Source organism: Lithobates pipiens, unplaced genomic scaffold (assembly GCF_037356315.1).
Source record: "Lithobates pipiens isolate NorthernLeopardFrog02 unplaced genomic scaffold, aLitPip1_a1.2 Scaffold_19, whole genome shotgun sequence".
Taxonomy (NCBI): domain Eukaryota; kingdom Metazoa; phylum Chordata; class Amphibia; order Anura; family Ranidae; genus Lithobates; species Lithobates pipiens.
The window spans coordinates 391481189-391625367 of record NW_027507764.1 but is presented as its reverse complement, the minus strand read 5'-3'; positions in this window follow the sequence as shown (position 1 = coordinate 391625367).

Below are 144179 nucleotides of genomic sequence, written 5' to 3'. Positions count from 1 at the left end.
AAAGTAGCTTTGAGACAAATCACATCTTTTTTTGTTTTGCCATGCCAATCAGCCTAGTTAAGCTGCAGCTGGGAGATCTGTTGCATGAAAATTGATTGGAGGGGGGTGTAAAATGCATTACTTGGATTGAGCATGCACCTGCAAAACAAATTATTAAACAAAACACATAACATATAAAAAAGCTACGAATTTTATTGTTCAACAAAAACAGAACCTGGAATAGAGCAAGGAAAGCAAAAAATTTATTTTTTAATAATTTGAGACACTAACAGAACATGGTTTTGAGGTTTGACCATTTTGCAGAGGAAATGAACAGGAGTTAAAAGGACTGCACCCACAAACGGGCAGTCTCTAAGGCTTGATTCACACCTATGCATTTTTAGTCCTTTGCTCTACAGAACGTGTTCCATAGGAAACCATGTTAAATGGGCTGTAGTGCAAATCTGCAAAATGCAAAAAGAACTAAAAATGCATAGGTGTGAATCAAGCCTTAAGGATTTAAACATTTATTAGTTACAACATCTTGAGGAAGATTTAGCAAAATAATGCAGCACAGACAATTAAATCAAAGTGAAATTAACAACCTACAAACAACACACATTGACAACATCAAAAAATATTTCAGGGAAAAATATCTCCTCTTCAAAAACAAAACAAAAAACAAACAAACACAAGTAAACAATATTTGCTCTAAAACACAACATTTTGTAAAGACATAACAAACAAAATACAAAGAGAAAATACATGTGTTACAAACTCTATAAGGACACCCAAATGTACTCACTTGCCACGCACACACACCATCAAGCAATCTGCCCTCATTTCTGGGCAAGGTAAAGAGTGCTATCAGAAAGTTTTATTTAACCACTTAAGCCCTGGACCATTTGGCTGGCCAAAGACCAGACCACTTTTTGCGATTCAGCACTGTGTCGCTTTAACTGACAATTGCGCAGTGGCTCCCAAACAAAATTGACATCCTTTTTTTTTCCACAAATAGAGCTTTCTTTTGGTGGTATTTGATCACGTCTGCGGGTTTCATTTTTTGCACTATAAACAAAAAAAGAGCGCCAATTTTGAAAAAAAAATGCATTATTTTTAACTTTTTGCTATAATAAATATCCCCCAAAAATATATAAAAAAGCATTTTTTTTCCTCAGTTTAGGCTGATACTTATTCTTCTACATATTTTTGGTAAAAAAAATTGCAATAAGCGTATATTGATTGGTTTGCGCAAAAGTTATAGCATCTACAAAATAGGGGATAAATGGAATTTTCCTTAATATTTTTTTTTTTACTAGTAATGGCGGTGATCAGCGATTTTTATCATGACTGCGACATTATGGCGGACATGTCAGACGATTTTGACACATTTTTAGGACCATTGGCATTAATACAGTGCGATTAAAATTGCATTGATTACTGTAAAAATGTCACTGGCAGTGAAGGGATTAAAACTAGAGGGCAGGGGAAGGGTTAATATGTATCCTATTTTGTTTTCTAACTGAAGGGAGGATGGTTCTGTGCAGGGAAACAGATCACTTTCCATACTCTGCATGAACAGATGATCTGTCAGTTCACTGCTCAGAGAACTGGAAACAGTGCAAACTGCGCCACACTTTTCACATATTTATTTGTAAAAATAATGTTGAAAATCATTTATTATTTTCCTTCCACTCCACAAATATGTGTCACTTTGTGTTGGTCTATCACATAAAATCCCAATTGAATACATTAGGTTTTTGGTTGTAAAATGACAAAATGTGGAAAATGTCAAGGGGTGTGAATACTTTTTGAAGGCACTGTAAGTGAATAGTCCAATCTGGATAGGATTGTATGATACACCATTTGTCTGATCGATATATGTCATTTTCTGAATAGGTCACTGTATATTAATCAGATTGCATAGTGTATGGTCAGCTATATACAAGCACATGGAGGGAGACATTCAGCTTCAATATTTTTGTAATTTCACTTTAAGCCCCCAATCACACCGCACAGTAAGAGTGCATATGTTTTTGTGCGTTTTTCCCCCAACACGCCTAGGGCTGCCCATTGATTTCAATGGGTTGCCTTATGTGTGACAAAGGCAACAAAGCAGCACATGGGGCATTTTGCATTTGGGGTGCTGTTAACAATAGTTCATTTTAGGTGGCCATGCACGATAGACCATACAACTATATCTGTTGTACAATTTTTGTACAATTTTCTTTACATTTACCAAAACGATTTAATAGGAAGACACACCTTTCTATCCAATCACTCTGTATACAATTAGGCAGGCCTTTGCACTACATAGATGATGGTAGATCTAAAGGAAATTGCACAATCATATTGTATAGTGTACGATGAGCTTTACAGACCTCCAAGGACTCACATCTCTTGTTTTTAATACGATAGCTGTGTTCCATATAGGCTGTTATGTGATCATTCAGCTCCTGCAAACTCTGAAAAATAAATGAACTAAGCAAGACAATGGTAAGGTAGAAAATGATTGATTAGCAGAGGAAGACACTGGCTGTGTATTCAGTGAGAATGCTGCTAACTGATAAAGACTGCGTATGAGTACAGAGGTGGGTGGGAGCAATCTCCTTGAGGGGGAGGGGAACATGCAGGGTGTGTGTTAATGAGTTCAGCTGCTGCAGTGTTTGTGTATCACAGGAGTTTTCTAAAGCATACACTGGAGGATGAGGTGAAGCCTGCCTTAGAATATAGAAAAAGATTTTTCCTTTCTGAAACAGATTAATGTTACAGTATATTGATACACGGTGAAGCTGAAACGTATGGAAAAAAAGATGAACTTAGCCTCTAATGAACCCATCCCTTTCTATCACTGGGCACTCTTCTTATATCAGCATACTTCTTGCACTGCAACACACCTGATTTGCTCCCTGTGCTGTTTTACCCTTCCCTTTCTGAACTCTGCTGTATAGGAACTGCAAGAGACTGATGTCAAGTCAAATTACTGCACTTAAAGAGGAAGTAAACTCTCCCACTCTGATGCTTTTTTTCATTTAGTCCATTATAATAAGTCATTATCAGACTATAGCCACTGTAATCCAGTCCAAATTGCATATTACTTACTGTTTAAAGAAACTTTAAAAAACTTGTTTCCAGGGGTTAGGCAGCTTCATTTTAAGTATTGTTTTCTGAGTCCACAGTGGAGTGTATTTCTGCCCTTACATTGAGCACTTCCTGTACTGTTAACCAAGCCTCCTTCTCAATCCAACATTTCTATGGCAACCCTGCTTCCCTGTCCATAGCTTACTTGTTTATTTAATAGTATTTACTTGTGCCGATGTCTAATGTTTCCCTTTGTCAGACTTATCAGCTTCAGCTGATAAGACTGCAGTAATGGCCAAGTTTAGACTGTCTGCCATGTCACATGGTCACATGGTGTGTAGGAGGAAGCTCTGAGTGATTAGCAGAGTTCAGAGCTGTGCCATAGGAAGTCCTGATAACAGATAGATAAGACATAGAGAGTGTGCCTTAAATCAGGGGAGATCTGGGCATGCTCAGTGACTTCATTCTACAGAACAACAAGGATTACAATACTAAGCAAGTAAGGAGATATCTACAAGCAGTGTTCATTAGGAATTTTTATGCTGATTTACATGGGACAAAGCTGTGGGGGGGGGGGGGGGGGGGGGGTTACAACCACTTTAACCTGCTTTTATTAATAAATACATTTATTGATATATTATTACAGAACTGCATTCATTTTCACTTTTTGACTGGTTTTAATTAAACCTGTATTTGATTGGCTTTAAAAATGTGACACTTGTGCTGTTTATTATTGTTTATTTTGAGCGAAAAATTTGTTATTCTATATGTTCCTGTTGTGGGCGTACATGTTTTAAAAACAGTACCGGTTCACAAGTAAGCAACCAAAATTGAAGAGTTGGGAATGCTGTCAAGGAATGTCTGAAATTCAACAGAATTACATACAGAAGTTTTAGAATAATGCTGAGCACTGAAAATGACTGGCTCGAGATGATGAAATAAAACAGTTCAACAAGAATATGCCATATTTGTCTCCACTCTGCTCTTCATGGAAATGGTTGTGTGGGTTGACTTAAAAAAGAAATGACTAATACTGTTATGTTGTTACACGTCAAGTGACATCAGGAGGAAGCAAAGTCACCCATAACACAACAGAAATAATGAGGAAAATCATGAAGATCCATCTATAGGAACAATACTTGAATATCTCTTCTTGCTGATTTTTTTTTTGCTGAATAAGTCAATTAAAGATAAAAATAAGGGAAGCATAAAAAATATTATTGACAGTGAAGTATGAACTTTAGATGTTTAATGGCAATTGCAGTATGGCAGCTTAATGACATGCAAAAATAACTTGATGTTTCATGTTTTAATAGACATTGTCTTCTATATATAAAGAAAAGTGTATATGACAGGAGACTCTTTAAATGAGTTACTACAGTTCACTTCACTTGATTACCCAAGCAGTTACACAATTTTTAATATGCAGTTTTCTGGCAGAAAAAGTAACACCTAAAATAATAGACTAAAAAGACCAAGACTTACCATTTATTTTTTTAATGCTGTCTCTATTGGAAATGTATTCATACAGCAGCAGTTATAAAAATAAACTAGCTACTGTTCATTCTTTTAGGTCTGTTGATGGATTTTGACATTACAACAAGTGACAAAAACCAGGGTAGCCAAGGAGAATTCAGTTATCATTTCTCTGATTTACTTTTTATATAGTGAATTGGAATTTCTATTAGTAGGAAAGAATTAAAGGACTCTTAGAAGGTATTATAATATGCACATTTCTGAAAAGTATATATATATATATATATATATACACACACACACACACACACACACACACACACATTTGGCTTCACTGCACAAAAAATAAGTATCTAAAATAAAGTTTGGGTTATGTAAGCATGTTATTAAATTCCGAGGATTTTCTTTTTTCAGGAAATTCATTATTCCAGGTAAATATATTTTCATATGTATAACAGAATATCTGCGCTAAACCCAAGAAAAAATGTATAAAAAATGGTGCTGCAACTAAAAAAGCCTGAATATTCAGCTAGTAAATACATGTAACGGATAAAGTGTGCAACCAAAAACAAAAATGAAAAAACTCCATGCAAATTATCAATGACATTTCTCAATGTGGTGTAGGGGAAGACGTCTTTATGGTAACAGCAGACGTCTCCTCCTTATATACCATTATACCACATGAGTTGGGATACCAAGCGGCAAAATATTTTTTAACTAAGGAATACTCCTTAAAAGCTTCCACTTTGGAATTAATTTTGAAACTTTTAGAATTTGCTATGGAGCACAATTATTTTTATTACAGTGGGGATTATTATCTACAAAGTACAGGGGTGGCAATGGGGGCTAAATTTCCCCCGAGCCTTGCTAACTTTTTTGTGGCCCTTTGGGAGAATGATATTCTATCTTCCCTAAATTAAACCTGCCTTCTTTTTTTTGGTGTCGCTATATAGATGATGCCTTCTTTTTATGGAAGGGAGATGAGGAATCTCTGTGTTCATTTATGACACGTCTCAACAACAATCAATGGGGGATCCGATTCACTTATGAATATAGCAGAGTATCAGTGAGTTTTTTGGATATGGTTATTTTTAAGGATCAAGGTCTACTGTTAATTAAAACCTTTTTTAAAACCACTGACAGAAACAGATATATTCCAACAGATAGTTGGCATCACCCTAACTGGCTTAAGGCCATACCTAAGTGACAATTTCAACATATCAGAATACATTGTTCCCGCCTAGAGGATTTTGAATCCCAGGCCATTGTGTTGAAAGGCCGTTTCATAGAGAAAGGGTATGACTCAAGGGTTCTGGATAAATAATTACAAGAAGTTTCTCTTTCGATAAGAACAAAAGTACCCAGTATTGGTGGGTTAACAAAATAATTAGAAAACACTGGCAGGTTTTAAAGTGTGACAAAATACTGGGGCCCAAACTCCCATATAAACCAAAGGTTCTCTACTGAAAAAAATCTAACTTTGAAGGATCTATTGGTACCTAGTGCCATAGATCCACCTCTGAAAATTTTACTGTAGGACAACTGTTAACTGAGTCCAGTCTCAGTTTGTTAAATATGTGAATTCATGGAGCAGAATGTTTCCATATAAGAACCAGCACCTGCGTCGGTTTTTCCAACCAAAGGGATTTACACACAGCAGGCTTGGAGCAGTGCTGTCAGTATTATACAACTAACATGATGGTGTTCTCTTACATTTTGAATATTAAGTGGCATGAGAGTTTTCTTGGGTTACTTTGGTTGTTGGAGTTCTATATTTATCAATACTGCACAAGCTAGCCGTTGGCACTTAAACATCATTTTGACAGGTAAAGTTTATACTCAGTAGAACAGCAGCGTATTCCAGCATCTAATACTCCCATATGTGTTGAATGCAGAAGCAAAAGTACCTCTTCAACTGTAGAGCTTGGTGGGGCAGGCAGTGAGACAGGACCTATCCCTAGGATTTCACTGAACACTTGCTGGAGACCGTGATTGGAAATTCCTAAATGGGAGATCGTTTCTGAATATCTTGGAGTGGAGGATCAGTTGGAGGAGCCATTAAGGGATATCATGCTAGGCTATCGCTGTATCTGCAGGAGGACTCACCAAGGGACATTGAGTTTTCTGGTTATCCATATATATGAGGTTCAACCCTTTAGGGGTAATAGGAGCTGGTGAGTGGAGACCCTTGAGGGGGAGCACAAGAGTCACCTGATCTGCTGAGCATTTTATTCACTTTGGAGTTCCTGGCAACTTTTACACCAACCTTGCACATCACCTATGTGAGACATAGATTATTTTATTATTTGCTGAGCACTTTGGTCACTTTGGAGCCTCTGACAACTTTTACAGCAACTTTGCACATCACTTGTGTGGGACTATTATATTCATATTTTTGTCAGCACACCTATCAAATAATTTTTTTTTGATGAACTATTGGTGTCTTTATATATATATGCACACATATATATATATTATTTAGAGCATTTTTTTGGTTGATACCTCATGCTCACATTTTTTTTATTCTTTTGAGTTTTATGGTGTTGCCTCTCACAGATGGGATTTAGTTATTCTTTGGACATTTAGGATTAGAGGCTCATTTGGGGTGTGTACTATTGCACTTAAAATCACATATACCACAGTAAATATGATGTAAACTAGTACTACCGTCACCATTAAAGCACATTAGCTTTTGGGTGGGGCACCACTATTAAATATACAGAGAGTGGGATATCCCTCTCCAATTTTGGGTAGCGCCATTTACCCCATTATTCTTTTTATCATTTATTATAGCCCCTTAGTTAAGTCTATTAGGGAAGGCTGCAACCCTTAATTTATCCTAAGCGCAGCGTTTCTCCCATTTCTTAAAGTTTATGCTTAATAGAACTCTGTAGGTTTTTACTGTCAATTGCAAAAATTATTTTGAAATATATTTTTTGGTATATATGGGACATTCTTTTTGCAGAGTTGCAGGACCTCTTTTTGGGTGAAAGTTTTCCCTCTCCCTTGCCACTGTTTAGATTAGTGGGATGATTTATTAATTTTTCCTGACAACAGCCCCTTTAAAGAACACATTTTTTGGTATAACAGATTCATTGATGATCTGCTCTTATGGAATGGTAACAGTGAGCTACTCATAGACTTTGTACTGTACCTTAATAACAACAATCTAAATTAGAATTTTACATATGAACATCAGTCCAAGGTGATTAACCTTCTAGATGTTTCACCAGATAGAACGACTGATACAGGGAAGCTTATAATTAAAACTGCAAATCAAGTGAAGGTAATTCTACAATGTAAGCAGCCTGTGGGGAAATTGCAAAAAGAAATTACTCTACGGATGAGACTTTTGCTCAGGAGCATGACATCATAGAAGAAAGGCTTAGAAATAGGGGTTACTCTAAAAGCAAAGAATGGGAAAAATATTGCCAAACATTAATATTAGGGATACTCCTTTGAGATTAGATAAACAAACATACAGAAAGGGCATAGGAAAAAGGATAAACTTTTGTTATGTCTTACTCTGTAGAATATCGGGCTATAACATATATCATTAAGCAAAATGTACCTATTCTATTTTCTTATAGCAGCTTGCACAATATTCTAAAGGATTCCCCAGTTACACATACAGTATACTCTACAGTATTTAGAATTCATCACGTTTTTGTAGTGTTATGGCCATGACTAATGATGTGAATTGGTTTACTTGAACCTTGAGTCACAGTGAATTAGGCTGATGTGTGGTAAACCTTTCTGGCAACCCTGAACTATGTAATGGGGATCCAGTGGAGATAGCCCTTTAATTTAGTTACAGAAAATATTACATATAGAATATACAAAAATATTCCAGTATAATTAAAATTTTGTGACTCACAGACAAGGAAAGCAATTTTCTTTATCTTGGTCATTCGTAAAATTCTTGAATTATCTACTTGCTTAGCAGTATGCATGGTAGTAGCTTTATCCACTAGACCTAATTCTCTCATGTTGTTGCCCTCTGTTTTGCTAAACCACCAACGGAGCAGCTTTTGTGATATTAACAAATTATCACTGTGACCCATGATAAATGCTTAAGGATTCCCTCTCAGCCCCTGCAAAGCCTGATGAGTTTGATGCAGCTGACTATGACTGAGGACACAGGCTGAGGAGAGATATGCAAAACATTTAGGCTGGGCAAGGTGTGCTGTATTTTTCTATTTTTGCAATATTATTTAATTATTAGCCATGACATGCCAGATATGTAATGCTGTAATAAGGTTTATCTTGTTGTCACCCTATTTAAAAGTGATATATCAGTTTTGGGCAGAATGATGCCCAATATGACCATTCCATATGATGCTTTAATTGTTTTCTGAATTGTAATATTGCTCAGAATCTTACATTATAAATAATGAATTTAGCTATTGACTGTAATGGGTGTTTTATAACAAATTATCTGTGCAGGTTAACAATTATAGTTGATATTAAATTATTACAGTATTTCCATAAGAGAAAAAAGTGTCTTAATATCCTTTTCCAAAAATTTGTGATGTGAATGTGATGGTGTTGAAGAGAAGTCTTGTTTCCAGCGTTCCTGCCTGCAACCTCCCCCCTGTTCTCTCAAAAATCTGTTCAATGGAGACAGGTTTGTTATTTATCATAATGCCCAGCAGGTCTCCCATCTTCAAACACCACCATCTTTTGGTGTTTAGAAACTGTTGTTTTGCAGCAAAGATAAATACGAACACATGGTCTAGCCATACTGCTGGAAAAAGATGTACAATTGCATAATGCTTAATGAAATGCATTTATAGTTAAAGCCTATTTTTAGTTTTTTTTTTTTTGTTTGTTTAATTTAGCATAAGAGATGGTATCTACATTAAGTGAAAAGTGTCCCTTGTACCGGCGGCTGTTGTCTTCTGAAATCTGAAGTGATTTGCTCCCCATGCTTCCACAGCAGCAATGTTCTGGTGCTGATGAAAGGTCTAGCAGCTGTATTAACCTCTGCAGCACCGGAAGATGACTGGTGTGGATGTATAGGGGGCAGAGGAATTTAGATGTCAACTGAGACAGCAGCCACCAGCACAGGGGACACTTCTCAATAAATATAAGTACTGTCTCTTGTGCTGATTAAAAAAAACTAAACTAAACTCAGGCTTTAAAATAGAAGCCTATTGTAGAATACATTAAAAAAAGGCCCAGCAGCTATACATTGCAGCTTCACTATTACAGTGTTTAGTTGCAAATAGAGTAAGTAGTGATGCACTGTCATCCAAAGCAATAATGACGACTTCATCAATCATTGTAAGTGAATGTCCAGTAATATAAGGTGACTTATAAGGTCACGCTCTTTCCATGTCACCTCTGTGTTCTCTAGCTTCTCACCTTAAAAATGCTTGATTAAGCATATAGTGATAACTCTCAAGGGTGTTGTAGTTTTGTCAGGTCACCGCAGAGGGTCATCTGTGTGTTTTCCCAGCATTTGCTCTCTATTATGGTGATGATGGTTCTATAATGCTCTTAGGGGGTCCTCTCCTGTGTTCTCCCAGTAGGAATGTAAAAAATACTCTCATGGTGTAATAACGTTTCAACAGATTTATTTAAAAAAAGGGGTACAAAAACTCACATTTAAAAGCTGTGAGAACTGCAAAACTCTATGAGTGCCAAACTCATTTCCTTAACGGCGTCACTTCCTGTATGCCTCCACTCACAACCTACATGTTACGTCACACCCACGTGACTTCTTCAGGGGATCATGAAAAGATATTGATTATTATAAGGACATTCATCACTGAAGGAAGGCAAGTTTGTTTATTTCACAGACATTATATCATCAGTGAGTGGATTTATTGGTGTCCATCTTTGAAACACGTGGTTGTATTTCACTGCTCAGGAATCATCGTCCCTGAATATATATGATTATTTTATAGGCATTTTGTCACTCAATTATTGGTGCCCATCCTTGAGACACATGAGTTTATTATTATTCCACAGGAATTATTTACATTGTATATGCTAAGTCCTCATTATTGCTTTGGTTGGCAGCGCATCACTATTTACTCTATTTTCACTTTATTAATTAGCCACGGATAAGCTATATAGTGAAAGCAGATGTCTAAAAAATATTGTACCCTCCTTATAGTGGTAGCACGAGAGTAAAACATTACACACAGTGTTCAGTTGCAGACATGCCTGACATAAGGATCAGATGAATCAAGCTGATTGGTTTCTTATCCTCAGAGGAAACCCGAGCTATTGATAGCAGCTAGAATTGAGAGCCACTAGCTGCATCAAGCGGTCTATTTATAAAGCATTCATTGCACGAATGCCAGAAACAGGCATGCAAACTAAATTTAATTTCAACTTATGTTTTTAAATTAACCTCTGTGCAACAAATGTCCTGTTAATAGACCCCTAAGACTGGGTTCACACTGGTACGACAAACGCTTCGACATTGGGAGCTCATGTCTCTTGACGTGGGAAAATCAATGTTTCCCTATGGGAGCCGTCTTAACTGGTCCAACACAAGTCGGTCCGACTTTGAAAATGCTCCTTGTACTACTTTGGTCCGACTTTGATCCTACTTCAGCCCATGACTATCACTGAAGTAGGATCAAAGTTGGATCCTTGTCCTAACCATCCGACTTTGGCATCCGACATTGTGTTTTTTCCTGCCCCTTGTGTGTTAGTTTTGATTGATCAAAGGACAAGTCTACTATCAGAAAAGTCAGATCAAAGTAGTATCCTGTTCATGAAAGTCGGATGGATGTAGGACCAATGTAGGACCAATGTAGGACCAATGTAGGGCTGATGTTGCAGAGCAAAGTAGGATCAAAGTCGTACTACTGTTGTGTAGTATAGTGTGAACCCAGCCTAAGTGTCAAATGGTTGCTCTCAAAGGGGGTGACATTTATAAACAAACCCTACCACAGAACAAAAATACAAATAATTTTGCAAGTAAAACAGATCTTCTACCATACATATATGTATTTTTAATCGTATAGTTCAGCTTTACATGTGCCCAGTATAAACAGAAGATCTTTTAAGCACTCTAGTTATAAAAATAGCCATAAGTAGGTGAGGTATAAGATAGATCTAAAGAATATTCCAAGGAAAAATTATCAAGAACGTTTTTGGAGATCTTTGTGACCTTGAACAATTCACTGTATCTTTGTGTTTCCAGAAATAAGAACACAGACTGTAAACTAAGCTGAAATTCCCAGTGACAATACTCCAGCTAAATGTGTAAAACACTGTTTGAAAATGTATACTCTTTGCAAGTGTATCTGTAACCTAGCAGAAATAAATGTGCAGCTAATAATCATAAAGGCTACTAAAATGGGAGCTTCTAAGGGTAAAAAAAGCAGTGCATCAGTGGTTATAGAGCCCAAGCTAGTGTCCGTATCTTTCAATTATTTTAAAATGTGCCTTCAATTATACCATTATCCTAAGTTATTATGGGGAAACAGATATTTATATATATTTTTTAAAATCAATATATATTATGCTTTTAACTTCCAGAGCTAATATTCATGTTATGTAGTATATAGGAAATACCTGGTACACAAAGTATAATTTTCAGTTTAGTGGTTTAACACATCATCATTTTTTTGTCTCACCACACTCCTCATTATAACAGCTAACATGCTCCACTTTTTGCTCTAGATTGGCTTTTTATTCAACAGACATTCCTGTATAGTCATTTCTTGAAAGACAGACAGTTCATGGTAAAGACCTGCAGGAACATGCTTTTTTGTAACTAAGGATTTGTCTTAAGTGGTTAACTGTCAATATGTCCAGACAATCTGAATCTCTGTCACCTTCACATATTTCTTAGGCAATCCATAGAAACATAATTAGAATTTTGTCAACTGACACATGCAGTTCCTCATACACTCTGAATTGAAAACCCAGACTTTACTTTCTATATTTCTTGTTATTTGAAAAAGGGAAAATACACTGCATGTGGGGTCACTGCTGCTTGTACTGGTGCTCCTGCCACCACTGCACAAGGTGGTGACTCAAAAATGCAGCGAAGATATTGTGCATCCTCAGCAGCAGCACTCATAGCCTGCTTCTAAGAATAGCTGCCACAATCTGCATTGTATGTTTAAATATGGCCAAAGCACTAAAAAACATTAATGTAGGTGGTTGCACAAAATGTTTCAACATTAGTGTAGATAAGTTTGTATTGGAAAGTATGGGGTTGATTTACTAAGGCAAAAAAGGCTGTTCAAATTGCATGGACATTTTCTCCAGAGCTTAGTGAATGTAATGATTTTTAATAATAAGAATAATACCCAATCACGTGCAAGTAAAATTTAAACAATTAAATTTTTTGCTTGCGCATCACCCCATTCACAACTCTCTTGCCAAGTGTAACCTCCTTTGCAAAGTAAACAGCCTACTTGCATTTGCATCTTTAATCTCTTCCTCTCTACTGGCACCTTCTCTTCCCATGTGAAACCCGCACTGATCGCTCCCAAACTTCCGCCCCAGAAGGATTTTCCCCCTTAATGACCAGGCCATTTTTGTGATATGGCACTGTGTTGCTTTAACTGACAATTGCGCGTTTGTGCAACACGCCACTGTACTCAAACAAAATTGATGTCCTTTTTTTCCCACAAATAGAGCTTTCTTTTGGTGGTATTTGATCACCATATATATTCTTCTACATATTTTTGGTAAAAAAAATTGCAATAGGTGTATGTTGATTGGCTTGCGCAAAAGCTATCACGTCTACAAAATAGGGAAAAGATTTAGGGGATTTTTTAAAATAATTTTTACTACTAATTGTGGCGATCTGTGATTTTTAGTGGGACTGCGACATTGCGGCAGACAAATCTGACTCCAAATGACACTTTGTGGGGACCAGTGACATTATTACATTGATCAGTGCTAAAAAAAATGCGGCAACCAATGTAAAAATTTACACTGGCAGGGAAGGGGTTATCACTAGGGGTGATAAAGGGGTTAACTGTGTTCCCTCAGCGTGTTCTAACTGTAGGAGGGATGGACTTACTGGGACATGACAGAGATCACTGTTCCCAATCACTGGGAACAGTAGATCTCTGACATGTTACTAGGCAGAACAGGGAAATGCCTTGTTTACATAGGCAGTTCTCCATTCTGCTTGTGGCGACCGAGTCTGCCCCGACTTGCAGGCACACCGGTGGCATGCCCATGTCCACAACAGCTCCTGCATGAGCCGCCGTACAGCTACGGCAATTCACACTGGAGTGCCATACTGTCACCGTATAACAACGGCGGGTGGTTAAAGGCTAAGTTCACCTTTGTTCACTTTTTTTTTCTAAATTTCAGCTCCCCTATGTACCAATAGCTTTCCATTTATTCCAGAAATGCTTACCTCACTGTCTTCATGGCTGTTTAAAAAAACCTGTTCCATTACTTCTGCCTTACTTCCTGGACAGACTTTAGGTCATGACACAACTGATCAACTGAGGGTAGATGATGAAGGGTGGGTGCTAATGAGATCAGCTGGTCAACTGCTTCCTGTGTCATGACTTATAGTCTATCCAGGAAGTAAGGCCAAAGTAATGGAGCAGTGCTTTTAAACAGCCATGAAGACCGTGAAGTAAGTGAGTGTAGAATAAATGGAAAGCTGTTTTATTTTTGCAAAAGAAGTGCATCAATGCTATATTGGTAAATAGGGGAGCTGGAGTTTTGAAAAACAGAAAAAGCGAACAAAGGTGAACTTAGCCTTTAAGACCGATCTCCTTGCTCCTATTTACATCTAAACCTTTAGAATATATAGTCTACAACAGAGCTTTTTTTCAACAGGAATGCGGGGGAACTCAGTTCCCGCACCTCCAGCATTAGGGGTCTATTGTTGCTGAGGAGATCTACTGTTTCTGGTGGGGGATCTATTTTTACTTGGGGGGGTCTTATATTGCTGGGGGTAAGTTGTTGCTGGGAGAGATCTATGTTGAGGGAGAGGTCTATTGTTGCTGGCTGCAATAAAGTCTATTGATGCTGTCTGTGAGAGATCTGTTGTTGATGCCAAGAGCCTATTGTTACTTTGGGGGGATTTTGTTGTGGGTGGTCCATTGTTGATGGGGGGATTTATTGTTGCTGGGAGTGGGGGAGGGCTCTATTGTTACTATCTGCAGGGGATCTATTTTAGTGCTTTTCTTGTTATTGTTACCAAATTCCATAAAAATTCCATACAAATTACAAAATGATACAAATTACAAAAATTCCATACAAATTACAAAATCATACTTGGTTCTGTATTCTCTAAAAAAGGCAGTACTGGGAGATGGGTAGGGGTGAAACCAAGGAATGGTGCTCATAGGTGGGTAGGGGTAGAGAAAAGAGGTGACTCAGAAAGGGGGAGTTTTTGCACCTATTCTCTAAGAAAAAAAGCCCTGATCTACAATTATCTGAGCTCCTACATCACTGACAACAACCTTCTTGATCTCTTACAGTCTGGCTTTCATTCTCAGCACTCCACGGAAGCTGCCCTACTAAAACTCACTAATAAATTACTAACTGCTAGAATTAATGGCCACTACTCCATACACCTACTACTAGACCTTTCTTCTGCCTTTAATACTGTTGAACACCTTCCTGGCCTCCAAGACTCTGCACTTTCCTGGTTATCCTCCTACTTATCACATTGTTGTTCAGTGTTGACTACAGCTCTGTATCCTCTTCTCTACTCACTCCTTCTGTAGGGGTCCTCATGGATCTGTCCCTGGACCCCTTCTTCTCTCTATCTACACTGACTCTGTCACTTGATAATCTCCCGCGGCTTTTAATACCATCTCTAAGCTGATCTCTGCATGTACTCCTCATCTCACTCCTTCTGTCTCTTGCAATATTAACTTACTAACTGACATATCAGCATGGATGTCACACCACTTCCTAAAACTAAATCTTTCTAAAACCAAGCTTATAATACTCCCCACCCCCAAATTCCCCAACCCTTGCCCATGCCAACCCATGCCCTTCTCCCTGACTTTTCCATCAAGATCAGTAATACAATGATCAATCCCTCCCCTCATGCCAGGGTTCTAGGTATAATTCTTGACTCTAAAGAAAAAGATAAAAATCACCGTGTCATCACCTCAGCTGGAGATATAGAGGAGAGTATCCTATAATAAATGAGATACCTCAAACTCTATCTCATGCACCATAGCCCCATACACAGTCAGACCATCCCCATTAGTGATGGCCGAACGGTTCGCCCGGCGGTCGTTTCGCGGCGAATTTCCGACATTCGCGGTCCGCACGTTCGAACGCCTTTTTCCGTCGTTCGCCGCGGCGGACTTACGTGTTTAATGTATACAAGAACTTTAACCTTTGGTGACACGTTTATCATGTGATACAGGACAGCCAATTGAGACATGACAGCACATGGACACTTGTACATTCCCCCTAACCTATAAATACACCCGATCCGGTGGCCATTTTACATTCTTTCTTCTGTTACGATAGGGACAGGTTCCTGTGTGGAGTAGGGAGAGATAAACCACTAGCTATTTGGTACACAAAAGTTCTTTTCAGGACTGGTATAGGTGTTAGGTGTTGATAGGTTTGCTGTGCTGCTGATTCTTGCAGCAGCCTGAGTGTCTTTTGTTAGTTTAGAGAAAGGGAAAGGACGGTGTATGCTACAGGGACAGCCAGATTAGTCTTTCATCATCATCATCATCATCATCATCATTAGCTGTTACTATCAAGGTCCACAAAAGAGCTGTTCCAGTAACCACTAATCGTTCTCTTTTTTTGCCAATTTGTATAGGGACAGGAAGGAAGCAGTGTTGTCAGGCAGTGAGGGTAATTTTAAAGACTTGCTGTTATTATTAGTTCCACAAAGGTTCTTTTCAGGACTGGTATCAGTGGTACAGTAATAGGCTTGTACATGTATAATATTCTTTCTTCCAAATATAGAAAGGATATTATACTTGACTGCTGCCCTTCTGCTGCAGTCTGCTAAACATTCACAACTCACTTGTTCCACAAAAGTTCTTATAAGGACTGGTAACTTGGTATAGGGTGCTACGGTACATAGGCTTGAGTGCGGTACAGTCTGCTGTTCTGTAAGGACCGCTATCGGTCCACAATAGATAGGGTTGACGTGCACCACTGCTGACCGCTCACCTATACTGCAGCAGTCCTTCAGCGGTATAGGGACTGACGTACAGTCTGCTAATCACTAACACACAACCTGCTTGTTCCACAAAAGTTCTTATAAGGACTGGTAACTTGGTATAGGGTGCTACGGTACATAGGCTTGAGTGCGGTACAGTCTGCTGTTCTGTAAGGACCGCTATCGGTCCACAATAGATAGGGTTGACGTGCACCACTGCTGACCGCTGCCCTATACTGCAGCAGTCCTTCAGCGGTATAGGGACTGACGTACAGTCTGCTAATCACTAACACACAACCTGCTTGTTCCACAAAAGTTCTTATAAGGACTGGTAACTTGGTATAGGGTGCTACGGTACATAGGCTTGAGTGCGGTACAGTCTGCTGTTCTGTAAGGACCGCTATCGGTCCACAATAGATAGGGTTGACGTGCACCACTGCTGACCGCTGCCCTATACTGCAGCAGTCCTTCAGCGGTATAGGGACTGACGTACAGTCTGCTAAACACTAATACACAACCTGCTTGGTCCACAAAAGTTCTTATAAGGACTGGTAACTTGGTATAGGGTGCTACGGTACATAGGCTTGAGTGCGGTACAGTCTGCTGTTCTGTAAGGACCGCTATCGGTCCACAATAGATAGGGTTGACGTGCACCACTGCTGACCGCTCACCTATACTGCAGCAGTCCTTCAGCGGTATAGGGACTGACGTACAGTCTGCTAATCACTAACACACAACCTGCTTGTTCCACAAAAGTTCTTATAAGGACTGGTAACTTGGTATAGGGTGCTACGGTACATAGGCTTGAGTGCGGTACAGTCTGCTGTTCTGTAAGGACCGCTATCGGTCCACAATAGATAGGGTTGACGTGCACCACTGCTGACCGCTGCCCTATACTGCAGCAGTCCTTCAGCGGTATAGGGACTGACGTACAGTCTGCTAAACACTAATACACAACCTGCTTGGTCCACAAAAGTTCTTATAAGGACTGGTAACTTGGTATAGGGTGCTACGGTACATAGGCTTGAGTGCGGTACAGTCTGCTGTTCTGTAAGGACCGCTATCGGTCCACAATAGATAGGGTTGACGTGCACCACTGCTGACCGCTCACCTATACTGCAGCAGTCCTTCAGCGGTATAGGGACTGACGTACAGTCTGCTAATCACTAACACACAACCTGCTTGTTCCACAAAAGTTCTTATAAGGACTGGTAACTTGGTATAGGGTGCTACGGTACATAGGCTTGAGTGCGGTACAGTCTGCTGTTCTGTAAGGACCGCTATCGGTCCACAATAGATAGGGTTGACGTGCACCACTGCTGACCGCTGCCCTATACTGCAGCAGTCCTTCAGCGGTATAGGGACTGACGTACAGTCTGCTAAACACTAATACACAACCTGCTTGGTCCACAAAAGTTCTTATAAGGACTGGTAACTTGGTATAGGGTGCTACGGTACATAGGCTTGAGTGCGGTACAGTCTGCTGTTCTGTAAGGACCGCTATAGGTCCACAATAGATAGGGTTGACGTGCACCACTGCTGACCGCTCACCTATACTGCAGCAGTCCTTCAGCGGTATAGGGACTGACGTACAGTCTGCTAATCACTAACACACAACCTGCTTGTTCCACAAAAGTTCTTATAAGGACTGGTAACTTGGTATAGGGTGCTACGGTACATAGGCTTGAGTGCGGTACAGTCTGCTGTTCTGTAAGGACCGCTATCGGTCCACAATAGATAGGGTTGACGTGCACCACTGCTGACCGCTGCCCTATACTGCAGCAGTCCTTCAGCGGTATAGGGACTGACGTACAGTCTGCTAATCACTAACACACAACCTGCTTGTTCCACAAAAGTTCTTATAAGGACTGGTAACTTGGTATAGGGTGCTACGGTACATAGGCTTGAGTGCGGTACAGTCTGCTGTTCTGTAAGGACCGCTATCGGTCCACAATAGATAGGGTTGACGTGCACCACTGCTGACCGCTGCCCTATACTGCAGCAGTCCTTCAGCGGTATAGGGACTGACGTACAGTCTGCTAAACACTAATACACAACCTGCTTGGTCCACAAAAGTTCTTATAAGGACTGGTAACTTGGTATAGGGTGCTACGGTACATAGGCTTGAGTGCGGTACAGTCTGCTGTTCTGTAAGGACCGCTATAGGTCCACAATAGATAGGGTTGACGTGCACCACTGCTGACCGCTCACCTATACTGCAGCAGTCCTTCAGCGGTATAGGGACTGACGTACAGTCTGCTAATCACTAACACACAACCTGCTTGTTCCACAAAAGTTCTTATAAGGACTGGTAACTTGGTATAGGGTGCTACGGTACATAGGCTTGAGTGCGGTACAGTCTGCTGTTCTGTAAGGACCGCTATCGGTCCACAATAGATAGGGTTGACGTGCACCACTGCTGACCGCTGCCCTATACTGCAGCAGTCCTTCATCGGTATAGGGACTAAGAGTTTTGTCACAGGGTCATTTAAAAAATGACAGGCAGAGGAAGAGGCAGGCCCTTCCGCAGGGGTGGTAGGGGTAGGGCAGGAGCAACAGGCTTGAGCCAAAGTGGGAAGTTGCAGAAGGTGCGTTCAATTACTTTAAAGGATGCACCAGACTTGGTTGAGTGGCTCGCTCAGCCTTACTCTTCTGCACCCTCCTCATCCTCTCGATCTGCACCCTCTTCTTCACTCTCTGCTATGTGCACCCCCAAAGACACTACCACCAACAACACGACCACCACCACCACCACCACATACCTTCCGCTTGAGTCACTGGAATTATTTTCCGATCCATATCAAGAGGACATTTCTGATGCGCAGCCACTCTTGGTATTGGATCAGGAAGAGGAGGTAGCAACAAGCGCTACTCAGCAGTCTGACGCCAGTACCCAGATCAGCCCAAGGAGGAGGTTGGTCCCCGGTGTTGCTGCCTACTCCGAGATCTCTACTTATAGCGGTGGGGAAGGTGACGTTGATGATGACGTGTCTAGTGATGTCACGTGGGTGCCCACAAGAGAGGAAGAGGAGGGGAGTTCAGAGGGAGATATGGACCAGCAGATAGGGAGGAGAAGCAGCAATGACTTACATTGCACAGCAGGGACAAAGCAGACTGCAAATGTATCAGGAGCGAGTCATCGACCATGTACGGTCACATCTGGCGCTCCCAGGACACCGGCACATGGCTCCGCAGTGTGGGCTTTTTTTAACGTGTCCGCTGCTGACAATAGCGTTGCCATCTGCAATCTTTGCAGTCAACGCGTTAGTCGCGGTAAGCCCAATACTCACCTAGGGACGACCGCCTTAAGAAGGCACATGAGCAGCCATCACCGAGCCCAGTGGGAGCAACGGAACACACAAAGCCACACTGCAGGCTCTCACCGTCCAGCCTCGTCTTCTACTTCTCCTTCTCCTCTCTCCTCACAATTGTCCTCCACTCCACCTTCCATCACGCCAAGCTCACATTTTTCTGCAAAAAGGCAGGCTTCCGTGGGCCTAATGTTTGAGCGTAAAAAAATGATGACGCCGGATAACCCTCTTGCCCAACGGTTGGCGGCTGGCTTGTCAGAACTCATAGCCCGCCAACTACTGCCATATAAACTGGTGGACTCGGAGGCCTTTCGCAAATTTGTGGCCATTGGAACACCACAATGGAAGGTCCCAGGAAGGAAGTATTTCTCAGAGAAGGGCATCCCAGAGCTATATGGCCATGTTCAGCGGCAAGTGAATGTATCTCTGGCACACAGTGTCGGTGCCAAGATACATCTGACCACAGACACGTGGTCTAGCAAACACGGGCAGGGAAGGTATATCAGTTTTACTGCCCACTGGGTGAACCTTCTGACGGCCGTCAAGCATGTAACCCGTGGCACCCGTGTAGATTTGGTTTTACCGCCACGGATTGCATGCAGGCCTGACTCTTCTTCTCCTCCTCCTACTCCATCCTCCTCCCTCTCCTCCTCAGCTGCCTCCTCCTTTTCCGCTGCTAGCGTCTCTTCCACTGCACCGCCCAAGCTCCCCAGAACCTATTCCACATGCCAGGTGAGACGTTGCCATGCCGTGCTGCGTCTGTTGTGCCTGGAAGCAAAGAGCCACACTGGCCCGGCACTCCTTTCAGCTTTGCGTTCACAGGCAGATGAGTGGCTAACACCGCTCAATTTGACAGTTGGTAAAGTGGTGTGTGACAACGGTGCCAATCTGCTTAGCGCATTGAAACAGGGCAAAATCACGCACGTGCCGTGCATGGCACACGTCTTAAACTTGGTCGTGCAGCGATTCCTTGTCAAATACCCTGGGGTCCAGGACATCTTGCGGCAGGCAAGGAAAATCTCGGCCCATTTCAGAAGATCTTACACGGCCATGGCTCGCCTTGCTGACATTCAGCGGCGACACCATCTGCCGGTCAGACGTCTTATTTGCGATTGCCCGACGCGATGGAACTCAACCTTCTATATGCTTGATAGGCTGCTCCAGCAGAAACGTGCAGTTAACGTCTACCTGTATGAACTCTGCGAAAGAAACGGTTCTGGGGAGCTGGGTTTTTTTTCACCGCGCCAGTGGCTGCTCATGCGCGACACATGCAGACTTCTGCGGCCATTTGAGGAGATCACCAAACTGGTCAGTCGCAGCCATGGCGCCATCAGTGACATGGTACCTTATGCCTTCTTTCTGGAGCGTGCATTGCGTCGTGTCATTGATCAGGCTGTGGAGGAGCAGGAGCGGGAAGATGAGGAAGTCGCAATGCTGGATGAATTCCCAGGGGGGGCTACTCTATCTGAGACAAGTCAACAACAGGAGTCTGATGAGGAGTCAGAGGAGGATGGTGCCGGGGCGGATGAGCAGGAGCAAGAAGAGCATGCTTTAAACCTTTCTGGGATCCCTGTTGTGCGAGGATGGGGAGAGGAGAATGAAGAGGACGACATTATCCTGGATGATGAGCAGGAGCCAGGCCACCACACCGCTTCCACTTTAGTGCAAATGGGGGCCTTCATGCTCCAGTGTTTTAATAGGGACCCCCGTATAAAAAGCATGAGGGTCAAGGACCAGTACTGGGTGGCAACGTACTTAGACCCCCGGTACAAACACAAAATGGCGGAAATGTTACCGCCGTCGCAGAGGGCTGTCAGAATGCAGCACTTCCAGGCCTTGCTTCGAGAAATGCTGCATTCTGCTTTTGCGTGCGCTGGCAGAGGAGCAATTCCCACTCCCAGAGAAGGATTTGCGGGTACCAATCCAACAGCGCCTGCAAGAAGAGGCCGGTTTGAAGATGTGTTGGTGACTTCGGATATGAGGTCATTCTTTCAGCCGACCCATCGACAGGTGTCATCCGGATCCAGCATCAGGGAACGCCTAGACCGTCAGGTGTCCGACTACATTGGGTTAACGGCCGATGTGGACGCTCTGAGGAGTGATGAACCCCTAGACTACTGGGTGGGCAGGCTTGACCTCTGGCCAGAGCTTGCCCAATTTGCAATCGAACTGTTGGCTTGCCCCTCATCCAGTGTCCTGTCCGAAAGGACGTTCAGCGCAGCAGGGGGGATTGTGACCGATAAGCGTACTCGCCTAGCTCACCACAGTGTTAACTACCTCACATTTCTAAAAATGAATGAGGCATGGATCTCGGAGGAATTCAACACATGTGACCAGTAGACCATGTATATGTCTATAAACTATTTTTTTAATCAAGCACACAGACCTTCTTAATTCATTTGGCTCACTTCCTTGACCCAAAAAAGCACACCGTACTATATGCCCCTACCCTCCTCTTTGAAGAGGTTGAGCGGTGTCATATTTCTACTGGGGCTGCTTATGATATCCCTGTGCTGTGCTGACTTCCTCCTGGGGGTTCTTATTATGAAGGGATCACACTATCCCTGTGCTGTGCTGACTTCCTCCTGGGGGTTCTTATTATGAGGGGATCACACCATCCCTGTGCTGTGCTGACTTCCTCCTGGGGCTGCTTACGGTGCTGCTGTCAGTGCTGTATGTCACGGTGCTGCTGTCAGCGCTGTATGTCACGGTGCTGCTGTCAGCGCTGTATGTCACGGTGCTGCTGTCAGCGCTGTATGTCACGGTGCTGCTGTCAGCGCTGTATGTCACGGTGCTGCTGTCAGCGCTGTATGTCACGGTGCTGCTGTCAGCGCTGTATGTCACGGTGCTGCTGTCAGCGCTGTATGTCACGGTGCTGCTGTCAGCGCTGTATGTCACGGTGCTGCTGTCAGCGCTGTATGTCACGGTGCTGCTGTCAGCGCTGTATGTCACGGTGCTGCTGTCAGCGCTGTATGTCACGGTGCTGCTGTCAGTGCTCTGTATTACGGTGCTGCTGTCAGATGCCTCTATCACGGTGCATGTGTCATTCCGGTATGTCACGCTGCTGGTGATCATCTCCTGCACCCTCTTCTTTGCCTACCCTGGTCCCTGACCTTCCCTCTCCTCCATTGCCTTCATTAGCTCCATAGTCCTGAATTGTTAGAACAATTTCCCAAATAAAATAAAAATGCTTGTAGTTATCGATCCCAAATTCACCTCATACATGTATTATGTCATTGTCCAGATGGTGGGACTACGTTTTACCCCCTAATAATTACCACGTGGCCGCAAATTCGACATGAAGGTTTGCAAAGTTCGCCTCCCATTGAAGTCAATGGGGCCCGCGGCGAACGTTCGGTTTCGCGAACGTTTGGGTCCGTTCGCATTTCGCGTTCGCGAAACGTCCCGTCGGAAGTTCGTCCATCACTAATCCCCATACAATTATAACAGGGAGTGGAAGGTAGCATGATAGTCTAGATATATAAGCATATATTTAGGTAAATATAAAGGTCTAAAGGACTAAAGGTCCAAAAAGAAATCTTCAAAGAAGATCAATCGGTTCATTCTAAACAGCTTTTTTAAAGTATATCTACTAACAATAGAACCTGAAAAGTTGCAAAAAATAATATGTCTGAGTTTTTTGCAATATTTCATGTTCTATTTTTATTAAATATACTTTAATAAAGATGTTTATAATTGACCGATTGATTTCTTTTTGAACCTTTAGTCCTTCTTAAATTTATAATTCTTGACTCTGACCTGTCCTTTCAGCCCCAAATCCAATCACTGTCCAAATCTTGTAGACTTCACCTCCATAACATCTCTAAAATATTACACTTTTTATCCAATTAAAACACCAAGTTACTCATTCACTACCTTGTTATCTCTTGTCTGGACTATTGCAACTCTCTTCTCATAAGCCTACCTCTTCACAGGTTATTCCCCCTTCTTTCTATCTTGAATGCTGCTTACAGACTAAGGCCTCTTTCACACGGGGCGGATCAGTAATGATCCGCCCCGTGAAGATCCACTCGCTCAGCGGGGATCGCTCCGTTGTCCCCGCTGAGCTGGCTGCGGACAGGGCGGTCTCCGCACACTGTGCAGGGACCGCCCTGTCAGATCTCCATTCTCCTCTATGGGGATCGGATGAGCACGGACCGTCTGTCCGTGTTCGTCCGATCCGCTCTGCAGACGGATAGAAAAATAAGATTTTCCTCCGTCTGCAGAATCGGACTGTTGCGGAGGCAGACGAAATCGGGTGTCTGCGGATGCTCATCCGCAGACACCCGCTATCCCATAGGGATGAATGTATGTCCGTATTTCATCCGCAAACGGATGAATGAAATACGGACATACCATCCGCATGTGTGAAAGGGGCCTTATCCACTTTACCAAACCCACAGTGTCTGTCACCCCACTCTGCCAATTCCCACACTGGCTTCTGATTGCCAAGTTAATAACATTCAAAATACTAGCAACAACTTACAAAGACATTCACAGCTCTGCCCAGAGCTACATTTCCAATCTTATCTCAATATATCACCCATAATGTCTTCACTCATCCCAAGTCTCCCTACTCTGTAGCTACTTTGTCTCCTCCTATAATTCTCATCTTTAGGACTTCTGCAGAGTCTCTCCCACCCTCTGAAACTCTCTACCTCAATCTGTCCAGCTATCTCCTATTCTGTCCACCTTTAGGGCCGGTTCACACTGCAGGCGATGCGAGGCGACACCGACTTGCCTCGCCACGACCTGCCGCGACCTCAGCGGCAACTTGCAGATGACTTCTGTATAGAAGTCAATGCAAGTCGCCCCGAGGTTGCCCGAAAGTAGTACAGGAACCTTTTTTCTGAGTCGGAGCGACTCGAGTCGCTCCTCTCAGAACGGTTCCATTGTACAGAACGGGGGCGACTTGTCAGATCGAGGCGAGGCGAGTCGTGTCGCCTCGCATCGCCCGCAGTGTGAACCGGCCCTTAGGCGATCCCTGAAAACTCATCCCACCTCCACCTAAAAATGTAAGTCTTCCATCAACTCATCTGCCTAACTTCCTAACTCTCTTGTATTGTTTTGTAACTGCACTGCTTTGGCGTGTATAGTAAAGTGCTGTGCAAACTGCCAGCACAAGATAAATCTTGAATAATAATAATTTAGTAAATCACGCCAATGTGTTTGCATTTGACAAAGAGACAATCAAGTAAGAATATATATATTTTTTTTACTGTGGTCTAAAACATTTATATTATATTAAGAAAAAACTGACAATATTTTTTGTCCAGTATCTGCAAGCTATAAACAAAAATATGTTCATTTAGATTTACAATGAAAAAAATATTGTAAAGTTTATTGGTACAGTTAAAAGTGACAAATCAAATAAGTAAAAAAAGATCAGCTAATTAACTCATAAAAGTTGATACAATGGTTGTATTTAAAGATCTATACAGTTATCCTATAAGATAGTTTCTTGTTTTGGCAGAGTTTTTTTAAACTATTACTGTATTTATTGGCATATAACATGCACAGGTGTATAACACGCAAGAGAGGGAACTTTAAGGAAAAAATGTTTTCACAGCCCCCTTTACAGTACACAGTCTTCCTCCCCCTGTACAGTACACAGCCCTTCCCCAGTTCACAGCCCCCCCATCTAGTATACAGCCCCCCTCCCCAGTACACAGCCCCCATCCAGTATACAGCCCCTCCCCAGTACACAGCCCCCCATCCAGTACACAGCCCCTCATCCATTATACAGCACCTCTCCCCAGTACACAGCCCCCCTTCCCAGGACACAGCCCCCCATCCAGTACACATCCCCCCTCCTCAGTACACAGGCTACCATCCAGTACATAGACCCCTCCCCAGTACACAGCCCCATCCAGTATACAGCCCCCTCCCCAGTACACAGCCCCCATCCAGTACACAGTCCCCCATCCAGTATACAGCCAGCATCCCCAGTACACAGCCCCCCATGCACTATACAGCCCCTTCTCCAGTACAAAGCCCCCATCCAGTATACAGCCCCCTCCCCAGTACACAGCCTCCCATCCAGTACACAGCCCCCCCATCCAGTATACAGTCCCTCATCCAGTACACAGCCCCCCTCCCCATGACAAAGCCCCCCCTCCCCTGTACAGAGCCCCCCATCCAGTACACAGACCCCATCCAATATACAGCCCCCCTCCCCAGTACACAGCCCCCATCCAGTACACAGTCCCCCATCCAGTATACAGCCAGCATCTCCAGTACACAGCCGCCATACAGTACATAGCCCCCTATTCAGTATACAGCCCCCTGCCCAGTACACAGCCCCCCATTCAGTGCACAGCCCCCCCATCCAGTATACCACTCCTCTCCCAGTATACAGCCCCCTCCCCAGTATACAACCCCCATCCAGTATACAGCCCCCATCCTTGTATAAAGCCTCCCATCCAGTACACAGCCCCCTTTACAGTACACAGTCTTCCTCCCCCTATACAGTACACAGCCCTTCCCCAGTTCACAGCCCCCCATCCAGTATACAGCCCCCCTCCCCAGTACACAGCCCCCATCCAGTATACAGCCCCTCCCCAGAACACAGCCCCCCATCCAGTACACAGCCCCTCATCCATTATACAGCACCTCACCCCAGTACACAGCCCCCCTTCCCAGGACACAGCCCCCCATCCAGTACACATCCCCCCTCCTCAGTACACAGGCTACCATCCAGTACATAGACCCCTCCCCAGTACACAGCCCCATCCAGTATACAGCCCCCCTCCCCAGTACACAGCCCCCATCCAGTACACAGTCCCCCATCCAGTATACAGCCAGCATCCCCAGTACACAGCCCCCCATGCACTATACAGCCCCTTCTCCGGTACACAGCCCCCATCCAGTATACAGCCCCCTCCCCAGTACACAGCCTCCCATCCAGTACACAGCCCCCCATCCAGTATACAGTCCCTCATCCAGTATACAGCACCTCTCCCCAGTACACAGCCCCTCTCCCCATGACACAGCCCCCCCTCCCCTGTACAGAGCCCCCCATCCAGTACACAGACCCCTCCTCAGTACACAGCCCCCATCCAGTATACAGCCCCCCTCCCCAGTACACAGCCCCCATCCAGTACACAGTCCCCCATCCAGTATACAGCCAGCATCTCCAGTACACAGCCCCCATACAGTACATAGCCCCCTATTCAGTATACAGCCCCCTGCCCAGTACACAGCCCCCCATTCAGTGCACAGCCCCCCTTCCCAGGACACAGCCCCCCATCCAGTACACATCCCCCCTCCTCAGTACACAGGCTACCATCCAGTACATAGACCCCTCCCCAGTACACAGCCCCATCCAGTATACAGCCCCCTCCCCAGTACACAGCCCCCATCCAGTACACAGTCCCCCATCCAGTATACAGCCAGCATCCCCAGTACACAGCCCCCCATGCACTATACAGCCCCTTCTCCGGTACACAGCCCCCATCCAGTATACAGCCCCCTCCCCAGTACACAGCCTCCCATCCAGTACACAGCCCCCCATCCAGTATACAGTCCCTCATCCAGTACACAGCCCCCCTCCCCATGACACAGCCCCCCCTCCCCTGTACAGAGCCCCCCATCCAGTACACAGACCCCTCCTCAGTACACAGCCCCCATCCAGTATACAGCCCCCCTCCCCAGTACACAGCCCCCATCCAGTACACAGTCCCCCATCCAGTATACAGCCAGCATCTCCAGTACACAGCCGCCATACAGTACATAGCCCCCTATTCAGTATACAGCCCCCTGCCCAGTACACAGCCCCCCATTCAGTGCACAGCCCCCCCATCCAGTATACCACTCCTCTCCCAGTATACAGCCCCCTCCCCAGTATACAACCCCCATCCAGTATACAGCCCCCATCCTTGTATAAAGCCTCCCATACAGTACACAGCCCCCTTTACAGTACACAGTCTTCCTCCCCCTATACAGTACACAGCCCTTCCCCAGTTCACAGCCCCCCATCCAGTATACAGCCCCCCTCCCCAGTACACGGCCCCCATCCAGTATACAGCCCCTCCCCAGTACACAGCCCCCCCATCCAGTACACAGCCCCTCATCCATTATACAGCACCTCACCCCAGTACACAGCCCCCCTTCCCAGGACACAGCCCCCCATCCAGTACACATCCCCCCTCCTCAGTACACAGGCTACCATCCAGTACATAGATCCCTCCCCAGTACACAGCCCCATCCAGTATACAGCCCCCCTCCCCAGTACACAGCCCCCATCCAGTACACAGTCCCCCATCCAGTATACAGCCAGCATCCCCAGTACACAGCCCCCCATGCACTATACAGCCCCTTCTCCGGTACACAGCCCCCATCCAGTATACAGCCCCCTCCCCAGTACACAGCCTCCCATCCAGTACACAGCCCCCCATCCAGTATACAGTCCCTCATCCAGTATACAGCACCTCTCCCCAGTACACAGCCCCCCTCCCCATGACACAGCCCCCCTCCCCTGTACAGAGCCCCCCATCCAGTACACAGACCCCTCCTCAGTACACAGCCCCCATCCAGTATACAGCCCCCCTCCCCAGTACACAGCCCCCATCCAGTACACAGTCCCCCATCCAGTATACAGCCAGCATCTCCAGTACACAGCCGCCATACAGTACATAGCCCCCTATTCAGTATACAGCCCCCTGCCCAGTACACAGCCCCCCATTCAGTGCACAGCCCCCCCATCCAGTATACCACTCCTCTCCCAGTATACAGCCCCCTCCCCAGTATACAACCCCCATCCAGTATACAGCCCCCATCCTTGTATAAAGCCTCCCATCCAGTACACAGCCCCCTTTACAGTACACAGTCTTCCTCCCCCTATACAGTACACAGCCCTTCCCCAGTTCACAGCCCCCCATCCAGTATACAGCCCCCCTCCCCAGTACACAGCCCCCATCCAGTATACAGCCCCTCCCCAGTACACAGCCCCCCCATCCAGTACACAGCCCCTCATCCATTATACAGCACCTCACCCCAGTACACAGCCCCCCTTCCCAGGACACAGCCCCCCATCCAGTACACATCCCCCCTCCTCAGTACACAGGCTACCATCCAGTACATAGACCCCTCCCCAGTACACAGCCCCATCCAGTATACAGCCCCCCTCCCCAGTACACAGCCCCCATCCAGTACACAGTCCCCCATCCAGTATACAGCCAGCATCCCCAGTACACAGCCCCCCATGCACTATACAGCCCCTTCTCCGGTACACAGCCCCCATCCAGTATACAGCCCCCTCCCCAGTACACAGCCTCCCATCCAGTACACAGCCCCCCATCCAGTATACAGTCCCTCATCCAGTATACAGCACCTCTCCCCAGTACACAGCCCCTCTCCCCATGACACAGCCCCCCCCTCCCCTGTACAGAGCCCCCCATCCAGTACACAGACCCCTCCTCAGTACACAGCCCCCATCCAGTATACAGCCCCCCTCCCCAGTACACAGCCCCCATCCAGTACACAGTCCCCCATCCAGTATACAGCCAGCATCTCCAGTACACAGCCGCCATACAGTACATAGCCCCCTATTCAGTATACAGCCCCCTGCCCAGTACACAGCCCCCCATTCAGTGCACAGCCCCCCTTCCCAGGACACAGCCCCCCACCCAGTACACATCCCCCCTCCTCAGTACACAGGCTACCATCCAGTACATAGACCCCTCCCCAGTACACAGCCCCATCCAGTATACAGCCCCCTCCCCAGTACACAGCCCCCATCCAGTACACAGTCCCCCATCCAGTATACAGCCAGCATCCCCAGTACACAGCCCCCCATGCACTATACAGCCCCTTCTCCGGTACACAGCCCCCATCCAGTATACAGCCCCCTCCCCAGTACACAGCCTCCCATCCAGTACACAGCCCCCCATCCAGTATACAGTCCCTCATCCAGTACACAGCCCCCCTCCCCATGACACAGCCCCCCCTCCCCTGTACAGAGCCCCCCATCCAGTACACAGACCCCTCCTCAGTAAACAGCCCCCATCCAGTATACAGCCCCCCTCCCCAGTACACAGCCCCCATCCAGTACACAGTCCCCCATCCAGTATACAGCCAGCATCTCCAGTACACAGCCGCCATACAGTACATAGCCCCCTATTCAGTATACAGCCCCCTGCCCAGTACACAGCCCCCCATTCAGTGCACAGCCCCCCCCCATCCAGTATACCACTCCTCTCCCAGTATACAGCCCCCTCCCCAGTATACAACCCCCATCCAGTATACAGCCCCCATCCTTGTATAAAGCCTCCCATCCAGTACACAGCCCCCTTTACAGTACACAGTCTTCCTCCCCCTATACAGTACACAGCCCTTCCCCAGTTCACAGCCCCCCATCCAGTATACAGCCCCCCTCCCCAGTACACGGCCCCCATCCAGTATACAGCCCCTCCCCAGTACACAGCCCCCCCATCCAGTACACAGCCCCTCATCCATTATACAGCACCTCACCCCAGTACACAGCCCCCCTTCCCAGGACACAGCCCCCCATCCAGTACACATCCCCCCTCCTCAGTACACAGGCTACCATCCAGTACATAGATCCCTCCCCAGTACACAGCCCCATCCAGTATACAGCCCCCCTCCCCAGTACACAGCCCCCATCCAGTACACAGTCCCCCATCCAGTATACAGCCAGCATCCCCAGTACACAGCCCCCCATGCACTATACAGCCCCTTCTCCGGTACACAGCCCCCATCCAGTATACAGCCCCCTCCCCAGTACACAGCCTCCCATCCAGTACACAGCTCCCCATCCAGTATACAGTCCCTCATCCAGTATACAGCACCTCTCCCCAGTACACAGCCCCCCTCCCCATGACACAGCCCCCCTCCCCTGTACAGAGCCCCCCATCCAGTACACAGACCCCTCCTCAGTACACAGCCCCCATCCAGTATACAGCCCCCCTCCCCAGTACACAGCCCCCATCCAGTACACAGTCCCCCATCCAGTATACAGCCAGCATCTCCAGTACACAGCCGCCATACAGTACATAGCCCCCTATTCAGTATACAGCCCCCTGCCCAGTACACAGCCCCCCATTCAGTGCACAGCCCCCCCCATCCAGTATACCACTCCTCTCCCAGTATACAGCCCCCTCCCCAGTATACAACCCCCATCCAGTATACAGCCCCCATCCTTGTATAAAGCCTCCCATCCAGTACACAGCCCCCTTTACAGTACACAGTCTTCCTCCCCCTATACAGTACACAGCCCTTCCCCAGTTCACAGCCCCCCATCCAGTATACAGCCCCCCTCCCCAGTACACAGCCCCCATCCAGTATACAGCCCCTCCCCAGTACACAGCCCCCCCATCCAGTACACAGCCCCTCATCCATTATACAGCACCTCACCCCAGTACACAGCCCCCCTTCCCAGGACACAGCCCCCCATCCAGTACACATCCCCCCTCCTCAGTACACAGGCTACCATCCAGTACATAGACCCCTCCCCAGTACACAGCCCCATCCAGTATACAGCCCCCCTCCCCAGTACACAGCCCCCATCCAGTACACAGTCCCCCATCCAGTATACAGCCAGCATCCCCAGTACACAGCCCCCCATGCACTATACAGCCCCTTCTCCGGTACACAGCCCCCATCCAGTATACAGCCCCCTCCCCAGTACACAGCCTCCCATCCAGTACACAGCCCCCATCCAGTATACAGTCCCTCATCCAGTATACAGCACCTCTCCCCAGTACACAGCCCCCCTCCCCATGACACAGCCCCCCCTCCCCTGTACAGAGCCCCCCATCCAGTACACAGACCCCTCCTCAGTACACAGCCCCCATCCAGTATACAGCCCCCCTCCCCAGTACACAGCCCCCATCCAGTACACAGTCCCCCATCCAGTATACAGCCAGCATCTCCAGTACACAGCCCCCATACAGTACATAGCCCCCTAATCAGTATACAGCCCCCTGCCCAGTACACAGCCCCCCATTCAGTGCACAGCCCCCCCATCCAGTATACAGCCCCCCATCCAGTATACCACTCCTCTTCCAGTATACAGCCCCCTCCCCAGTATACAACCCCCATCCAGTATACAGCCCCCATCCTTGTATAAAGCCTCCCATCCAGTACACAGCCCCCCCACAGTACACAGCCCCCCCACAGTACAAAGCCCCCATCCAGTATACAGCCACCTCCCCAGTACACCCCCAGCCAGTATACAGTCCCTCATCCAGTATACAGCACCTCTCCCCAGTACACAGCCCCCCTCCCCAGTACACAGCCCCCCATCCAGTACACAGACCCCTCCCCAGTACACAGCCCCCATCCAGTATACAGCCCCCCTCCCCAGTACACAGCCCCCATCCAGTACACAGTCCCCCATCCAGTACACAGTCCCCCATCCAGTACACAGTCCCCCATCCAGTATACAGCCAGCATCCCAAGTACACAGCCCCCATACAGTAAACAGCCCCCCATGCAATATACAGCCCCCTCTCCGGTACACAGCCCCCATCCAGTACACAGCCCCCTCCCAAGTACACAGCCCCCATCCAGTATACAACCCCCCCAGTACACAGCCCCCATACAGTATACAACCCCCTACCCAGTACACAGCCCCCCATCCAGTACACATCCCCCCATCCAGTATACAGCCCCCCTCCCCAGTACACAGCCCTCATCCAGTATACAGCCCCCATCCTTGTATAAAGCCTCCCATCCAGTACACAGCCCCCCCACAGTACAAAGCCCCCATCCAGTATACAGCCACCTCCCCAGTACACCCCCCAGCCAGTATACAGTCCCTCATCCAATATACAGCACCTCTCCCCAGTACACAACCCCCCCTCCCCAGTACACAGCCCCCCATCCAGTACACAGACCCCTCCCCAGTACACAACCCCCGTCCAGTATACAGCCCCCCTCCCCAGTACACAGCCCCCATCCAGTACACAGTCCCCCATCCAGTATACAGCCAGCATCCCCAGTACACAGCCCCCATACAGTAAACAGCCCCCCATGCAATATACAGCCCCCTCTCCAGTACACAGCCCCCATCCAGTACACAGCCCCCTGCCAAGTACACAGCCCCCATCCAGTATACAACCCCCCCAGTACACAGCCCCCAAACAGTATACAACCCCCTACCCAGTACACAGCCCCCCATCCAGTACACAGCCCCCCATTCAGTGCACAGCCCCCCTCCCGAGTACACAGCCCCCCATCCAGTATACCGCCCCCATCCAGTATACCGCCCCTCTCCCAGTATACAGCCCCCTCCCCAGTATACAACCCCATTCAGTATACAGCCCCCATCCTTGTATAAAGCCTCCCATCCAGTACACAGCCCCCCCACAGTACAAAGCCCCCATCCAGTATACAGCCACCTCCCCAGTACACCCCCCAGCCAGTATACAGCCCCCTCCCCAGTATACAGCCCCCATCCAATATACAGCCCCCTCCCCAGTATACAAACCCCATCCAGTATACAGCTCCCCTCCCCAGTATACAGCCCCCATCCAGTACACAGCCTCCCTCCCCAGTATATAGCCCCCCATCCAGTATACAGCCCCCCAATCCAGTATACAGCCCCCTATCCAGTACATACCCCCTATCCAGTATACAGCCCCCTCCCCAGTTTACAGGCCCCCATCCAGTACACAGCCCCCTCCCCCTGCACTCCCAGGAGACCCCCAGTCTCCGGGGACAGTGCTGCCAGCATTCTCCACAGTTAAGAAAAAAATCACTGCCAGCTTCCATATACAGTTGTGCTCATAAGTTTACATACCCTGGCAGAATTCATGATTATTTGGCCATTTTTCAGAGAATATGAATGATAACACAAAAACATTTCTTTCACTCATGGTTAGTGTTTGGCTGAAGCCATTTATTATCAATCAACTGTGCTTGCTCTTTTTAAATCATAATGGCAACAGAAACTACCCAAATGACCCTGATCAAAGGTTTACATACCGTGGTGATTTTGGACTGATAACACGCACACAAGTTGACACAAAGGGGTTTGAATGGCTATTAAAGGTAACCATCTTCACCTGTGATCTGTTTGCCTGTAATTAGTGTGTGTGTGTATAAAAGGTGAATGTGTTTCTGGACTCCTGACAGACCCTTGCATCTTTCATCCAGTGCTGCACTGACTGGAGTCATGGGGAAAGCAAAAGAATTGTCAACAGATCTGCGGGAAAAGGTAGTTGAACTGTATAAAACAGGAAAGGGATATAAAAAGATATCCAAGGAATTGAGAATGCCAATCAGCAGTGTTCAAACTCTAATCAAGAAGTGGAAATGAGGGGTTCTGTTAAAACCAAACCATGGTCAGGTGGACCAACTAAATTTTCAGCCACAACTGCCAGGAAAATTATTTGGGATGCAAAGAAAAACCCACAAATAACGTCAAGTCAAATACAGGACTCTCTTAAAACATGTGGTGTGGCTACTTCAAGGTGCACAATAAGGAGGCACTTGAAGAAAGATGGTGCTGCATGGTTGAGTCACCAGAAGAAAGCTATTACTATGCAAAGGCGACAAAGTATCCCACTTACAATACGCCAAACAGCACAGAGACAAGCCTCAAACCTTCTAGCACAAAGTCATTTGGAATGATGAGACCAAAATTGAGCTTTTTGGCCACAACCATAAATGCTACATATGGAGAGGAGTCAACAAGGCCTATGATGAATGATACAGAGGTGGATTGCTGGTATTTTGGGATGTGTAATCTACAAAGGCACAGAAAATTTGGTCAAAATTGTTGGCAAGAGGAATGCAGTATGTTATCAAAAAATACTGGAGGAACATTTACATTCATCAGACAGGAAGCTGCGCATGGGACGTACTTGGGACATTCCAACATGACAATGATCCAAAACACAAGGCCAAGCCAATCTGTCATTGGCTACAGCAGAATAAACCTAAGGTTCTGGAGTGGCCATTGCAGTCTTCTGGCCTCAATATCATTGAGCCACTCTAGGGAGATCTCAAACATGCAGTTCGTGCAAGATAGCCCAAGAATATACAGGAACTGTAGGCTTTTTGCCAAGATGAATGGGCAGCTTTACCATCTGAGAAGATAAAGAGCCTCATATACAAATACCACATCAGCTGTCATTGATGTTAATACATTACACAGTATTAATAACTGGGGTATTTAAACTTTTGATGAGGGTCATTTGGGTAGTTTCTGTTACCATTATGATTTAAAAAGAGTAAACACAGTTGATTGATAATAAATGGCTTCAGCCAAGCAATAACCATGAGTGAAAGAAAAGTTTTTGTGTTATCATTCATATTCTCTGAAAAATGGCCAGGAATCATAAATTATGCCAGGGTATGTAAACTTATGAGCACATCTGTACCTCAGTAGCTCTGTTTTTTTCCACTGATCTGGTCACGTGACTGCTCTCTCTGATGTTACATAAATGGTCATATGACTGCTCTCCTCCTTCAATCTAAATCTAAAGCTAGGAGGAAGAGGAGCGGGAGAAGGAGAGAAGCCAGAAAAAAATTGAGATATTTTCAAGCTTTGTTTTATAATGACACTGACACAGCAGTGTATGAGAAGGGGCTGGTAAGTTATTTTTTAATCAAATTTAGACTATGCAGTCTAAATGTCCCAGGGACAGGAGAGGTGGGGCAGCCAGGGCCAACTGCTCCATCACTGTCCCCTATTGGTAAAATATAATATATAATATAATATATATATATATAATAAAAGTATTAGCATATATAACACGCAGGCACTGTTTGTCCTCTGTTTTCAGGGGAAAGAAAATGCTTATTATATGCAGATAAATATGCTATTTAACTTCATACACTGTTTTAAAAAACAGAACATGTACCAACCTGTACCACTAGTGAGACACTTCAACTCTTCTGTGCAGAACTGCCTTGGGGTATAATATACTTTGTTTCATGTCTACTACATGTAGCAAATACCATAGAGAGCATGGCTAGATTATCTGTATGGACTTGCATATGTGTTAATGGACCTTTTTGGAGTAGGGCATATCCTAATTAGATGGTGACAATTTAGGTGAGTAGGGTCATTTATAAAGGCGTTTGACACTCCTGTTATAGATGGATATCCCACTGACAAATCAGCACATTCTTGTACTAGAATATAGGTGCACAATACTAAGTAAAGAGGGAAGAGAGTCCAAATATTATATTATATGTATTTAAAAAAAGAAAAGTAAAAAAAAAGGTTAATACAGTAGGACGCACTTGGCATTAGATAATCGCAAGAGTATACAGAGCTTCGGTAAGTTAGTAACAGATGAGTATTGAGTGATACAGATCAGTGAAGTTATTTACTTTTGAAGATTGCACATGGGGATATGGACTGCTTTATTTTGCTCAGTTTACATATTCTACTTTTTACACGTTATATGCACTGTCTTATTATTTGTTTGCTGGTATTTAAATTTCAAGGCTTGTGTTTTAACTTTAGCTGGAGTGTAATGGCATTTCCCTGACTCCATACTCTATCAAAAACCAAATATTTTCACTGGAAATATTTTGCTTAAGCTTTGCTTAACTGAACAAAAGAAAAGCATTTTTTGTTTGTTTGCTGCTTTATACCAGCAGCGAGGGGGAGCCGACTATAACCTGATCTTCACTGAAGTATAATAAAATATATGCGTTTGCCTCTGAATCAGCCAGGGTCACGGGCAAAACCTTTCAGGCTTGTTTGCTCAGTTGCCCACTTCTACCACCTATCCACCATTAATGCACTGGACATGGACTATTGCTGATGTGATAAGTATTTTTAACTCTGCTTTGACATGGAGAAAGCTGAACTTGGATGCAGTTAATGATACACATGTGGGATATTCATAGTTGTCATACTGGAATATATGGGGATCATGAGTTGCAGCGAGGACCCCTTGAGACTCTTTATAATATCACGTTGAACCATTGTGAATGCCCCTGGGACAGTGATTATTACAGCTCTGACTCATCAATTATCCCAAATACACTACATCCATAGGATGTACAAATAAGGCATAATCACTGACTGAAATATATCAAAAGGAGTAACAGAAGTATACTCAACTCAACTGTTCATTGAAAGGGGAACTGAGATAATAAATCCTCTCAAAGGTCAATGTACCTGACAGGATGGTATACTCAGCCTTGGGCTGATGACAACACTAGGCTTTAAGCATGGAACCACTGCATTTACATGCTGCTAAGAGTCTAACATTAATTAATTAATTAAGTCTAACCTCTGCTAAGAGTCTAATTAATTGGCTGACAGGTTTTGCCAAATACTTATCTTGGACAGTGGTGTGGTGCATATACAGTGTATATATATATATATATATATATATATATATTTATGGTTCAGAGTCCTCTGACCGATACGGATAAGGATGACAAACAAGGTTAACATGTCTAGGTGTCTTTATGTGCATGAAATTATGTGTTTTTAAAAAATTTATGAATAAAGATATTGTTCTTTAAATTATGAGCTGTCATTATGTTTTAGTACAATACCTTATACCCTAGAAACAGTTTCTGAGATATGTACATCAGTTAAGTAAGGGAGGGGTAGAGCTCATATCCATATTTTGTCTTGGGTTTTATTTTTAATTTTTTTTTAAATATATGCAACCAAATGCTGATTCCAGTTTTTACTCTGTTTGATTAGTTGAGCTGTGGTCCTCACAAATTAGTAAAAGCAGGTCCTTAACAAAAGAAAAACATTTTTTTTTTTTTTTGCTAGTTTACACTAGCAGCAAGGGGGAACGGAATATAACCTATACCTGATATTGACCAAGGTATATTAAAATATACACAACCAAAGGCTTATCCCTGTTTGTTACTCCATTTAGTTGAGTTATGGTCCTCATAAGTTAGTAAAAGCCCTCTGACCGATACGGATAAGGATGACAAACAAGGTTAACATAAACTCGCTTACTTGAAATGGACCTGAAAGTGTGCCCTGGTCTAACGTACGGTATACCAAAATAAGGGGGCAAAAGATTCAGGTAGGGGTTGTGCTTTATTGTTTTTAGTTTTGTTACTGGGTGAGCTTGACAAAGGCCTGGGCCATCTCCACTTGTGGATTGGGTATGTAACGGGCAAAACAGGTGGACTTCCATCTGCCCAACTTCTTGATGACATGGTCCGGGACCCCTTGGCAGGAGGCTGTTGAGGCTGCTCCGATACAGAATGAATGTCCGGAGTAGTGAGTAGGATTGAGCTGAAGGATACGCAGGAGTATCCTGACATGTTCCATAAACCGGGCAGCGTTTAGAGGTTTAGTATGGAATGGCAGAAGCGGGCTCGTTTCTGGTTGATCGGCCAGAAGGGTCAACAAGCGGATGAGAGTGGCGACCGGGCACCAGCGGTTGTTGGTCTTATAGAAATGTATGTCCGTACCAGAGCCAAGCTGCTGCGTTTTGGAGACTGCTAAGTGTAACATGAAATGGTCTTCGTAATGGACCAGGTGGCGTTTGCACAGCATGCGTGCTGTGGGGCTGTTACAAGTAAACTCGCTTGGCTGTAAGAAGCCGTAGAAGGCCAGATGTATGGCTGCTTGTAAGATGACACTAGGGCGGAGACCAAAAGGTGATGTGGCCAGTATATCCGACATGTTTCTAAAAATATCTCCTGTGATAGGCAGCCGTCTGGTGCTGGCCACTGGCTGGCGCTTCTGGACGCCACGCATGATAGCCCGAACGGCGTGGTAAGAAAATAAGGAAGGTTCGTTAGGGTCCTGGAGGGACGTGAAATGTTGTACACAGGATAATGCCATCTCCGAGTGGCAGTAGGAAATGAAGGCCAGGACTTGCTTGACACGGGACGTCTCTGTGCTGTGACGTGTCATGAAGCGGTTAAAGGCCCTCCAGGCCGTTTGGTAGGCCTTGAGGGTATTACGTGAGAGGGAGAGATCGATGAGCTGGGTTGCCGCTAGGAGGTGTGGGGCTAGTCCAGGGTCAGCTGAGACCAGTCCGGGATAGCTGCTGATGTTGGTCCGGCTCCGGGCACCTGATCGAAAAATGAGACAAAGTTAAAGCGGGAGAGGACGTCCGCTGCCCGATTGAATTTACCGGGGGATAAAGGAACAGTGGATGTTGAACTGAAATAATAACGAGAGCTGAACCAGCCGATGTAGGAAGGACATCATCGCTAGAGACCTGGACCTGCCTTTATTAATGACCTCTGCAGTGGCTAAATTGTCTGTTGAAAAGGTCACAGTTTGACCCGACCAACTGCGGCCCCAAGTGTGTGCTGCAGCTACGATGGGGTATAATTCAAACAGGGAGGATGTTTCGGAGAAGCCAGGTATCACCAGTATCTGGAGAGGCCAGGGAGCTGCGAGCCAGAGGTGGCCAAAAATTGCCGCAAAGCCTGTGGAGGCCGCCGCGTCGGTCACCACCTGGGGTGAAAGGGAAGATACAGAGGGAATGAACAGGGACATGCCATTCCAAGACGATAGGAATCCCTCCCACATAGCGAGGTCCGCTATCGTCGAGGGATCAAGGCTGAGGACTTGCTCCGGGTCCTGTGTGAGGGACAGTAAGACCAATAGGCGTGACACAAAGGCGCGACCCTGAGGGATGATGCGCATGGCGAAATTCAACATGCCGAGTAGGGACTGCAGATGTCTCTTGGTGCAAGTTCTGGCACGGGTGAAGTCCCTCAGGACCACCCTGATGCGGGCCAGTTTATTAGGGGGGAGGCTGGCCTGCATTGTGTTGGTGTCTAGGTTAACCCCGAGAAAGGTGATGGACTGCGTTGGACCATCCACCTTGTGCTCGGCAATGGGAACGTTGAGGTTTCTGAAAACCACCCTTAACTTATCCAGATCTCCTGGCGGTGAGCCGGGTGGCTCGATCAGCAGGAAGTCATCCAGATAGTGTATGACTCCCCGACACCGGGCTACATGCAGCAAGATCCACGTGAGTGACTGCGCGAAAGTGTCAAAGAGCCAGGGGCTGCTTTTGGACCCGAATGTCAGTTTGGTGGCAAAATATCTGAGTTTATTTGAGAACTTGCCCTTGACAAGCCCAATAGGGCTGACTCTCCAGGTGTTGAATGGGGGCTGGGTGAAAGGGCCTATGATAAATTTCTGGTCTAACTCTGTCTGTAGGAGTTGATCAATGGCTCGTTCATCAATGGCTGCTGACCGCAGGTTCCTGCATTCGTGCGTGAGGTGAGGGAGAGAGATAAGTCCAGTGTGAAAGCCTTGAGTGAAGCCCTGAACAAGGTAGACGGATAGTGAGGGAGTGGGATGAGCTGTAAGGTAGATGCTGAGCCATGAGACGTCGACCCGGCTCAGTCAAGATTTCTTAAGCTGTTTGACTTCGCACATAAGCCTGGGATGAGCCCTATGACACTGCGTGCATATGTGGAGCAGCCTGCATTGACTAAAATTACATGACCCGCTATTGTAGTTGTTGCAGATTGCTGCACCTCCCATGGTCTTGACCGGGCGCCCAAATTTATCTATCTGCGGCAGGCGTGCCGGCGCCTGTGGGCCCTGAGCAGTACCTGAAGCAGAAGGATTGTCTGAGGGCCGGGCTGTCACTGAGTTAGCGCACCAGGTAGCGGTATGGGTAGCCGACTGGCAAATTGCACAGAGGGGAGACCGTAGACCCGCGAAGTGGCGGCAAAACAGCTCGGTACCCATGACGCTCCAGTCAGTAGGCGTCTGGAATTGGAAGAGCCTGGCGGCCGCTTTAGCGGTCAAGGAGCGGTGGTAGTCATAAAACGAAAAACCGCCGTATTTGTAACCTAGATCGACTATTGCATGGAGGTAGCGATCCAGCTCCTCCCTCCTGTTGGGGGAGGCTGAGCAGACGATATCCCTCAACATGCCAAAGGCCAACGTAAATTCGGTGACCGAAAGCTTTCTGTTAAGCCTGGGGTCTTTGGCCTTGAGGACCACTGACACGTCCCCCCATGTATAAGTCTTGTTCTCCGCAAGCTCGTGGATGGAGATGAGTAGAGAAGCCAGATTGACGTCCTTGCCCTCTAGGATGTCCTTCCTGATGCTGGCCGATACCAGATGAGAAGGGTACACAACTGACGTACACCCGGTGATACCTGTGAGTGGGCTAGACACTGCCTGGGCTGCTGGTACTGGAGGAGAAACGGGCGGGCGGGTCTCGAGGAGGGCCACCCGATTCTGGACCTCTGACATAGAGGTCGCCAGGGAAGATACCAGGGTATGCAGTTGCGAAATTGAGGAGGCGATAGAACCCAGGGAGGCCTGCTGGGTACTAGCTTCTGCCACAGCTGGGGGAGGAAAGAGGAGCCTGAAAAGCTCGGCTTTTCTGGCTGTTGCCGGAAAGGGTACACCTCTGCGCCTCAGCTCAGCTGTCAGTCTGGGAATGGTCCATGCTCTGGGGGACCGCTGGCTGCCACTCTCTGAGACTGGAGATGGAGATAATGGGGCTGTGAGATCCTCACTGCCGGCCCGGGACATGGTGGCGTAATCCAGGCCTAGGCGAGCCTACTTGTCCTCGGGTTTGGGTTTTCTTCTAAGCGGAACCTACATAAGGGTGACATGGATTACAAGACTCGTTGGTGACTCCTGAAGAAATACATACTTAATGAGAAGGACGCTTCCGCTCATGTGCGTTTCCTTCATAGATGTTTTTTTTTTTTCTTACCTAAGGAGGCACCGTCCGACCAGGTGCAGGGTGGACCTACTGAAACTCGACTGACCTGAGAACATGAAGGTGAAGTTTGTTTGAGAGTTCAATACCTAAACAGAGATGGCTAGCTAAATAGTGACTTCATGGAGGTGAGATTTTGAAATGGAAATGAAATGAAATGAAATGAAATGAGACAAACAAACAAATGAAATGTTGCCTTTTGAATGAAACGCCTACCATGACAGAGATGCAATTTGGTCGCGTCGCAGATGCAACTGACAGCGAACCGAACTCTGGAGCATGTATTGAAATTGAGGCAATCTTAGTGAAATGAGGCCGATGAGCAAGGCCCCCCGGCTGGAATCAAAACATTGAAGAAACAACTGGATTCAAACCGGGAAGCGGTACGTGACAGTGAAATGAGTGAATCTGCCATGACAGAGGTCCGGATCGCCATGCCGCAATCTTGCGACCGAGCACGAAACGGGTTCTGGAGCATGTACTGAAATGAGGCCTGTCCTAGGGCACGCCGAGACGAATTTGGTACACAGGTGTGACTATTCATACCAGAGCGTGATAGGTGAGATGAAATGATACCCATGACAAAGACAAAAATCAGAGGGCGAGCCCATGAAATGAAAAAATGAATCCTGTCTTTGGAGCATGTACTGAAATGAGGCGTAAACAGCTGGGCACACCGGAACAAATCGGTGCATCAATAAATGCAACAGGATTCGAATCGGAGCGTGATAAGTGACAGAAATGACATGCCATGACAGAGACAAGAATCAACGACTGGACTGATGGTTGTAACAAAGAATCCGTCTCTGGAGCATGTACTGAAATGAGGCGTAAACAGCTGGGCACACCGGAACGAATCGGTGCATCAATGAATGCGACAGGATTCGAATCGGAGCGTAATAAGTGACAGAAATTATATGCCATGACAAAGACTGGAATCAGGGACTGTGCCTGAACCTGCGAGTGACTCCGTCTCTGGAGCATGTACAGAAATGAGGCTGAAAACTGGGGCACTTCGAAGCGAATCGGTGCATTGGGGATGCGACAAGATTCGAACCGGAGCGCGGTAAGTGACAGAAATGAGCGAATGCTTTGAAATGATATGAAATGATTTGAAATGATTCGGAAATGACATGAAATCATTTGAAATGATTCAAAATGACATCAAAATGATTGAAATGATTCGAAATGACATGAAATAATTGAAATGATTCAAACGAAAAATGATTGAAATGATTCAAATTATATGAAATGATACGAAATGATTTTGGAATGACCCGACAAGGTTTGAAACGACTCGTAACGATTTGAAATGATTCGAAATGAATTTGATCCGGACTGCTTGACTTTGACATGACGAGCAGTCGGCTGTGATTTCGAAATGATTCGAAATGATTCGAACGATTCGAATACTTTAAGAAATGATTGGAGAGTCGTTCGACTAGAAATGTAAAGCCTACGAAATGAAGTGCCATGTCATGAATAGTAGTGACATGAGGTAACAAGTACGGGTGACATGATTTTAAAACGTTCGTGAAATGTAAAGTGAGAGGTTCGTGAGTTAAGGATATCATGTTTAAGTGACATAGAAAAACATGAAATGAAAAATGGGTGCCGAAGCCCTACCTGCGACAGCCGGCCCAGATGCGTTGTATGACAATGGCAATTTCTTTGAGTATGCGACACTCAGACGGGGAAAACACACGAACGCTTATGAAGACAAGACAACTGACAACACGGACACGATCGGGACTAACAAACACGGGAACTCACGAACACAACTCACTGCGTATGGTCTCGAACAGTCGGCCCTTGATCTCTGACGTATCAGGTATCGCGCACAGGAACCGACAAGGAAGACAGGCGAACGGGCTGGTTATATACCCCTCCGGGCTCCTCCCATAATTCCAGGCCACCATACTGGCCTTCATATATATATATATATATATATATATATATATATATATATATATGTGCTATAATGATATATATATTTTGGTACAAACTACAAACGATGTTTGGATATTTAGGTGATATGTGGGCAGCTGGCTGGCGGTTTTTAATCACACTGTGTATGTCTAGGTGTCTTTATGTGCATGAAATTATGTGTTTTTTAAAAATTAAAGAATAAAGATATTGTTCTTTAAATTAGGAGCTGTCATTATGTTTTAGTACAATACCTTATACCCTAGAAACAGTTTCTGAGATATGTACATCAGTTAAGTAAGGGAGGGGTAGAGCTCATATCCATATTTTGTCTTGGGTTTTATTTTTAATTTTTTTTTAAATATATGCAACCAAATGCTGATTCCATTTTTTACTCTGTTTGATTAGTTGAGCTGTGGTCCTCACAAATTAGTAAAAGCAAGTCCTTAACAAAAGAAAAACATTTTTTTTTTTTTTTGCTAGTTTACACTAGCAGCAAGGGGGAACGGAATATAACCTATACCTGATATTGACCAAGGTATATTAAAATATACACAACCAAAGGCTTATCCCTGTTTGTTACTCCATTTAGTTGAGTTATGGTCCTCATAAGTTAGTAAAAGCAGTTTTTCTCTTTAATATTTTATCCTAACATTATTACTCAAGCTTGTTATCAAACACAGCGATGATTAAACTCTGTGCTCTATTCATTAGTAATTTTGGAGGATTGTTACTAATTAATTTTATGTTCATATGCTAGATATATGAGGTATAATAAAATGAATACAGTCTTTACAAATGCAAACAAACATTAACCTCCTAATAAAACAATTTTTCTCTGTATGTCCGTCAGCTGTCTATCTATCTATCTATCTATCTATCTATCTATCTATCTATCTATCTATCTATCTATCTATCTATCTATCTATCTATATATCTATCTATCTTTTGCACAGAATTTAGATTACTACTTTTATTTGTATTTCTGTTTCTCTTTCTAGAGCAATCTCTTTTTTCAACTATTAGTCTTCACGTGCTACATTCCCCTTTCCAGCTTTACATTTATATTTTTCGTTCTGCTCAATAAAACTTGTCAAATATATTATTACTCTTATCCTTGGAGAGTTTTCTTATCTCATAATATGGCTCTCATACATCATTGCCCTTTCAGTATTTCTATGAAAGCTGGCAAATTTCTTCTCAATTTTTCTGAGATGGGACTTAGACCATAAGATATATGTCATGAAGTAGAGAAAATGCTTTTTTTTCTTCACCTGCATGGAGATATTGCTTCTTATAATGCCTTTCATCTCCCCAAGTATTCTCTGGCCAAGCTTGGATTTCGCCTTAATGTTTTCCATCTAACTTCTTACTAATAAGTATATGTGTACTAGGTATCTTGTTCTCTTGCTCTTTCCTTTCAGAGTTTGTCATTTGTTCATTCTCTTTCGCAATTCCATGACTTGCTATTCACTTTCCATCTCAGCTGTGACATTTGTAGTTTTCGTTTTTTTTTCATGTACATCACAAGGTTAAGTCTATTTTTAGAGGCTGTGCTGGTTATTCAATGTTTATAGATACCACTTTATAAATATAATATTTTTCATTTTCCAAACAGTAGAATTCCTTTTTTTTTGTCTTAGCTTAGCATAATTAAAACAATTTATTTAATGTTCCTAAAAAAATATTAAAGCAACAGAGTAAAAAAATAATAATTCTGGTGCAAATTGGAGCACCTCTTCCCAACAGTTAATCCCATTGCCTTGCTACTTAATCTCTCCACTTTGTTGCCATCCTGCACTTACCTGTCCCACAGCAGTAAAGTAGTGAAACTTATTTTGGACATAGAATTACATGTTGTGCAATTTGGACATGTATAACATCTTGGTCTAGGGTCTGGTACAGCAATGTTTCTCAACTCCAGCCCTCAAGTAACTGCAACAGGTCATATTTTTAGGCTTTCCATTATTTTGCACAGGTGATTTGATCAGTTTCACTGCCTTAGTAATTACCACAGCCGTTTCATCAGAGGGAAATTCTGAAAACATGACCTGTTGGGGGTACTTGAGGACTAGAGTTGGGAAACATTGTGGTACAGTATCCATGATTTGTGTGTTTGTGTACTATTGGAGGCTGTAACAAAATCAGGCAGATGAATATATTTTGAAGACTTCTATAATAATTAATTCATAATTTACATTACCAAAGGCCCTGTGACCTGTGTTACATAGGCAAGTTGATCACTCATTTGCAAGAATGTCCAAGAAACTATAAGCCCTTGTACACACGGTCGGACATTCCAACGAAGGAGGGGAGGGTTACAATGAGCGGAAGTTCCACTTTAGGGTGGAGCTCCGCTTTAATGCAGTTGCCCAGCTTGAACACGTACATGATATTACTGACTAGTAGGGATGGGCCGAACATCCCCCACCCACCCAGTTCAGTTCGCACCAGAACATCCTGAACAGGGAAAAAGTTCTAGTGAATATGCAAACTCTATTAACCCCCCTGGCGGTGTTCCCGAGTCTGGCTCGGGGTGGAAGTTTTGTATCAAAAGCGGTAACCTCGAGCCAGACTCGGGACTGCATCGCTGAATGCAGGAGAAGGTTTACTTACCTTCTCCCCTGGATCCAGTGATGTCCCCGCACTGTACGAGCGGCTCATCCTCCACTCGATTCATCACGGAGCCGATCTCCATTCCCTGTGAGCGTTGCGACGTGCGGGGACGGAGATCGGCGCCAAATTCAAAAAGTGCAACATCACTTCCGGACCTCTTCCGGAATCTGACGGATTTGGTTGCCGGAATGTCCGAACGTGTGTATGGGGGCTTAGTCTGTCTGCAAAGTGGCCCATCTGTGTGATGTATAGAACATGCTGTAGCAATAATGACATTTCTAAAGGAAAAAAAAATCATTTAAACTTGCTCGCAGCCGTAATATATTGCATTACAGAATTTTTTTTTTTTTTTTTAAATGTCGTGGAGTCCCCCCCCTCGACCATATCAGGCCCTTTGGGTCTGGTATGGATTTTATAAAAAATAAATAAAAAAAATTAAATTGGTGTGGAGTCCCCCCAAAATCCATACCAGACCCTTATCCAAACATGCAGTTGGTAGGTTATAGAAAGGGGGGAGCTGAAGGGCCACCAACAGCCTCCTCAGATCCTCCTATCTCACTTTCACCCCCTTGCTCTCTCACCCCTCGCCCTCTCTATTTATCATTTCCCCTCTCTCTCACCTCTCTCTCTCCCTTTCTCACTGTCTCTTACACCCCTCTCTCCCCCCACCCCCCTCTCTCTCTCACTCCTTCTTAGCCCCCTCTCTTTAACCCCCTTACCCCCCTCATCTTCCGCACCCATCCTCTCTCTCACTCCCTCTCTCCCCCTTCTCTCTCTCTCTCTTTCACCACCTTTTTCTATCACCCCCTCTCTCTCACACACCTCTTTCTCACCCTCTCTCCCACCCTCTCTCCCTTTCTCAGCCCCCTCTCTCACCCCTGCTCTCTCTCATCTCTCTTTTTCTCACTTCCCCCTTTCTCTCACCCCACCTATCTCTCTCTCCCCTACCCTCTTTCTCTCTCAGCTCCCTCCTTATCTCCCCCACCCCCCTCTCTCTCACCCCCTATCTCTCACCCTCCCCTCTCTCTCACCCCCTCTCTCACCTGCAGGCAGGGGGAACCAAGTGGACACTGACTGACAGGTGATTGCAAATTAGTGTTACTGATTTTAACCCACAAGCACTGCCACTGATCCTATCCACCAGAACTGCCACTCACCACACTCCCACCTCCACCACTGCCACTGATCACTTTAACCCCTCAGCACTGCTACTGATCACATCCTCCCCCCACTTCCCAAGCACTGTCATTGATCACCCTCCCCCAACACTGCCACTGATTCCCCCCACCCAGATGCCATTTATTGTATGTCTCAGAGCAGAAAGTGAAATTGCATGTGAGCAGGGGGCTGAGGGGAGGGCAAGAAAATGTTTGCCCAGGGTCCAAACAATATTAAAGATGGTCCTGGTCCTGGCCCCCTGTCAGTCCTTTACTGGGGATTGGATGAGGCCCACATAAATATTCCAACCAGCTCCTCCTAACCTCCACCCACTATGTCTAGAACATTCTCCAATGTCCCAGAAAATAGGGGGAGGCACAAGAGAGAGGCTGCTTGGATGACTTATCAAGCCCTGACTCACTGACTTAGCCATCAGCCACTGGATGTACCTACTCTAACATCTAGCACACAGACTAGAGGGTGCCACATAAGTAATGTTGTAAAAATAAATGCTTTTTAGTTAAACTTCAGCTTTAAAAAGCTGTTATTTGTATTATGATGTAGTTTTATAATTTAACAAGTGTGTCTGTATTTATGCCTCTATCTACTATAAAAAAAAGTTTTTATTGCTTTTCAAAAAAAAAGTTAATACAGAAAGGAGAAAAATAATGACATTGGCCATTTTAGAAGCAATACTTATATATTTACATACTTATTAGACAAGAGTAATGAAATCTACAGAGTAAGAAATCCATCCCTATCCAGGGAAACTAGAGACAAGTGTTAGTGGGTTGGCGAGACTACCCTCCACCCCCGACACCCCTAATGGGAACAAACGGTGTCTTGGGGCAGCTTGAGATACTGCTAACATTCAACACTCCTAGATAGATACGTGCTGGCCTCCAAGATGCCTCCTCCCCAACTTACCCGTTATTTATGATAGGTAATAAGGAGATACCCATATGTTGAGCCCATGGCTCCCATATCGCATACAAATTTTTAGTTGCATCTAGGATAGTGATGACTATTTTTTCCTGAGCCATTATCCATGAGATCTTTCTTTTAGTTGTTAGGATGGATACATTGGGTTGCTTCCAGGCCTTAGCTATGGTAATTTTGCTCCTAGCAGAATATAGAGGATTTGTTTCTGGGTATATTTGGGGATTTTCGGGATGGGACAATTGAGCAGAGCTACAGATGGGGTCTTCAAGACTGAGTGGCCAGTGACTTTGCAGATGAGGTGAATTTTTTTTACAAGACCCCCTAATTTTCAGATACTCCCACCAAATATGAATCATCGTGCCAAATATATGACATCCCCTGAAGCATAATGGGGAAGAGGAAGGAAAGATGGCAGCTAGTCTTGTAGGGACCAGGTACCATCTTGTGAGGACCTTGAGCTTGGCTTCTACTAGAGAGGAGAGAAGACTAGAAATTCCTTTGAAGGATCTGGAGAAGGATTCGTGTCAGTCTTCCAAATCCCGGTCCTCTTGAATACCTGTCTCCCATGCATCCATGTATGGTAGTTTAGTGGTTTGCCTTGCAAGTGACAAAGAGATTATGAATATGCCACCTGGATATGCCACCTCTTTGCCCAGTGACTTGGCCACACCAACACTCGTAGTCTGTGAAAAATGGAGGATTGGATTTGTTTTTCCAAAGTGAGTATAAAAAGTGTGGAATTTGGTGAAACCTACATTTTCCAGAATTAGGGAGTTCCAAATTGTTCATTCAGTGTTTGAGAGTAAGCGGTCCTGTGCAGGAAAAAAAAAATGTCCAATGTGATAAATACTCTTGTCAAGCCACCATTTAAAGGATCTGATGTCCATGCCTGGGTTGAATTGGGGGATTGTGGAAAATATGAGCTTGTGGTTGGATTTCTGAGATCAAGGAAGGCCGATTTCTAAAACTATCCCACAGGGATAGAGAGTGGGACAAAGCGAGGGATAAAATAGGGTGTCAAGTCTTTGGGGGACACCAAAGGAGAAAGTCCAATATGAATGTCAGTGTAGCTTGTCTCTCTATGAGCACCCAATCAGGCTTCTGCAGTCTAGAATAAGCAGTGGACAGTTGTGCCAGCCTTGCTGCTTGATAATACCACATGAGATTTGGAAGACCCAGCCCATCTTGGGATATGAGGCTAATAGGATGCATTGCGAGAATCGATATCCCATCTTGCCCCAAATAAATGTAATTTATTTTCCCTGAAAGGACCTGATATGATCTCTTCTAATTGGGACTGGGAGTGAAAGAAATAGGTATAGCAGTCTGGGGAGCAGAGTCACCTTGAGGGGATTAATTCTACCCAACCAAGATAATTTGAACAACGTCCAAGTCTTAAGGTCAGATTCAAGTTTGTGGAACATGGGAGAGGGTAGTTTGCCTGGTATAGTTGTTCTAACTTGGAGGTCTGGATGATGTCATCTCCCTCTGTAATCAGATTGATATTCGCTTTCAGGAGAGCACCCTAGAGAAAATGCGTCAGTACTCCATGGTCTTTAGCCAGCCCGAGCTCCCCTCTGCTCGATGCATGGAGCATCCCTCGCCATCTGTGGAACCTATGCAGCTCCCTCCCAGGCTCCCCTCTTCTCTCCTCAATGCATGGAGCATCCCTCACCAGCTTTGGAACCTGTGCAGCTGGACTGGACTAGGTTACCCCCTGAAGTGCGTATTAGGCGCAGAACATTGGGATTGTGTTTCTACTCTGAATTGAGAGGTCATTTTCAGGACACCTGCTTTCTCTATCCAGGAAATACGGGTCTAATACATCTGGAAGGTGGCTTATTGGACCCAGGAAAATCACCTTCATTATCCCGTCTCCTTTCTGTGCTCCTCCATGTCAGTGCTTCCCCTCATGCAGTTGCGGTCTACCTGGATTTCTGAGCCGCTGGAAATTTCATGAACTGGGGAACTGGGGCTTCCATGAAAATTCCTCTTTCACTTTTTACTATTCCTCTCGTGTTCTCGGTAATTGATGGCACTGTTCTTCCTGGGGGGGGGGGGGTACCATCCACCTCCTGACCCTCCCTGTCAAGATGTCTATAGGGGTACTCCATCAGGAGTGGATTTCATTTCTCGTGCTACCTGACGACTCAACCCCCATTGTACTGGGCCTTCCTTGGTTACAGATCTATTCACCGCACATTGATTGGACTATTGGGCAGACCTTGACCTGGGGTCCCTCATGTTTCTCATCCTGCCCACTCAAGGTTACCCCAAAGGAGAGAATTCCTGTAGCCACCACAACAGTATCTCCTGCTCTTCCTGCTGCATATACCGAGTTCCGGGATGTATTCTGCAAAAAATTGGCTGAGACACTTCTTCCTCACAGGCCTTTTGACTGTGCCATTAACCTTGTTCCTGGAGCAACCCTACCCAGGGACCAGATCTATCCCTTGTCCATTCCGGGGACCCAGGCCATGTCTGAGTATGTTGTGGAGAATCTAAAGAGAGGGTTCATTCGGAAATCCTCATCCCCAACCGGAGCAGGGTTCTTTTTTGTAGCCAAGAAGCATGGGACCTTGAGACCCTGCATTGACTATCAAGATTTAAATGCTCTGACGATTAAAAACTGATACCCCTTACCCTTAATACAGGAACTATTCGACAGATTGAAAGGTGCCTCCATTTTCACTAAGTTGGATTTCAGGGGTGCATACAATTTGATCTGGATACAGAGGGATGATGGATGGAAAATGACATTTAACACTAGAGATGGGCATTATGAATACTTGGTTATGCCCTTTGGTCTGTGTAATGTCCCAGCTGTGTTACAAAAATTTGTCAATGTGATCTTCAGGGATCTGCTTTATTATTATTATTATTATTATTATTATTATACACTATTTATATAACGCCAACAGTTTACGCAGCGCTTTACAATGTAGAGGAGGTACAGATTTGCTTTATAAATTTGTTGTCATCTATCTGGATGACATTGTCATATTTTCTGAAAATCTGCTTGCTCCGGATTGTACTTCAGCGCCTTAGAGAAAATAATCTGTATGCCAAGCTGTTGAAATGTTCTTTCGAATGATCTGAGGTTCTGTTTTTGGGATACTCTGTCTCTAGTTTGGGTCTTCGTATGGATCCTGGAAAGGTCTCAGCCATTATCAACTGGCATCTTCCTACAAGCCTCAAGGCCACACAGCGCTTTCTTGGGTTCACTAATTGTTACAGGCAGTTCATTAGGGATTACTCTTCCATTGCTGCCCCTTTTATCACCTTGACCAAGAAGGGTGTGAATTGCAAAGGAGTGGCCTCCTAAAGCTGTCTCCGTGAAACAGGCCTTTGTTTCTGGATCTTTGTTGAGGTGACCTAACCCTGGGGATCCATTCTTTATTGCAGTGGATGCTTCTTCTACTGGGGTGAGAGCTGTGCTTCATCAATCCTTTGAGCAAAAACGTCAACCATGTGTGTTTTTCTCCAGAAAAATTACGCTATTGGTGAATCGGGAACTTCTTGTGATTAAATTGGCATTGGGGGAGTGGCGTCATCTCTTGGAGGGGTCCCCGCACTCAATAACAGTTTTCACTGACCATAAAAATCTGTAGTACCTAAAGAATGCCAAATGACTGAATCGCAGACAGGCCAGGTGGACTCTTTTCTTTTCCCATTTCAATTTTTCTATTACGTACAAACCTGGTTCTTGCAACGGTCAGGCTGATGCACTCTTTAGGTCTTTTGACATTCAGGATGAATCATTCCTATCTCATATGTTTTTGCCCATTCTACCCTGGACTCAAAAATTCCTCCTTGCAAGACGTTCCAACCAAGTTAAGAACTAAGATGCTTCATTGTGGTCATAATTCCAAGGTTGAAGGTCATGCTGGGGCCCTCTGATCTTTTTTCCTCATCAGCCACCACTACTGGTGGCTACTCTTCATTCTGATGTTAAAGACTACATTAAGGCTTGTCATGTCTGTGCCCAGTCTAAATCCTCCACATAAGCTCCTGCTGGTCTTCTCATGCCTTTGCCCATTCCTAAGGAGCCCTGGTCTCACATTGCCATGGACTTCATCACCGATCTTCCACCTTCTGAGAAGAATATGGCCATTTGGGTGGTAATTGATCAATTCTCCAAGATGGTCCATGTTGTTCCTCTTCCTTGTCTCTCTTCGGCTCCTGCCTTGGTTCCCATTTTTGTTTGAGAGGTTTTCTACCTCCATGGAGTTCCTCCCATGTTGTTTTGGACAAGGGTGTACAGTTTACTTCTCACTTTTGGAGAGCCTTTTGCAAATCCCTCAACATTACTTTGGATTTTACTTCTTGTTACCATCCTCAATCAAATGGGCAGACTGAGAGGGTTAATCGGGAGTTAGAGGTCTTTCTCCATACCTTGGTCTTGGCTCATCGCGATGATTGCGCACCACTACTCCCGTGGGCAGAGTTCTCTCACAATAATCATGGTAACATCAGTTCTCAGAAGACATGCTTTGTCACAGTTTATGGAAGACATCCTCAGCTCTCTCTGCCTATGACCTGTTCTACCGATATCCCACAATTGGCAACCATTCAGTAATCATTCAATTACATGTGGGTTGACATTCATGATTCCCTCCAGACATATGTCAACAAATTCAAGAGTTTTACTGATCGTCGCAGGCATAAGCTGCCTCCTCTACAGCCAGGAGACAAAGTTTGGCTTTCCACCAGAAATGTCAGACCCTGGGCTCCTTCTGTGAAATTTGCCCCCGAGATGCATTGGTCCTTACAATATAATTTCAAAGCTGAATCCTGTTTGTTTTTAACTCCAGATCCCTTAAAGCCTCAGAATCTCAAACTCCTTTCATGTATCCCTTCTGAAACCTTTAGTTCTCAATAAGTTGTCCCTTCCTCTCCTTACCTTGGCTCTAGTCTCTGAGGATGATCAAGAGTACCTGATTGGTCAAATTTTGGATTCTCACTTCTGTAAAGGTGTTCTTTTTGTTTTGTGGATTGGAAAGGTTTTGGTCCTGAGGAGAGGTCTTGGATTCCTGCATGTGAAGTCTTTGTGCCTCATGTTTTGAGGAAGTTCCATTTGTGAAGGCAGGGGGAGGAGGATGGGTAGGCAGCAGGGGGGGAAGGTTTTAATGTAAGGAACTGCAAAACTTAATCCAAGTTACACTGAAAAGGAAATAGTCCCCAACATGTGACTTAACAGCATATCCTGGGTCAAGGTGTTCCTGCCAGACCCCCAACTCAAAGGGGTCCTACCTTGAACACCCCGTGCATATTAGACAACTGTCACCGAAACACTAATGCCACATACACACGATCGGACTATCTGGGGTACCATCCAATGGACTTTGCAGCTGAGGTCCGCTGGACTTTCAAGCGAACGGACACACGAGATCACTCCAAAAGTCCAGCGGATTCGAACGTGATGGCGTAGAATAAGGAAGTTTATAGCCAGTAGCCAATCGCTGCTTTAGCGTCAGTTTTAGTCCGCCGGATTAGCACACAGACGAACGGATTGTCCGCTAAAAGCCGAGTCCGCCGGACAATTTTGAAGCAAGTCTTATTTCTAAGTCCTCCAGACTTTTGGGAAGAAAAAGTCCGCTGGAGCCCACACATGATTGAATTGTATAGTCCGATTGTGTGTACGTGCCATTAGGAAAACAATATTTAGTAGAAACAATAGGATACCACCAGTTCAGATCAGTGGAGGTCCTAAAGACCTTGGCGGGGGGATTGAGATCAACCAGTTAGTAGACCAGAGGGTCAAGTTCAGATCAGAGACCTGGAAAAACCAGAAGTGAGAGAAGAAAAGCCAAATCATTTGGACTAGAGGGGTTTGTTATATTTTGCTCGCTTGTTCTTGGCCGATTTCCACATTGGGGAGATGGGGCTTGTGAATATAGAGTGCTTGGAAGCCCATGCTTGCAAACTTGAGCTGTCCATTGCCGAGTCCTGCGAGATGAATTTTATATTGAGTAGAACTCGTTTCCCTTCCTGGAAGCTTGAAAACGAGTAGGTTTTACCCTTAAAGGAGAACTTTTATGCAAAAAGGAAAGCCCATCCTTCCTGGGGTAGCCCAAAGATCTATGGGCCCAGTCTAACTCCAGTTTGCATGGGGGGATAGGGAGATCTATATCAGATTCTGGAAGTCCTCTGAGCCTAAAGTTATCCCTCTTTGATCAATTTTCAAGGTGATCAATCCTGGATGGGGCTATGTCAAGCTGTTCTTGGATAACCTGGATGTGGTCAGTGTTTTGGTTAGCCCTGGAGACCGTGATGTCTAATTTATGTTTAATTGCTTCCATTTTGGATCCCAGATTTTGGAGGTCTGCTCGGATGTCACCTGTGATTCTATCAGCCGTTTGTGCTAGGCCTCTATCTAGAAGGTCTGATAGCTTAAAGAGCAGATCACCCATGTTGAAGGGGATGTCTGGGCCTAGACCTCCTGGGATATATTTAGGATCCAGGCATGCAGGGGTTACTTCCAGTGGAAAGAGCGTATAGCTCTCCACTGTGTGCTCAATGAGTGATACTTTTGAGGCAGGAGATGGGGTTTGGTTATGGGGGTTGCTGAAAGTCATCAGCGGGGTGTATGACAAAGTTGCTGGGGTCAGACATTGCCTGTGCTCAGCATGTCTTTCCGTGGTCGGGTCATGTGGATGGGCTGCGGCCGCCATCTTGGATTCTGTTTGATTGTCAGCGGAGGAAATCTAGGGTCCCAGGTCATGGCGGACCATGCCTCCAGGCATATATCTGTTCTTGGGGAACTCCCCCACTTGATGCTGTCGACAATGAGCATCCTGTCAGTCTCAATACAGTGCGTGGAAGAGCTAGATGGCCAGGGCAGGGCAGATCTCCTAGCTTACGCCGCCATCTTGGGAGCTAACTTGCATGCGCCTCCACTATAACATTTTTCTAATCACTTAACACTGGTAGGGGTGAGTTAGATGTAACTGCTTAAAAAGTGTGAGCTGGAATTTAGCTTTAATGTGTTTGTGGTTCTAAATCTACTTATACATTTAATACTCCCCTTCCCTTAGACTAGCAATGCTGCTGTTTGCTGTGCCTCCTTTTCATTCCTTCAGAGCTGTGTCCCACTAATACTAAGATCACCAGGTGAAAACAGAGGGGAAAAAGACAAAGAAAAGAAAACAGATGCAGGCATCACATCTAACGATTGGTAAGCTGCATTGCTTTTAATGCCACCCAGTCTTATATACTGTAGGTTTCAAAGCCCTTGTGATGTAGGACTCTTGCAACTCCTAAAAGTTGCTGGTTGTAACATCTTAACTAACAAATTTGAACATTTGTGCTCTACCACAATTGGTGTGACACTAACTTTGTTTCTCTAAACATTTGGATTTCTCCTAGGGTCCTACTAGTGTACATGAAATGCCTTTGCCAGAGCATTGTGCTCCATGAATCAGTCCTTTTCCCATTATACTGAGCTAAAACAATGTCAGGGCTGGGCTCAGCCCTTCCTTCTCTGAGCTGGTCGCTCAGCTGTCTGCTAATTGCTGAGTTCCTATCTCTCCACAGTTGCTCACCTGTTGATTACATCCTGCCCGTCAGTCCTGCCTACTTAAGCCCTCCAGCCCAGAGGATCTCTGTTCCACTACACTGATCCCTGACCTTCTGGCTTGGCTGACTATCTGTTCCGGTTACCGAACTTTGGCTATGTTTTGACTACGTTTGTTCTAAGTGTGATTTAACTGTACTTCTGTCTCGGTCTGATTTCATGGTTTCAAACAAACAGTTTAGGGATCGGCTTCCCATATCTATAACCCCAAAGATTTTAAAATTGCTGTCTGTGTCCCCATTAGGAAAGTTACTATATTTGTTTGTTTTGGTGACCCCTATTACTGGGGATGGAAGTAAGGTAAAAATCAACAATACAGCATCAAAACAGGATTAAAAGAAGAATATTGAAATGGGGACACTTTTTCTGGTACAAGAGGAGATTGGACCAATTTCATGTCACTTTTTGCTGTGTCTATGAGATACAGGACAGGAAGTAAAGGTATATGTACTAAATGGGACACAGCTAACCTGGAAAAAGCAAGCAATTACTGAACTCAGATCTCCTCATGAGCATACTTGTTTCAGGTCAGCAGGGCAGGACTTAAGGTGGTGGGGGCCCCTGGGCTTGAGTCACTTTCGGGCCCTACCTTCTATACATTACTGTATTTATCAGCATATAACACGTGCTGGCATATAACACGCACAACAAGTTTAGGAGGGAATATTAAGGAAAAATACTTTTAGGAGGGAAGTTTAAGGAAAAAACTTACATTTAAATGCCCATCAATGAAGCCTTATCAGTGTCCATCTGCAGCCTTGCCCATCCATCTGCAGCCTTGTCCAGAGTCATTGCAGCCTTGTCAGTGTCATTTGCAGCCTTGTTAGTGTAGCCCTGTCATTTGCAGCATTGCCCCAGTGTCATTTTCAGCCTTGTCATTGTAGCCTTGTCATTTGCAGCCTTGCCCCAGTGTCATTTGCACCCTTGTCATTTGCAGCCTTGTCATTGCAGGCTTGAAGTTTAAAAATGGCGCCGCCGAGATAAGGAGATGTGTATCTATTGTAAGTACTGTATTTCACTATATACTAACTTTAATGTTATAAATACATCTAAAATGCAAAACTCTGGTGGGTGTAACAACATGTCCGCTTTACCCCTTCTTAGTGTATCCTTACTGTGGACGAGTGTGGGGTATAGCAAGATGGCGGCGACGGAAAGTAGCAAACTAGCAAACTGCGATGAGTCCCTGAATATGTCGTTATAGCTACTCTCGTGTCCTCTCGCAGTCCTGAGCATACTTGGCTCAGCTCACAGTCACACTCACAGTCACGCCCAGTCCCTGTGTTATGTCCATCATAGGGCAGGACTGAGTGTGACTGTGAGCGGAGCGGAGCCGAGTACACTCGGCTATGTATCTCGACAGGGCTCGTGGAGCCCCCTATTGGGCGGGGCCCATGGGCTTGAGCCCAGTCAAGCCCAATGGTAAGTCTGGCCCTGCAGGTCAGTGACTCAGAATCTATTGGAACCATTGAATTTTCATGTCTTAGTGCCCTGAAATTATTAAGGACTATGGTTTTAGTTGACATTGTGGTTATCACCTGGTAACAATCCAAAAAATCAGATCACATCGTTTCTAGCATAGTCATGGTTGATGTCCACCTCAACCAATATTTCTTTGACTATTGCTTTTCAGGTCATTCTTTCAGCATTTTCTCTTTCTGTATTATAATTCATTTCTGTTTATGCATTGCTATTTCCCTAATGCAATGTTTTAGTAATTTTCCAGCTGTTCCTTCTATACTCAAATCCACTTATGTAAGACGTTGGTTACTATGGATAAAATAAAACACACACAGTTCCCTTAATATGAAATACCTATGAAAATTTGATACTTGTATAATTAAATATGTAGCTCTGCAAAATGTTTTAATTATACAATTCATGAATACATGGCCAAAAGGACAGTTTTACTTTTTTGGTTTATTGCATGCTAAACTATGGCACAGCTATGAATATGTTTTAAGTGTTAAAAAATGTAATAACATAGTGTAAGCTAAATTTATTAGAAAACTAGTTCAGTGCTGATATATATATATATATATATATCTATATATATATATATATATCTATATATATATATCTCTATCTATCTATCTATCTATCTATCTATCTATCTATCTATCTATCTATCTATCTATCTATCTATCTATCTATCTATCTATCTATCTATCTATATATATATATATATATATATATATATATATATAGTATATATGCTTCAATATGACATTGCCCCAGCCCCCACCTGCTGCTGCCTTCTTTATACATAAATGTAACTACAAGCAAATGTGATTTCTGAATGCAGCGGCCTGTGTGCAAGATCATAAGTTGGGCCCATTTAACTCAATGTTTAAACAGTATAAACAATATATACATGTTAACAATACAATGGTAATCTGCCAAACTTTGCAGCTGAAATTAGAAACAGAGTGAAATAAAAAGGGATGATCAGGATAATGAAAGGGCTTGGGCACCTGGAAAAACAAGTTCTGTGGCATAGAGCATGGACCTCATGGGCAACCAAGGGCTGTAAAAATATCTGGTTGCAATGCCATGAAAATCTGGTGTGGAGGTAAGCAGCACAGAGTGTCTTATGGTGGAGGTCACACTTTTTGGCATGGAATTTAAAATCTTCATGAGTGCACATTGTCACTTTATTGAGAAATGGATTTGTATATCCTCATAACTGCTTATGAACTTTTTTATAAACTTTTTCAATGATTTTTACTTATTTTATGATGTTATTTTAGCGCTGCACTATATTATTTTTCATTTCTTATCTGGGATTTTTTTGTAAATTTGCCTGGAGTGTTCAGCAGCTATTTTGATTTGTTTTATATTATCTTTTTACACTGGTATATTTTACTTTTCAATATAATGCAACAATTAATCTTCACCGTGTGGTTTATCTACCAGGTGCCTTATTCCACAAGCCAATATACTCTTTTTAAAGTCTGTTGCCCTAAGGTCCAAGCCAAAATCACGTATATCCCAACTCCCTCTCAGATCTCCTTTAGACTCCAATGTTCATTGCTTCCATTTTTTCCACAGTTATTTCCCCAAAAATATAAAATAATCCTTTATAGTGTAGTGTATTTTACCCAAATGATATAAATAACCAATTATACTCACATGTATTTGTGATCTTCAAGTGCAACAAGCCAACAAACCCCATTGGGGGGTTTACTATAACTGGAGCATGCAAAATCTGGTGAAGCTCTGCATAGAAACCAATCAGCTTCCAGGTTTGTCAAATCTTAACTGAACAAGTTGAAGTTATAAGCTGATTAGCTACCATGCACAGCTACACCAGATCCTGAGTGCTCCAGTTTTTGTAAATTTTGGTAAAGATGCTTACATGTATAAAGCAAAGTAAAATACAGGCATACGCCACTTTTAAGTACACAATGGGGTTTATTTACTAAAGCTGGAAAGTGCAAAATCAGGCTCACTTCTGCATAGAAACCAATGAACTTCCAGGTTTTATTACCAAAGCTTAATTGAACAAGTCGAGGTTAGAAGCTTATTGATTTCTACGCAGAAATTAGCCTGATTTTGTACTTTCCACCTTTAGTAAATAAACCCCATAGTGGGGTATGCCTGTAGCTAAAACCTGAATCCAAGGTGGCAGAACAGACACTTCCAGTTCTGGTCTGACATCACCTCATGACTTGTTTCAGCGTGTGACTTTATCAAAGTGTCTGCCATCTTGGTCTGTCTCCTCAATGCCACCAAGTCATGCATCCTATCCAACTGGAAATCAGCACAGACCCCATAGATCGGCCAATGGCTCAAAGTTTCAATACTGTACTGCTTATAAAGACCTAATAGCTGCTGACCGTTCTCAGATAGTGGGTGAGGACTAACCATTCCCTTATCCCCTTCATACCCTCCAACTTTTCTCTCTTCTATCATCCATAAAACACACACACACACACTTTTTTTATTTCTTCTTCCCTCTGCCCCATTTTTCCTTCTTTCTTTTTCCATCTTGTTTCTTCAGAATTCTTATTACAAAAATCTATAAAAAAGATATGATGGGGGGGGGGGGGGTGTTTCCTAATCCCTACCCACCTCTGATGCCAGCCTTTACTTCTGGGCACTCTGCCAATAATTTTCCAAGATTTAATTGATAGACACGTAGAACAGAATATATTGAATTATGCATAGGTACTATTATGGCTTACCAAGGCTGTGAACTTTGTAGTCGCCTAATGACTGTTTTTTGTTATGTCACCAAAAAAAAAAAAATTGAAAATAAAAAAAGATTTAATCTAGAATCACCTACAGTCCTGTCCAGTTGACTGTGATGTGTGGTTCTCTATCTCTTTCCCTCTTTTTTCCTTTCTCATGCTGCATCATTCTTTATGTACACCACTATCACATGCACAACTGTGTCTATCTCAGTTTGTGCTTCTGACCTCTTTCATTTTCAGATTGATTCATGAGCCAATATGCAATAAGTAGTCTCAATGCAGTTTCATAATATTTAAGGCTACATCCACACACTCATCTGTGACAACATAGAGCAGAACTACAATACAGTAAGAGCAATTACAAACTTAAAGAAGTTTCCTGCTAAAAAAAAATTGGGAAAGAATTTCTTAAATGTATATGGGGGGGTCTAGTAGCAAATGTGAAATATCCATATATAAAGATGTAGAAAAGTAGTGCCAATCACTGTTAAGAAAGACAGGAAGCTGTGTTGAAACACATCAGGCTTTGTAAACATTGACACATAAGGTATTTCCTTGTTTGATCTATTAAGAAGTATATCATTACAAAGGCTACTGATTGTGTAGTGTATTTGTGTGTGCTCTATAAAATTGTACAGGTGATCTGTGCAGGGGATCTGCATCATACAACTTCAAATTGTAGAATTTGTTTAATAGGCTTTTCTTTTTTACTAGGAATTCCTTTCGTAGTGTAGACATTGCTAATTATGAAAATGATCCTATTTTGTCAGTTAGAACAAGTTCAAAGATCCTGATAGCCAGCAGGGTCAATACCTTAGTCTTGCTAGAGGGAATTATCTCACATAGAACCATGCTTGCTATATCTTGAACTAACAGCCACATACAACTGCTATGCAGTGCACCACTTTGTAAAAGTGTGATTTGGCCCTTAAAGGAAACCAGTCATGAGAGAACTAGGTGAACTGTTCTTACATAAACTGAGAAAAAAAGAAAAAGCACATATCCATTAAGGTCAACCATTTCTTACTAAAACATATTTCTGAGAGCTCCAGAGAGCTCCACTCCATTAGCACCTATTGACAATGCTATGCACTGCAGCCCAACTCATCAAGATCTCACAACTGCTGTCACCAATCCTCTGATTCCCTGGATGACTAAATTATGGTAGTAAAAATTAGTCAGCAGTACCTCACAGATTTTTTCCCTGCCGCCAGGCCATGTGAACTATCGTCAAATCAGCACTTTCAGCCAGTGGCTGAAAAGAGTGCATTGGTAGGGGGGCTTCCCCCCTGTAAGAACACAATAGAACAGTAGGGGAGATTTTTGTACTAACATCTGATTGTTAGAACAGTGGCTCCGACCTGAGCTGTCAGTTTTACTAGTGGTGAGTACTAGGCCATAGGAACCTCTGAGCAGATCAATCCTATAGGTGTCTATTCTAATGAGTCCTCACCCCAGCACCCTTCTAGCACATGCAGTCCCATAAAAAGCAAATAATGGAAGGGGGAGGCTCAGTATCATTAACCCCAGCTGCAGCTCCTTAGCCTTTTATTGACCTCTATCCCACTGCCATCCAAGCTGTCTTTGACTCCACACTTAAAAATATGTTACTTTATGCTTCTTTAAGAAATTCCCTACACCAAGATAATGTATATCTGCTTTATAAGATAAAACTAATATCTCCATTCAGTATTTTAATGATAGAATTCAGCATATTGAAATTAAAATGAGGGAATTCTCCTCAGCACACAATGATTTAATGCTTTCCCATAAATTTAAGGTGATTGTAACGTCTTGTTTTTTTTTTCTTCTTAAAAATAACAAAGATGTTATATTTCCCTGCCCTGTGCAGTTGGATTTGCATAGAGCAGCCTGGATCCTTCTCTTCTCGGGTCCCTCTTCGGGTCTCTTGGCCCCTCCCTCCTGACGAGTGCCCCCACAGCAAGTAGCTTGCTATGGGCGCACCTAAGCCGAGCCGCAGTGTTGTGTGTCCATTCAGACACAGAGCCCCAGCTAGGCCCTGCCCCCTCTCTCTCCTCATTGGCTCACTGATTAGATTAACAGCAGCAGGAGCCAATGGCACTCTGCTGCTGTCTCAGCCAATGAGGAGGAGAGTCCCGGACAGCCAAGTTTCTCCTGCAACATCGCTGAATAGAGATGGGGCTCAGATAAATATGAGGGGGGCATCTGCACAAAGAAGGCTTTTTATCTTAATGCAAAGAATGTATTAAGATTAAAAAAAAAACTTCTGCCTTTACAGTCACTTAAAATTTGCTAGAGGGAGCCCACCCTTCCTTAAAGTGAACAGGTAAGAGCAGCTCTAGCAAATACAAAAGTGAAACACACGTGAAAATAAGTGAACAAATGACAAATGGATAGATAATAACATTTCTAAAAATTACAGAATATCATTTAAATAAGTCCAAAGTTAATATAAGTGCATAAAGTGTATCCCCCCTTAGGAGACCACACTCACCAAACAAGAAGAATCCTCAACTTTTCAGTCAAAGAATCAAGTAGACAGCTGCAAACAATGGTGATGTAAAAGTTCCAGGGGTAGAACGTTCAATAAGTACTTGGTAATAGGGGAATACCACACTCCACCGGTAAATAGGAGAGAGAGAAATATATGGTGAAGCACCATTAAACTGTATGAATATCGTGCGCAAAGGCGCTACTTACAGCGGCAGGAAATGGCATCACTGGTTAAGCCATAGGCTAGAAATTATATTGACATGTTTCGCCCCTCCTCCAGAGCGTTATCAAAGACATCATTCTCGGCCGACGGAAGGTCTAATTTATACTGAATTTGAGAAAAACTCCTCCCAAATGGTGGAGCATATTAACCAATCATGGTTAATGGATGAAGACTCACTCTTAATCCTTCTTCATCATCTCTTGTTTGCCATGAATAAATATCTATTAACAAAAGAGCAAAAAGACAAAAGGAGCGTCCTTCGTCTTCACATAGCCATTTACAACAATAAAACACATTAAAATATGTCTAAAACATATAATGAAATAGGAACTTAATGCAATGAAATTAAAAACAATGAAGAGTCTATAGATATTAATTGGTTATCCGATCATATAGATAAATATAAAAATTGATTATTAACCAGAACAAATACAAAAAAAAAAAATATATATATATATATATATATATATATATATATATATATATATATATATATTTTTTTTTTTGTTCACTTATTTTTACATGTGTGTTTTACTTTTATATTTGCTCGTGCTGCTCTTAACTGTTCACTTTATTCAAAGTTTTAGCACTTTTTTTGCAGCAGCTGCAATATTTCACTCATTATCATTAATTTATTACTCTAGCGCCAGTTTTGTGTTTTATACACCCTTCCTTAAAGGCACAGGAACGCAGTCATGCTCAGCAAAAGAACAATAGCACCTAATTCAACCAACTGTACAAAAAAAGTGGCAAGCTATAACAAGCCTTTGCAGTAAATTGAAAATGGAACAGCAGCACAAATCAAAAACAAACAAAGGATTTCCCAGTACATTTACCAGCCAACCTGCAAAACAATCTAACTAACCCTGTCTAACATTGTTCATTAAAATCAGAGGGTTTTGTTTGCACACATTGGCAAATATATGCATAAACTGCAGTGGCCACGTGAAGGCTCCTCTGTATATTGCAGTCCTAACACTTTAATTTTCTAAATAGGATCACATATAGCAGTGGATAGATTAAGACTGAGCAGGTGTGTCTAGAGGGAGCCTTCCCCTCCATTTTTTAAAGCAAATTTTTAGATGGGACAATTTGGTTGTTTCATAGGCTGGCTGGTAAGTGTGCTGGGAAATCTTTTGTTTGTTTTTGATGTAAATTCCCCTTCCATGTGTACCTTGCTGCAAAGGCTAGTTATAGGTTGGGGTAGTTGCCACTTTTTTGTACAGCTGGTTTAATTGAGTGTGGGGATGCACTGGATGAATTCCCAGCCATTATGTTCTTGCTAGGCATCATGTTCCTGTGCCTTTAACCACCTCAATACCAGGCACTTAACCCCCTTTCTTTTCTTTTGTTTCTATTATAAAATTTTGTAAATAAGTACGTTTTCTCCTTCACTGACGGGCACTGAAAAGGCGGCACTGATGGACACTGACAAGGTGGCACTGATAAGGTGGCACCAATGAGGTGGCACTGACTGGCGCTGACAATGGGCACTGATAGGCGGCACTGATGGGAACTGGTAGGTGGCACTGATGGGTGGCACTGATATGCAGCACTGATGGGCATTGATAGGTGGCATTGATGGGCACTGATGGGTGGCACTGGTGGGCACTGATGGTCACTGATAGGCAATACTGATGGGCACTGTAAGGCTGCACTGATGGGAACTTATGGGTGGCACTGATAGCCGGCACTGATAGATGGCATTGCTGGGTACTGCTGGGCACTGATACGTGGCACTGATGGGCACTGATATGTGCCACCGATAGATGGCATTGATAGGCATCGCTGATGACACTGGCACTGGCAGGCATTGGGGATGAGCAATGATTGGCAGCTGCCTGGGCACTGATTGGCATTTCCCTGGTGGTCTAGGGTGGCATACCTTGTGGTCCAGGGTGGTGCCAATCCCTGGTGGTCCTGGCGGCATTCTGGTGATCCTGGGTGGGCATCCGAGAGGGGCTGCACTGATAAACAATCAGCACAGACCCCTCCTCTCAGGAGAGCAGCCGATTGGCTCTCCTCTACTCATGTCTGTCAGACATGAGTGAGGAAACTTAGATCAACGGTTCTTCCTGTTTACATCTTGATCAGTCGTGGCTGATCACATGGTAAAGAACCTCCATCAGGCTCTTTACCAAGATCTGTGTAGCGGTGTGTCTGACACACTGCACCACTGATCGCAGCGATGCTTGCCCACACAGGCATGCAAGAGTGGATGTTCTGGATGAACGTCATATGACGGCCTCCCAGAATGAGAGCCAGGCCACCTAGCCGTCATTTGAGATGAGACGGTTAAGGAGGGGTGGGCTCCCCCAAGGCACACCTGCCCTTAATCTATTCACTGCTATATGTCCTTCTATTGAGACTCTAAAAATTATAGCGTTAAAACCATGTGCACCTTACTACAAAGGCTAGTTAAAGTTTGAGGTAGTTGCCAATTTTTTTGTACATCTAGCCATAAACCTTCCCACACTCTCCCAGGAACAATTAAAGTACCTATTCCAACCTTCATCCCCTGATGAAGTCACGTGATTGACATAACGCGTAGGGAGTGGCCGTGATCCGAACGTAATACCAGAAGTGACGTAAGACTGGCGGAAGACGCCAGGCAGTCATTTTTCTTTTGAGCTGTTACCGTTTTTATTCGATGTGAGAGTTTAACTGTTTTTATTAATAAATCAAGCTGTTCTGTTTTAAATACTACACTATCGGAGCCTCTCTTTTCCCTTTCCTCTGTTTTTCTTAATGAGTGGCACAACACTGCGGAGGTAGCAAACTGGTGTACAGTACATCTGCTACAGGGATGGATGGCCCCCTGGTGGTCTATCATATGCGCCCACATCACCGAACGGCAAAGTACTAAAGTGGAAGACCCCCTGGTGGTAGACAATAGGACAAGCAGGAGATTTACCTAAACTTGATGCAGCTATAACTAAGGAGTGGAGGTGAGAGTTCTGGGAGCCCAGATTGGTATTTCATGTATTATCCTCTTCTGCTTATGGGAACCAGTTTCAGTGCTCCTTGTGTGGTTTATGATATTAGCAGACTTATTCATATGGATCTATGAAATTGTGCATACTTTCCCTTATATTTTGGACTACTAGTATTTTTCTCCGTTTTGCTTATTAGCACTTATCACTTTATAATTGATACATTGTTGCATTTATATACACTTTTTGCGCAGGATCATTATGGACTTTATTTTGATTTAGTATTATGTGAATGCTAATAGACCCTGCTGCATGTTTCTTAGCACCTTAATTGCAATTTGCACGTTTATATTTATATATCTCTGCTATTTATCTAGGATAGTGCACTTACACATCACTTTCTTATTAGCATTTTTTATATCAGCACTTTGATTAATTTTTATTTGCTTATTTTATTACATATTGGTTATTTATTATTTTTCATAGACGTAGGACAATTGACTTTATTTATTTAGTAGCGCAAAGGCTATAATTATCACAAAACCAACACAGATATAAAAAAAAAATGCCAAATATATTTGTCACCCCATATGAAAGTTTAAGAGGATCACATATCATGCGCAATACAATATTCTTTTTTTGTGACAAACTATAAATACCACTTATACTTTATATTTTCACCACATTGAATGTTCTATCTTACAGATAGCAAGCAAGTTGCCATCAACACATTGCACAGATGACTCCACTTTATCAGGAGCGACAGTGTAACAGTAACATGGCATCAATGCATTCCAATGATCTCAATATAGAGGTCCCAACTGGTTTAAATCATTGCATGGTTACATCATTCTAACCAAGGCAACATCTGTTAGGTTCTTCATATATAGTACTAAGAGCTTGAGAGGTCAAGGACATAAAGGATAAGTTCACCTTTTGCTGGTAAAAAAATGTGCATTTACTATATTTTGTTTAGAATCCTGAAAACCATTGCACCAGCAATCAGCAGATTGCTGGTGCCATGCAGGTCTCCTGCAGACTGTCAATGTAAGCTGTCTTCCCATGCATCGCAAGTGCAGGCAATTTCACACTGACAGGAAGAATCAATGAACTACCAGAGCCATCAACAACGCTCTGGTAGTTCACTTGATAGCTACAAGCCAACAGCCATAAAGAATGTTTGGACTTGTAGTTCATTCATTCACAGAACCCTGTGAATGAATGACGTGGTGGTGTTAGTGAAGCTCTGCACAGCCATGCTCTTTTCAAAAAGTGACATCTTATACAGGGAACTTCTCCCTGTACTGCTGTAACACAGTTGAAACATGTAACATGTTCCTCAAGGTGAACTTAGGAGGCTCTCCCCATCAGCCAGAGTATTCATCACAGACAAATGGTACAAGGCAAGGTTAGCCATTCTCTCCCATAATTTTTGCTTTATTAATCGAACCAATAGTTCCACATTAGTTCCAATGCAGACATTAGGGATCTAGACAAACATGGTTGTTCTCATACTATCAGTCTATTTGCTGATGATATTGCTGATGTCTCATGGTATTAAACCCCTTGCCTCCCTGTGAACAATCCAAAACATCATTATTTAGTGCAGTTTCCCACTAAAAATCAAATAAGACTAAATCACATATGTAAGCCTGAATATTCTTCCCTCTTTAAAGGACCAAAGAATGCAAATGTTCCCACATAAATTGATGCCCACTGTGATTAATATCAATCAGATCTCTTCTAAAACCTCACACTTATACATTATGAATCAAAAAACAATATCCCCGAGAACTCAATTGCCTATCCAAGGCATGGTAAATTGCATAATTTAAGATGCCCATACTCTAGATGTGGTAAAGGTGTTGGCACGTATTTACATATGTTTTGGAGTTGTCCGAGGATAGCTCGGTTTTGGAGAGAAGAAGTTGAACTCATTAACCATCATCTCCAGCTCATTCTCCCAATATCTCCGTAACTTGCATTGTTGGAAATTCAGGATAATGAGCAGATGCCTAGATGCATTAAACCATTGATAGCTTATTTGTTATATTATGCCAAGAGGGAAATCATTCTCAAGTGGAATGCCCTTCCCTCTGTAGGTTCTTGGGAAAAATCTATTAATGCTGTTCTTCTTTTTCTAAGCATACGTTTGACATGGTGTGGCAGCCATGGATAAATTAGGCATAGGGGTTTCTCTCACTGAATCCTTGATCCTACAGCTGGTTGTCTGTGATACCTTTCTTGTCCTCTCTAGTTGGTGCAATAACCTGGGTACCAGTTTCCTTATGAGTTGGTACCTTTAGTTCTATATATGATTGTTTCAATAAGGTGGACTTTGAGTCCTTAATAATGTCAGTGTGTGATGCATTTTTTGATTATGCACATGCTACTGGATTTGTACCATGCCATTGTTTCAATAAACAGGAACACTGTTAAAAAAGGATGCCAATACCGAAGAAATTGCTATACTTTCCGACCTTTCTCCACACTTTCCTTATACTTTCTCTGACATTCCGACCACAAAATTCGGCAGATTTTTTCCAATGGATTTTGTCCGAAACTGGTGTTGCATACACATGGTTGGACAAAGTTGTTGGAAAATCCAATCGTTCGGAACGTGGTGATGTTCATTACATACGACGGGACTATGTAGAGGCTAGTAGCCAATAGCTTTGATCTCGTAATTTGATCTGAGCATGCATGGCACTTTGTCTGTCTGAATTCTCTACAAATGATCCTGCTCTCAAATTTTTTCCGTTGGGATTTCTGACGGAAAAAGTCCAATAGAGCCCACACACGATCGGATTTTCTGACAATATAATCTGATCGGACCTTTTCCGTCGGAATTTCCGACCATGTGTACAGAGCATTACCCATATCTGTGATAATACTACTCTGTCCAAACTGCAAGATGATATGTAACTTTTCTTCACCTGACTTATGGAATTCTGATTGTTAAATGCACACTGCCTACCTTTTGTTAACCTTGTACAATCCATGTGAAATTAATATACTGTAACTTTGTAACATTTTCTTATGAAGTGTTAATAAAGAATAATTGAGCAATAAAAATAATGCTAGTTGCCTGGCAGTCGCACTTATCCACTGGCTTTAATTCATGTATGTATCTGCATCTATACATACACACACACGCTTTAGTATATGAAAAGAGACCTAGAGAAGAAAAAGTAAGAAAAATATAACAAATCTCATTATAGTCATATAGTTGTAGAGACTTCTTAAAATGCTCTACACATACATATCTTGAATACAACTAAAATAACACTTTGTAAAAGTGCACTGGACTCTTCTGGTGATAATACCATTCTCTACTAAATCTAACATCCTACTGACTTTCCCTGCTGTGCTTTTATATTTTACAAATCTGTTTTATGTGACATCCATCATAATGATTGAAACAGAATGTGAAAGAGTGTCTTTTGCAGTAAATCATGCTATGAGGATAAAACACAAACAACGGTATTTTACATAAACTAGTTAAAAGCTGAATTTTATTGAATAAGAATAATTCTTATTTCATGGATTTACTGAAATATACTAGCATTAATGTTTTCTAAAATAAAGGAGCATATGTTATTCATTGCACAATTCAGTTAGAAATTGCCTAGTATACTTACATGTACATGAACTATGTAAGGTTAAATTTCAGTCATTTATTCCCAATGCTCATTTTTACAGTTCAAGGTCTATATCCACAGGTATGTGCATATGCAGTTCACTAACTATTTAATAGCTTCTTTGCACCTTTTTTTTCCTTATACTTGTAAACAATTTGAGTGAATACTGAGGCCAATCTCCTGTGCTTTTTGCTTGTTCCTCTGGTTAAAATTACAGACTAGCCACTGGAAAAGCCTGCCTTGCCACTGAGCCTCTGCCAAAATCACTTAGAAACATGCAAGGTATCATCTTCTTAGGGCCTACCAACAGACGTAATAGGCTCAATTCACCAGAACAAGGGTATATATTTAAAAAATAAAAGTGGCATACAGTATATTTAGGAAAAGCAGAATAAAAGAAAAGTCTTGGTGGCCAAACAGTGACATCTTTTTAAGAAGTAGTTGGTGGTCAACTGAATCAAAGGCATCGGAGTAGCAGTCGGTAAGTTGTTAGTGCGGTTTAGTAGGGCAGTTTTTGTGGAGTGTTGCAGTCCAAAACCAGATTGTAAGGGGTCCAGAAGGTTGGTATTAGAGAGGTAGGTGCTCAGAAATTTGTACACTAGGCACTCTAGAAATTTTGAGAGAAATGGGTCTAAAGTTGCTCCGACTGTTGGGATCCAATGAGGGCTTTTTTAAAGGGTAGAAAGTGGGCACTCCCGTGCTACCACTATAGAGGAAATGAAAATAGATAAATGATACAACTTCTGTAAACACCAGTGAATTCAAAACTAAGTAATAAACTACAAAAACTATGTGAAATACAAGTACAATTTGAACACCAGCTAGCAAACAAACACTGGCATCAGCTACATAAAGCTTCTGAAATGCAACAGTGTATTACCCAAAATGAACACAAGATGGCAGTGTAAATCCAATGGCAGTGAAAAACTTCTTAAAGTGCAAAAGTGAAATTAAACGTCCAGTGCAAATACACAAAGTATGAAGTGACTATATCCACACAGTCTATGAAATCACAAAGTGCTTGAAAGATATGTAGAGTGCAATAATGGTGTTCTCTGGATTCAATCAAAATAAAACGTGATTGTGCCAATCTATATCATGCAAATAAAGCAGGTGTGGTGGATATCTCTTCTTTCCATGTAGTGACACCTCTAACGGGGTAGCCTCTTACCTTATGGCTGTAACATGGCTGTAGGGATGAGCTGAACACCCCCCTGTTCGGTTCGCACCAGAACCTGCGAACAGACCTAAACTTCGTGTGAACTTTAGAACCCTATTAAAGTCTATGGGACTCGAACGTTCACAATCTAAAGTGCTCATTTTAAAGGGTAATATGCAGGTTACTGTCCTAAAAAGTGTTTGGGGACCCGGGTCCTGCCCCAGGGGACATGGATCAATGCAAAAAAAAGTTTTAAAAACGGTCGTTTTTTCAGGAGCAGTGATTTTAATAATGATTAAAGTGAAAAAATAAAAGTGTAATATTCCTTTAAATTTCGTAGCTGGGGGGTATCTATAGTATGCCTGTGAAGGGGCGCATGTTTCTGGTGCTTAGAACTGTCCCTGCACAAAGTGTCATTTGTGCAGGAAAAAAAGTCTTTTAAAATCACTTGCGGCTATTGTCGGGTCCCGTAATACAGAGAACACTCAATGAGTGTTCTCTGCATTAGCCGACAATTCATTCATTCATTGATAAAAAAAAAAAAGCGTGGGGGTTCCCCTAAATTCAATTACCAGGCCCTTCAGGTCTGACATGAATATTAAGGGGAACCCTGTGTCAAATAAAAAAAAATTGACGTGGGGGTCCCCCTAATAATCCATATCAGACCCTTTATCCGAGCACGCAACCTGGCAGGCCGCAGGAAAAGAGGGGGGACGAGAGAGCGGCCCCCCCTCCCTCCTGAACCGTATCAGGCCCCTCGGAAACCTGCATTACATCAGAGGGGGCGGGGTCACCCACACGTCACTGGGGAACCCCTGGCTTCCCTCTCCAGCGTCAGAGGGGCGGGGTCAGGTGACGGGTGGCCCCGCCCTCCTAATATAAGAAACGTCAGCACTGGGATCTCTGCAGTGTCTCCGGAGTGGAGACAGAAGAAGGATGTATGGACAGCGCTGGACTGAGAGATCCCCCATCGCTGGATATGATCATCCATCGCTGGATCCCGGAGACCCGTCGCTGGATAGCAAGAGTGGATTAGCACCGCTGGAATCTTTTTTTTTTATTTTTTTTATTTTTAATAAAGGAATTTTTAAAAAGTGTGTTTGTCTTATTTAACCATTTTGACACTTTCTTTGTGAAATGGTAGGGGTACTTTTGTACCCCTACCATTTCAAACAGGGGGGGGCCGGGATCTGGGGGTCCCCTTGTTAAAGGGGGCTTCCAGATTCTGATAAGCCCCCTGCCCGCAGACCCTCACAACCAACGGCCAGGGTTGTGAGGATGGGGCCCTTGTCCTCATCAACATGGGGACAAGGTGCTTTGAGGGGGTCACAGACCCCCAAAGCATCCTCCCAATGTTGAGGGTATGTGGCCTGGTACGGTTCAGGAGGGAGGCGGGGCCGCTCTCTCGTCCCCCCCTCTTTTCCTGTGGCCTGCCAGGTTGCGTGCTCGGATAAAGGGTCTGATATGGATTTTTAGGGGGACCCCCACGTCAATTTTTTTTTAATTTGATGCGGGGTTCCCCTTAATATCCATATCAGACCTGAAGGGTCTGGTTATGGATATTTAGGGGGACCCCCACGTCAATTTTTTTTTTAAATTTGACACACGGTTCCCCTTAATATCCATGTCAGACCTGAAGGGCCTGGTAATTGAATTTAGGGGAACCCCCACACTTTTTATTTTTTATTTTTATTTTTTTATCAATGAATGAATGAATTGTCGGCTAATGCAGAGAACACTCATTGAGTGTTCTCTGTATTACGGGACACGACAATAGCCGCAAGTGATTTTAAAAGACTTTTTTTCCTGCACAAATGACACTTTGTGCAGGGACAGTTCTAAGCACCAGAAACATGCGCCCCTTCACAGGCATACTATAGATACCCCCCAGCTACGAAATTTAAAGGAATATTACACTTTTATTGTTTCACTTTAATCATTATTAAAATCACTGCTCCTGAAAAAACGGCCGTTTTTAAAACTTTTTTTTGCATTGATCCATGTCCCCTGGGGCAGGACCCGGGTCCCCAAACACTTTTTAGGACAGTAATCTGCATATTACCCTTTAAAATTAGCACTTTAGATTTCTCCCATAGACTTGTATAGGGTGTTCCGGCTTTTCGAATTTGCTGCGAACAGCCCAAATTGTTCACTGTTCGCTGAACAGGCGAACAGGCAATGTTCGAGTCGAACATGAGTTCGACTCGAACTCGAAGCTCATCCCTACATGGCTGTAACAGCATGAAAATGTAGCAATGGTCTGGTTTCCTCTGCAGGTCCTTTCATGGATGTCTAGTGGATCCTATCCCCTGGGGGAGTTCTCCTTGTATAAATCCAGCAAATGGAAGTGGTTGGTATACTCTGCTTCCACATACACCCCAGCTAAGGTAAAAAAGAAGGAGGAAAAAGGAGAGGAATAACCAGATAGTGTAGTATATCTTGTAAACAGTTTCATTTCATAAAAACACACAGTAAAGGTATCACTCACATTTGTTTGTAGTAAAGCAAGTAAAAACTCCACAAGCGCCGAGCTCAACCCTAGCTTCACTTCCGGTTGCACCTGTCAGCCAATCCTGATGCTTATCATCAAGGGTCCTGTGACTTCATCTGGGTATAAAGGCTAACAAATAAGGTGTCCTAAAATAGGCTAGTAGTGGCAGATTAGTGCCATGGCCATTTTGTTGGGGACCGCATGGCAAACAAAGATGGCAAACAAAGATAAACAAATACAAGTGTCCCCCAAAATGAGAATAAAATACCAAATTATATAAAAATGATATATATTAAAAACTGATATGTATTAAAAAAGGGGGCTAAAAACATAAACAAGAATACACTGGAATCAGATGCTGGTCAGGATCAGCTGGAAATGACGCACGGGTGCACAATGGAAACATAGAGTATGTATAAAAGTGACCAAAACCTGGTACCAAAAAAAACATGTGACAGCAGAAAGGATCTAATGTCACGTACACATGATCAGACTATCCGGCGGACAATCAGCCCGTTTGTGGGCTCTGGCAGACTTTTTCTTTCCAAAAGTCCGGCGGACTTAGAAAGAAGTTTTGACTCAAAATTCACCTGTCTGTGTGCTAGTCCATCGGACTTTTGAAATGAACGGACTTGCCCACACAGAGAAAAGTCAATTCATTTTGAATGTGGCTCCAGGTAGACGGAACTAGCGAAGGAAGTCAATGTCTCCGCCTCCATCGGCGAAATTGACACCTCGCTGGCCCCGTCACCTGGTATGGATTTAAAGGTGAAGCCCTATGCCGAAAAAACAACATGGGGGTCCCCCCAAAGTCCATAGCAGACCCTTATCTGAGCACGCAGCCCAGCCGGTCAGGAAAGGGGGCGAGGACAAGCGAGCATCCCCCCTCCTAAACCATACCAGGCCACGTGCCCTCAACATGGGGGGTTGCTTTGGGGCCCCCCCACCCCAAAGCACCTTGTCCCCATGTTGATGAGGACAAGGGCCTCTTCCCAACAACCCTGGCAGTTGGTTGTCGGGGTCTGTGGGCAGGGGACTTATTGGAATCGGGGAGCCCCCTTTAATAAGGGAGCCCCCAAATACCGGCCCCCCACCCTATGTGAATGAGTATGGGGTTCAATGTACCCCTACCCATTCAACTGATGAAAAAAAGTGTAAATAAAAAAACAACACAAGTTTAAAAAATAAGTTATTAGACAGCTCTGGTGGTCTTCTCTTCTTCCGTCTTGGGGGATCTTCTCGCCGGACTCCTCTGCTATCTTCTGCTAGCTCTTTTAGTATCGGAGGAGCCCGGCTTTCTTCTTCGTCGTTGGTGCCGCCGCCTGAGGGTCTTCTTCCGACTTTGAAATCTTGTCCCGCTCTTCTGGGGCCTTGTCCCACTCTTTGGTTCTTCTGCTGGGCCTCCGCTATCTTCTTATAGCTCTTTTACTAGCGTTGGCCCTTTACTAGTGTTGGCCCGGTCTTCTGTTGCCGCCACATTCTTCTCTTCTTCTTCCTTGCGATGTTGACACGATGCTCTCTCTGGCGGCAATGGCAGGGATGCGTTGTGCGGCGACTTATATAGGGGCAAGGGGTGGGGTCATCGGGTGATGTCACATGGTGACCCCGTCCCGTGTGATGTCACAGCCCCGGAGGATAAATCTATACCAGGCAACGGGGCTAGTGAGGTGTCAACCTCGCCGATGGAGGCAGCGACATTCACTTCCTTCGCTAGTCCCCGCTACCTGGAGCCACGTTCAAAATGAACAGACTTTTCTCCATGTGTGGGCAACTCTGCTCATTCAGAAAGTCTGGCGGACCTCAGCTGCAAAGTCCATTGGTTTGTCTGTCGGATTAAGTCCACCGGATAGTTTGATCGTGTGTACGTGGCATTACTCTTACGGTGATATATGATAAGCCCAGAAATAAGAATGTAATAGACAAAGTCAATTAGAATCAAAGCCCATAGTGCACAGAAAAGAGAATATATGTATTCAGGGGAAGGCAGAAACTAGAAATCGCTAATGAAAGTTCAAGTCAAACTCAATATTGAGTCCTTGTGGTGTAAGGGTCTCCATAATAAAAATCCATTTTGATTTTAGCTGACTTAATGTTTTCACTTTGTGGCTGCCAGATGTCTCTTATAAGGTTCTATTCCCCATAATTTGAGATGGGAGGGGTCCTTATTATGTACAAGGGAAAAATGCTTGGATACGCTATGCTTGTCAAAGCTATTCAAAATGTTTTGTACATGTTCCTTGATACGTACTCTGAGGGGTCTTTTGGTGCGCCTGATGTATTGTGAGCCGCAACTGCATTCTAAATCATAAACTGCTACCTCAGTATTACAACATATGAAGTCATTAATCTCATATGTCGTACCTGTACTAGTTGAATTGAAGCTAAATGTTTTCACCTTGGGATTTTTGGTTCGTGAGCATGCAAAGCATCTCTTTCAGGGAGAGGAACCTTTTCCAATGAAAAACGTAAAAGCTTTTTCCGGTGGTTCCATTACATTTCTTACCACTCTATCTTTAATAGTAGGCGCCATTCTATAAATGAATTTAGGCTTCCTAGGTAATACACTTTGAAGATATTTATCTGTTTGTATTATGTGCCAATGTTTCGGCACGATCTTCTCTATCTTACAGTGCTGAAAGTTATAATCCAGGATAATAGGGACAAGATCAGGTTGCTGTTCTACTCTAATTCATTTTGTCCTATCCATATCAGCCACTTCCATTATTTTTTCTTCTATATGTTCCCTTTTGTAGCCTTTATCAACAAATCTATGTCCAATTTTATGTGCTTGAAGGGTATAATCCCCTAAATTGGTTGAGTTTCTCCTTAAATGCATAAATTGGCCCTTTGGAAAATTGAAGAGCCACTTCTTGTGGTGACAGCTCTCCATTGGGAGGTAGCTGTTCCGATCCACATTTTTGAAATGAGTTTTGGTAGTTAATTCTTGGTCCTTATATGTGATTTTGAGGTCTAAGAAGGTTATGGAGGTTTCACTGATTCTGATACCCCTAACTAAAATCTAGTGGAACCAATAGCCTGCAGAAGTAACCTAATTAGTAAATAGAGTCCACCTGTGTAATTTAATCTCAGTATAAATACAGCAGTTATGTGAGGCCCTCAGAGATTTGTTATCAAATCAACTCAAAAAATCTGAAATCAACAAAGATGTTTTTCTGACCATGGAGAAATAAATCAGAAAGCAGATATGGGAGCCAACTGATAGTAATAGATGCGCAAATGGCACCGGACGTGACGCAAATGCGGCAATTACCGGGCGGGTGACACAGCGCCGGAAATTATGCCACGTGCAAGCACTACATACACACAACGCCATGATGGGAAGTCTGCCCACAACTGGGTGCAACCTATGGCTATCAAAGCCAAAGAACATCCAGTGTGTGGGACGCAACGTGCAAGTGGCCAGTGGCGCCTGCTCCCAAACACTTATTAGGGATTCCCCTATATGGTTAGTAGGAGCGAATGGTTCAATAACTTCCACTACCTCTAGGTGCAAGGTTTTGCAATGGGGACAAGTTGTCCCCCCACATATTAAAACCTGTTCCTGGGGGGTGGTAGTGATACCTATTCACATGTGAAGAATTGCAATATAGCCTAAGTAAGATATTCATTTGGCGAACATTTATTGATGATATCTTCTTAAAGCGGTAGTAAACCCGCTAATGTTTTTTTTTTTTACCACCTGCAAAGCAAAAGGCATAATGAATGAATGAATGAATGAAATACTTATATAGCGCACAATGCGAACTGAATCGCCTCTAGGCGCTGTGGCGAGCCTTGATCATCTGCTAAAAGAGGAAGGTCTTGAGTTTTTTCCTAAAAGCCAGGTGATTTTCTTCCAGGCGGATGTTGATTGGTAGAGCATTCCATAGCAGAGGCCCTTGGACAGCGAATCTCCGATCACCCTTGGATTTATACCGGGCTTTGGGCACGAGGAGGAGGTTTTTGTTGGCTGATCGAAGACTGCGGTTTGGTGTGTAATGATTTATTTTCTCCATTAGGTATTGCGGAGCTTCTCTATGCACTCATTTGTGGGTGAGGCAAAGGGTCTTGAACGTGATCTGATTTTTTACGGTTAGCCAATGTAAGCTCCTCAGTAAAGGAGAAATGGATTCCCAGGGTTTTTTTCCTGTTATCAGCCTTGCCGCCGTGTTTTGGATCAGTTGTAACGCGCAAGTTGATATTGTGGTAATCCTATGTAAAGCGAGTTTGCGTAGTCCAGTCCTGAATTAATGATTGTTCCAACTACCACTGCTTTGTCATTCTTTGGGATAAAAGGGATGAGTCTGCGAAGCATGCGCAGTAGATGGTGAGATCGACTGACTACAGATCCTATTTGCGCATCCATTGACATTTGTGCGTCTAAAATAACCCCGAGACTCTTCGCTTTGGTCTTTGGGGAGATAGTCTGCCCAAAGACGGTTGGTGGAGACCAGGAGGTTTTGGTTGCGGGCTTATGATTTGGGTGTAAGGTAAGAAGCTCTGTCTTTGATTGGTTCAGCTGGAGGGAGTTGGTGGTCATCCAGTCCTCTATTGATTTGAGGCAGTTTTCAAGTTGTTGTTGGTGATCTTTTTTTCCATTGATCCGGAAATAAAGTTGCGTGTCGTCAGCGTAAGAGTGGAAGCAGAGATCTGAGCATCTGATGATTTGAAGGAGTGGGCGAATGTAAATGTTGAAGAGAACGGGTGACAATGGAGAGCCTTGAGGGACTCCGCAGGTGACTGCCCGAGTTTCGGAGAGGAATTTTCCTAGTTTCACTGTCTGTGACCGATTTCCTAGGAAGGACGCGAACCAATGGAGATCTATGTCTTGGACTCCGGCTACTTCTGTGAGCCGGACGAGTAGAGTATTGTGATCTACTGTATCAAACGCTGCACTTAGGTCTAGCAGTACGAGGAGACACGGCTTTCCGTCATCTGCTGCTTCGAGGGCGTCATCCCAAATCTTGAGGAGAGCTGTTTCTGTTCCATGACCCGGGCGGAAGCCTGATTGCAGCGGGTCCAGGAGTTTGTGAGTATCCAGGTGAAGTTGTAGCTGATGTACTACAGCTTTCTCCATGATCTTAGAAATGGTGTTGAGGCTTGTAATCGGCCTACGGTTGTTTGGATCCTGAGGGTCCAGGTTTGGTTTCTTGAGTAGAGGTTTGACAATGCCTTGTTTGAGGATGCTGGGAACAATCCCTTTGTGGAATGATCGTTTTATGAGGTGGGTTATGGTTGGAGCCACGATGTCGGAGCATTCTTTCAGTAGTTTTGTGGGGATGATGTCAATAGGTGAGGTACTGTCACGCAGTTTAGTAATGATGTTTTTTGCGGTGTCTACGGTAATTGGGGATAGTGAAAATTTTGGCGGTTGCGGTATGATGGTGCGGACATCCTCTTTATGTATTTGCTGGCTGAGGTTGGATGTTTTCTTCTGACAAATTGTTTCCCTGATGGTTTTGACTTTATCGATGAAAAAATCCGACAGTTTGTCACAGTAATCCTGGGATTCGCTTTCTGGGGGTTCTAGGCACACCGGATTCATTGATTGATTAACCAGTTTAAACAGTTCCCGTGGTTGGTTTGTGGCCGTTGAGATTGTATATGAGAAGTGGTCCTTTTTGGCTTTGAAGATTGCTTTCCGATAATTCTCTGTCAGACCTTTGTAGTTAAATAGGTTTTCCTCAGTGGGATTTCTTCTCCATGTTCTTTCCGCTCTTCTGCGTTCTTGCTTTAGTACGGAGAGGGAGCTATTAAACCATCCAGCATTTTTCTTCCTGATGAGAGCCCTGCGTTTTGGTGCTACCGAGTCTGCTGATTGCAGTAATGCCTTGTTCAGGGAGTTGAGTGTTTCCTCCGTAGAGTGGTTTAAGGTTATTGTAGATATTTTTTTGGACAGAGTGGTTTTGAAGGCTTCGGAGTACAGTTTTTTATGCGATCTGGTCCAGTGCGTTGTTACAGGTTTCCGTTTTGCGTTGGTGATGTTGGTAGCGATTTTGAATTTGATGGCGTGGTGATCCGTCCATGGCAGAGTTATGTTGTCAAGTATGTTGACGTCGATGTTCTGTTTGAAAATGAGGTCCAGGGTGTGTCCTGACCCATGCGTGGGAGTCTTTATCAGTTGCTGTAGACCCAGTTCTTCTAGTTGATTGATGCAGGCAGTCGCGATGGGGTCTTTAGGCTCGTTTGCCCAAAGGTTGAAATCTCCGAGTGCCAGGAAATTTTTGAATTTTAGGGTGTGCATTGCAAAGGATTCTGTGAGGGGTGAAAGAAGATTGGACTTTGGTCCCGGTGGTCTGTAGCACAGTAGAATATGAGTGGTGTCATGGGGTGTTGGTTGAAAATGTAGCGTCAGGGTTTCCATAAAAGACACTGGGTTCTGAGATGATGGTTTAGTGAGATCAAGGTGACCTTTAAAGATCACTGCTAGGCCTCCTCCTTTTTTCCCTATCCGGTGTTCGGTTATGATCCTGTAGTTTTCCGGCACCAATTCGGTGAGGATGGTGTTGCAGTCAGAGGTTAACCAGCTTTCGGTGATGAAGAGGCAGTCTACATTGTTCTCGATGATGAAGTCGTGTACTTCCAGTCTATGTTTGACTGCAGACCTGGCGTTAATCAAGGCGCAATCTAATTGTAGTGGTCGAGTAGATGTCTTCCTGTGGTTGGGAGCTGGTTGTCGTCCGGTTTTTAATAGTTGTTCTCTTTGAAGTATTTTTTGTATGGAAGATGGCAATGTGGTGTTGATGTTCCTTAGTCTGTGCAGAACTTCAGCTGAGTATTTGAAGTAGCACATGGTTTGTGGATGCTGTTGATGGTACTATGGGCCTAAGATGATGAGGGGCTAGGTATCAGACTTGCCGCCGTGCTTGAGGCTATTAGCGCGCAAGTTGATCAGGGGATGCCTATATGGATGCGGAAGGAGTTGTTGTATTCGGTTGCTGGCTGTTCCAGCTGCCTTTACTTAAGGTTGAGGTCTCCGCTTAGAAAAGAAGTCTGGCTGTGATCTGGAATAGTCGTCCTAGGATAGCGTAAAAAATGGAAAGGAGGCCGGAGGTAGGGGTATGCTAACCTATGGTTGTTCCAGAGGAAGGCGAAAAACCCCCTGACAGTAGCAGCCAAATGCACCAGTGGGGCAAAAATTCCTTCCTGACCCCCGTAGGCGGTCGGACGGAGTCCCTGGAACAATCACTGGGGGGGGGGAGTGGAGGTGCGAGCTTACCTGGCTGCGGTTGTCCCCTTTAAACACTCTGGTTCCGGTGAATCTGGCTTGCTGTCAGCCTGATGTTTCTGGAAAGCTGTCTGGTTGCCCCTTGCAGTGGGATCTTTAAAATGGAGGGGAGGATGGAGGTTAGAGACTCCTGTCTTAACTCCTGTTTTCAACTCCTGGTTATTAACTCTCCACTTGTGTTCAGAAAATCCACATGCAAGCCACAATCAGGGAGCACCACATACTAGCTCATTATGAAATACTTACCTTAGAACGAGGCCCCGACATCTGGCCCGATCCACGCCGAGGGAGCTGACATGCTCCCTCTGCGTTTCTTCCGGGTATCGCGGCTCCGGCGCTGTGAGTGGCCGGAGCCGTGATATCGTCACTCCCGCGCATGCGTGCGGGAGATTTCTTTCCGGCCTGTCGGCCACTGCCGGATTTTCAGCCGAGAATCCCCTTGTGCGCAGGGGATTATTAGGAGATATTTTTTTTACCTACAGGTAAGCCTTATTATAGGCTTTCCTGTAGGTTAAAGTAAAAAAAAAGAGTATACAACCACTTTAATATGGACAGGATCCAAGGAGGAGTTAATCTCCTTTTTTTAAACTTAAAAATTAAATGAATTTAATCTCAGATTTACAATGAATTATGATCAAAAGACTTTCAGTTTTCTAGATATCATGATTTTCATTAATGGTGATGGAAGCCTAGGTTCCTCACTGTATCGTAAACCTTCAGCGGGGAATACGGTTTTACATTCCAGCAGTTCCCATCCCAGATCCCTTATCTCCAACATACCTTATAGCCAGTATCTCAGACTGAAAAGGAATTGCAGTCAACAAGAAGATTTTGAGATTGAAGCCAAAGACCTACAAGGCCATCTCTTACTGAGAGGTTACAGTCGGTCGTGTCTGAAAAAGGCCTACCACAGGGCCAATCAAAAGGAGAGAAATACTTTAATCTTTTCTAAAAGGGTTTAAAGTACAGATCAAAAAGTTTAATTGATAACTAGATTTTCAGGACAGCATCATCAGATAAGGGATGTCATTCAAAAATATTGGCATCTAGGGGGGCGTGGCGACCGCCGACTGTGATGGCCGCACAATTTTAGAGCTCCGCTCGGCTCTGGGGGAATCACCGGATTACGGCCTGTTCGGACTTGGATACGCCCGCCACTGTCAGCCACCACCTAGCCGCCATCAGCCTGCACATCGGGAGGATGCGGAAGAAGCACCAGGCACCGGCGAATATGCAGAAACTGCCGGAGTTTTTCCCGGCCGCGTCCCGCGGACTCCAAGAAAATGGCGGCGGGAGACATTCCAACAGACCAGCGCACAGTGCTCTAGCGCAAGCGCAGCCACCAACACCAACGTCACAAGAGAGAGCGACGAGAGAGGTGAACGGAAGAGACAACCCCGCCGAACAGGGAATGCCACACACCCGGCATAACAGTTCTGGATCCACATCTCCCAATCAGTCTCCTACCACTAGAAGCCCTGTCAAATCCAAGCCAAGGCTGGACCCTGAGATAAGTGCCCATGACAACAGATACTCCGCACTGGATATGGAGGTGAGTGGGGCACCTGGTAGCGACACAAATATACATCCCCCGGTGGACCAGTTTGCCATGTTTCCAACTACGGGGCAATCAGTGTCGGATACCACTTTAAAAGAAATGCTCATGTCGCTAAGATCATCATTACAAACCGACATGATGTCATGTTTTCAACAATGCAGGGCTGATATCACTGATCTTGGGAACAGGGTGAATCAAGTTGAACTCAGAATGTGCGACGTTACCGCATCTTTCAACTCACTGGTAGACTCCCACATGTCCCAGCAAGATTCCATTTCTAGAATTCAGACCAAATTAGCTGACCTCGAGGACCGTTGCCGCAGGAACAATTTGAAGATCCGAGGTATACCGGAAAGTGTCGCAGCGCAACAGCTCCACAAGTACGTCACCGACATGTTCCACGCCATTATACCCTCCTTATCTGCCCTGGATTTAAAAATCGATAGAATCCACCGGGTGCCCAAACCGTCCTTTCTACCACAAGAGACTCCTAGAGATGTCTTACTCAGGGTCCACTTTTTCCAAACCAAGGAACTTATCCTGGATAGTATTCGCAAAGCGGACAATCTCCCGGAACAAGCAGCAAATATTCAAGTGCTTCCAGATCTCTCGCAATATACGTTACAATTGCGGCGCAACATGGCGACCTTTACAAAGGCACTGCGTAACCACAAAATTGTATACAAATGGAAGTACCCTGCAAAACTCATCGTTTCCCACCAAGGAGCCAACCACATGGTCAACACGTTGGAAGAAGGATTACAGCTCCTGCACCAATGGCAAATATTATTACCAGATACAAATCAGGAAGCACACCTTCAACATAGAGCACCGCCTGGCAAGTTGCAACCAGACTGGCAATTCCATCACCAAAGACGCCCAAGCTCTCACCGCACCTGAACTCATGTCTACAGGCTTATAATACAAGTTGACATTAGGATTCCCCTAGAGCTTATGGTACCGTCCACCGTACCCTAGCTCCTACCGTCGGGCAGTAACACTGCCTGGTCCACTTGGACTCTTTGTTCTACTGTTTTTTAAGTTTGTTTATATTTACACTTTGTGTTTTTTTTCTTTTTCCTTTTTTGTTTTCTCTTCAACCGATAACTGAGCTAATCCCCAACGGCTCCAATTGTCTGAAAGATCCTTGACCAAGAAAATGGACATCGCTGCCTACCTAACTGTTCAACCTCTTGCCTGCCATTCCTGGCAATCGCATCTTACAATAGATGTTACAGAAAGTCTTTTCTATCTCAACATTGATCCTTACTCAACCCACTACTTGGGCTCTGATCAACTCATTCTTACGATCCCACAATTTCCACGAAAAAAAGGGATGAAACCTCATATTCCACCCAACCAACGAAGGTATCTTCTAACCCATCACCCTACTGCTATAAATGACAGTTACGTTTTTAACAATAAATGCGAGAGGCCTTAACCACCCGGCCAAAAGGAGATCGCTCTGGAAGGAAGCAATCCAGCACAAGGCGGATATCCTGGCGGTTCAAGAGACGCATTTTCATAAATCAGCCACGCCTAAATGTTCTCATCCAAGTTTTCCACATGTTTTCCTTTCATCCACCACAGCGAAGAAGAGAGGGGTAATGTTGGCAATTAGAGACACTGTGTCGTTTGAAATGAAAGACTCATTCATAGACCCAGAAGGTCGCTTTATAATACTGGTCTGTATAATTGACAAACTCCCGATCACCTTAACGTGTTTATATGCTCCCAACTCGCATCAACTTAAATTTCTTAAAAAGGTTATCAGGCAAATAACAGTCATGCGAGTTGGGAGTATATTAATTTGTGGAGACTTTAATATGATTATAGATAGTGGTTTGGACACTTCTTCTCGAACAAAAAAACGTGGCCCGAATTTCAGGGACTTACTTGTTAGAGAAGAACTGTACGATGTCTGGCGATGTTTAAATGCTAACGATAAATCGTTCACGTATTATTCCCCAAGGTACAATTCATACTCTAGATTAGACATGTTTTTAGTGGACAAGGTGCTGCTGCAGAGGATATCCCGCTCTACCATACACGACATAACATGGTCGGACCACGCTCCGGTGGTCATACAGATGGAGAGCGGGAGAACCTTTGCGACGACACGCTTATGGAGATGTAATGAATGCCTGTTTCATGATCCAAAACTTCAAAAAGACATTGCACAACAACTAGACGAATTTTTTAGTATCAATGTCCCTGATGCTACCAATTCCTTCAATAACTGGAATGCCCATAAGGCATATGTCCGTGGTATTCTTATTAAAATGAACTCCAGACTTTTTAAAGAACGTAATGCCAAAATTACTAATCTTGTCACGGAAATTCGGAAGTTAGAGCAGGAAAATCAAAACACGCCTACAGTAGCACTAGCCTCGAAATTATCCACCGCACGCTTTCAGCTAAGGGAACTTTTTAGCACGCAGCACGAACAATATCTGTCCAAACTTAAATTAAACTACTATGCAAACAATAATAGAGCAGGCAAACTCTTAGCTAACCGGCTTAAGGATCGCAGATCAAAAACTGTAATCCCACATCTGTTCTACCCGAACTCCACTAAGAAAATAGAAAATCCACAAGACATCGCAAACGCTTTTGCAGACTATTATTCGTCGCTATATAATTTGAAGGACGATCCCACAGCCCCACAACCGAACAGTACAGACATTGACAACTTTATATCTAAATTGGTACTCCCCTCGATTTCTGAATCCCAACTGCAAGCAGTGAGTGACCCCTTTTCCATGATGGAACTAGAAAGAGCTGTAAAATCCCTCCCTTTGAATAAAGCCCCAGGTCCGGATGGCCTTTCTAATGGATATTACAAAACATTTAAACAATCACTCTCCCCGCACCTACTATCACTATTCAACGAAGCCAGGGTGAGAGGTTCCTTTCCTCCTGAAATGCTTCAAGCATATGTTATTACCCTACCAAAGCCTGGTAAGCCCCCAGATGTTCCGGCCAATTTCCGTCCCATTTCCTTGTTAAATGGAGATATCAAAATTTACGCGAAATTACTAGCCAATAGGTTATACGACCTCATCCCAGATCTAGTGAAACCAGACCAAACCGGGTTTACTAAAGGTAGACAGGCATCAGATGCCACCAGAAGACTCCTAAATATAATTCACCATGCGGAGAGTAGGAAAACGCCTTCTCTGCTTCTTTCAATAGACGCAGAGAAGGCGTTTGACAGAGTGCACTGGGGATACATGGAGGCGGTCCTGAAGAAATTTGGATTCCAAGGTGAATCATTGTCCGCTATCTTAGCTCTATATTCCAGCCCATCAGCTAAAGTATACACGTCAGGCCTCCTTTCGAAAGAATTTAAAATCACGAATGGAACCCGCCAGGGATGTCCATTATCGCCATTCATCTTCAATTTAATGATGGAACCTTTGGCGGAGACCATTCGTAGCCACCCCCATATTTCAGGCTTCAAGTTCCATAAGACCACCCATGTCATCAACCTGTTTGCTGATGACGTGATTCTTCTTCTTACCAACCCTACGGTTTCTCTTCCATTTACACACGATATTTTAAACCGTTTCGGCACCTTGTCGTATTACAAGGTTAATTTTACTAAGTCATTAATACTAGACCTGGGAGTTAATCCCCACGCTAAGCTACACCTGCAAAAAACCCTTCCTTACATTTGGGCAAAGGACACTATACCATATCTGGGTGTTCACCTATCAGCCAATATCTCAAAAATTGCAGACATAAACATTAAAATTTTACTTTCAGACATACGGGAAACTACGAACAAAATGTCTAAAACGGAATTGTCATGGGCAGGCAAAATAGCTTCTTATAAAATGATCATCCTCCCTAAAATCCTATACATCTTTCGAACGCTCCCCATCCCTTTCAAGACGTCTCACTTTTACGATTTAAACAGATCCCTCAAAAAGTATATTTGGCAAGGGAAAAGAGCACGTTGCTCACACAAAATTCTAATAAAACACAGGAAAGTAGGAGGGATGGGCCTCCCGGACATACAAGACTACTATTGGGCCTCTATTCTAGCTCAAGCCAAATGTTGGTTTCACACTCACCCCACCCCACTTTGGGTCAATATAGAATCCACAATTAATAAAACTCAACCGTTGAGTCTTTTACTGCTTGCAGATATTTGGAAGCCAATACCCTTAACGTCCCTTTCCCCGACTACTAAAGTGACGTTGATGGCGTGGAGACAACTGTTAAGTCAACCTAAATCTAGCTTTTTCTCCTACACGACGGTACAAACTCCACTACAGACACTTGAGGTGCTACTTCCATACAGCCCCATCAAAAAGTGGACAGAACACGGGATAACATGGGTAGAAGAACTCCTGGACAAAGATGTTCCCTTACAGTTTCAAACCTTACAAAACAAATTCGAACTGCCTGCCTCACACACATGGTTATATAGACAAATATATTCTTTCCTATCTAAAAACACCCCACCTACAATAGAAATTAACAATATAGTGTGGCTTTTTTATACCTGCGATCAAAGCAAGGACAAAGGCATATCTCTCATGTATAACATACTTCAGTCTAAAATGGAATTCATCAAAACTCCAATGATTCTGTCATGGGAGAAAGATCTAAGTACAGACTATGGGACGGAACAATGGTGTGACGTTTTTCGTTACAACTACAAAGCCACAAGGTGTATCAGCCACTGGGAATTAACACAGAAATTAATAACAAAATGGTACAGAACGCCGTATCAACTTGCTAGAATGTTCCCTACACACTCAACATTATGCTGGAGGAACTGCGGCAACCCTGGGAAAATCCTTCATATATTCTGGCAATGTAAACATCTAACCAGCTATTGGAGGAAAATATTTACAATACTAGCTGACATTACGGGGATATTACAAGCACCAGACCCGGCGCTAGCAACCTTGCACTTAGGAATAAGTAACTACCCCACTCAATTTAGATGTGTAGTAACACACATCCTAATCACTGCAAAACTAGTAATAGCCAGGCATTGGAAAGATACAGTCTCCCCAAACCCGTCAGAAGTAATGGCACAAGTAAACCTTAACTTCAAATATGAACGACTTCTAGCACTTAGATCTGCCTCTTGTATAACTTTCGACAAAAACTGGAAATGTTGGGAAGATTGGTATAAACGTTGAGATGATTACCCCTTCCCTCTCCCTTTTCTCTTCCTTACACTAACCCCCCCATGGCCTCCTTAACGCAGATTTTATTATAACAATATAGGGTCATATAATGAGTATATCTGATGAGTTGGTGGCTGTCTAGTTGTCAGGAATGCACGAAATTCTGTAGCTTAGTATATTTTCCTTTTTGTTTTCTTTTTCCTTGTATTTCTTGGATTGTTTGTTAATATATCATACTCTCCTCCCGGACTGGATCCTTCTTGAGCAGCATGATCCCGGCAGGGGCTCAGGAAGGGACCGGTTAGGGAAGATCGACAAACAGTACAGTTGGTCTGGTATACTCTAATAAAGTTATCGGTTCATAGACGCTTATTTCAATATGATAATAGAATGAAAAACTAATAATACTATGGTTATTGTTACAGTGTGATGTTGTTTATGTATGTACTCATCATCATTGGATTGTATTTGTAAAATCCCAATAAAAATTATATAAAAAAAAAAAAAAAAAAAAAAAATATTGGCATCTGTTAGTCGCTGACGATGTTGTCTCAAAATACATAAGTCCATATGCTCAAATTACCTATAGATGATCCTAATCAATTAGAGATCATCTTGTACATCTAACAATTACACCTAAAAGTTTTGCTCATAAAACTACAGGGACCAGGCCCTGCAGAAATTGTAATTCTCGTAGATACCTGTTCAGTGCTTCGCAGATACTGCTGCGCAATGTTGAGCAATACAGACCCCATTTTTATGCCAATTGCCAGACACAGGAGTAGTGTACCTTATGGAATGCGATTGCAAGGCCTTTTACATGGGCAAAACAAAAATACCTTTTTTTTCACAGGGTCTGGGACCATGTGTACTTGGTCTCTAAGAAAAAAAGGGAGACCCCAATCAGTAGACATATGGAACTTTATCACAATTTCTTTTTTTGTAATTGTATTTTTATTAAATTTCAAAGCAAGTACAATCCAATCGAGCTTTCGTGAGATACTCGGTAAGCAGAAGTAAACATAGCAAAAAAAAAAAACGGACCAGTACCAGATACCAGTGGCTGTTTATCGTGATCCGTGATGTGCCGGGTCTTCTGGACCCAGCGGTCAGGAGCAAGATTCTGGGAGGACGTCCATGGACATTCACCCAGAAAAACACGACCGCGCTGTAGCCGTATTTTGGCTATGGCCCAGTCGGCAAGTGGTTAATAAGACAACATCTTTTATCTTTTTTTCAAAACGTGATCTTGCAACATAAAGGACTGTTCTATATTTCATATGTACTGATATGTACTTATAATAATTTTATAACATAAATAAATAATAATATATTTGTATCTGATTCTAAATTAAATCTCTAGGTAATATTTTTGAAAAGTTTGTTGAATTTTATATTCATTGTTGTTTTGTTAGATTTTCCTTTGATGATTTGTAATATGGATGGCGTTCTTTGGATACAATATTCTATGCCAGATGTTGTCAGTAGTAAATGGACCCTTCTAACACTTTAGCCCACAATCTCTTTGATAGGCTTGTGCAATTCGTTTCGTAACGAATCGAAATTCGGCCGAATTTTGCATCTTAACATCTTTACATCTTATTTTTTTATTCGGACATTCGGATGCATCCGAATGTCCGAATAAAAAAATAACAAGCTATAAGTGACTCCGAGATATGTGGCCCCAAAATTGGGTCGCAAAATGTTATTAGAGCAGAGAATGACATTTTGCGACCCGATTTTGGGGCCACATATCTCGAGTTCATTTATAGCTAGAAACCCCAAATTTGGTATGCAAACACAATGATACTAGCACTACAACATATCCAAATTTGAAGTGTCTAGCACCAAGTGACCCCGAGATACATGGCCCTAAATTCGGGTCACAAAATATTTTTGAATGCGGTTGAAATAATGTTGAATCATGTTGAAATAATTTCGAATGCATTCGAAATTATTTCAACATGATTCGACATTATTTCAACTGCATTCGAAATTATTTCAACATGATTCGACATTATTTCAACCGAATTCGAAAATATTTTGGGACCCGACTTTAGGGCCATGTATCTCGGGGTCACTTGGTGCTAGACACTTCAAATTTGGATATGTTGTAGAGCTAGTATTATTGTGTTTGCATACCAAATTTGGGGTTTCTAGCTATAAGTGACCCCGAGATATGTGGCCCCAAAATCGGGTCGCAAAATGTAATTCTCTGCTCTATTAACTAATAACATTTTGCGACCCGAAATTTGGGGCCACATATCTCGGGGTCACTTATAGCTAGAAACCCCAAATTTGGTATGCAAACAAAATAATACTAGCACTACAACATATCCAAATTTGGAGTTTCTAGCACCAAGTGACCCCGAGATACATGGCCCTAAAGTCGGGTCACAAAATATTTTCGAATGTGGTTGAAATAATGTCGAATCATGTTGAAATTATTTCGAATCCGGTAGAAATATTTTCGAATTTCGTTGAAATATTTTCGAATGTGGCCGATTTTTCGAATTCGGTAGAAAACTAAACGAAATCCGAAAACTAATTTAAAGAAGTTAACGAATATAACTAAACGAAATTAATGAATTAACGAATTAAAACGAAACGAAACTAAACAAATTTTTTCCTTTTGCACATGTCTACTCTTTGATGTGATAACATTACTGCCACTAACCTTTTTTTCTCTTTTTTATTCTTTTTTGAGCCCTGCAACATGTACATGTTAATATAATAGTAGAAGACAAAATATTACAAAAATATTGAAGTACACATAGCCCTACTAAAATGAATACATGACGTCTTAGCTATTTTACTTAATGTACAAACAAGTAAATATCCACAAGTAGAGTCTGTGTGAAAGGTAATTTATCAGGTATTACCTTTCACTTTATGAACAAAAAATGCATATTCTGATCACTGCAGACAACAGTCCCGTTCTGTGCTCTTTTTCTTCACCTTGTTAATGCACTTTTAAACCAGTGGATGCTATTGTCAGCAGGTGTAAAAAAAAATAACTTGAAATTATGGAAATACTAAATTAAGGTGATTATCTGTACAAACAAACTATTGTTGTTGTGATGTTGTGTTACTATATATATATATTTTTTTTATTTTCACAAGTTACTTAATAAAAACTAAAGCATATCTAAACCCAAAACAAAAATGTAATATATTACAGCTTACATGCCCTTAGACATTGTGGCTACATTAGCTTTTTTCTTTTTTGTCTTTCATTTTTCCCTTAATTTTTACCTGGTGATTCTGCAAATAAGAAAAAAGGCTACATATTATGTGAAGGTAATCACCCTGTTAGGACCTGGGCTTGAACCTGGGACCTCTGGTGTGTCTGGCAGTGGCTCTGCTTGCTGAGCCACCTGGAATGCTGGACAGCTCCTTGGACAGCTCCTTGGACAGCTCCTTGGACAGCTCCTTGGACAGCTCCTTGGACAGCTCCTTTAGTGATCATGTCTTGAATCTTGTTTGCCTTGAACCTTGAACCCTTTGCTCCTCCCATGAACTTCCTATATAAGCCATGTCTCTGCACTTCCTCCTTGCCAGAATATTGTGCCATCTCCAGCCTGTATCTAGCTCCTGTCTTCTCTGCTGCCGCTTATATTTACTACTGGTCATTATCGACCCTTGGCCTGTTCCACGACTACGCTTCTGCCTGATCCCAATCTGCAACAACTCGTTACCGACCTTTTGGCTTGCTTACTGACCACGCTTCTATTTAATCCTTACCTGCTCATCCACTACTGAACCCCGGCTTGCTCACCTCCTGGTTGGGCGATCCTGAGGACCGCGACCTGGTACTAACTCGCAGCTAAATCCATCTCTACCATCTGGAGCTCTGGTGAAGACTGGTTAGTACTTAGACCCCGCACCTCAGGTGAGCCTGTGTCATCAGCCAGGGTGACCTGTGTGAATATCTGCTCTGCTGCTATAGCTATTGGTCTCTGAGCCTGACTCCAGATCGTGACATAATATTCTGGCCAAAAACATGGAGGCCGCTATAGCAAATGCCGTGGCTCCGTTCAGGCAGCAAATTGCTGAGCTGCAGCAAGAAATCCGCTTGTTTAGAGGCACAGTACACCCAACCCCGGAACCGGTATTTCCAGAACCGTTTGTCTTGATGCCTGAGAAGTTTGATGGTAATCGTGCATCCTTCTTTTGTTTTAAGATGGATTGTGAGCTTTTGTTTTCCCTTAAGCCTAGAACCTATGCCACTGACTATATTAAGATTCGTGCTTCCATCAACCTGCTCACTGGACAATGCAAAACATGGGCTCATCAGCTTTTACAGGAAAGGAGTCCAGTCTTGGATAGCTGGGAGGCATTCATGTTTGCTCTGGACTCTTACATTCCTGTTTCTAAGAAAACCAGAGTTCCCAAGTCTGCTCTTTGCTCACGTGGCCTGCGGGCATCCAGGGACAGGAGTACCTGGTACAGATATGACTCCATGCCATCACAGTATGTTCCAAGCCATGAAGCTGAAGTCCTTACCCCACAAAGCCTAGACGCTCCTAATGTCACACGCACACCTTCCCTGGGAGACGTGGAACCCATGGAGATTGGGGCCATCCGGCCCAAGCTATCTCAAGGTGAAAGAGAGCGGAGGAGAGACTGTGGTCTTTGTTTTTACTGTGGGGGGAGAGGGCATCTTATCTCTCTCTGTCCAATTCGCCCACCTCGGCCAAAGGTTCTCCAAGTGGGTACTTCTAGGATCCTTCCTGCTGTCCCTGAATCTCTGCCTGCTATCCAGCTCGAAGTTCCAGTGTCGGTGTCCCCAGTCGCAGTTCCAGTGTCGGTGTCCCCAGTCGCAGTTCCAGTGTCGGTGTCCCCAGTCGCAGTTCCAGTGTCGGTGTCCCCAGTCGCAGTTCCAGTGTCGGTGACCCCGCTTGAAGTTCCTGTGCCGGTGACCCCGCTTGAAGTTCCTGTGCCGGTGACCCCGCTTGAAGTTCCTGTGCCGGTGACCCCGCTTGAAGTTCCTGTGCCAGTGACCCCGCTTGAAGTTCCTGTGCCGGTGACCCCGCTACCTCCTCACTGTACCTATGCCTCAAATGGCACCATAGTCCGTAAGCAGGACCTGAAGACTTTCGAAAGAGCCTTGCGAGCGATGAAAGTATCAACAACTGGAACTTCTAAAACTAATAAAGCCCAAAGGAAATAGAATGCTAATGCACCTAGATTAACAAGAGAATTCCACCAGAGGTTCCCTCACAAACCGGGCCCTAAGACATCCAGTGGACGTCTTGGGAGGAGGAGAGTACTGTTAGGACCTGGGCTTGAACCTGGGACCTCTGGTGTGTCTGGCAGTGGCTCTGCTTGCTGAGCCACCTGGAATGCTGGACAGCTCCTTGGACAGCTCCTTGGACAGCTCCTTTAGTGATCATGTCTTGAATCTTGTTTGCCTTGAACCTTGAACCCTTTGCTCCTCCCATGAACTTCCTATATAAGCCATGTCTCTGCACTTCCTCCTTGCCAGAATATTGTGCCATCTCCAGCCTGTATCTAGCTCCCGTCTTCTCTGCTGCCGCTTATATTTACTACTGCTCGTTATCGACCCTTGGCCTGTTCCACGACTACGCTTCTGCCTGATCCCAATCTGCAACAACTCGTTACCGACCTTTTGGCTTGCTTACTGACCACGCTTCTGTTTAATCCTTACCTGCTCATCCACTACTGAACCCCGGCTTGCTCACCTCCTGGTTGGGCGATCCTGAGGACCGCGACCTGGTACTAACTCGCAGCTAAATCCATCTCTACCATCTGGAGCTCTGGTGAAGACCGGTTAGTACTTAGACCCCGCACCTCAGGTGAGCCTGTGTCATCAGCCAGGGTGACCTGTGTGAATATCTGCTCTGCTGCTATAGCTATTGGTCTCTGAGCCTGACTCCAGATCGTGACACACCCCTTTGAAATCTAGCACAATATGTTGGAAGCACATCTTCCTGTTTAATCTGAGCAGTGAATGTTGACTTGGATGGCAGGCAACGATTCAACTTGTTAAAGCTGAGTGATGGCATCAGCTTGGAGTAGGTTTAGGAGGGGATGAACTGTAAAGGCAGTTACCCAGAACAAAGAAACGAAACACAAATATGAGCAAGAATTAGCTGCACGCCCCGATTAAAGCATAAAAAATATGGAAATTTCCCTAAGAGGTTTTGTATTGCAGCAAATAAGTCCAAGATAATTAATAAAAGTAGTTTATTACAAAAAGTGGTATACACAAGCACAACTGTCCATCAAGACGTGAGCTCTAAAACCAAAACCGGAAGGCATAAAGTACATAATTATACAATGGTACAATAGACATACAAATACATAATAACTGTAGAAAGTCATACAGAGACACCCCAACGTGTTTTGACCATGTTATAGTGGAAGTCTTCTTCAGGTGGGGAAGGATATAGACTTCTATAATTTCGAGGATAATCCTATAAACTGAAACAACTATGTGCCAGTGAAAGTGCAAAAGATAATAAATGGGGACCTCACATGAGGAAGTATAGAAGAGAGAATTGAAAATCACTAGTGGTGAACCAAAAACAGACCCCAAAAGAACAGTAAATAAAACAAGAACACCAAAATTAAATGAAATGAAGGTGATGAGGATAGAAAACAATAACATGGGTGCTGTGACAAAAGGCACCAACAAAGGTGGATTAAAAATGTATCCACCTGAGTAAGGTAACCAAACAATGCTGAACAATAGGACATTGAGTGAAGGAAAACTATGGTTGAGAAGATGAAAAAAGAAAAAAGAAGAGCAGTTGATAAGAAACAAAGCAACATAAGAAGAAGAAAAGAAAAATGTAAGGATAACGAGAAAGAAAAAAGGAGAAAAAAGGAGGGAAAAGAGACAAAAAAGGAAAGTGCAAAAAGTAAATAAGAAAATTAAAGAGAAAACCAGGGGGCAAGAAAAATAGAAGGAAAAGAATAACAGAGTGAAGAGTGACAAGGGAAAAACAAAACAAAAATAAAATAAAAAACAAAAAAAAAGAATACAAATGAGCTAAAACATTTAATGTGGTCAAGTGAAAAAAAAATTGATAGGATGGCCCCTGGAATGGGACCATGGAGTGAAATTCTAAACAGGAGTGACAAATGGAAAAAATAGATGAATGAAATGAAAGGGGGGAAAAAATAGTGCTTAGAATTGCCTTAAAGGTATAAGCAACTATGCATCAATAAGAAGAGAGCCAAGTCCTTATGGACACTCCTCTAAATTGAAGGATATCAACTGGTGAATGGAAAATACCTATAAATCAAAAATTTTATGATTTAAGGGGTCATAATATTTAGGCAGGGTGGGTAAGTAAAGGTGAGTATGTAGCATGTTACTTACTGGTATCGGTGAACCTCATTTATCGATCCAACCTAAGGCTGTCTGAACACAGCCTTGGCTGCCTGATTAAATAGGGCATTGATTGACTAGGGGGGTCCTCCATCTGGGCGGGACCACATGAGCCCCCCACCCCCTCACACATACCTCAACATCCCTGTATCTCTCCCCCAAGCCAGACCCCACACCAACAGCCCCCTGAGTCTGACATGGAGAAATTACGATCGTCTGTACAAATTCCAATGCGCAAAATTCCTACACATGCTCAGAAGCATTGTACTTAATTTTCTCGGCTCATCGTAGTATTGTACGTCACTGCATTCTTGCCGGTTGAAAGTTCAGAGAACTTTTGTGTGACCGAGTGTATGCAAGCCAAGCTTGAGCAGCATTTCGTCTGAAAAACCATCCAAGTTAGATTAGCTATTAGCTTAGCTAAGATTGAGCACTATTTTTTCATCCTATTCTTTTCATCCTTCTGTTTTTTTTCTTTGTTCATTCCTGTTAGAATTTCACTCCATGGTCCCATTCCAGGTGCCATCCTATCAATGTTTTTATCACTTGACCACATTAAATGTTGTAGCTCATTTTCATTATTTTGTTTTTTTGATTTTTTTTTTGTTTTTTTATTCCCTTTTCCTTGTCACACTTCACTCGCTTATTCTTTTCCTTCTTTTTTCTTGCCCCCTGGTTTTCTCTTTCTGCTTCTTATTTCCTTTTTGCACTTTCCTTTTTTGTCCCTTTTCCCTCCTTTTTTCTTTCTCATTATCCTTCAATTTTTCTTTTATTCTCCTTTTGTTGCTCACCATGGAGTTTCTTATCAAGCTTTCTCACGCTGTTTTTGTCATGGCTACCATTTCTTGTCCTTTTTTCTTTTCCCTCTTCTCAACCGTAGTTTCCCTTCACTCAATGTCCTATTCTTCAGCATTGTTCGGTTACCTTACTCAGGTGGGTCCACTTTTAATCCACCTTTGTTGGAGTCCCTTGTCACGGCACCCATGTTATTGCTTTCTATCCTCGTCACCATTATTCCATTTCATTTTGGTGTTCTTGTTTTATTTGCTCTTCTTCTGGAGTCTGTTTTTGTTTCACCAGTAGCGGTTTTCAATTCTCACTCCTCTGCACCATCCTATACTTCCTCATGTGAGGTCCCCATTTATTATCTGCTGTGCTTTCACTGGCATACAGTTGTTTAGGTGTATGGGATTACCCTCGAAATGTATTAATTTGAGTAATTATTTAATTTTCACAGTGAATTGAGATCCTCTCCAGTGCCTGGTGACCCACGTGACCCTCCCTTCGTGCCCGCCTGGCCCTTTTTTTCTTCCCCCCCCCCCTTCTCGCTTGCCTCCCACCCCCGCTCTTATCCCTCATTCCTGCAACAAGTGCGACCTCTTGTAGGTTCTCATCATGGCCTGGTGGGTGTGTGTTCTCTTGAGGGGCGGGAGCCATTTTGTTCCTCTGTGCTGTCTGGCTCTGTGGGCAACAATCTCAGGCATAATCTCTGGAAGTCTAAAAATAAAGCTGTCAGTGGTAAATATAAACATTATTTATCCTGTAATTTGTGTTAATTAAATTATTTCAAATGTTTGGTTTTCAATGAGTGATATATTGTACATCTTCCTATCCCCCACTTTTTTTCTCTACCATCTTTTCTTGATCTTTACTATTCCTTTTTTCTCTTTCTTATTTCTCATGTAAAAGTTACAAGAGTTGTAATTAATACTTTGCTCAAGTTCATCTACATTTTTTTTTCTCTTCCAATATTTATCCATAATTTATTATTTTTTTATTTGATGTGATATATTAATTCAATATATAATACTTTTATTTCACATAACCTTCTCTCTTAATTCACATAATGCAATATATATTTTGCTTGCAATTTATTTAGTATATCGCCCTGTAACAAATGACATACACTTTAATATGTTTGTTAAGACTCTAATTGTATATTCTAATAACATCTTTTGACAAGGAAAAAAGTAATTGTGGGAACTTTCTGATGTTTTCATGGCAGTTTTATTTCCTGGATAACCTAAGCAGTTTTACTTTAGTAGACTGGAGTTGGAGTTGAACTTTCATTTCCTGACGCCTTCATGGCAGCACACACTGGGTTGTGACTCCGCCCCCACAACCTGACAGGATTGGATTAACTATAAATTTGAAGGGGAGACACCCTGCTGCATTCTCTTTTTTATCCTCACCTGACAGGTTGGACGGACGGAGTTTTCCTGTTACAGATGAATAAGCCTCTACCGCATTCGCCCCAGCAGGTTCAAGCCTCTCCTGTTTGGAAGTCCCTCCTGTACAGTCTCTAAAGGAGCTTCTATGGAGGGAACCCCCGCTCTGGTGGTCTCAAGGGGCTACTGGATTTCTGGCATTACCAAAGCTTTAAAGAAGCTTTTTTACCTTTGCAGTGGACTCCCCTTCTTCCTTTGCCTATTAATTCCTCTTATTTAAATAATATCCATCTTTTATTCCTATAGTAAGTGGTGGTTTATATTCCCTTTTTTTCTCTACCTTTGGGATTGCTGTCTCTTGTAGTCCCCTGTCATGGCCGCCGTTTGTTTCTCCTTCAGTGGTGTTTTCTCTATGCTGTAATTCCAGCCTAGATGGCGCCGTTCGGCCACTCTGAGCACGTGCAGTGCTAGTGTTTTTTTTTTTTTCCCCCCTATGTTTTCAATGTGTGTTCCCTTATCCAAAATGGCGCCGGAACACTCGGGACGCTTCTGTGCATGCGCAGAGCGTCAATTAGCCGCCACAATGGCGCTATTTTCAAATACAGAGCTGTATTTCTCTGTGATTCTGCTGTGCAATCTGCAAAACTTAAGGAAGGTTGCTGCCTCTGCATGTAGATCACTCTGCAGTCTCCAGGTAAGTCCCTGTGGGACTCCTATATATATTATTATTGTTATTATATTGTTTCTTGCAGATAAACTTTGTTAATAAATAATATATATATTTATATTTATAAGTGAATTGTGTGTGTGTATGTGTATGTATATATGTGTGTGTGTGTGTGTGTGTGTGTATATATGTGTGTGTATATATATATATATATATATATATATATATATATATATATATATATATATATATATATATATATATATATGTACACATTATTTCTCTCTATATCTCAGACTGTCCTTCACCCCTTTTTTTTCTATGGAGTCCACTACCCACGCAGACCACCATCAGCAAGTTAGGTAAGAGGCTTTACCGGGCAAGGTAAGTATTGAAGGGGAGAAAAAAAGAGTGCCAGACGTTAAATGCTGCATTTTTTTGGCAGCCCGTCTAGATCAAGAGGCGCAAGTTCCAGCCATGGGAGAAGGTCTAGCCATACGTCTAGCAGGATGTCCCGCAGGAGCCGCTCAAGATCTCCTTCATGGCACTGAAGACACAGCCACTCACAACATAGCTACTCACGCCACAGTCGATCAAGTCGCAGGAGATCTCCTTCCTCACAATGTCAAAGCCGCCACACCCAACCTGCAGCAAACGCTTGCTGGGTATGCGGCGCTCCGGCACTGCCAGATAACTAACAGATAATAAAGCCTGTCGCAGACGCAAGAATTGCTACAGACCTCATAAGAGAATCAGTGCGGGAGTCCATACTGGAAACAACAACACCAGCATTAGATAGAGCTGCTCCCAGTACATCTTCAGCAGACCCCCATCTCACTCAGGCATCACAATCTTCCTCTGAAGATGAGGGTCAGGAGATGTCAGTGGGCTTTGATTTTTCCCTGGTGGAACCCTTTGCAAAGGGCGTTAAAGAAGCATTCGGCTGGCAAGATGATGCGGCGGAACCTCAGAAAATACGGAAATATTTTCCAAACCTAAAAAGAGATCCGTTATCCTTCCCATTTATAGTGGAGCTGGAGGATCTCATTAAAGACGAGTGGGAGAGGTCTGACAAAAGATCTAGTCTTACAAACAGATTAGCCAAGATGTACCCTTTAAAAGAGTCAAAAGTGAAGCCTTTAATTAATGCTCCCATCATCGATTCCTCATTAATGTGCCTCACCTGCCACATCACACTACCAATCGAGGATGCTGTTTCCTTTCGGGATGTGCTCGACCGAAAGATGGACCTAGAATTAAAGAAGGCATATTCCATGGCTGGGGGAGCCTGTAGACCAGCAATTACCACAGCAGCAGTGGCCACAGCCATCTCAGGATGGGCATCTAATATAGAAAAAGACCTACAGGATGGCATTGAAATGGGAAAGATTATTTCCTCTCTGCAAGAAGTCAAGCTAGCAGAGGCATCAGTAGATATTATAAGATCTTCAGCCAAGGCTATGCTGGCCTCCGTAACAGCTCAAACCGTGGATGGCCGATACAGCATCAAAAATAAATTGGTGCAGAATTCCATATGATGGCGCAAATCTGTTCGGTGCCAAGTTAGACTCTGCCATATCCAAGGTAACAGGAGGGAAGTCAGGCCTGATCCCCTCCGACAGGAGACCCAAGACACAGAAGGGACCTGTTTACAGACGTAATCTTCCGGACAAATATAGAGAGTCCAGGTCCTACTCTCCTGGTAGGGAATTTAGAAGGGACTGGAAAAACACAAAACCTTCTTTTCTAAGGATACAGAAATCTAAGGCCACCCCGGCAGGGGAACAGAAGGAACTTCACCAAGATCTGGTCAGACCATATAAAGGATTTATGGACATTGTCCACAATCCGATTCGGACACAGGTGGAAATTAAAAAACAGACTCCCACCTATTCATTTCCAGGCAACCAGAGTACCATCCTCAGTACCCCAAAGGATTCTGCTAGTAAAGTACGTAGCAGAATTGAAACAAAAGGGAGTGATCCTGGAGGTCCCATCATGCCAAAAGGGAAGAGGGTTCTACTCTTCCTTGTTTCTGCTAAAAGACAGGGGATTTGCGTCCTGTATTAGACCTCAAGATGCTCAACAAGGATATCAAAGTGGAGGCTTTCAAAATGGAAGACTTTCAATCCATACTTCTAGCAATAAATCTGGGCGATTGGATGCTTTCAATAGATTTATCGGACGCTTATCTGCATATACCAATTCATCCGGCCTTTCAAAAGTTTCTCCGGTTAGCCATAAACCAACATCATTTCCAATTCCAGTGCCTCCCATTCGGCATCTCTTCGGCACCCAGGACATTTACAAAAGTATTGTTACCGTTGGTGGCTTTCCTCAGAGAAAAGGGATTACGCGTCCACCATTATCTGGACGACATCCTACTTTTAGCAAAGGATCAAGAGACGTTGATTCATCACCGAGAGATCCTCCTTACAACCCTCCAGAAGTGGGTGGATAATCAATTGGGAAAAGAGCTGTCTGCGACCCACACAAAATATGATATTTTTAGGGGCAGATCTAAACACCAAAACAAACAAGATACAGCTCCCACAAGAGAAGATCCGGCCTCTGATACAGAAAATGCAGAAGCTGCTATCAAGGAATCACTTACCAGCCAGAGCCTGTCTGAGTGTACTAGGGTCCATGTCCGCAACCATTCCTCAGGCAGTGGGATGGAGTCTCAATGGGTCAGCCCATCTTCATCTCCAGATCGGTGAAGCAATCGATATGGTGGTGGACGCGCCCGAGCAATCTCAGGAAATACAAACCGATAGTCCCTCCAGACCCGGAAGTAGTCACTTCGGATGCCTGCCAGAGCGGTTGGGGGGCCCACTATCAAGACCAGGCAGCCCAGGGCCAGTGGCATATTCAGGCTCAAGGTTTGGTCTCGAACATTTTAGAGCTCAGGGAAGCCGTTTATGCCTTAAGGGCATTTGCACCATTTCTGACGGACAAGAATGTGCTCATTCGAATGGACAATCAAGTAGCAGTGTCTTATGTTCAGAAGCAAGGGGGTACCAGGAGTGCCACCTTGATGGAAGAAGTTCGGCCCATCTTGGAATGGGCTCAGATACATCTAACAAGTTTAAAAGCGGTGTATGTCCCAGCGGCACAGAACATACTACCCGACTGCCTGAGTCGAGAAACGCTATCCAACAACGAGTGGTGGTTGAACCCTCTGACTTTCTCCCTCCTTACGGAAATCTGGGGAACGCCGGAAGTAGATTTAGCAGCCACTCCGACGAATACCAAGTGCCACAGATTCCTGTCAAGAGGTTCATTCCCATCGGTGGAGGGAGTGGACTGTCTAGTTCACCCATGGAACTTCAAGTTGGGGTATATATTCCCTCCAACTCCGTTAATTGTGAGGTTCCTATCCAGGCTTAGGAGATCCTCGGTGACGGTATTTACGATTATTCCACTGTGGCCGAGGAGGCCGTGGTTCACGACTCTTACAGCTCAGCCTTCAACCTCCAGTTCCTCTCCCAATAACTCCGGATCTTCTGTCTCAAGGTCAATTTTTACATCCTGCATCAGAGAAATTGCACCTGATGGCCTGGAGATTGAGAGGGCTAGACTAAGAGCGCAAGGCTGTTCTCATGAAGTCAACCCTGATGCAAGCCAGGAAAGCCACTACCAATACCATCTATTCAAAGGTTTGGGGAAGATTCTGCTTCATGGCACAACAGAAAGGATGGAATTCCCTTTCTCCGCAACCCTCTCAGGTCCTGGAATTCCTCCAGTCGGGGGTCAACAAGGGCCTAAGCTTAAGTACCCTAAAGGTTCAGGTATCAGCTCTGTCAGCTAAAACAGATACTAAGTGGGCATTCCACCCATTGGTAATCCAATTTACAGAGCCTAGATCTAAACATTAAACCCCCCAGGAGGCCAGTCTTTCCATTATGGGATCTTTCAATAGTTCTCCATACTTTCGCTTCTCCTCCGTTTGTTCCATTTGAAACTATCTCTTTATGGGACTTGACTTTAAAACTGTCTTTTCTCATTGTGATTACATCAGCTAGGAGAGTGTCGGAGATCCAAGCATTAAGTTAGTTCTCTTTCCTGACAAAGTAGTCCTCAGACCTTCCGATTCCGAACACTTCATACCCAAAGTGGCAACTTCCTTCCATTACAACCATCATCCTTCCATCCTTCACGGATGATCAGGGTAATCCTCATCCACTAGATGTCAAAACAACCATCATGAACTACTTAACTGCTACCACCTCTTTTAGGAAAACTAACTCTCTTTTTATCATTCCCCATGGAACCAGGCGTGGGTAAGCCGCCTCCTCATGCACTATTGCATCCTGGTTAGTCAGAACCATTAAAAAAGCTTACTCCACCCAGCATATGGCGATTCTTGAAGACATCAGGGCTCATTCAACTAGGGCAGTGGCTACCTCTTGGGCAGTGTATTGCAGGGTCTCACCAGAGACAATATGCAGGGCAGCAACGTGGTCCTCCAGGAATACCTTTATTTCCCACTACAAGGTGGATTCTGCTCATTTATCCATGGCCGACTTCGGCAGATCCGTCATTAGAGCCAATTCTTCAGCATTATAAGGAATAAATATTATTTTACTTGCACCCACCCAACTGGCGAGTTATTTCCCAGTGTGTGCTGCCATGAAGGCGTCAGGAAAATGGAAAATTGTATACTCACCTTTTCCGTAATTTTCCTTTCCTGACGCATCTTCATGGCAGCACACAGTTGCCCTCCCTGTTTCTTTTGTGATGATATTTACAGAGAATGCAGCAGGGTGTCTCCCCTTCAAATTTATAGTTCATCCAATCCTGTCAGGTTGTGGGGGCGGAGTCACAACCCAGTGTGTGCTGCCATGAAGATGCGTCAGGAAAGGAAAATTACGGAAAGGTGAGTATACAATTTTCCATTTTTTGCATGTTTCATTTGTTTGCAGTGCATTTTTATCAAAACTGTTGCCTTTTTTTGCTGAGTGTTAATTGTTTTAATCAAGTAGTTGAAAAACACGATGCACAATTATTTTATTTGACTTAAAAAAAGCACTGTTTAATTTCACATAGAGAATACTTTAACTACGACATTGATTATTTATGCTTCATAACGTGTTCAAGTTGCACATTTCAATATAAAAACATGAGTACTTGTAGAAAATAAATCTCTATTATAGACCTTTTCAAATATTCTCACTTTATAGCCTGGATGCCATTTTCCCTGAACACTAACAGATGGTACCATAATGAAACATATATATCAAAACATTAAAGAACATAAAAAGGATGGCTGGACAAGTAATCATTTGCTGGTGGAGAGAAAGAAGGTAGAGAGCATGTCTTACATTTCTTTTACACACACCTGTTAAAATTACCGTACTATATAGAAATGACAAGTGATAGTTGATTTTAATTTCTGTAGTTTAACAGGCCAAAAAACAGGAAATGGCTCTACTTCTATAGGTATCTCCATTAAATAAGCGGATGGTTTCCTATTCACTTTATAGTGTGCAATGAATAAAAATGATATCCAGCTGTTAACTGTGAGGAACAGCAAAAATATATCTAGGTCAAATAAATAAGCAAATGAACACCAATTCTCTGAAAGCTTTTGATAAGGTTAACCCAGCTGCTTAAATGTCAACTTTGTCCTGCACTCTCCACAGAACAACAACACTATGAGGGTTTATTTACTAAAGGCAAATCCACTTTGCACTACAAGTGCTCTGCAAGTGCACCTGGAAGTGCAGTTGCTGTAGATCTGAGGGAAACATGCAAGGAAAGTAAAAAACAACAATTTTGCTTGTACATTATTGGATGACAAAATCCATAGAGCTTCCCCTCATTTCATAGCTTCCACTCAGATTTAGAGCGACTGCACCTCCAAGTGCACTTTTAGTGCAGAGTGCAGAGATTTGCCTTTAGTAAATCAACCCCACAATCTCTCTGTGGGTGGAGAATCGGATGGAATGGGTCAAATGCTTTGAGCTGCACAGAAAAATACATGCACCATGCCAGCACAAAATACTGTAGATAAGAATGGTATTTAAGTTAAAAATAAACTAACTAAAATAATATAAAACATATTTTTTATTTATAGAGAAGTAATCTTCTGGGTCACAGGATTGCACTTACCTTTGCTCTCCTGTGACTCAGAATCAGCCAACAGTTGGCCAAAGCCCACTGTCAGCTGATGTCACAGTCATCTCCTGGGAATGTCTGATTATAGTCTGTTCTGGCTGAGCCACTCTCCTCTACTCACTTCCCTACTAAGCCCAACTGCCCTGAGTTCGGTGAATTTCAAAGAAGTTTTGATGTCAAACCTGAACCCCATTGAAGTCAATAGAAGAAAAATGATTTACTCATTACAGGTATTTATATAATCAACATACAGTATGCAGCACTTTACATATTTATTACACATTCACATTAGTCCTTGCAGTCTAAGGTCCCTAACTCATATTCATACACATACTAGGGCTAATTTAGACAGGAGCCAATTAACCTACCATCATGTCTTTAGAGTGTGAGCGGAAACCCATATCGGCATAGTGAGAAGATACAAACTCTGGGCAGGTAGTGCTGTGGTTGGTATTTGAACTGATGATGACTCTATTACTGCAAGGTGGAAATGCTAACCATTTAGCCACTGTGCCACCCAGCTGTCATATTAAAAATGGTCATTTTCTGGGCTAACATGCAAGGTGTCAAGAATTGCATGGGAGGGACTGCCTTTGGGAACATGTACTAATGAAAAAACATTTTTAAAAACATTCTATTTGGCCAGGAACAGCAATATTTTTTTTTGTACATTTACAAAAGAAAAAGGAGTTTTCAACTACAAGAAATTAAATCTTTCAAAAAATTGCATATAAGTCCTAATAATATATACATTCTTGGCTCATGCTAAATAGAGGATGAATAGCTTAAGGTTTGGACTAACCATTGGCTCATCCATAGTCACTGGTTGCTAAGAAAGGCAACTATGTACCCTAGACTCTTACACATGGGGGGGAATATGGGGGGGCATTGTTATTAAAGGGGGCTCCCAGATTCTGCTAACCTTCCCGGTAAGTGTTGTGGGTAAGAGTTCCTTGTTTTCATTATCTCAACATGGGGAGATGAGGCTTTGCAGAAATGGTCCCCCTGGCAAGGCACCCTCCTGTGTTGAGGACATATGACCTTCTATGGTTCTCCCCCTTTCTTGGCCAGCTGGGCTGCATAGTCAGTTTAAGGGTATGGATTTTTAGAGGACCTCACACTTTTTGTTTGCATAGAGTCCCCACAAGTTTGTTGCACAATTGCAGCAAGTTCATATTGCATGACTCCAGATAAACTTTCTTTGCAAACATTCTGCACGTCTGCTGCAAGTTCTGGTTCAGTTATGTTTTGCAATATTCATCCCACCACAGGGGTCACTGTGACTGAATTTTCATGCTGTAGACTTGCAGAGCTTTTGCTGTAGACTCATCACTGCAACTTTGCAGTCTGAATGCTGATGATGTTCCCTCAGCCTTGTATTTTTTGAAGGCATTTATATGCATTTTTACATTAAAGTTAAGCAATCCAGGACTTTTGTTCGCTCTTTTAAATTTATTTCACAATGGGATGCACTGGCTAATGCCCTTATTTAATATGCTCTTAAAGCAAACCCATCTCTCCTCCATGTTCTTTGTTTCTACGATTTTATCCCAATTTATATCTTTTAGCAAGGTTCGTAGTTTAGGGAAGTTGGTTCTTTTGAAATTCGGTGTCTTTGTGTTCCCCTTGCATTTCCTATTTGTGTGATTTATACTGAAGACAATTGACATGTGATCGCTGTTTCCTAAATTGCCCCGTATTTCCACACCTGTGATCAGGTCTGTATTGTTGGCAATAAGTAGATCTAGTAACACCTTGTTTCTAGTTGGTGCACCTACCATCTGACCCATGAAATTGTCCTGCAAGACATTTTAGAACTGGCGAGCCTTAGAGGTTCCCTCCGCCCAGTCTATGTCTGTATAATGTCTGTCTGTATAATTAAAATCCCACATTATGATAACACTTTCCATCCTTACTGCTAATCCAAATTGTGTTAGGAGGTCCGTCTCCGCCTCCTCCCTCAGGTTAAGGGGCCTATAGCATACTCCCAGTATTATTCTCCCCTTATCTTCATCCCTTTGAAGCTCTACCCATAAGGATTCCACCTCCTCCTATTGATGCCATCTTTCACACTTGCACATTATTCTTGATATATAGGCATACCCCTCCCCTTTTTTTACCCTCTCTATCCCTGCGATAAAGGGAATACCATTGAATATACTCCTGGCATCGGTGAACATGCCACATAGTTTAGACCGGTCGCATGCTGTCTTCTTATTGGGTGTTCCGAGATTGCAAATAGGACTTGTTACTATACTTACCTCGGGTTTATGTGCTTTAGTCAACCTACCACTAATGCCCCCAATACTACTCTCTGGAATATGTTCAATGCTGACTATCTCTACCTCTGGACCCTCCCCTCGTCATCTAGTTTAAAAGCCCCTCTAACTTTTCGGCCATCTTTACTCCCAGCAGATCTGCACCCTCCTCATTTAGGTGCAGTCTGTCACTTCTATAGAACTGGTGACCGACTGAGAAGTTCAGGAACCCAAATCCCTCCTTACTATAACAGCTCCTTAGCTACCTGTTTACTTCCCTAATCCCCCTTTTGCTTTTCTGGTGTGGCTGGAGGTATCGGTAGTATTCCTGAGAATACTACCTTGGAGATATTTTTCCTCAATTAAGCTCCTAAGTCCCTAAAATCATTCTTTAGGACACTCAATCTGCATCTGACTTTGTCATTGGTGCCAACGTGCACCATGACAGCCGGGTCTTCCTCAGCCCCTCCCAGTAATGTATCCACCAGATCCATGATTTGCTGAACCAGAGCGCCTGGGAGACATACAATTTGGTGCTTCAGGTCTTTGTCGCAGATTGCCCTCTCTGTCCCACCAGAATCTGTATATCCTTTCCCTTCACTTCCCCACCATTCTCCCTAGAGGAGTTCTTCCCTTGGTAGCTAGGAGAGTCCCTTAGCTTCAGCAGTGCTGGTCCCTGACCAGTTTCACCAATCTCACTCAATGGAGCATACTTATTGGGATGCTCCAGCCCAGGATTGGCCTCCCTGGCACTTCCCCCTCTATCCTCACTGACTGTCACCCATCTACTAATTTCTAGTGCCTGCACCTCTTTGTCTCCACCCGTCTCTGTACTGGCCCCTGTCGGCCCCTCCAGGTTATGCTCCCGGCTCTCCTTTAGTATGGAGGGTCTTCTCAGTGCTGACAGTTGCTTCTCTACACTCAGAACTTGGGCTTCCAGGAAAATTAACACAGGGGCTACTGGAGCTGCATCTCCAGGCCCCTACCTCAATATAGGCCCATGCCAGTGACTTATCTGTGTGCCATCCTGAACACATGGAGGAGACTCTGTTACACTCACACTGATCCTCAGTGTCTGAAATCGTCAGGCAGCTGGCTGGGAGAGGGGCACTGATGTCATCCTTCTGGGGGAGGGGCACTGATGTCATCCTAACCAGCAGGAGGCAGGAGGAAGGAGATCTGCCATGCTGTTGAGATGAGGTTAGTAAACGTATTAAGGAGGGAGTATTGTGTAGAAACTGACCTGGGGGGTGTAATGATTGTGCTAGGGGACAGACTGTTGCTCCACCCATGTAATATGCTCTCTTGTGCCCCCATGTCATGTGCTGTGCTATGAAGTGCCCACTATATCAAATACAGTACCCACCATGTCATATGCTGTGCCATGAAATGCCCACTATGTCATGTGCAGTTCTTACCATGTGATGTGCAGTGCAGTATCCATGTATCCACCATGTAATGTGCTGTGCCCACCATGTAAATTGCTGTGCAGTGCCCACCATGTCATGTGCTGTGTTGTGCCCACCATGTCATGTACTGCACCATGGAGTGCCTACCATGCAATGTGCTGTACGCATCATTTAATGTACTGTGCAGTGCCCACCATGTCATGTGCCATGTATTGCCCACCATGTCACCGTGCCATGTAGTACTCACAATGGAACGTGCTGTGCAGTGCTCACCATGTCATGTTCTGTGTTCCCCATTTAATGTGTGCCCACCATGTGATGAGCTGTGCTGTGTCGTGCAGTTCCCACCATGTTATGTGCAGTGCTTACTATGTCATGTACTGTGCCATGCAGTCCCCACCAAGTCATGCAGTGTTGTGCAGTGCCCCCTTGTAAAGTGCAGTGCCCACCATGCAATGTGCTCAGCTGTGCTCACCATGTCACATGCTGTGCCCACCATATAATGTGCTGTGCCCACCTTGTGCACGTGCTGTGTTGTGCCCACCATGTAATCTGCTGTGTTGTGCAGTACCACCCATGTCATGTGCTGTGCCCACCATATAATGTGCTGTGCACATCACGTAATGTGCTGTATTGTGCAGTGCCAACCGTATAATGTGCTGTACCCACCATGTGAAGTGCTGTGCAATGCTCACCGTTGAATTTGCTGTGGAGTGCCCACTGTCATGTATTATGCCCACCATGTAATGTGCTGTGCTTTGCTCACCATGTAATGTGCTGTGCTTTGCCCCCCCCCCCCCGTAACATACTCTGCTGTGCCACCCATGTAATGTACTGTGCTATTACCCCCCATGTAATGTACTATGCTGTGTCCCCCACAGACTCACCCCTCACTATCTTTCTCATCCCCTCTCTCTTTCAACCCCCTCTCTCTCTTTCACCCCCTCTCTTTCACCTTGTTCTCTCTCTCTCGCCCCCTTCACCCCCCCCCCTCCTACCACCCTCTCTCTTTCACCCTCTCTCTCTTTCACCCTCTCTCTATTCTCCTTTTTCTCACCCCTTCTCTCTTTCACCCCCTTTCTCTCTCTCTTCCCCCACTCCCTCTCACCCCTTCTTCTTCAGCCCCTCTCTCTCTATCACCCCCTCTCTCTCTCAAACCCCCTCTCTCACTTTATATTAATTTGTTTTAACACAAAATGTTTGTGTTTTCATTTTATTTATTTTCATAAAAAGGGACACCAAAATCCTTAGCACCGGGCCCATGATACTCTCAATCCGGCCCTGATCAGTACTCAAGGCCTAGAGACTGTATGCTCAGAAGTTTAAGGTGACCAGGAGAGTGTCATTGCATCCACCAGTTTATGCTTATATACAATTTAGAAGAACCCCACAAACTACAGTTCCTTTTGGTTGGAGCTTAGGGGCTTATTGTGGGCATAAAATGGGTCTAATTTAGTTTGGCAAATATACAATTACTTCCTTGTTTTGAATTAAAGCTACACATTTTTAAGAAAGATGTACATATGGATCCTGTTCCTTAATCCTTTTTTAATGCATTTTCATAAAAAATTAAACATGACATCAATATGGGCAGCAGCATTGTTATATGCTAAAAATTAAACATGACATCACTATGGGCAGCAGCATTGTTATATGCTAGGGCACCAAGACAGGCGAGACACTTCGCCAAACACCATAAATATAAATGGACACTCTCCTCACACAAATACATCCAGCCCCACAAGGCGGAGATTTTGATAATAGAATATTACGAGAACTAAATGGATTATTAGTTTGAGGGCAACTATGAAACCGGAACTCAATGATAACATCCAGTTTTGTTACTGGACGTTCAGGCTCTGGGTCTATCTGCTAATGTTTATACGACTTTTTGCACAGATATATTACATTTTTTTTTTTACGTATTTTTGTATATCATGAATTTAGAATAAATTATAAATTGCATCCTAGTTGTGCCTAGTCTGTGTCCCACCTCATTTAAAGTCCCATGACCACTCTTTTTTGTCTTTATATGTATAACCCAGGCTGGAGTTGGGCCACGGTGTATGTTCCAGATAATTTTTTTCTTCTTTCTGCAACAATTGGGTAGAAGATACCCCAGTCGCCCCTGATCTGTCGCATTGACTACAAGCACATTCATATTTTTCATTATCGGCATTCATCTAATTTTTATCCTACATCAATTTTTTTTAATTCTTGCAATTTTATAATGATATATTCATATAATATTAATGATATATTCATTTATTTTAATTTTTTTTCTATATGCCTCATGTCACTCTGTGCCATGAACCCAGTAAGGAATGGGTGGGTTCGCCAGGACTCGCATGTCCCAGGTTTGTGAGGCGTGGCTTGCTGCATCCCTCCCCTCCTTGTTTCTTGTTTCTATTCCCATCCGGTGCATGGGTGGGTGGTGTCATGCTGTGCCTCAGCATCATGCTTATACACCCGTCACATGGCAGCCTCGGCATCACGTTGTCAGGGTGATGTCTTCCATCTGACGACATAGGGCGGCCTCTTTTTACCTGTCTCTGGTGAGCGCACCAGGTGCGGGATCATTTCCCAGCCCTTCATCTGCGGCAACTGCATGATGTTGGCGGGATCCGCTCACCCCTGTGGGGATACATCAGCCTGGGTTAGTCATGACCTCCATTTGCACATTGCTCCTTGTGGAGGTGGTCGTGTAAATTATATTCAGCACTTGCTACCTATTCACAGGTATTAGCCTGCAAAGTTATTTGTTCTTTTCCCCTTTTGCTTGTTTGTTTCACTTTTCTTTTGTTTTATTTTTTTCTCTCCTCAATTTTTCCACTCAGCTTTACGCTATTGTGTTTGATATTCAGCTATGGTTTGGTGTTTTCTCTGAACTCTCCATTCCACTATTCACGGGTTCACATAGGTGTTCACTTTCCACTTTGATTGATCACCGGTATATCTGTATCCACTGCACCCTACACCAGACCCATTTATTCATTATTTTGTTATGCTATGCACTCAAACACATTCTTAGAATCATCTGGTCTACTGTGCTCATACACCCTAACCTTACCGCACCTGGGGTCTTGTTCTTGTTTCCCCCCTGGTTGATTTCCCGTTGGCCATTTTTGGGTGGTTTATCCTTGCCTGAAAAAAAGTATTGTTGCTCTACATCAAGCTGGCTTAGGCTATAAGAAGATTGCCAAGACCCTGAAACTGAGCTGCAGCACTGTGGCCAAGACCATACAGCGGCTTAACAGGGCAGATTGCATTAAGAACAGGCCTCACCATGGTCAACCAAGGAAGTTGAGTGAACGTGCTCAGACTCGTATCCAAAGGTTGTCTTTGGGATATAGACGTATGAGTGCTGCCAGCATTGCTGCAGAGGTTGAAGGGGTGGGGGGTCAGCCTGTCAGTGCTCAGACCATATGCTGCACGCTGCATCAAATTGGTCTGCATGGCTGTAGTCCCAGAAGGAAGCCTCTTCTAAAGATAATGCACAAGAAAGCCTGCAAACAGTTTGCTGACGACAAGCAGACTAAGGACATGAATTACTGGAACCATGTCCTGTGGTCTGATGAGACCACTGCCTTGCTAAAGAAGCTGAGGGTAAATTTGATGGACTGGCCAAGCATGTCTCCATACCTGTACCCAATTGAGCATCTGTGGGGCATCCTCAAATGGAAGAGCGCATAGTCTCCAACATCCACCAGCTTCATGATGTCCTCATGGAGGAGTGCACGAGGACTCCAGTGGCAACCTGTAAAACTCCATGTCCAAGAGGGTTAAGGCGGTGCTGGAAAATAATGGTGGCCACACAAAATATTGACATTTTTGGGCACAATTTGGACATTTTCACTTAGGGGTGTACTCACTTTTGTTGTCAGCGTTCTAGACATTAATGACTCTGTGTTGAGTTATTTTGAGGGGACAGCAAAGTTACACTGTTATACAAGCTGTACACTCACTACTTTACATTGCAGCTAAGTGTCTTTTCTTCAGTGCTGTCACATAAAAAGATGTAATAAAATATTTACAAAAATGTGAGGGGTGTACTCACTTTTGTGAGATACTGTATTCATTTTTTTTCCATAGATGAATTACTGAATCAAACATCTGATGAGTGGACCCTAGTGAGATCCATGAAACGCATAGAGATCCATATATGCTAAATTACATTTACTCATTTACGGACAAATTTTGTTGCGATATCTTCATGATTATTATATACATATAGTGTCCCATTATATATTGTATTGATATTTTTACTGCTAATGTTTATATGAATTTTGCATAGCTATATTACATATTTTTTTACATATTTTTGTATAATGAATTTATAATAAATTATCAATTGTATCCTAGTTGTGCCTAGTCTGTGACCCACCTCATTTATAGTCCCATGATTGCTCTTTTTTGTTTTTATATCTATCCAGTGCAGGCTTCTGTCTACAATGGTGGCTTCCATATATGGGAGCATGCCATTGTGAATAAGTAAGGAGCCTGCCCATACCTTCTGGGCATCTCTGATTGGCCATATGGCCAATTCATCATGAGTAGGGATGAGCTTCGAGTTCGAGTCAAACTCATGTTTGACTCGAACAATGCCTATTCGCTGCAAATTTGAAAAGCCGGAAAACCCTATACAAGTCTATGGGAGAAATCTAAAGTGCTAACTTTAACCACTTAACAACCGCCCTATAGCCGAATGACGGCTACAGGGCGGTTGTTTAACTCTGGGAGGACGTCATATGACGTCCTCCCAGAATTACGCTCTTGCGCGCCCCCTGGGGCGCGCACTCGAGAGCATCTGAGCCATTTACCACGTGATCGCTCCATCAAATGACGGAGTGATCACTTGTAAACAAACCGGTGTCATGTTATGACGCCGGTTCCTCCCTCCCCCTCTCTGTACCGATCGGTACAGCGGAGGGGGGAGAGATCTGTGTCAGCAGCGCTGTGGGCTGCATCTGCAGTGCCCACATCGCTGCTCACCGAAAATTAACCCCATCATACCCTGCAATTACTCTGCAATACTCTGCAATACTCTGCTGCAATACTCTGCAATACTCTGCAATACTCTTCTGCAATACTCTGCAATACCCTGCAGCAACACTCTGCAATACCCTGCAACAACACTCTGCAATACCCTGCAACAACACTCTGCAATACCCTGCAACACTCTGCAATGCTCTGCAACACCCGCCAATACCCTGCAACACCCTGCAATGCTCTGCAACACCCTGCAACACTCTGCAATGCTCTGCAACACTCTGCAATGCTCTGCAACACCCGCCAATACCCTGCAACACTCTGCAACACCCGCTAATACCCTGCAATACCCTGCAACACCCTGCAACACCCTGAAACACTGCAATACCCTGCAACACTCTGCAATGCTCTGCAACACCCGCAAATACCCTGCAACACTCTGCAATGCTCTGCAACACCCGCCAATACCCTGCAATGCTCTGCAACACAATACTCTGCAACGCCATACTCTGCAACGCCATACTCTGCAACGCCATACTCTGAGATATCCAGTCATACTCTGAGATATCCAGTCATACTCTGAGATACCCAGCCATACTCTGAGATACCCAGCCATACTCAGAGATACCCAGCCATACCCAGCCATAGTCGGTGATACCCTGCAATATCCAGCCATAGGCATCCCACCGCCCTCCGGTGCTTCTACCGACTTGTCAATACGATCAAAGCCAGAATCTTTTTTTTTTTTTCAGGCTTCCCAGCTTAGAGGTGAGATGCGGGGTCTTATTGACCCCTATATCTCACTGTAAAGAGGACCTGTCATGCCATATTCCTATTACAAGGGATGTTTACATTCCTTGTAATAGGAATAAAAGTGATCAAAAAATTTATTTTTGGGGAAAAAAATGTCAAACTAAAATAAATAAAGTAAAATGAACAATACATATTTTTTTTTTTTTTAAAGCGCCCCTGTCCCCATGTGCTCGCATGCAGAAGCGAACGCATACGTAAGTTCCCGCCCACATATGAAAACGGTGTTCAAACCACACATGTGAGGTATCGCTGCGAACGTTAGAGCGAGAGCAATAATTTTAGCCCTAGACCTCCTCTGTTACTCAAAACATATAACCAGTAAAACATTTTTAAATCATCGCCTATGGGGATTTTTAAGTAGCGACGTTTGGCGCCATTCCACGAGCGTGTGCAATTTTGAAGCGTGACATGTTAGGTATCTATTTACTCAGCGTAACTTCTTCTTTCACATTATGTTAAAAAATTTTTTTTTTTTTTTTTAAGCACAAAACTGTTTTTTTTCCAAAAAAAAAGCATTGGAAAAATTGCTGCGCAAATACCGTGCGAGATAAAAAGTTGCAACGACCACCATTGTATTCTCCAGGGTGTTTGCTAAAAAAACATATATAATGTTTTGGGATTCTATGTAATTTTCTAGCAAATAAATGATGATTTTTACATGTAGGAGAGAAATGTCAGAATTGTCCTGGGTGCTCCAGAACGCCTGCATGTTGGGCCTCTGTATGTGGCCACACTGTGTAAAAGTCTCACACATGTGGTATCGCCGTACTCGGGAGCAATAGCAGAATGTGTTTTGGGGTGTAATTTGTGGTATGCATATGCTGTGTGTGACTAATAAACTGATAATATGCCAATTTTGTGAAAAAAAAAAAAGTAAAAAAAATCTTGATTTTGCAAAGAATTGTGGGAAAAAATGACAACTTAAAAAAACTCATAATGCCTCTTACTAAATACCTTGGAATATCTTCTTTCCAAAAAGGGGTCATTTGGGGGGTATTTTTTTACTTTTCTGGCATGTTAGGGTCTCAAGAATTCAAATAGGCCGTCAGTACTTCAGGTGTGATCAATTTTCAGATATTGGCACCATAGCTTGTGGACTCTATAACTTTCACAAAGACCAAATAATATCCACCAATTTGTACTTATTTTTACCAAAGATATGCAGTAGTATAAATTTTGGCCAAAATTTATGAAGAAAAAATTACTAATCTGCTAAATTTTATAACAGAAACAAAGAAAAATTCTTTTTTTTACAGAATTTTCAGTATTTTTTCTTTTATAGCACAAAAAATAAAAAACCCAGCGGTGATTAAATACCACCAAAAGAAAGCTCTATTTGTGTGAAAAAAAGGACAAAAATTTAATATAGGTCCAGTGTTGCATGACTGAGTAATTGTCATTCAAAATGTGAGAGCACCGAAAGCTGAAAATTGGTCTGGTTATTAAGGGTGTTTAAGTGCCCAGTGGTCAAGTGGTTAAAGGGTAATATGCAAGTTACTGTCCTAAAAAGCATTTGGGGACCTGGGTCCTGCCCCAGGGGACATGGATCAATGCAAAAAAAAGTTTTAAAAACTGCAGTTTTTTCAGGTGCAGTGATTTTAATAATGATTAAAGTGAAACAATAAAAGTGTAATGTATTATGTAATGTATTATGTATGGTACCTCTGCGCTTAGCCCAATGGATGTAATGTAAGGGGAAGATGGGATACTGCTGCATGCACTGATTAAGGGAAAAGACTCTAACCCTAATAGAAATGAATGGGTATATGGTAGTGCTGCGCTGTGTGGGGGAGGGGAAATTGCAAGGGAGAGGGAGAGGGGGTTGGGTGGTAGGGGGTGATGGTATGGGGTGAGTGGGGAATATCAAGTATATGCGGTGTTACACCATAAAATATAGCTACTAGAGATCCGCTATTATAACAATTTATATTGATATCAAACAACCAATATTAAAACAATCAAGAAATATCTTGTCATATGTGAATCAAAGTGCAATAGTGCTACACATGTAATAACATATAGTACCAAGTGTTAAAGCTAAAGTGCAAAAAATCAAGTAAAGTGACTAGTGCACACATATATGAAATAATCAAACAAAATAATCACACTCGGAGATAAATCCATAAAAATAAAGTGTCAATAAGTCCAAGCAATTAATCGCATAAAATGTATAAACTGAAAGTGAAATCAGTGCAACTGTTGCTGCCGTGGCATTCAGGCAAAAAGCATATCCACTTTTTTGTGCTGTGCAAGTCATGCAGGCAATTCAGTGCCACACTCCTTCTTTCCCCTTCGTGGGATAAATAGATGGGTGTCCCCTTACCTTACTGCTGTGAGGTTACAGCGCATAACAACATATATTGGTCACTATGGGGGTTTCCTCACTCTTGTATCAGATGTCTTTAAGGCAGATGAACCTCATAAAATGCAAGAGATGGTACCAAATTGGTACCCCCTACCATCACCCCCTACCACCCAACCCCCCCTCCCTCTCCCTTGCAATTTCCCCTCCCACACAGCGCAGCACTACCATATACCCAATAAAAGTGTAATATTCCTTTAAATTTCGTACCTGGGGGTGTCTATAGTATCCGCTGTGCCGCTCGTTTTGCACAGAGTGGCCCCGAACCTGCTCTTCTGGGGTTCCTCGGCGGCTGTCTCGGCTTCCTCCTGCAGGTGCTTCTCACGTTCATGCGAGTTCCCTCGCATGGTGAGAAGCATCTGTGGGCACGCTCCCGTGATACATCCGGCGGCTATAGCCGCTTGCTGTATCCCACAGCCCCACCCCCGGCGCTCCGCGTCAGTGGATGTGATTGACAGCAGCGCGAGCCAATGGCTGCGCTGCTTTCCATTCATGCACTCCAGCCAATCAGCGGCCAGGCTGAACGGTGGAAAGGACGTCGGGAGACGAGCGCGGGACTTTCGAGGGGTGAGGTAAGTAAAACGGGGGGCTGGGGGCGCCGGGACTGTCAGATGTTTTTTCACCTTAATGCATGGAATGCATTAAGGTGAAAAAACATTTACCTTTACAACCCCTTTAACCACTTTCAGACCGGACCATTTTGCTGGTAAATGACCAGAGGTCTTTTTACAATTTGGCACTGCGCTGCTTTAACTGGTAATTGCGCGGTCATGCAATGTTGTACCCAAACAAAATTTGCGTCCTTTTCTTCCCACAAATAGAGCTTTCTTTTGATGGTATTTGATTGCCTCTGCGATTTTTATTTTTTGCGATATAAATGTAAAAAGACCGCAAATTTTGAAAAAAAATGATATTTTCTACTTTTTGTTATTAGAAAAATCCAATAAACTCAATTTTAGTCATACATTTAGGCCAAAATGTATTCAGCCACATGTCTTTGGTAAAAAAAAAGTCAATAATTGTATATTTATTGGTTTGCGCAAAAGTTGTCACATCTACAAACTAAGGTACGTTTTCTGGAATTTACGCAGCTTTTAGTTTACGACTGCCTATCTCATTTCTTGAGGTGCTAAAATGGCAGGGCAGTACAAACCCCCCCCAAATGACCCCATTTTGGAAAGTAGACCCCCTAAGGAAATTGATAAGTGGCATGTTGAGCCCATTGAATATTTAATTTTTTTGCCTCAAGCGATTGAATAATGACAAAAAAAAAAATTTTTTTTTTTTTTACACAAAGTTGTCACTAAATGATATATTGCTCACACATGCTATGGGCATATGTGAAATGACACCCCAAAATAAATTCTGCTGCTTTTCCTGAGTACGGGGATACCACATATGTGGGACTTTTTGGGAGCTTAGCCGCGTACGGGGCCCCGAAAACCAAGCACCGCCTTCAGGCTTTCTAAGGGCGTAAATTTTTGATTTCACTTCTCACTACCTATTACAGTTTTGAAGGCCATAAAATGCCAAGATGGCACAAAACCCCCACAAATGACCCCATTTTAGAAAGTAGACACCCCAAGCTATTTGCTGAGAGGCATGTTGAGTCCATGGAATATTTTATATTTTGCCACAAGTTGCGGGAAAATTACAAACTTTTTTTTTTTTCACAAAGTTGTCACTAAATGATATATTGCTCACGCATGCCATGGGCATATGTGAAATGACACCCCAAAATAAATTCTGCTGCTTCTCCTGAGTACGGGGATACCACATGTGTGGAATTTTTTGGGAGCCTAGCCGCGTACGGGGCCCCGAAAACCAAGCACCGCCTTCAGGCTTTCTAAGGGCGTTACAGTTTTGAAGGCCATAAAATGCCAAGATGGCACAAACCCCCCCCCAAATGACCCCATTTTGGAAAGTAGACACCCCTAAATTTAGGGGTACACTAGTGAGACTAGGTAATAAATGGCGGGTGCCTTGAAACTATAAAAAAATAACTAACCAACCAGCGTCACCTGTACCAGTTATATGGTGATCACTGGTGAAAGGGTTAACTAGGGGGCAATCAGGGGGCTTTATGCGGTAGTATATGGGGGTCCCTGGCGCTATAAAAAGCTGCGGCGAACCTAAATACCTACCTGCCTAACTAGCGTCACCTGTGACACTAATACAGCGATCAGAAAAACGATCGCTTATTAGGCTGGGTTCACACTGGAGCGATGCAGGAACGCCACGAATCCACGGCGGGTTCCCGCATCACATGCCTCCCGGCGGCAGTTCACACTGCCCTATGCGATATGCTGGGAGTGTCAGTGAAATGTTAATGACACCCCCAGATCAGTTCGCATATCGCAGTGCGATCTGCAAACTCGGATCGCATGGTGTGAACACCCATGCGATCCGATTCTGCTGCGGACCAAAAAAAGGGTCCCGTGCGAGTTTGCGGCGGGTGCGACACGAATTCAGCCATACTATCTGTATACTATCTGTATGGCTGAACTCGAATCGCACAGAGATCGGATGTGATTTGCACTGCAGTGCGGTGCGAATCACATCCGTTCTCATAAACTGCTGCAATGTGAACCCAGCCTTAGTGACACTGGCGACGGGGGGTGATCACGGGGTTAAACCTTTATTGGGGGGGTTAGGGGGGTACCTTAGAACTAAAGGGGGCTAACCCTAACTGCCCTAACAGTTATTACAGTCACAAATGACACCCGCCGGGTGATCAGGGGGTTAAACCTTTATTAGGTAATAAATGGCGGGTGCCCTGAAACTATAAAAAAATAACTAACCAACCAGCGTCACCTGTAACAGTTATATGGTGATCACTGGTGAAAGGGTTAACTAGGAGGCAATCAGGGGGCTTTATTCGGTAGTATATGGGGGTCCCTGGCGCTATAAAAAGCTGCGGCGAACCTAAATACCTACCTGCCTAACTAGCGTCACCTGTGACACTAATACAGCGATCAGAAAAATGATCGCTTATTAGGCTGGGTTCACACTGGAGCGATGCGGGAACGCCACGAATCCGCGGCGGGTTCCCGCATCACATGCCTCCCGGCGGCAGTTCACACTGCCCTATGCGAACTGCTGGGAGTGTCAGTGAAATGTTAATGACACCCCCAGATCAGTTTGCATACTGCGATCTGCAAACTCGGATCGCATGGTGTGAACACCCATGCGATCCGATTCTGCTGCGGGCCAAAAAAAGGGTCCCGTGCGAATTTGCGGCGGGTGCGGCGGGTGCGATGCGAATTCAGCCATACTATCTGTATGGCTGAACTCGAATCGCACAGAGATCGGATGTGATTTGCACTGCAGTGCGGTGCGAATCACATTCGTTCTCATAAACCGCTGCAATGTGAACCCAGCCTTAGTGACACTGGCGACGGGGGGTGATCACGGGGTTAAACCTTTATTGGGGGGGTTAGGGGGGTACATTAGAACTAAAGGGGGCTAACCCTAACTGCCCTAACAGTTATTACAGTCACAAATGACACCAATGCAAAAAAAAATAAAAAATAAAAATAAAAATGACATTGGTGTCACTGTGACTGGGGGGCAGGGGTAATTGGGGGGGTGATCGGGGGGGTGTGAGTGTGCCTGGCATGTTCTACTGTGAAGTGTCGTGTTGGTGCAACTCACCGATCCTCTCTCCTCGGTGTCGGAACGAAAAATACCGACACGGAGGAGAGATTACATCACTTCCTCTCCTGTGTTTACATTACAGGAGAGGAAGTGATGTCACGAATGATTTCTATTCGTCGGGAGCGATCGCGAGGGGGTGGCCATGAATGAATGGCCGCCCCCTCATCCCGGATCGCTCGCGAACGAATACCGACCGCCGCAGGCACCGGGCGGGGGCCCGATCGGGCCCCCGACCCGCGGGAAGGCAGGGACGTACAGGTACGCCCATATGCCTGCCCGTGCCATTCTGTCGACGTACATCGTCGTGTGGCAGTCGGGAAGTGGTTAAGGGGAACCCCGTGTCAAATTAAAAAATTTTTTTATGTGGGGGTCCCCCTAAATATCCATACCAGACCCTTCAGGTCTGGTATGGATATTAAGGGGAACCCCGCATCAAATTAAAACATTTTTTTGATGTGGGGTCCCCCTAAAAATCCATACCAGACCCTTTATCCGAGCACGCAACCTGGCAGGCCGCAGGAAAAGACGCACCTGCGTTACATCAGAGGGGGGCGGGGTCACCCATACGTCACTGGGGAACCCCATGTCTTCCCTCATCAGCGTCAGAGGGGGTGGGGTCAAGTGACGGATGGCCCGCCCTCCTAATATAAGAAACGTCAGTGCTGGGATCCCTGCAGTGTCTCCGCAGGGGAGACAGAAGACAGATGTATGGACAGCGCTGGACTGAAAATCACCCGTCGCTGGACCAGATCAGCCATCGCTGGACCCTGGAGAGATGATCATCCGTCGCTGGATAGCAAGAGTGGATTACCACATTGATTACATCATTGAGTGTTCTCTGTATTACGGGAGCCAACAATGGAAAGTGATTTTAAAAGACTTTTTTTCCTTGCGAAATGACACTTTGTGCAGGGACAGTTCTAAGCACGAGAAACATGCGCCCATTCACAGGCATACTATAGACACCCCCCAGGTACGACATTTTTATTACATTATTAAACTTTTATTGTTTCACTTTAATCCTTATTAAAATCACTGCTCCTGAAAAACAGCCGTTTTTAAAACTTTTTTTTGCATTGATCCATGTCCCCTGGGGCAAGACCCAGGTCCCCAAACACTTTTTAGGACAGTAACTTGCATATTAGCCTTTAAAATTAGCACTTTAGATTGTGAACGTTCGAGTCCCATAGACTTTAATAGGGTTCTAAAGTTCACACAAAGTTTAGGTCTGTTCGCAGGCTCTGGTGCGAACCGAACAGGGAGGTGTTCGGCTCATCCTTAATCATGAGGGTGGCCTCTGGGGAGGAGCTTTTTTGAGTTCTCCTATATAAGGGTTTTTTCACGTCATAACCTTTTCCCACACACATGAATGCAGGTCACCCTTTGTGGCATTTTCTTCCAGAGTAAGTTTTTTTAATGCAACAAGCTCTTGATTATCATTTATTATTATTATCTCCTAGGTGTTTTTACCTTCTGAATAATCACCACTTGGTTGTTTCTTAACCTTGGTGTGCAATAGCCCTAGGTAATTATTATTACTTACTTATTATTTATACTTTTCAGTATCAAGGAGTTTTATTACATTGCAGAATGTTGAGATGTTGTGATTAGTCATTTTTTGTGCCAACAATGAGCCATTTATCCCCATGGATTGCCCAGAGCATGACTGGGATCTTATACCCCACCCGCTTATGTGAATAACACTCTCTTTGGTATACTCTAGGTGATTTATAATAATTTAATCTTACATTTTTTGCTTGCTTATTTTAATATATAAATTATGGGTTGATGTCACATGGGGACTATGACATCGTAAGGGGGCGGGGTCACCATGTGACCAACCCATGTGACATATACCATGTGACACCGCCCCATTGTCACTATATAAGTGGCAGCGGAGCGCGTCCCTGGCATTGTGGCCGGAGAGATCGTCGAGTCAACATCTCCAGGAGAAGAAGAAGGAGAAGAACGGAAGGCGGCGGCGGCGGCGGCGGCGACGGCGACAGAAGACCGGGCCACCGCCTCTAAAAGAGCTATAAGAAGGCGCGGTGGCCCGGCAGAAGAACCGAAGGCGGCGACAGAAGAACGGAAGGCGGCGGCGACAGAAAACCGGGCCACCGCCTGCAAAAGAGCTATAAGAAGGCGCGGTGGCCCGGCAGAAGAACCGAAGAGGGGGACAAGACCCCCGAAGTCGGAAGAAGAGGCCGGCGGCGGGGAGGAAGAAAGCCGGACTCCTCCGCTAGCAAAAGAGCTACAAGAAGATAGCGGAGGAGTCCGGAGAAGACCCCCGAAGACGGAAGACCCCCGGAGCTGTGCAATAAAATATTTTTTCCCTGTGTTGTGTTTTTTTTTGTACTTTATTTCACAGGTGAATGGGTAGGGGTACATTGTACCCCATACTCATTCACATAGGGTGGGGGGCCGGTATCCGGGGGCCCCCTTATTAAAGGGGGCTCCCGGATTCCGATAAGCCCCCCGCCCGCAGACCCCGACAACCAACGGCCAGGGTTGTCGGGAAGAGGCCCTTGTCCTCATCAACATGGGGACAAGGTGCTTTGGGGTGGGGGGGCCGCGCGGCCCCCCCTTCCCCAAGGCACCCCCCATGTTGAGGGCACGCGGCCTGGTACGGCTCAGGGGGGGGGCGCGCTCGCTCGCCCCCCCCTTTCCTGGCCGGCCGGGTAGCGTGCTCGGACGAGGGTCTGTTGTGGATTTTTTTCGGCGTTGGGGTTCCCCTTTAAGTCCATTCCAGGCGGCGGTGCCCGCGACGTCTCCTTCGCGGGCCCCGCCTACCTGTACACGCGCTCGAAATGGGCGGACTTGCCTCCGCCTTACGTGGGCGAGTCCGTTCATTTCAAAAGTTGAGCGAACTGTTTGGCAAACAGTTCGCTGAAACAGTCCGCTCAAAAAATTGCCGTGTGTGGCCATGTCCGTCCATGCTAATTTTGAGCGGACTGTTTGCCAAAACTGTTTGACGGACAAAGTTGGGCGAACAGTCCGCCCGTGTGTACGCGGCCTGACATTCACAGACATGACTAGACATGATGGGAATTGAAGTTCCTGAACAACTGGAGTGCAGTAGCTTGAAGACCCCTGTGCTAGACCATTATTATGCCTACAGAATTGGGAGTGTGGCATCTACCCAATGTCTCTCTGCTGGAGGACAGAAGAATCTACATCTATAGATATATCTATATATACACACACACTGAAGCAGGAAGCAATATACATTGGCACGGAAGTGAATCTGTACACAGGAAGTAGGTGTGTGTGTGTTTTGAGGCCAAATTATTCAGCCATATAAACATGACACACACATGACATGACACACACAAACAACACCCCATGTAAAAATAAATAAAAAAATGATCTTCATTTGCAAATTAACAGAAATTAGCAGCAGTACAAGCAACCTCCTGGATGGTCGTTGTCCCGGTGTGCTTGCCACTGCTTCTGGGTACCATATACCCATATATCTGGCGCCATGGGAACATACCTCCACGCACACAACAGTTGCGCATTTCACATACACAGCGAACGCGCATCTAGATGCATTTGGCGCATCTATTTGCATGAACCCAATTTTTATGGAAATTAATAGTAAAGCAGATGCAGATTTACAGGACTGGACTAACAAATGTTTATAGTGAAAAGCAACTGGTGTTTTCCATTAAACAAGGTCTAAATGGGCCATTGACATGCAGACAATTAAATCAAAGTGAAACTAACAACTAGGGATGAGCTTCGAGTTCGAGTCAAACTCATGTTCGACTCGAACATTGCCTGTTCACCTGTTCAGCGAACAGTGAACAATTTGGGCTGTTCTCGGCAAATTTGAAAAGCCGGAACACCCTGTGCAAGTCTATGGGAGAAATCTAGTGCTAATTTTAAAGGCTAATATGCAAGTTACTGTCCTAAAAAGTGTTTGGGGACCCGGGTTCTGCCCCAGGGGACATGGATCAAAGCAAAAAAAAGTTTTAAAAACGGATGTTTTTTCAGGAGCAGTGATTTTAATAATGATTAAAGTGAAACAATAAAAGTGTAATATTCCTTTAAATTTCGTACCTGGGGGGTGTCTATAGTATGCCTGTAAAGGGGCGCATGTTTCCCATGCTTCGAACTGTCCCTGCACAAAGTGTCATTTCGCAAGGAAAAAAAGTCTATTAAAATCACTTTCCATTGTCGGCTCCCGTAATACAGAGAAAACTGAATGAGTGTTCTCTGTATTAGCCAACAATTCATTCCTTGGTCTGGTCTGGATATTAAGGGGAACACCGCATCAAATAAAAAAAATTGACGTGGGGGTCCCCCTAAAAATCCATACCAGACCCTTTATTCGAGCATGCAACCTGGCAGGCCACAGGAAAAAAGAGGGGGGATAAGAGAGCGCCCCCCCCTCCTGAACCGTACCAGGCCACATGCCCTCAACATTGGGAGGATGCTTTGGGGGTCTGTGACCTCTCAAAGCACCATGTCCCCATGTTGATGGGGACAAGGGCCTCATCCCCACAACCCTGGCCGGTGGTTGTGGGGGTCTGCGGGCGGGGGGATTATCAGAATCTGGAAGCCCCCTTTAACAAGGGGGCCCCCAGATCCCATCCTCCCCTGTTTGAAATGGTAAGGGGGTACAAAAGTAACCCTACCATTTCACAAAGAAAGTGTAAAAATGGTTAAATAAGACAAACACACTTTTGAAAAATTCCTTTATTAAAAATAAAAAAAATTAAAAAAAGATTCCAGCGGTGGTAATCCACTCTTGCTATCCAGCGACGGATGATCATCTCTCTGGGGTCCAGCAATGGCTGATCTGATCCAGTGACGGGGGATCTCTCAGTCCAGCGCTGTCCATACATGCATCCATCTTCTGTCTCCACTGCGGATACACTGCGGGGATCCCAGCGCTGATGTTCCCATCCCGGATTCCGATAAGCCCTCCGCCCGCAGACCCCAACAACCAACGGCCAGGGTTGTCGGGAAGAGGCCCTTGTCCTCACCCCCCATGTTGAGGGCACGCGGCCTAGTATGGCTCAGGAGGGGGGCGCTCGCTCGTCCCCCCTTTCCTGGCCGGCCGGGTAGCATGCTCGGACAAGGGTCTGATGTGGACCTGGGGGGGAACCCCACGCCGATTTTTTTCGGTGTTGGGGTTCCCCTTTAAGTCCATACCAGGTGGCGGGGCCAGCGACGTCTCCTTCGTGGGCCCACCTACCTGGATACGCACTCGAAATGAGCGGACTTTCCTCCGCGTGTGTGGGCGAGTCCGTTCATTTCAAAAGTACGGCGGATAGTACGGCGGACTTAGTACGCCATATTAGTCCGCTGAAAAAGTGCCGTGTGGGGGCAAGTAGCCCGTTCGGAAAGTCGGACGGACAGTCTGGCGGGAAGTCCGCTGGATAGTCGGCTACGTGTGTACGCGGCATAAAGCTTACTTGCATATCCTTTAGCTAGTTGTATTAATATTGGCACCTCCATCTTCTGTCAATATTGATTGGGAGATGCCGTGCGCCATGTCCATAGTGGCGCACATATTGCATTCTCCTGTGCACCGAGATCGCTATAGTAAATGGGGGATTCGCGTTCTGTTACCGGCGCACCGTTTTGTAAATATGCAAGTGTGCGTTGCGCCTCGCTGTGCGCCTCTACTGATGGCACACGGCTTTCGTAAATCACCCCCATTGCCTCTATAATTAGGTCAACCCACTAATGAATGGGAGGACAACCCTGGAGGACATCTAACCAGAGTTTTTCTCTGGTACTGCAGCATTTTTAGTGCACATTTCTTTGCATTGAACTTTATTGTTTAGGTTTGACTTTTATCAACCTATAGGTGCTGATCTGCATCTTTCAGACTAATGCCGCATACACACGATCAAACAATCGGGTGGAAAAGTCCAGCAAACTCAAGTCCGCTGGACAATCCCCCCGTGTGTAGCCTCTGGCGTACTTTTTTGACCCAAAAGTACGGCGGACTTAGAAAGTAGTTTTGCACTCCAATCTTCCCGCCGGACTTGCATTTCGGTGGACAATCCGGCCGTGCGTATGCCAGTCCGCCGTACTTTTATAATGAATGGACTTTTCCCGCCCGGAGAAAAGTCCGCTCATTTTGAGCAGGTCTCCAGGTAGGCGGGGCCCGCGAAGGAGACGCCGCTGGCCCGCCACCTGGTATGGACTTAAAGGTTAACCCCAACGCCGAAAAAAATTGGCGTGGGGGCCCCCCCCAGGTCCACATCTGACCCTTGTCTGAGCACGCTACCCGACCGGCCAGGAAAGGGGGAGACGAGCGAGCGCCCCCCCCCCTGAGCCGTACCAGGCCGCGTGCCCTCAACATGGGGGGTGCCTTGGGGAAGGGGGGGCCGCGCGGCCCCCCCACCCCAAAGCACCTTGTCCCCGTGTTGATGAGGACAAGGGCCTCTTCCCGACAACCCTGGCCGTTGGTTGTCGGGGTCTGCGGGGGCGGGGGGCTTATAGGAATCTGGGAGCCCCCTTTAATAAGGGGGACCCTGATACTGGCCCCCCACCCTATGTGAATGAGTATTGGGTACAATGTACCCCTACCCATTCACCTGTGAAAAAAAGTACAAAAAAAACACAACACGGGGTAAAAATAGTTTATTGCACAGCTCCAGGGGTCTTCCGTCTTCGGGGGTCTTCTCGCCGGACTCCTCCGCTATCTTCTTCTAGCTCTTTTACTAGCGGAGGAGCCCGGCTTTCTTCCTCGCCGCCGGCCTCTTCTTCCAACTTCGGGGGTCTTGTCCCCCTCTTCGGTTCTTCTGCCGGGCCACCGCGCCTTCTTATAGCTCTTTTACAGGCGGTGGCCCCGGTCTTCTGTCGCCGCTGTCATCGCCGCATTCTGTCCTTCTGTTCTTCTCTTCTCTTCAGGTGTTGACTCGTCGCTCCCTCCGCTCACAATGACGGGGACCGGACGCGCGGCGACTTATATAGGGACATCACCGGATGATGTCCCCGCCTATTATGATGTCACAGTCCCAGCATCCTCTGGGACTGTGACACCATATTGGGCGGGGACATCATCCGGTGATGTCCCTATATAAGTTGCCGCGCGTCGGGTCCGTGCCATTGTGAGCGGAGGATGCGACGAGTCAACATCTGAAGAGAAGAAGAGAAGAACAGAAGGCGGCGACGACGACAGCGGTGACAGAAGACTGGGCCACCACCTGTAAAAGAGCTTTAAGAAGGCGCGGTGGCCCGGCAGAAGAACCAAAGAGGGGGACAAGACCCCCGAAGTCGGAAGAAGAGGCGGGCGGAGAGAAAGAAAGCCAGGCTCCTCCGCTAGTAAAAGAGCTAGCAGAAGATAGTGGAGGAGTCCGGCGAGAAGACCCCTAAAGACGGAAGACCCCCGGAGCTGTGCAATAAACTATTTTTACCCTGTGTTGTGTTTTTTTTGTACTTTTTTTCACAGGTGAATGGGTAGGGGTACATTGTACCCCATACTCATTCACATAGGGTGGGGGGCCGATATCCGGGGCCCCCTTATTAAAGGGGCTCCCGGAGTCCGATAAGCCCCCCGCCCGCAGACCCCAACAACCAACGGCCAGGGTTGTCGGGAAGAGGCCCTTGTCCTCATCAACATGGGGACAAGGTGCTTTGGGGTGGGGGGCCACGCGGCCCCCCCTTCCCCAAGGCACCCCCCATGTTGAGGGCACGCGGCCTGGTATGGCTCAGGAGGGGGCGCTCGCTCGTCCCCCCTTTCCTGGCCGGCCGGGTAGCATGCTCGGACAAGGGTCTGATGTGGACCTGGGGGGGAACCCCACGCCGATTTTTTTCAGCGTTGGGGTTCCACTTTAAGTCCATACCAGGTGGCGGGGCCAGCGACGTCTCCTTCGCGGGCCCCGCCTACCTGGATACGCAATCGAAATGAGCGGACTTTCCTCCGCGTGTGTGGGCGAGTCCGTTCATTTCAAAAGTACGGTGGATAGTACGGTGGACTTAGTACGCCATATTAGTCCGCTGAAAAAGTGCCGTGTGTGGGCAAGTAGCCCGTTCGGAAAGTCGGACGGACAGTCTGGCGGGAAGTCCGCTGGATAGTGGGCTACGTGTGTACGCGGCATAAAGCTTACTTACATATCTTTTAGCTAGTTGTTGTTTGGTGTTTGAATCATTCTTTACATGCATATCAAATTACGTAAATCGAATGCTTCCAATGTTTAAATAAAATATTTAAATATTATGCCATATGCTCTGTGGTAACCATTTTTAACTTTAGAAGTCCTCTTCTACAGCTTTGAAATGACTACACACTGCTGTGCTATTGTGGCAGGATTATAACTCCTGTTTATATATGGTGATATTTTTTTTTTTTTAGGTACATATATGCTTATATAATAATAATAATAATAAAATGAAAAAAAAATTGTCTAAACCCCAGAAGGTAAGGAAGCAGTGTTTTCAGACTGTGCATTTATCTGGTTATCGTAATCCTCTTCTTTTGTTGTTGGCTTTGAGAGTTTAAAATCCTCTTTTCACTGGAGAAAAGAGAGAAAAATCAGCATACTGTTTTAGAAGCAAAACATTAAACTAGCAGTGCCTTCCAGCATTTTAGCTGCTTCCCAATGCACCATATCCAAGTACTTTTTGAATATTGTATGAGGTACTTAAAGGTGAAGACACAGATGTTGTGAATATCCATATCCATAAATCATTATTAACGACGAGGCTTACTGACAGAGATCTCAGGGTGATGGCAATGCATGCTAGAATGTGAATGACAATGCCTTTAAAAATGCATCAGTTATTTTCACTCCTTGCAGTGCACAATTTTATTAAATATGATTAAACTTCTCATCCCCTGACTTGGGTAAAATGTAATAATGTGCTTGCATTTCAAGCCTTCTCCCCAGACTGCTTCACAATCATCCATAAATGACTGAAAAAAATATCTTCCCTATCTAAAGTCTTCAATATCAAACAAGATGAATGCAAAGACACCTTGCAATCTTAAAAGTAATCATTTTCACAGTGCCCTTTATGCTGTTCAAAAGCCCAATAATGCTCTTAAAAGTACACCTGGAAGCTACATATGACTGCCAACCTTTGGAAATGAAAAAAAAAAAAAAAAGAAATGCCACAAGTAAGCATTAAAAACATTAAAATATTTTGGCAAAACAGCACATATTTTTCTTTTAAAAATATTTTCTGAATTGTAATTTTAATAAAACATCAAGGATGTTTTGGATATCCTATAATAACTGCTGACCTATTGATTTTTTTTTTTAGAAATACATTGTTGAGATTATCCTAGCAACTCCTTTCATCACCTCATATTAAGCGGTCTTTAAACTTACAAAAAAAACAAACATTCCAGGGACTTTTGGATTTAATATCAGTAGCATGGTGTGTTTTTTTCTCTGCTCTGTTCAGGCTTCTCTATGATCTTTCCACTGTATAAGTGACCTCTGAGTCTGAATGTGTGGTGAGCAGTATAAAAATAGCCTATCTATAGTACAGATGCTAGCTGTATTGTAGGAGATTCTTTATTATTTTAAAAATGAAGCGTCTGCCAATCTTAAAGCATTAAGCATGCGTAAAGACACACTGTGGGTGATTTACGAAAGCCGTGTGAAATCCCTATTTACTATAGTGATCTCGGCGCAAGGGAGAATGCAATCTGTGCGCCACTATGGACATGGCGTATGGCATCTCCAAATCAATATTGACAGAAGATTGAGGCGCCAATCTTATGGGGTGATGTGAGGAAATTTAGTAACAACCGCCCAAGTAAAAAATAGACATGTGCATTCGTTTTCGTCCGAATGCATTTTCCTCCGAATTTCAGGTATTTTCGTTTTCATTTTTGACAAACGATAAAGAAAGTGCAGAATCCGAAAAAACAAAAGATCCAACATAAATAAATGCTTTATTTTTGTTTTCGTTGTTACAACAGTTCGATACAGAATAGAAGATTCAACGTGACTCTGACAATAACAATCTGTGTCTATTGAACCTGGTCGAATGTGCCTAACCTTACCTCTATTAGTCCAAGATTATATAGAGAAAATATTCGACAGAGAGAAAATATTCGACATAGAGAGAAAAGATTTGACAGAGAGAAAAGATTCTAAAGTGCTAATTTTAAAGGCTAATATGCAAGTTACTGTCCTAAAAAGTGTCTGGGGACCTGGGTCCTGCCCCAGGGGACATGTATCAATGCAAAAAAAAGTTTTTCGGGAGCAGTGATTTTAATAATGTTTAAAGTGAAACAATAAAAGTGTAATATTCCTTTAAATTTCTTACTTGCGGGGGGTGTCTGTGTATGCCTGTGAAGGGGCACATGCTTCCCATACTTAGAACTGTCTCTGAATAAAGTGTCATTTCTGCAGGAAAAAAAGTCATTTAAAATCACTCGTGGCTATAATGAATTGTCGGCTCCCATAATACAGAGAACACTCATTGAAAGTCATTGATAAAAAAAAAAAAAGCGTGGGGTTCCCCCAAATTCAATTACCAGGCCCTTCAGGTCTGGTATGGATATTAAGGGAACCCTGCATAAAATAAATAAAAAATTGACATGGGGTTCCCCCTAAATATCCATACCAGACCCTTTATCCGAGCATGCAATCTGGCAGGCCGCAGGAAAAGAGGGGGGCGAGAGAGTGCCCCCCTCCTGAAGCGTACCAGGCCACATGCCCTCAACATTGGGAGGATGCTTTGGGGTCCCCCCAAAGCACCATTTCCCCATGTTGATGGGGACAAGGGCCTCATCCCCACAACCCTGGCCGGTGGTTGTGGGGGTCTGCGGGTGGGGGGCTTATCAGAATCTGGAAGCCCCCCTTTAACAAGGGGACCCTAAGATCCCGGCCCCCCCTGTTTGAAATGGTAAGGAGGTACAAAAGTACCCATACCATTTCACAAAGAAAGTGTAAAAAATAGTTAAATAAGACAAACACACTTTTGAAAAAGTCCTTTATTAAAAATGAAAAAAATAAAAAAAGATTCCAGCGGTAGTAATCCATGATCTGTGGGTCACCTTGTTAAAGGGGGCTTCCAGATTCTGATAAGCCCCCCGCCAGCAGACCCCCACAACCACCGGCCAGGGTTGTGGGGATGAGGCCCTTGTCCCCATCAACATGGGGACATGGTGCTTTGGGGGGACCCCAAAGGATCCTCCCAATGTTGAGGGCATGTGGCCAGGTATGGTTCAGCAGGGGGGCGCCTTCTCGTCCCCCCTCTTTTCCTGCGGCCTGCCAGGTTGCGTGCTCAGATAAAGGGTGTGGTATGGTTATTTAGGGGGAACCCCACGTCAATTTTTTTTTTTTAATTTGACGCAGGGTTCCCCTTAATATTCATACCAGACCTGAAGGGTCTGGTAATTGAATTTGGGAGAACCCCACGCTTTTTTTTTTTTATCAATGACTTTCAATGAGTGTTCTCTGTATTACGGGAGCCGACAATTCATTATAGCCGTGAGTGATTTTAAATGACTTTTTTTCCTGCAGAAATGACACTTTGTGCAGGGACAGTTCTAAGCACGGGAAACATACGCCCCTTCACAGGCATACTATAGACACCCCCCAGGTATGAAATTTAAAGGAATATTACACTTTTACTGTTTCACTTTAATCATTATTAAAATCACTGCTCCTGAAAAAACGACCGTTTTTAAAACTTTTTTTGCATTGATACATGTCCCCTGGGGCAGGTCCCCAAACACTTTTTAGGACAGTAACTTTCATATTAGCCTTTAAAATTAGCACTTTAGAATCTTTTCTCTCTGTGGCTTTTTCATGTCAAAGATGACAACTAAATCCAACCTGAATATGTTCCACATATACTTTGCCACAATTTCAAGTCCTGGGCTGTTTGTTATTAATATCGTATCTCAGGAAGACAAATAGCAGGACTCAGCAAGGAGAATCAGTATTTCCTCCTAAAAAAATGTACTAGAGCTTATTGTAATGATGCAGCCTTAACAGCTGTATACAAAATACACATAAGACCTCTTAGAGAAATACCATACTATATTTATACAGTTTAATTGTATGCATAACAAATACAATGTCTAAATCAAGACACCCACGAAGCTAGAATCTTTATAAAGGTTGTTATACAAAACACAATAATAGAACTTTGTAACAGTATATTGTTATAATATATTATAAAACTATATATTATCAAATAAAAAAACAGTTCCAAAACAGTAAAAAAATAAAAATTTCAACTTTTGATTAGATTTTTTCCATTACCATGAGCCACCATCAAGAAACTGCCAAGAAAAATTCTCCTACTCTCCTACTAATTTGTAGTGATTTCACATATCTGTATATTATTTATTGTCAGTACTCATTGAAGGGACAAGAACCAATAGCGCCCAATTTTTTTTATCATACGTAAAATATAGTGACTCTGACCTTTGCCCTGGATCTTACCCTTTGAGCCTGACACTAGCCACTATCACTTATTAAATCTGAATGTATAGTGATCTTCATAGCCATATATAACATATTCAATAAATTGGAAACAATAGCGAGGACATGAAAGTCTTTGTGTGTGTTCTTTGTGGTGCATGGGTTATTGAATGTCCAATTAAATGGGATAGATAATGGCATGCAATTGCAATAGTAGAAGTATTGTGGTCATCATCACATTCTAGTGTCTGCATTCAGAGGGCAATAAGTGTTGTTGACCCCATATAATGTCACATTTGTCCAATATGTTGTGCATTCTTGCCATTGGTTTTCCATAATTTGAACTTCTGCGATCAGGCTACCTCATGCACAGTCGCTGTTTCCATTTAGTAATGATTAAACAGTACAATGCTGTGAGGTTTGGGGGGGGGGGGGGTTCTTTCAGATTCTTTCCTCAGCCGGCATGTTAAGGGATCCGAGTCTATTGGGCATTTTACAAGTTTAGATAGCAGGGTATGAACCTCTTGTCAAACTGGTAAAATATCTTTGAAGGATAACAGGAGATGATGTAGTTAGATGAATTGCATATTCTACAGATTCTTTTGACTGTAGGAAAGATAGAGTGCAATACTTCTGGTGTATAATACCAGGGTATCAATATTTTATAGGTGTTTTCATTATAGATTATACATGAATATAGCCCTCTATACAGTCTCTGACCCCAACACTTTTTAGAATTAGAAGGTAATTCAAGTCCTAAAATCCTCTCCCATTTCCTCATATAAAACTCTCCTCATATAAAACTTTTTATTGAGGAAATAAAAAATAGTACAAGAACAACAGAAAGTTGTGTTATATTCACTGAAACAAGGTCAGATTGTGTCAAAAGGTGTATGCGACAAGTATGACACTAAGATCAATAGTAGATTACATCAATAACAATGAGTTACATTATAACGATTTTAACAAGGAAATAAAACCAGTTACATAAGTATAGAGTGGGACATCATGAGTGGTTTTGTTGCTTCTATTACTCCTCATTTGATATGGTATACAATGATTATGTGTTCTGATTAGTTTATGTCGACTGGAAGAGTGGATCATGCAGAGAGATTGCCTACTTGTACGTGTATATGTGTGTCCAGCACACCCATTGTAGTTACTGTAGGTCTGGTCTTGTTTAACAGTTTAATTTTTTCGGAAAGCCATCATGAATTGCTCTTTTAGGTGAAAAAAGTGTACTTTGCATCAGAACATCCCTTGGGATGTTATCTGGGAGATGAGAAGGCTTAGGCAAGTGATGAGTTCTGTAAATTACCAGATCTGATTCAGACGCTTCAGGCAAAAAAGCTTTCATGAGATCATGGGCATATTGTGCAGGTTGTGTGGATTAAGGGATTCCATGGAGCTTGGCATTGTTCCTTCATGACCTATCCTCGAGGTCGGCCAGCTTGGCCTTAAGCCAGATCACCTCTTCAGACTTGTCATTGTGGGCATCCACCAGAGACTTGTATGAAGAAACATACTCCCCCCTTTTCTTCTCAACATAATCCCCTCTCCCAGCTAACTCACTCACTTCAGCTTTAAAACTTCTCATGCAGTCCATCATCTCAGCATGAAGGGCGCTGCGAAGGGAGACAAGCTTGTCTTTTAGTGCAGTATCAGATATGGTCTGGTCATGGTGGATAAAGTGTTAATTGTTTCAGCAAGTCCTCTGGTGTCTTCCATGGATTCATGACCTGTGCTCACCTTGTCGCTGCAGAGATCAGATGCCATGGCTTGGATTTCGCCAGACTGCGTGATAGTGGTGTGTTGTCATCAAGCGTGCAGTGGATGGAGTTTCCCTGTGAGCCCAGGCTCGGTGTGGCTGAGCCGAAACCGCTGGAGGAGGATGGCGAGATGCCGCTGACACCATCTTGGATAGGGCTCCGAACCATCAGTGGGAAGAAGTGTTGTAGGGGTGAGTTGATGCGGAGAGGGCTGGTTAGGAACACCTCGGCTCGCTGGGATTCCTATTGCTGGAGTGGAGCTGTCCACGCCCCCTTATTTAACGGGTGAAAGGGAGGGGATGTGTTTGACCCAGAAGGGGGAAACTAAAAGAGGAGGGGTGTGGGAGGGTATTTGGGAGGTTGAAATAGAATCCTTATGTTCATTTGATGTAGAATCGTGAGAGGCTCCATAAGCAGGTGTGATATAACCTACCTATAATTTGGAGGTCAAATCTTCCAGGGAGTTCAATTCTGACCAGTGGATGATCCACATGGTGTCAAGTGACCAGATCTGTATATAATGAAAATTTTCATAAAACAATATTTACCTCACATTTGTGTTGTGGGTTGGATATATTAGGGCTTCTTAGATCACTTCTAATTACATCACCATTGTCAGTTTTAGTATATTATAATATATAACTTCATAATAATGCAGCATCTAACATTTAAATTGACTTATGTTCCTAAAGTGCCTCTCCAGGCAAGATATTCAATTAAAATATAGTCTTTTAAATTAGCCTAATGCAATATCACACATTTTCTTTGTAATTCTGCTGTTAACATGCTTATGGTCTGGGTTCTGCCTCTAGCCCAACAACGCTATACAGCCTTTACACAAATGGCATATTACCCAGGAATATTGGGACCAAAAGCTGTGCCACATCATTGTCCCTGCAAAAGCACTGTCTACCTCAGGTGATTTCTTAAGCTGTGTATACACATCAAAATTTGGCTGTTAGTTGTGCATGCAGTGATATTTTCAGACCAAGCTCCAGCACTTCTCAGTCTGGATGGCACAAACAGTTCCTCCTTCCCTCACTGTGGCATTCAGGGGAAGATGTTGAGCTGTAAGTTTATACATATACAGATGCAGTACATCATAGTGTCACTTCTGGTCACAATGTCATTACTCTTGGAAGTTTCTGCCCACAATTTACCAGAGAGAGCTACAGGATGGAGGGCTAGTGGCCACATGGCTGCACATAAGTATGAATTTGTATTGATTTATTAAATATAACCGTCATACTGTTACTAAGAAACATTAAAGATATTGTTTGGAACCATGTATATAAGTTGACTTTCCATCTACTTTAATGTTTGAATGATTTATTTGAAATAGTTAGCACTAAAATTAAAAAAAGGGTCTTTGTAAGTGCAATCAATTTAACAGAAACTGCAGTGAGAGAAAAAAATTAAGAAAACTAAGTTCATATTGGACATGTGCACAATGGAATACCTTTCTATGTAAACACAAAAAAAAATATTCAATAGCAATGAAACAATTTGTCACAGTTGATGGAAGGAGATGTGAAGAAGCTAAAGGATTCCATATCTAGTGCACACTTTGAACTGAGGTGACATTAAAAGTAGCAGATTGTAGGTGTATGCCAAACTGACTATATTACATCCAGAAAAGGTTGCCTAAAATGGAGAGCCAACACATTTTGAAGAATCCAAAATGGTCTCCTTCATCAGGGCTAAAAAATGATATTAAAGAGTTCATAATGATTCACTTGTCAAACTTTATACATTATACCATATATAGAAAGAGTACTTTTTAGCCAATACTAAAGATAATATACATTTGATGTGATACGCCAAAATCAATATTATGTTTTCAGAGGCAGTCATGCATACAAATCAATATTGTTTTAAAGAGTGGCATAGATAAAATAGTATCCTAATCAATAATGAAGGTGGCATGCATTACAAGTTAGTATGATTGCTGATCAAACTGCAAACACAGTTTCATATAAATGATAATCAGCCTTTTGCAGTCTGACTGTTATAATAAAGTAAAGTAAATAAAATAACAGAGTCACTGATGTTTTATTGTAGTGATCCACTACAGCTAATAGGAATCGTTACCCAAGCTTTACTGTCTGATATATCACAAATGCTGGCTACATAGTGATAACAATATGCATATTGATTAAGGCTAAAAGTACTACAGATTAAAAAAGGGAAAATTAAATTTTACCTACCTACCTACTTTTCGGTATTCAACCTTTAAAGATAATGTTTCAAGGTAAAGTAGATAAACACTGTATATGCAGTTTTTGATTTCTGATGATTACATGATTACATATGTAACACTGGCTTCTGGCCCTTTAAGCAACCCACAGGCTGGATGCCTGGCTAGTGCCTGTGTGTTTGGAATAGTACAGAGAGTTGTATAGTCTGTGTACAGGGCTCGGGGTACTGATTTGCTGTTCCAAGTTCCAAGGCCTTGCTGCTGTGGAAGAAAGAGACCAAGTGCTGCTACTGTGTGCTGCTACTGAGGAAGACTACTGCAGGGGGCTGTGAGTTCTGAGCCACATGATGCTGTGTTGCTCCAGCTGTGCTCTGTACTGATGCAGAAGCTTCTACCATGCTGCTAAAAGCCTGGGCTACAGAGGACTTTGCTGCTGGACCACATGGATACTGTGCTACTCCTGGGTTGAATATGATACAAAGATGAAGGCCACGTGCATTAATCCTACACAATTATTTCAGAGTGTGCTACTGCTGCCCAAAGGGAAATTGTTCCTGAGCTGAAATCTGGGCTACGAGTGCCATTTCTGCAGGTGAGATATGCAAACACCATGTGTGGAACTACTGTTTCAGATTCCTGCAGTTTCAACTTTCCAATTGTTACAGAGTTCTCTGGCTCTTGGAGTTATTCCAGTTTTCTTGCAGTATCTCAGGTGTTCCAGTGTTGTGCTGTATTGTTGTGCTGAGAGGTTGCTGCATTAGGACTCCAGGGCCACTGGAAAAAGGCTACAGATATCAAAGAACAAATCACAAGGAGTGGTGAGATGCCACTGGCCCTTTGTTTCTACTTGTTTCAACTGGTACTTGAAATTAAAAATACCCTCAGAGAAGAGGGGTGGGTGATCCACCAGAATAAGGGCTGGTTCACACAGGGGGCGACACGAGGCGACACTACTTGTGAAGCCAAGTCGGATACGACTTGTATCCGACTTAACAGCGCGACTTGGGGCGACTTACAAGTCGCCTCCAGGACAGGGAACTGTACAAGTGAGCTTTCACCCCTTGTGACATCATTCCTGTTCCTGTCTTCTTCCTTGTTCCTGTTTTTGCCAGTTGTTCTGTGTCCAAAATGCTCTCTGTGCGTTACCTTATGTCAGCTGTCCTAACAGCTGGTTTGGCAGTACTGATGGAAGAGGAAGAAGAAGAAATGAAGCGGAGGAGGAGGATGGGAAGAAGACGTCGCTACTGGATCCATCCAATCATTGCCAATCGACATAACAGAGGGCAGTTCTGGGCTATGTATGAGAACTTGCGTAGTTTTGATGACAAGTTTTTCAAGTATACACGGATGTCGATCACAAGGCAAGTACATATGCTGTATGTCATTGTCCACTTTCCACGTCACTTGCCATACAGTCTTGGCATACAGACACCTTCTCTCCCGAACAAAGCGTATGAGGGACTCATTGTCCACTGGTTCTCTCCTGTTCATAGCAGACATTTTGCAGGACTGAGCTCTTGGTCTGTGTGAGTTCAAGATAACCAGGAAAACGAAACTAATGTGTATGGAAAGGAGGGGCTGCCTGCAGTGGGGGCTGGGTGACTTCCTGTCAAGTAGCCTGCAAGTAGCCTACAGATGAACAGGAGAGGCGACTTACATTGACATGAATGGGTACAAGTCGCCTAGAAGTCGTTTCCAAGTAGTACAGGAACCTTTTTTTAAAGTCGGAGATACTGCAGTAGTGTATATTAAGGGCCGGTTCACACTGCGAGCCGCGGCGAGGCGTCTCCGACTTCCTCGCCGCGACTTGCAGGGGGGGTCAGCGGCGACTTGCAGAGGACTTCTGCATAGAAGTCAATGCAAGTCGCCCCCGAAGTCGCCCCGAAGTAGTACAGGAACCTTTTTTCTGAGTCGGAGCGACTCGAGTCGCTCCTCTCAGAACGGTTCCATTGTACTCAATGGGGACGACTTGCGGGAGCGAGGCGAGGCGAGCCGTGTCGCCTCGCCTCGCGCCGCAGTGTGAACCGGCCCTAAGACAGCTCCATTGACTATCATTGTTTTTAATGCAGCGCGACCTGGAGGCGACTTGAGGCAACCTAGACCGACCTGAAGTCGGATCGCAGTCGCCCGCAGTGTGAACCGGCCCTAAGGGCCCCAACACTGACAGGACTGCTTTACTGTTATTCAGTTACACTGGTCAGTGACTTGACAGTGTTGAGAATATGAGGGCTATTCTTGTGTACAACACTTTTTTGCCTTATGTGTCAATATTAAATAATCTTAGTTGCATCTGTTTAACCTTTTCCTGTTCAGGGCTTTTGCCTTAATAATGTTGCCTTTGTCTTAATTTAAACTATCCCCAGGTTTGCCAATGTCACTTAGGTACAGGGTGTGTTATCACTGGAATAAGGCAGGATGGACTCAAACAACCAGCATCTTTTGTGGGAGTAGCGCTACACAAAAGATTACCGTAATTAAGCAAATAAATCATTGTTTATTGCAGAAGACATTGAATTATGCAGACATGTGGAGCAGGTTCCTTCTTTGTTCTAAATCCTACAGTGAATTCACAGTCCAGCAAAATGTAAAAATGTTTGCTTTGTGATGGCAGTTTTTTAAAGCAAAGCTAGAAACAATAGATTTGCTTTGCATAGTTGCTTGGTATGATGAGGAAAATTAAGAGATATTGGGGGTGATTTACGAAAGCCGCACACCATCAGTAGAGGTGCATGGCGAGGCACAACACACATATTTATATTTACGAAATGGTGCGCCGGTAATAGAGTGTGAATCCCCCATTTACTATAGCGATCTCGGCGCATGGGAGAATGCAATCTGTGGGCATGGTGCACGGCATCTTCAAATCAATATTGACAGAAGATGGAGGTGCCAACATTGTAGGGTGAATTGAGGAAGTTTAATAACAACTGCCCAAGTAACAAATATGGCCAAAATAGAATGAAAAAGTAACTTTTTTCAGAGAAAGCCTGCAAGTAGGGATGAGCCGAACACCCCCCGGTTTGGTTCGCACCAGAACTTTCAAACGGACCCCAAATTCGAACGAACTTTAGAACCCCATTGAAGTCTATGGGACTCGAACGTTCGAAATTAAAAGTGCTAATTTTAATGGCTAATATGCAAGATACTGTCCTAAAAAGGGTTTGGGGACCTGGCTCCTGCCCCAGGGGACATGGGTCAATGCCTAAAATGTTTTTTAAAATGGCCGTTTTGGCGGGAGCACTGATTTTAATGACGATTAAAGTGAAAAAAAAGTGAAATATTCCTTTAAATATGGTGCCTGGGGGGTGTCTGTAGTATGCCTGTGAAGTGCCATGTGTTTCCCATGTTTAGAACAGTCCCTGCACAAAATGACATTAAACGGAAATAACACCATTTAAAACTGCTTGAGGTTTTAATGGTATATCTGGTTCCTGCAATATGGTTGAAAATCATTGAGAAAAATGGCATGAATAGCCCTCCCTGCCCATTACCAGCCTATTTGGGTCTTGTACGCATATTAAGGGGAACCCTGTACCCATATTAAAAAAAGGAAATGCGTGTGGCCCCCAGGCCCTATATACTCAGAACAGCAGTATACAGGCGGTGCAAACAAGACAGGGACTGTGTAGGTTTGTTGTGTTAAGTTGAATCTGTTTGTAATTTTCAAATGGTACATTTTTAAAGTGTAGCTTTAGTCAAAAAAACTATTTTTAAGCTTTTTGGAAAACATAGGGAAGGGTTATCACCCCTGTATAATTTGTTTTGTCGTCCATCTTTTTTCATCTCACTTGCTGTTGTCTCCTTCCATTTGCAAGTAGGAGATGTTTGTAAATTGGATGTTTCAAAGTAGGGGCCTGCCCTATATGCTCTGCAGAAATGGCGGAACAAGGTGTTGGTTTTGCCACAACATTGTAAGCCCTCAAAGTGACTCTTGGTGGGCGCTGGAGCGCCCTGCTGTGAACGATTATATCAAGAATTGTAATTACATGCCATTGTTGAACAGTGGTAGAAAAATTGACCTTTGGTGGTTGTGGTGCTGGTGCCACAACACTATAAGTCCTCACCGTTACTCTGGGTGGGCACAGGAAGGGGCCCTCCTGTGAAATATTATATCAAGAATTGTAATTACATGTCCCTGTTAAACAGGGGCAGAAAAATTGGGCCTTAGGCACTGGTGCCACCACACTGCAACCTCTTCCATATACTCTAGTTTTATTGCAGGAATTAGCCCTGCTGCAAAGCATTGCATCAAAAATTGTACTTAAACGCCCCTGTTAAACAGGGGCAGAAAAATTGGGCTGATGGCATCAACCAGGACCAGAAATGTTCTTCCAACATATCAGCGGAGGAGGAAGAGGATAGACAATCAACATAAGAGGACAGTCACTCAGCATCAGCATAGGCAGTCTTGAAGGGATGTGATATTTCAAAAAAAAATATTTTGTTACATCAGCTTCAGGTGCTTGGTAGCTGTGAGTGATCCAAGACTGATTCATCTTGATGAAGGTCAGTCGATCAACTGATTCGGTGGACAGGCGCACCCTGTGATCAGTAACAAAGCCACCAGCAGCACTGAAGGTGCGTTCCGAAAGAACGCTGGATGCAGGACAGGCCAGTAGCTCAATTGCATACTGTGCAAGCTCTGGCCAGTGATCCATCCTCAAGACCCAGTAAGCCAGAGGATTTTCGGTGGGAAAGGTGTCCAAGTCTGACCTTGCCCCTAGGTATTCCTGCACCATGTAAATCAGACGCTGGCGATGGGTGCTGGAACCGATCATACCTTGGGGCTGCGGACTAAAAAATTGTCTGAAAGCATCAGTCAGACGGCCATCTTCTCCACCGCTCCTTCTGACCGATGCCTCAGCAACACGTTGTCCAGGACCAGGAGTTTGTAACCTCCCAGTCTCTGGGAACGTGTTGCACAGACCTTTCTGCAAGGCCTCCCGGAGATGTCTCATCCTCTGCTCCCTCTGCGATGGCAAGATAAGGTCGGCAACCTTACCCTTGTACCGTGGATCAAGGAGAGTGGCCAGCCAGTAATGGTCCCTCTCCTTGATCCGAAGAATACGAGGATCCTTCCGCAGGCTTTGCAGGATCAGGGAGGCCATGCAGCGTAGGTTAGCTGAGGCATTCGGTCCGGAGTCCTCTGGGTCACTAAGGACAACATGATCCGCAGCTACCTCCTCCCAGCCACGTACAAGTCAACGTGTTTCTTGGGACTGTAAATCATCCCTACAAGACTGCTGCTGCTGCTGCTGCTGATGCTGAGTGCCAGCCTCCACCTCCATGCTGACACAATCATCCTCCTCCTCCTCTTCCTCCTCCTCATCCTCTTCCTGTGTGATGGGTGGCACAGCAGGAACACTGTCTGGATAAAGGGGGCCTTGAGAGGCAAGGAAGTCCTCCTCTTCCTGCCTCTGTTCTGCCTCAAGTGCCCTGTCCATTATTCCACGCAGCGTATGCTCCAAGAGGTGGACAAGAGGTACAGTGTCACTGATGCATGCACTGTCACTGCTCACCATCCTTGTGGCCTCCTCAAACGGTGACAGGACAGTGCATGCATCCCTGATCATGCCCCACTGGCGTGGTGAGAAAAAACCGAGCTCCCCTGACCCTATCCTGGTGCCGTAGTCGCACAGGTACTCATTGATGGCCCTCTGCTGCGTGTGCAGCCGCTGCAGCATGGCCAACGTTGAGTTCCATCTGGTGGGCATGTCACATATAAGGCGGTTCTTGGGCAGGTTCAACTCCTTTTGGAGCTCAGCCAGCCGAGCACAGGCATTAAATGATCGGCGGAAATGCACACAGACTTCCCTGGCCTGCTTCAGGACATCCTGTAAGCCGGGGTACCTGCCCAAGAACCGCTGCACCACCAGGTTAAGGACGTGAGCTACACAGGGCACATGGGTCAGTTGTCCCTGTCGGAGGGCGGAGAGGAGGTTGGTGCCAATGTCACAAACCACCATTCCTGGCTTAAGCTGGCGTGGCGTCAACCACCTCTCGGCCTGCCCCTGCAGAGCTGACAAAACATCCGCCCCAGTGTGGCTCCTGTCCCCCAAACAAACCAGCGCAAGCACGGCATGGCATTGTTTTGCCTGCGTACTTGCGTAGCCCCTGGAACGCCTACGGAGCACCGCTGGTTCTGAGGACAGAGCACTGGAAGAGGCCATGGAGGAAGAAGAAGAGGAGGGGGTGGAGGAGAGAGGTGTGTCACAACCAATAGTAGCATTTTGGAGGCGTGGTGGCGGAACAACCTCCAACACTACTGCACCTTGTCCTGCATCCTTCCCAGCTGCCAGAAGAGTGACCCAATGGGCCGTGAAAGACAGGTAACGTCCCTGTCCATGCCTGCTGGACCATGAGTCAGCGGTAATATGCACCTTACCACTGACCGCCCTGTCCAGCGAGGCAAGGACATTGCCTTCCACATGCCGGTAGAGAGCCGGAATCGCCTTCCGTGAGAAAAAGTGGCGTTTGGGGACCTGCCACTGAGGAACCGCACATTGTACAAACTCATGGAAAGGGGCCGAGTCTACCAACTGAAAAGGCAGCAGTTGAAGTGCTAGCAATTTAGCCAAGCTAGCATTCAACCGCTGGGCATGTGGATGGCTGGGAGTGAACTTCTTTCGCCGGTCCAGCGGCTGGGGCAGGGACATTTGCCTGCTATAATCGGACGTGGGTATACCGCTACCAGAGTTCCCGGAAGCACTTGGCTGTGACACACCTAATTCTACACCTTCATTCCTCTCAGAGCAGGTTTCAGAGAGGACTGAAGGTCTAGTGGGGTTGGAGATGCCAGCTGATGAGGAGCAAGGAGAGGTCCGCTTTGTTCTTTGGTGTGGGTCTTTGAGGTACGCTTGCCAACGAGCTGCATGGCAGGTCAACATATGTCTGGTCAAGCATGTGGTGCCCAAGCGGCTGATGTTTTGGCCACGCGAGATACGCTTGAGACATATGTTGCAAATAGCAGCGGTGCGATCTGATGCACTCGTCTCAAAAAAGGCCCACACCAAAGAACTTTTAGAATAACGCGCAGAGGCAGCGCCCTGCACAGGCGGAGCTCTGCGGTGTGATTCAGTCCGTGTGCTGCCCCTAAGCTGGCCCCCGGAGGGCATCCTGCCTCGTTGGACATGTGCCTCCTCCTCCTCCTCCTCTCTCCTTCCAGGCACCCACGTGGAGTCAGTGCCCTCATCATCCCCTCCCTCTTCATCGCTGTAGCAAACCTGGCAGTATGCTGCAGCTTGTGGAACATGACTGCCAGATTGCTGTCCTTCTTGAGCATCCCCTCTCTCTGCGCTCACACTACTGCCTTCCTCTAGCTGAGTGTCATCATCAGAGCCCACAAAACACTGGGTATCCTGCTGGAGCATGTACCCAACACTGTGCTCAAAGAGTTCAGGAGACTCCTCAGGAGGATGTGGTGGGTCTAGGGAAGGAGTCACTGATGATGACATTGAGAGGAGGGAAGACGATGCGTTGGCAGCTGCTTTGCTAGTACCCTGAGACTGGGTGAGAGAGGATGAGGAGGATGAAGAGGGCTTGGTCATCCACTCTACCAAGTCGTTGGCATGTTGCGGCTCAACATGTCCAGCTGCCGAAAAGAAGGACAAGCGTGTCCCATGGCTACGTGCTGATGACAATGCACCGCGTCCACGACCAGCACTGTTGTCTCTAGACACAGAGCCTGCTTGCCCTCTTTTATCGGCTCGCGCCTGTCTCTCCTTGCTGGCCTTCCAGACATGGTAATGGCCTGAAGGGAGTTGGGTAAAAAAGCAGTTGGGTAGTGTATATTGTGCTAGAGGCACACAACACCCACTAACTCCTGCAGATGCCTTTATTATAGAACACCAGAGATAAAGGGGTATATACAGATGTATACTGTGCTGTGCTGGAGGCACACACAACTTCCAATAACTCCTGCAGATGGCAAGTGGTCTCAAATAGAGAAGAGCTATAGTGGTATAGCGGTATGTACTGGGTACAGAGCACGCAGACAGCACGCACTAGATCCTAACACTACTGACTGCAAGCTCTATTATAAAAGATAGATCACTAGCTATATAGGTGAGGTGAATATAGCGGTGTATATTGCGGTCAGGGCACGCAGACAACAACCACTACACAATAGCAAGATCGAAAATCGGCCGAAAACGATCGGTGTGTACTGTGTTGAAGGTACACAGAACACCCACTGCTTCAGACACCAACACACTACACAAGGCCGCCGCGCTGGCAGCCTTATATAGTGTGGGGCGTGCACTACACAGCCTGAGCTATGATTGGCCACAGGCATCCTGCCTGTGGCCAATCATGGCTCTCCTCGCTGCTGGCGCTGCGATTGGCCAAGCATGCGGGGTCACAGTGCATGCTTGGCCAATCATGAGCCAGCAATGCACTGCGCCATCGCAGTGCATTGTGGGCCGTGAGCGCCACACGAATTTGGCACGAACGGACCAAAATGTTCGGACTTCGCCGAACGGACGAACAGCCAATGTTCGAGTCGAACGTATGTTCGACTCGAACACGAAGCTCATCCCTACCTGCAAGTATGTTTAGAACTGTGTGAGATCAATGTCAGCAGCTCATTCATATCCGTTTGTTCACTGTGTGGCCAAAATCTTAGTAAATGTTAAGCAACATGCATGCAATTGCATGGGTTGAACGGGCGCACCTCTACATTTGACACATTTTTTTTACGCTGCTTCACCTTTATGTATTTTTTTAAGGAGATTTGCACATAGGTTATGTTAGTATGTTACGTTGCCAACATGTGACATGCACCTTCTTAAAATTATGTAATAAAATTATGTAAAATGACTCTCGCTCCTCCTAAAAGGGCATTTAACCTTCCCCCAATAATGTATATGATTTCCTTGGGCTAGCTTTTTTTTTTTTAAAGGGAAATCCACACACCATTCTCCAGTGCTCTTGTCTCCCCCTCTAACCCCTTGGATTTCCATGGGCTAACTTTTACTTTTAAAGGGGAACTCCAAGCTTCATTCTATAATGCTCTTATCTCCCTCTCTAACCCCTTGGATTTCCATGGGCTAACTTTCTCTTTTAAAGGGGAAATCCACACTTCACTCTATTCTGTGAGCTGCCTTTACCAATCTAAACCACATCCTTTTTCAGAGCATACAACAGGGCCAGCTAGGAAAGGGGCAAGAAGAGCAATCACCCAACCTCCTCCTAAACCATATAAGGCCACATGCACTCAA